The 144,179-nt window shown below is 47.1% G+C and overlaps 1 protein-coding gene across 1 annotated transcript; it reads left to right on the top strand.

The window, feature by feature from the left end:
• The first annotated feature begins 25,669 nt into the window (after positions 1–25,669).
• Positions 25,670–113,582, top strand: LOC139050188 (uncharacterized). The gene is made up of 3 exons (XM_070526395.1): positions 25,670–26,884; positions 61,109–61,417; positions 113,468–113,582. Exons 1-3 carry the CDS (start codon positions 25,670–25,672, stop codon positions 113,489–113,491), a joined length of 1,548 nt encoding a protein of 515 aa, XP_070382496.1. The 3' UTR covers positions 113,492–113,582.
• The last annotated feature ends 30,597 nt before the right edge of the window (positions 113,583–144,179 follow it).

Raw genomic sequence — 144,179 nt, 5'->3', positions numbered from 1 at the left:
AGTAGGCAATCCGTACTTCATCAGAGGAAGAGGAGGCCGATCTTGCCTCACTGTCAGCGAGTTCATTACCAGAGACACCACAATGGCAAGGCATCCCTTGAAAGGTAATCACGTGGCCACTTAACTCGGCACTGTGACAAAGTTCGACGATTTCCAGCACGAGCAGATAGTACGGTCCTTTCTTTAAAAAGTATTTTAGCGCCTGTAGCGCTGATTTGGCATCGCACAATATCGTCCATTTATGGGGTGTCTGCGTTATCATAAAATGGACAGCCTCTCGTATTCCCGCAAGTTCTGCAGCCGTAGATGTCGATTTGTGGTCTAATCGAAATCGTTGAGTAATTCCAAGTTGTGGGATGACAAATGCGGCCGTTGTGGCAGATGGCGTGACCGAACCATCGGTATATACTTGTACAGTCCCACTATATGATGTAAATATATGGGACAGGGTGAGGTGCTTCAAGCCAATGGAGGAAACGTGAGATTTCTTCCTAATTCCGGGTATCTGAAGCCTCACTAGTGGTCTTGGCAATGTCCATGGAGGTGTCACGGGGATGTCGGTGGCCTGGAATCTTGCAGGTACAATGCTTGCGTGACATGCAATAGCTTTAGAAAAAGCACAGTCAAGGTTGGTGCTTGGAAGTGTTGACAGTGGATGGTGTGAGTGTCTGGTTAGCAGGCGAAGATAGGTTCGCACAGGTTCACAAGACCTGTATATGTCGATAGGACAAGCCCGTGCTTCCGCTATTGTGCCCTTAGTTGACGTGCAGCGTGGCAAGCCAAGACATATTCGTAGTGCTTGTGCCTGAAGGCTCTCCAGCGTGCGTATACAAGAGGACCCCATGTTAGATAACACAGGCATGCTGTAGCGCATGTAGCCCACAAAAAGTGCCTGGTACACTTGGAACAAACTCCGCTCAGAGGGGCCCCATCTCAGTCCTGATATTACACGAAGAACGTGTATGAAGTTGGTCAGTTTAGCGCTAAGCGCAGTAACATGTTTGGTCCAAGAAAGGCTGCGGCTGCTGGGCCCAATGCAAGCGTACCCCTAATTGTGCAGACCTACGGGTCAAATTTAAGCAGTTGAGAAGTAAAGTTACGGCCACGATCCGCTCCGCAAACGAATACATTTTCGAGACAAATATAAAGCTGCTAGTCACAGTAGTAAGAAAACATGGTCGTTAATTAACAGCTTTAGAGGTGCTAATACGCGAGCAAATAAAATGAATTATTTTCCTTCCAGTTTATCCAGCGGCAGACAGAATATTTCTGTTCAGTTTAAAAACCACTTCTCTCGTGTAGTTAGAAACACAAGCTTACAGGTAGATTTGTGCACTTTGGGTCACAGCAATAGTGAATTGGCATATGTGCCTTCAATTTCTCAGGAAGAGCTAAGATCACTTATTTTCAGTTTAAAATGTAAAAAAGGTCCTAGAATTTACGGTATTTCCATTATTGACTCGCGCAGAAGATATGAATATATCGAAGAGGTTTTGCTAGCACTGCTCAAGCGCATAATTTCAAGTGGTGAAATTCCTCTAAAACTGAAAACAGCAATAGTTGTACCTCTTTATAAAGCGGTGTGCGTAATAAAATTGAAAACTATTGCCCAATTTCAATTCTGCCTTCTATTGCTCAAATACTAGAAAAACACTTATTGTTAGCGACGACAAGCTTTCTGGACGCCCACAGCATTTTGTCGCCTAGTCAGTATGGCTTCCGGCACAGCAAAAGTACTCAAACCCTTCTGGAAGACATCTCCGATCAGTTGAATAAAGCTTTCGATAATAATAAAGTAGCGTGTGCTCTCCCTCTTGATTGTAGCAAGGCGTTTGACAGTGTTCATCATGTCTGTTGTTAAATAAGCTTTTCTTGTTAGAATTTCGGGGTGCTTTCTGGTCATTGTTAGCAAATTTCCTTCAGGGTAGGCGTCAGGTCGTCTCAGTTGGGGAAGTTCATAGCGCATTCTCCACTATTTATGATGGAGTTCCGCAGTGATCTATACTCAGCCCGTTAATATTTAATGTTTTTATAAACGACCTCTATAGCGTGATACCCGTTTCTATTTATCAATATGCCGATGACACGATGATCGTAACTTCTGCCTACAGATACTACGATGCGATTGCTCCTTTACAGTCTGCTGCCACAAAAGCTATAGACCGGTTTCAAAATAACCTAAATTAATTTAAATGTATCTAAGACGCAATTATTCTGTTTCCCTAATCCTTTGAGGAAAGTAGCCCTTGATTATATTCTTGTTTTACATTGTTCAGATTGTTCATCTTGTTCTTGTAGACCATTACAGTACACATCTGTTGTAAAGTATTTTGTTTTATATCTTGACAGCGACCTTTCTTGGAACTGTCACCTTGCTTACGTTTGCAAAAACTTCGCGCCGTATCATGTCTACTGTACAATATAAGATATTACACGCCCTTATCGGTGATAAAAACAATACCACATGCTTTAGGCTACAATCTGCTGCGGTATGGAATAACAATTTACGGGCACTGTCGTGGTCGCTGGCACAACAGAATAAATGTAATACTGCACTCCCTTTTAAAAACATATGTTATGATCTGAGCCTGAATGCTGACACAGACAGTATCAAAATATTTGCGATGCTGAATTTCACCAATCTTTTAATGCAAACGGTTGTTTTAAAATATTTCTGGTCAAGTGTATTCCTAGTTCAGTACACCTCTTCCCGTTGCTTAAGGCCCAGGGACCCCTTTTGTAGGCCACGTTTTTCCGCAAGGTATGGTACTAGAGCTCGGGCCTATTATGTTCCAGCCTATATCAATATATTACCCCCCAGCATCTTCTATGAAAAAACGAAATACAAGTTAAAGAAACTGCTATGGCTTATCTGTTTGTAAAGCCCGTATTCGTTCCTTTTGTTAACCATTATTACTTGTGTTCGTGCATTTGATTGTGCAATTCCTTTGCACCATGACTGTTAGATTCATGTATGATTATGTTATCTCATGGTCATTCTTTCTAACGCATTGCTGGGTTTCTGTGTTTAATAATTCTCAATGCAAATTCTTTTATCCGGCAATGTATAAATTTTGATAACTTTTTTTGTATGCTATAATCGAGTTCGCTGCTTATAAATAATCATTTAATGCACCGTGTATGGTTTTGCTGCCTGCCAGGCTCTGCCGCTCAAGCCTGCAAAGGCTTTGGCAGGCCTGTATGAATGCACTGATTTCATTATTGGAAATAAGGGTATTATTATTATTATTATTATTATTATTAACATTGCCCTTGCCTGCTTCGGAGGTGATAGTGGCGCCGTTACAGTGCCCCCTACCTAGTGTGAAGCGCTATTCAATTCACTTTTATTCATTAATTCAATTCATTTTATTTAGCCATACACATGGTCGGTGCTCTTGGGCAAAAAGATGGGCGAAACAGCTTGACTGGGCCCAAGAGAGCGCATCTAGGTAGAGCAGCGTGACAAAGTAAACATCAGTAAAAAACAAAATTAAACAAAATTGAGATGTTCAAAGAAAATAAAAAAATAAGGACATGCAGCTAATGCAGAACACAAAGTTAAATACGGTATCAGTAGCCAACATATTATGTGTTCAGCATCCACACTGTTTGAAACTTCAAAAGTACACGTACTCTAATGTAGCTGAGACATGAAACCATTTCATACATAAGTAAAACGAAGAAAAAGAAAAGTAGTTCAATAGCAAGTAAAAACAATAAAAAAATAAAACAATACAATAATAATTAATACAAAGAGGACATCAACAAACATTTTAATACATCGATATTCAGGGCAGTGTTAAGCCTTTTTTTTCATTAGGCGTTAAAAATTGCAGCCTCTGCTGGTTTAGTGACGGCCGAGTATGAAATGTGTCATCTTCATCATTATCAGCCTCTTTTCTGTCCACTGCAGGACGAAGGCCTTTCCCCGAGATCTCCAATTGCCCCTGTCCTACGCCAACCGATTCCGACTAGCGCCTGCGAAATTCTTTAAAAATAACATAAAATGTGTAGCTATATCAAACTGAAGTGAGATTATGCCTTAGTGAGTGATATTTCCAATTAGCTTTAATGCGAGGAAAAGGTAGGCTATCAGTACTTCTTGTGGCAATATCTTCCTGGCGTTCTTGATGCAGTTGCAGTGAGGAGTCATGAAAGAGGCTGTTTGAAGAATAAAGCGCACGTAAAATTCCAAAGTTGTACAAAGTTGTCACGGGAGTGATGCTATAGGTCGCGAAGAAGGTACTGGGGTGAGAGAGGTGTGGGTGATTTCCAATGTACCCAACGATTTTTTTTGAACTGTAAGGATTTTTTTCTTTGTTAGTTTGCGTTGATGGTGCCCCAGACAACGTGGCAGTAGTTCATGTGGGACGCACACAATTCCTGATATAGGTTTAACTTTATTTGCGTTGGAATAAACGTTCGGCAGCGAGACACCGCCCCAGCGACTGTAGAAGTTTTTTTGGATATTGACACGTGTACTTATATTTACCGGGCGACCACGTTTCGCCGCCTAACAAATGTTATCGCACAGCGAAGGACACGTCTGCATGTATCCGAAGTTTCTGGAAAGTTATCGATGCTTCTATCCGCTGTCTGTTGTAGCCGAACTTTGTGTTATCTGAATTCATCGCGTGCCTCGAATGTTGTAGAACTTTGTGGAAGGCATGCGGGTCGCAACAATTAGTCTGGAACATTCGATGACTGCTGTATAAACGCCGACGCACTTGACCCGCTGATCAGATTTTCGACGATCGCCGACCGTGTTCGCCGCTATCTTTGTGCTATAAGTGTAGCCTGTTTTTGTGGGCACAGGTTCGCCCAATAAAAGTTACTTTTGTCTTTCACAGTATTTGCTACTGTGTTCTTCACGTCACCACCACGTGACCATATGTTTGCAACATGCAAGTCCCAGTTGAGGCTACTAATAAATGTAACTGTCACTATCGTATCATAAGAAGCCAACAAACACTGACACCAAGGGCAAGATAGGGGAAATTACTTTGTGCTTAATAAGTGAAATAAGGAACTGACAAATCAATGTAAATTAAAGTGTATGAAAAAACAACTTGCCGCAGGTGGGAACCGAACACACAAGCTTCAATTGGTAGAGCATCGCACGCAAAATGCGAAGGGTTCGGTTCCCCCTTGCGGCAAGTTGCTTTTTAATCCACTTTATATTCCAATATTTTAGCAGTTCTTCATTTCACTTATTAAGCGCAAAGTAACTTCCCCTATGTTGCCCTTGGTGTCAGTGTTTGTTGGCGTCTTATGATATTGTCACGTGGTGGTGACGTTGAATAACACAGTAGCAATACTGAGAACGACAAAACTAACTTTTATTAGGCGAACCTGTGCCCACAAAACAGGCTACACTTGTAGCACAACGATAGCGGCGAACACGCTCGGCGATCGTCGGAAATCTGATCAGCGGGTCAAGCACATCGGCTTTTACACAGTAGTCATCGAATTTTCGAGACTAATTGTCGGGACCCGCATGCCTTCTACAAAGTTCTATACCATTCGCGTCAAGCGATGAAATCAGATAACCCAAGGTTCGGCTACAACAGACAGCGGATAGAAGCATCGATAACTTTACAGAAACTTCGTATACATGCAGGCGCGTCCCGCGCTGTGCGATAACATTTGTTAGGCGGCCAAACGTGTCGCCCGATAAAGACAAGTACACGTTTCAATACCCCCCTCTTAAAAAGCATCGACCCGATGCTGCAAACAAACGAAAGTAATAAATAAGCACTCGTAGGAAAGAAAAAACAAAATAAGGAAAGTTTCTTAGCGTTCGTAAAACGGTTTAAGACGCACCACGTGGACCACTTCAGGTCGTGCGCGACGTCGCTGTGAATGCGAAATGCCGTCTGGCACGACCTCATTGTCCAGTGCGCCAATACGTCGGATGACCTTGTAGGGTCCAAAATAGCGTCACAGTAGTTTCTCACTGAGTCCTCGTCGGCGTATCGGGGTCCATACCCAAGCACGGTCTCCGGGCTGATACTCGACGAAGCGTCGTCGGAGGTTGTAGTGTCGGCTGCCGGTACGCTGCTGGTATTTGATCCGTAGGCGGGCGAGCTGTCGGGCTTCTTCGGCGCGCTGGAGATAGGTAGCGACGTCAAGATTCTCTTCGTCAGTTACGTGCGGCAGCATGGCGTCGAGCGTCGTCGTCGGGTTCCTGCCGTAAACCAACTTGAACGGCGTGATCTGTGTTGTTTCGTGCGCCGCCGTTTTGTAAGCGAATGTTACGTACGGCAGGATGGCATCCCAGGTCTTGTGTTCGACGTCGACGTACATTGCTAGCATGTCGGCGAGGGTCTTACTCAGCCGCTCCGTAAGACCATTCGTCTGTGGGTGGTAGGCAGGTGTCCTGCTGTGCCTTGTCTGACTGTATTGCAGAATGGCCTGGGTGAGCTCCGCTGTAAAGGCCGTTCCTCTGTCGGGGATGAGGACTTCTGGGGCGCCATGTCGCAGCAGGATGTTTTCGACAAAGAATTTCGCTAATTCGGCGGCGGTACCTTTCGGTAGTGCTTTAGTTTCAGCGAAGCGGGTGAGGTAGTCCGTCGCCACGACGATCCACTTATTTCCGGTTGCTGACGTCTGAGAGGGTCCCAACAAGTCCATCCCGATCTGCTGGAATGGTCGGCAAGGAGGCTCGATTGGCTGTAGTAATCCGGCTGGTCTTGTCGGTGGTGTATTGCGTCGCTGACAGTCCGGGCATGTTCTGACATAACAGGCGACGTCGGCGGTCAGGCGCGGCCAATAATACCTTTCCTGTATCCTCGACAGCATCCGGGAGAATACAAGGTGCCCAGCGGTTGGATCGTCGCGTAGGGTGTGCAGTACTTCTGGGCGCAGTCCTGACGGGACAACAAGAAGGTAGTTGGCACGCACTGGTAAAAAGTTCTTCTTTACGAGTAGGTTGTCTTGAAGTGAGAACGAAGATGATCCTCGCTTAAATGCCCTAGGGATAACGTCCGTGTGCCCTTCCAAATACTCGATGAGGTTTTTCAACTCCGGGTCTGCTCGCTACTGTTCAGCGAAGTCTTCTGCGCTTAAAATACCTTCGTCTTCGTCATCTTGCGGCGGCGAATCAATGGGGGCGCGTGATAGGCGACCGGCATGAGAGTGTTTCCGTCCGGACTTATAGGTTACAGTAATATCATATTCTTGCAGTCTTAGGCTGCACCGCGCCAGCCGTCCTGAAGGATCCTTTAAATTTGCTAGCCAACACAAAGCGTGATGGTCGCTGACGACTTTGAATGGCCTGCCATATAGGTACGGGCGAAATTTCGCTGTAGCCCAAACGACAGTGAGGCATTCCTTTTCGGTTGTGGAATAATTGCCTTCCGCTTTTGACAGCGACCGGCTAGCGTTAGCTATCACGTGTTCATGACCCTCTTTTCTCTGGACTAGCACGGCACGGAGGCCTAGGCTACTGGCGTCAGTGTGGATTTCGGTATCGGCGTGCTCTTCGAAGTGCGCAAGTACGGGCGGCGACTGCATGCGCAGTTTGAATTCTTGAAATGCGTTGGCCTGCGGTGTTTCTCACTTGAACTCGACGTCACATTTAGTTAGCTGTGTCAGCGGCTCAGCGATACGTGAAAAGTCTTTGACAAATCGCCTGTAGTAGGCATACATGCCAAGAAATCTACGCACTGCTTTCTTGTCGATGGGCTGCGGGAACTTTGCAATGGCAGCTGCCTTCTGCGGGTCGGGGTGAACTCCAGACTTGCTGATGACGTGGCCTAGGAACAGAAGCTCATCGTAAGCAAAGCGGCACTTTTCTGGCTTCAGAGTGAGCCCTGATGACTTGATGGCCTCTAGTACTGTCGCAAGCCGCCTAAGGTGATCGTCGAAATTTTCGGCGAAGACGACGACGTCATCCAAGTAAACAAGACAGGTCTGCCACTTCAATCCTGCTAACACCGTGTCCATGACGCGCTGGAATGTTGCAGGCGACGAGGAGAGTCCGAATGGCCTGACCTTGAACTCGTAGAGGCGGTCTGGCGTGATGAAGGCGGTCTTTTCGCGATCTCTCTCGTCGACTTCTATTTGCCAGTAGCCAGACTTGAGATCCATCGACGAGAAGTATTTTGCGTTGCAGAGCCGATCTAATGCGTCGTCTATCCGTGGTAGGGGGTATACATCCTTCTTTGTGATTTTGTTCAGTCGACGATAATCGACGCAGAAACGTAAGGTGCCGTCCTTTTTTCTTCACTAAGACAACAGGGGATGGCCACGGGCTTTTCGGCGGCAGGATGATGTCGTCGCGCAGCATTTCGTCGACTTGTTGTCTTATAGCTTCCCGTTCTCGCGGCGAAACTCGGTAAGGGCTCTGGCGGAGTGGCCGAGCGCTCTCCTCGGTTACTATGCGATGCTTGGCGACTGGTGTTTGTCGAATCCTCGACGACATCGAAAAGCAGCCTTTGTATCGTTCGTGCAGACTTTTGAGCTGCTGTTGCTTATTCACGGGGAGACTTGGATTAATGTCGTAGTCTGGTTCGGGAACCATGGTCGTCGGGGTAGATGCGGCGGAATCCGAGAAGACAAACGCATTAGTGGTTCCCAGAATTTCCTCGATGTACGCGATCGTCGTGCCCTTGTTGATGTGCTTGAACTCCTGGCTGAAGTTTGTCAGCAACACTTCAGTTTTCCCTCCATGCAGTCGAGCGATCCCTCTTGCGACGCAAATTTCACGGTCTAGCAGTAGACGTTGGTCACCCTCGATGACGCCTTCTACGTCGGCAGCCGTTTTGGTGCCTACGGATATGACAATGCTGGAGCGAGGCGGGATGCTGACTTGACTTTCGAGCACACTTAGGGAATGGTGACTACTAGAGCTCTCCGGCGGTATCGCTCGATCTTCCGACAGCGTTATGGACTTCGACGTCAGGTCAATGATTGCGCTGTGTTGGTTCAGGAAGTCCATGCCGAGAATGACGTCTCGCGAACACTGTTGGAGGATAACGAAGGTGGCAGGGTAAGTCCGGTCATGAACGGTAATTTTTGCCGTTCAGATTACAGTCGGCGTAATGAGGTGTCCTCCAGCGGTCCGAATTTGGGGACCCTCCCATGCAGTCTTAACCTTCTACAACTGGGCGGTGATGTGTCCACTCATTACGGAGTAATCGGCCCCTGTGTCGACTAAGGCAGTGAATGCGTGGCCGTCGAGAAACACGTCGAGATCGGTGGTTCTTTGTCTGACGTTGCAGTTGGGTCTTGGCGTCGGATCACGGCTGCGTCATGTTGAACTGAGGCTGGAACGTCGCGTCGTCAAGTCCTCTTTCGTCGGTGTAGTCTCGGCTTCCCGACTTCTTCGGGACGGCGGCGTGTCGTCATTAGGTCGTCGAGATGGTTTCTTCGTCGTCTTCGTCGGCGGCGGTGGATCTTCGTCAGTTCGACGACCAGCAACCGCACCTCCATCGCTTGCTGCTTTTAGTTTTCCGGATATGGGCTCGCAGAGCGGCCCCGGGCTGGGCCGGTGTATGGTCGGCGCTGCGGTGACAGGTAGCGGCCTGGTGACGGCGAAAGGGACGGTCGTCGAGTGCTCCATTGAGTAGCGGCGAGGTAGTCGGCGATGTCACGTGGGCGCTCTCCAAGCTGTGGACGCGGCGCGTTGACGGCGAGCCCTCTCAGTCCCAAGTCGCGGTATGGGCATCGGCGATACACATGGCCGGCTTCTGAGCAGTGATAGCAGAGCGGGCGGTGGTCGGGGGCTCGGCAAATGTCTGTCTTCCTCGGGTAGCTGCACTGGGTGACGTACGGCGACGTTGGGCGTGCTGGCGGCGGCGGCGGTGGTCGACGGAATTGCGGCGTTGCAGGGCCCTGGCGCGGTCGTGGAGGGGGACCTTGACGGCGGGCGACGGCGGCGTACGTCATCGCTTCTGGCTGGGGCTGTGATGATTGTGGTTGTAACTCGGGAACTCCGAGCGATCGCTGAACTTCTTTGAATATTTCGGTGACTGTGGCCACTTGAGGTTGCGATGAAGGGAAGATCCTTTGAAGCTCCTCTCGTACGACTGCCCTGATGGTCTCGCGCAGGTCGTCGGTGGCCAGTGACTGCACTCCGGCGTAGTTGGTCGAGCTCGTGCGGCGGTTGAATTGCCGGTTCCGCATTTCGAGTGTCTTCTCAATGCTGGTGGCCTCGCGAAACTCTTCTACGGTCGTCGGTGGGCTTCGTATCATTGCGCCGAAAAGTTCCTCCTTTACACCACGCATCAGCAGGCGGACTTTCTTCTTCGCGGATATTTCCGGGTCGGCGTGGCAGAACAGACGGTTCATTTCCACAGTGAAGATCGCGATCGTCTCATTCGGCAGCTGCGCTCTGGTCTCCAGTAGAGCTTGGGCTCGCTCTTTTCGCACGACGCTTGCAAATGTTTGCAGAAAGCCGCTTCGGAGCAGGTCCCACGTCGTCAAGGTGGCTTCTCGATTGTCGAACCACGTCCTGGCAGCGTCCTCCAATGAGAAATAAACATGTCGCAGCTTGTCGTCGTTTTCCCAGCTGTTCAACGTGGCGACCCTCTCATATGTTTCCAGCCAGCTTTCCGGATCCTCAAATGTGGAAATGCGGAACGTGGGTGGTTCCCTGGGCTGCTGCAGCACGATGGGGGACGCTGGGGCTGCCATTGGAGTTGCCATGGACACAATCCTCTTGGTCTCAGGTAGGAGTCCGTGCTCCGGGGGCAGCTGTTGAAGACGACGGCTTGCTCGTTGTTCCGGGACGGCGCTGGTGTTGTCTTTGCGGTCCGTGCTTGAATTACGGCTTGTCGGGGTGTCCGGTGCATGAACGTTAAGCACCTCCATCAGATGTTACGTGGTGGTGACGTTGAATAACACAGTAGCAATACTGTGAACGACAATACTAACTTTTATTGAGTGAACCTGTGCCCACAAAAGAGGCTACACTTATAGCACAACAATAGCGGCGGACACGCTCGGCGATCGTCGAAAATCTGATCAGCGGGTCAAGTGCGTCGGCTTTTATACCGTAGTCATCGAATTTTCCTGACTAATCGTCGGGACCCGCATGCCTTCTACAAAGTTCTATACCATTCGCGTCAAGCGATGAAATCAGATAACCCAAGGTTCGGCTACAACAGACACCGAATAGAAGCATCGATAACTTTACAGAAACGTCGGATACAGGCAGGCGCGTCCCGCGCTGTGCGATAACATTTGTTAGGTGGCAGAACGTGTCGCCCGATAATTACAAGTACACGTGTCAATACGACTAATAAAAACGGGCCCCTTGGTTAACCCCCTTTTTTCTCGTTTATTACATAATGAGGGTCTTGAATCCGGCAACATTGATGCCTTCAGGTAGCATATGTGGCTTTATTGCCCAGCTGCCTTCACCCTAAAAGATCACGTTCACGTGATGCCTACGGCAGAAAGGATGTTCTACGGATGGACTAGTAAAGCACGCTCGCCGAGTAGCCACCCTCAGTGGTGCCCTGGAATAGGGGCGTCGACCCTGCGCAGATGGGGAAGAAGACCGTGAAGATGGCCGACCACATCTGCCACCGCTAATTTCTACACCATTAGAGCAAATAAAGTTTTTCCTCCTCCTCCTCCACGTCCGTCGCCCAGGTTTGTGAGTGGTGGCGCTGGCTAACACTCACAGGGTTCTACTAGGACACATAAATACCCAAGAAAGTGGATGGGAAAACGGCGCCATAGTAGCTCGATTGGTAGAGCATCGCACGTGAAATGCGAAGGTTGCGGGTTCGGTTCCCTCCAGCGGCAAGTTGTTTTTTCATCCACTTTAATTTCCATTAGTTTATCAGTTCTTTATTTCACTTATTAAGCACAAAGTAATTTCCCCTATGTTGCCCTTGGTGTCAGTGTTTGTTGGCTTCCTGTGTTATGACTAATAAAAATCGGGCCCTTGGGTTAACCCCATTTCTTCTCGTTTCTCAGTATTGTATGCGGTTCTACAATTTCAATATTCTAGTCTTCAAACGTTTTGGCATCATTTAACTGAAATTGTTTATTTTCTTGCTCTGAAAAAAATTATCTTAGTTTCAGATGTACTAAGTGTCAAGCCGTTTTAGTTTGTCCACGAGGGTAACAAAAAAATCTCACAAAACTTCACAAAAAAAATCTCAGTGCCCTTCCACTCTGTGAAGTAGGATGACCGGTGAAGCTGTGTATGTGGGCCCCTTGATGGTGAACTCCGCCGTGGGTCGGCCTGGTATTTCACTGTCTTCGGGATTGGCCCACTTAGGGGAGGGTTTAACGCCTTTCACTTCCACCGCGGGTCGGCCCGGCATTGCACTATCTTCGGGATAGGCCCACGTATCACGAGTGCTTCACGCCTGCTTCACCTCTGCCATGGGTCGGGCGGCATTGCACTATCTTCGGGATTGGCCCACGTATGGGCAGTTTTTTGCTTACGACACGAAAATTTTCTTAGATGGTAGAGGTATACAGCTTTGCGGTAAAAAAATCTCATTGCTTCCGTAATGTATCTGCATCGGGACTTGGCATGAGTATTGAACAATCATCGGCGTAGATGATAAATCCCACTGGTTTATCGATGAGTACAGTATCATTTACAAAAGCAATAACAAAAGAAGGCCTAAGAGGCTTTATTGTGGTATTACACTTTTGACAGGTAGAAAGCTCGATTGGTGACTTCGCAAGCATACCATCTGAGGTCGGTTGGTTAGGTACGACATAATCAAGCTAGGTGTTTTCCACGAACTCCGTACTGCGGCAGTTTACTTTTAAGAATTGTAAATAAGATCCAGTGGTAAAATCCTGGTTAAGTGTGCAGATGGTGTCGTCGTTAGTAGTATCGAGTTCACGCAATTCGAGAGAGATTTACCAGATGCGTATGTTGCGAGCGAGGCGCAGCCACAGCCATGCCTTAGTGGGAATCGCGACCTGCCGCGGCTTGTCGTAGATACCCGTGCTTGTAGAAGTCGGAGCTCCAAAAGCAGGCTGCCTGGCAGCTCGGGAATAGCATGGAGATAGCTGAATTACTGGTAACTCACGTTGTTGGCGTAGAAGTGATTCTCGAGCTGAAGAAACAAGATGGCAGCGCTGCTCCTGCCAAAACTCAGTAGGCCATGCCTCCGCGGAAGGTGTGAGCACAGAACATCGGAAAGCTCGCCTGCTGCTGCTTGCGGTGAAATCTCGAATGCCGATAGCATCAGGGTTGCGGTGGTCGCTGAATGCATAAGAAAGGTTGTGCTTGTGGCATCTCCGTGCCTGCGAGAGGGAAATTTGCGCCTAGTGGAGCCGGTGGGAGACATCCTGTATTGATTGTGAGTGAGGCACTCTGTAACGAAAAGTGGACAGGTTCGCTCGAACGTCCAAGGAAGGAGGGTGGTGGGCCGTAGAATAGCTGAAAGCCTTTACTTTTCACCCAGTGAATTTCTTGGAAAGAGCCTTCGCATAGCTGCCTTTGTGCTGCGCAGGACGTTCACCAACCGACTAGAGGCCTGATGATGGGGTGGGCGCGTGCTTAGCTCGGCATGGCTGGACGCAAGGGATGTGGGACAAGACGCGGAATGACGCGATGGTTCAAATAGCGAGAGCGGCTGTGACTGAGCGTTCGGGGCGGCATAGTGAGAAATGATGGCTGCCGGGAAATCGTCTTAGAAGTCGAGGCCAGGTGGGTGGGGGGGGGGTTGTAACCGCAGCCTGGAATGCAGCCAGAGCCTGGAAGCTTCTTGAGAAGGACGTGCATGTCCAGCTGGATGAACCAGATGTCCGGCATATCGATGTAGAATTCCCGGACACCCTACAACCGTGGGTCATCTGCCGGACCGAGTGAGGCCACGCCACTCGCCTTGACAGAGTTGGTGCGTTGACGTGGGTGTGGCTGGGCTCGGTCGTCTGGGTCACAATTTGTGGGATAGCTCGGTCATCCGGTTCACCAACAAGCACATGTGCCAGTGCCCCCTCTTAAAAAGCATCGTCCCGATGGTGCATGTGGAACACAAATGTGAGAAACACAAGCAGACGTAGTAAAGAAAAATACCAAAGCAATAGAGAAACAAAGAACCAAAGTCAAGTTCGTCAGCATGTGCAGAATTTCTTAAGACGCACCAGACGAACAATTGTAGGGGGTGCGCAGAGTCAATGTGGTTGCGTAATGCCGTCCGGCACATCCTTAGTCCAGCGTGCTAGTACGCTGGAGGATCTTGTATGGTCAGAAATAGCGCCGAAGAAGTTTTTCACTCAGCGCACGTCGCCGTATCGGGATCTCAACCCAAACGTGGTCGTCGGGCTGGTATTCCACATGGAGTCATTGGAGGTTGTAGTGTCGGCTGCCGGTCCTTGGTTGATTCTTGATGCGCAAGGGGGCCATCTGTCAGACTTCTTCGGCACGCAGCAGGTAGGCGGCGACGTCCACCTTCTGTTCGTCGGTTACATGGGGCAGCATGGCGTCCAAATTGGTCACCGTGTTCCTCCGTATGCCTGCTAGAACGGAGTCAACTGGATTGCCTTCTGCACGGTTTTATTTTTAGCGAAGGTCACGTACAGAAGGACGGCATCCAAAGTCTTATACGCCATGTTTGCTAACATGTCTGCGAACGCCATGCTCAGGTGTTCCGTAAGACCTTTAGTCTGCGCGATCTAGGCGGATGTACTCCGGTGACTTGTCTGGCTATATTGCAGGCGAGATTGAGTAAGGTCAGCTGCAAAAGCCGTTCCGCTGTTGGTAATGAGGACCTCTGGGGCGACAGGTTGCCACAGAATTTTCTCGAGGAAGGATTTCGCTACTTCCGACTCGCTAGCGTTGGACATCCATTTCGTTTCAGCGTAACGGGTGAAGTGAACGGTGGCCAGGACGATATACTTGTTTCCGGATGCTGACGAAAAAAGGGCCCCGACAAGTACATCCTCTTCTGTTGAAATGGTTGTCGAGTGGGCTCGATCGTCTGTAGCAGTCCCATTGAATTTGTCCATAGTGTCATTCATCGCTGGCAGTCTCGGTTCCTCTTGACGTAATGGGTAATGTCGGCGTTCAGGCGTGGTCAGCAATACTTCTGAATCCTTGCTGTCATACGAGAGAACCCAAGTTGCCCTGCCATTGGGCAACTCGGGTTATTATGAAGGGCGTGCAGAAGCTCTCGCCGCAGTACTGAAGGCACAACAAGAATGTAGCTGGTGCGGACTGGCGAGTAGATTTCCTTTACGAGGACACCATCTTGCAATGAAAATGAAGGCAATCAATGCTTAAATCACCTTGGGTCAAAATAGGTTTTTCCATGTAAGAACTCGTCAATGCTTTTTAGCTCCGGGTCGGCTCACTGCGCTTATTGGTCCTAAGAATATGCTTCGTCATCTCGGTAGTGTTCCGTTGGCGGGTGGTCGATGGGCCTGCGAGACAGGCAGTCAGAATCATGGTGTTTTAGTCCGGCCTTGTATATCCCTGTAATCTCGAGTTTTTGCAGTCGGAGGCTCCAATGTGAAAGGCGTCCTGAAGGGTCCTTTATATGAATAGCCAAAACAATGTGTCTTGGTCGCTTACGAGTTTCATGGGCCTCCGATGTGGTTAAGGCCTAATTTCGCGAAGCAGAAGCTACGGCTCGAGATTCTTTGTCTCGTCATGGAATATTTGGCTTCCGCTTTCGTCAGCGACCCACTAGCGTAAGACCATCATAATGTTCTTCCTGTGTTATTGGAATAGGAATTATATGGACACTTCAGGTGCATTTCTGCAATTTTCGTCGCCATTACTGTCAACGTCGACGTGGGGTCTTTTGTGGACCCATCAAAAGTCTGTACCAACGCAGAGTTGACTTCTGGATAGACGCTGCTAAATGGGTGGGGTGGCCTCGTGGTAAACGTCTAATTAGTGCCCTTCGCCGCGTTCAGACATAACAAACACCTCCTCCTGTACCTTACAACCTGTACTCATGATGCATTGTTAAACGGGTGGCATCCTTTGGAATGTATATTTGTCCCACCGTGATTCTCGCCATCTGCCTTACTTGTGTTTCCTTTTTTGAAAACTCGGCACTCGCTAATTTCCTATAGAGAATGCTCTGTCATGCTGATGAAGCGCAAACCATTCGTGACTTTAAAATACCGGGCTCACAGCCTTAAAAAAAAGAAAATATGGGCAAAACATCACGATTATGGTTGTTGGACAAGATACGCCGAAAAGAATGTACATTTTTTGAGAGTCTGAAAAGGGCCAACGTCGAAGATCAACGTGGGAACTGCTTCGACCTCGCATTCCCCGATTGCTACGCACTTGCTAAATATTGTCACATGTCTTCAAAGAGGACTGGCGACGTTTAATGACGACAGCTGGCTTTTGAAAAACAACGGCGGTCGGGCCAGACGATCAAGCGGGCGGGGGTAGCACGCGCTACCCTTCTTGTGTTTCCACTACAGCAGGTGGCAATATGCGGGGCATATTTAGCAACATTGAAGGCGGAGTTCAGGGGAACGATGCGATATGGGCGAGAAATTGCTACCGATTCCACGATTGTGATTGGCCGAGATACAGTCATCAGGTACCCTAGTCTAGTCACCTAGGGAAGATGACGGCAATAAAAACGGAGACCTTTCGTGCAGTGCAAGAGGTGCTGATGTGTCGTGATGTGAACTCGGACGTTCAATACGCTAAAGGATAGACAGTTGGGCGAGTTGGTACGGTAACATGATTTTGGCTTCTAGCGCGAAGTGAAACACGGACACAGAAAGGAGCAGACAGGACGAGCGCTAACTCACACCTAAATTTTTATTGAAACGAAGAACATATATATAGGTGATTGCAAAAACCGTAGCATAAGAACATGACAAGGAAATAGCATCAGTTAAACATGTCAGTGGGTATGGAAGTCAAAGAACAAAAACAATTTCAGATTAGTACATTTCAGATTAGTAGACACTCGGTAGAAATTGTGGCCTTTCTAACAGAAAATAATCCAGGTAAATGCTCAGCGATCAGTGTTGATGGTAAAGACCTTTATTATTCGCTTCCGCAATCGGAACTACGGTGTAGTGTTAAAGAAGCACTGACGCTCAACAATGATGAGTTCCGGTTTACTCAGGACTGTGGGATGCCCGTGGAATCTTTTTTAGAACTTTTGATGTTTTACATAGGGAGTACCGTTGTAAAATGGGGTAGTTCTATGTATGTACAAAAATCGGGAGTGTGTATTGGTTCTAAAGTTGCGCCAGTTTTGAGTGACATTTATCTAAGTCGCGTTAATAGAAAACTACAAAACAATCTTAAGGAATTGGTGGTGCATGCGTTTAGATACGTAGACGACTATCTGGTGTTTTGTTCTCGCGATAACTACACCAAGAAAGCTACGGATATTTTAAAAGTTTTTAGGGAATGTGGTGGCGGCCTAGGTTTCACGCTCGAGATTTTCCAGGGCAACAAATTACAATTTCTAGATCTGTGCTTAACGTTCGAGGATGAGCATGTCTGTTGGCATTATTCGCCTAGGGCCAAGAAGCCACTGCTAGAATTTTCTTCTTGCCATTCTAAACTTGTTAAACAGGGGATAGCTTATTCAACTCTTAGGTCTGCCATTACTAAATCATGTCCGCACAATAAGCAAGAAAGTTTTTCACAAGAGATAGAAAGGCTTAGAAAGGCTAGCTATCCCGTGCATTTATTATCACTAACCTGCGAAAAACTTGTAAAATGGGTAAAAAACCCTGGTAAGAAACAAGAAAAATAGAAAAAAAAGAAAGTTTGCTGTAGTACCCTACATACATAGATTATCCCATGGTTCAAGGAATGTGGCCAATAGGTATGACGTCAGTACCGTTTTCTCAGCCCCACGCAAGTTGGCTAACATGTGCCCTTTGATAAATAGGAGAATTGAACAGGAAGGCAAAAAATTGCCGACGATTACGTTACTTCCTAATGCGAAATTTGAGCGCAGCAAGTAAGCTGTTTCACCTTTTCGATAGATTGAGGCAAAGAAATCGAGCAACACATGTATGCGCTATCACAGAATTTTTTTTTATTTTTCACACGTATTCCTTTAACAAAGACTCCACTAACAGTTCTTAACAGTCATGAAGGAAGCTTTGTGGTCGGAGAAATAGACTGATATATGTTCGACTTGGTACACCAATGCTTGATTCTCAAAGACGAGATCTATACAAGTGCCTCGCGAGGTTGTCACAGCCGTGGGACGCGTTACGAGCGAGAGGAACGGGATGTTCTCCCGCATAAGTGTTAGGAAATTGCTGTTTGTCTTTATGTCAACATTAAAGTCCCCCACTACTAACATCGGTGTGGATCGATGGACGGTTAATGCGAGTTGCAGGAAGTGCACGACGTCTTTCGTGAGTGCGGTAGCGGACTCACGAAAGCGGTATCAGTCGGTCGCTGCTAGCGCTGGGGGGATGAAAGGGGGGCGGAGCTGGTTACGAGGCCGACGATAACGCCGACGACGACGCGAAACCCAGGAACGGACGCCAAAGAGCCATTTGTGTAGCCAGCCCTCCTCCACAATCTCCTCCTCCCTTCCATCATCCTCCCTCGCCGGGAGAGCCGACAGCGCGCATGCGCGGCGGCGGAGCAGATTCGTCGGCGAGCTGGTTATGAGGCCGACGACGACGCGAAACCCAGGAACGGACGCCAAAGAGCCATTTGTGTAGCCAGCCCTCCTCCACAGTCTCTCCTCCTCCCTTCCATCATCCTCCCTCGCCCGGAGAGCCGACAGCGCGCATGCGCGGCGGCGGAGCAGCAGATTCGTCGGCGAGCTGGTTACGAGGCCGACGACAACGCCGACAACGCCGACGACGACGACGACGACGACGCGAAACCCAGGAACGGACGCCAAAGAGCTGCGCTCTAAAAAAGAAAAGATGATTGCGGAGTTAAACATGTGTCCCCTTTAGTGCCTTGCAACACGGGTATAGTTTATCAGATTCCACTCGAGTGTGGGAAAGCTTACATTGGACAGAGTGGTAGATGCATTAACATTAGACTAAAAGAACACAAACATTCACTAAACAACCCTAATGCATCACATTTAGCTGCACATTGTTTCGATTGTGGTTGCAAACCTTTCTTTGAAGACACGAAAACTATTTCTAGACACAGATGCCAAACCACGCGGGAAATTATCGAGGCTTTCTACATAAAAAGATTAGGAGACACTTGCGTCAGTCATGCTTCGTTGTCTCTGTTAGATTGCGAATTTCAGTACCTTCGCAATACGTGTACTAATCTGAAATCATTTTTGTTCTTTGACTTCCATACCCACTGACATGTTTAACTGATGCTTTTTACCTTGTCATGTTCTTATGCTACGGTTTTTGCAATCACCTATATATATGTTCTTCGTTTCAATAAAAATTTAGTTGATAGTTAGCGCTCGTCCTGTCTGCTCCTTTCTGTGTCCGTGTTTCACTTCGCGCTAGAAGCCAAAATCATGTTTAATACTGTTTGAACCGCACCGATGGCACCGGCTATTGGAATCTCAGCGCTGCCATCAGCTGTTGGAACCTCAGTGCTGACACCCGTTGTTGCAACCGGACCGTTGGCGCCCGTTGTTGCAAATGGGTCGCAAGCCCCAAGGGTAGCGTTGGCCTGGCGGCCTGGGGCACACTGGAAGCATCCGAAGGTCCCAGCAAAGCATGAGGCGACTGCTAACAGAACAACTTGTTTATTCTAGCATCGCAAAGAGCGGGCGGTCAGGTCGACCGAAGTAGAGAGACGGGAGAGCACGTTACTCAACAGAAGAAATCGGAGCCTCTCTCCTGGCGTCCGGGGGCAGCTGCTCTTATACTCTTGGTGTCGCGGGCAAGAAGGAAGGTCACGGGACGACACCACGTGACAGCGGCGACGGACGGACTGAGAGACATGTAGAGACAAGGAGGTGACGCATCAGCCGGGCCGGCGCCGGTCAGACCTCCTCGCTTCACACTGGGGGAGCTCCTCTCCCCGGCTGCCGCGCTTTGACAAGCGTGGGCACACACACCCACACGCACACACAAAGACACGTGGCACTGAACATGCCGGGACGCGCTCGGCGGGGATGCGTCGCGGCCGCTCCGAACGGGCCAAAATGTCCGCCGCTTTGAACGAAGCTCCGGCGTACGTTGCATCCGCGCCGGCTTTAGCGCGCGTCGTAGGCGAAACGTAACAGACCGCCCCGCCGGGGGAGGGAGATCCCGATGGTCAGGGGACTGCATCCGCTGTCCGGAGGGATGTCGCTCGATGATGCTCATAACCGAAGTCGGTCGTCCCTCGGCGTTTCTTGAGCGCAGCGCACCGAGAAGGCCTCGTTCTCACGTTCAGGTTCACACAGGACACTGCAAAGCGACTTCAGGAGAGTTGCCATTTTTGTTCTCTTTCCCAGCAAGCGTTAGAACTGCGCCGAAACTCAGCCGCTCAGCCAGCAAGCACGGCACAACCCTCACTAAGCCATGCCAGGCTCTTTCCCCTTTTATACTACTGCCTAGTTCCTTACAGTAGTCTATAGCAGCACTCAGAACGCGTCCACAAATCGGAAAATTGCACTACAAAGCACATTATCACTTTGAAACACTACACAAAAGCAATATGTTAAAAATCCTGCCTCAGGAAGAAAAACATCAATAACAAACAATTTTGAGGCTGATTCCCACGTTAGGGGCTTCGACTTAAGCCATCGGCGTTACCGTTGAGACTCCCCTTTTTGTAACGCACCTCAAAGGAATGTTGTTGCAAGGCGAGGCTCCAGTGCAGGAGGCGGCCATTTGTGAAAGAGATAGTCTGCAGCCATTGGAGAGGGCAGTGATCCGTCCCGAAGCATGCGAAGCGGATATCGCAGCGAGCGAACGTACACTACCTCAGCTGGCGAAAACCCCGTAGCCGCATGCGGCGCGGTCCTCAATGCAAACATCACCCCAGGCAGAAACAGCTCCCAGTCAGTTTGTTGTTCAAACCACAATGCTCTCAACACACGCTTCATGACGGAGTGGAGCTTCTCAACGGGATTCGACTGAGGGTGGTACACTGAGCTGTGCAACAGCTTTACCCCACACCTTTCGAGAAAGGCTGTCGTCAAAGCGCTAGCAAACACTGTGCCCTGATCTGATTGGATTTCCGCAGGAAAACCAACTCGCGCAAATATGGACAGTAGTGCATTGACTCTCTCAACTGAGCTGAGTTCTTTAAGCGGCACTGCTTCAGGGAACTTTGTCGCTGGGCAGATCACAGTCAAAATGTGTCTGTACCCCGTGGCTGTTACCGGCAGAGGTCCCACTGTATCAATAACGAGCCGTCTAAAAGGCTCCGTAATGATAGGTACCAACTTCAACGGCGCCCTCGATTTGTCCCCTGGTTTGCCCACCCGCTGACAGGTGTCACATGTCTTCACAAAGTGGTTTGCGTCCTGAAAACACCCTGGCCAATAGTACTCTTGCAAGAGACGGTCCTCAGTTTTCTTAACTCCTAGGTGTCCGGACCACGAACCCCCATGCGACAAGCGCAACAGATCCTGACGATAGCATTGAGGCACGATCAGCTGATCGAACTCCACTCCCCTGCGGTCTAGATACTTCCGGTACAGGACCCCACCTCTTTCCACAAAGCGAGCATTTTTTTTGGCGGTACCTTCCTTGACAATGCAGCGTATGTTTTCTAGGCTGCCATCCTTCTTTTGCTCGGCTATCAAAGCCGACCGGCTGACTTTTAGCAACCTATTAAGTCCGTCTGACGTAGGCGCGACGAGCAAATCTGCAGATAGCTCTTCTAACTTTCCCGCATCGGGAATTTCTTCTCCAGTATCTGGTGCCTTTAACGCTACAGGCTCAATTTTATTCAGTTCGGGCGTGCTCTGAATATCAGCTTGCTGCGCCTCTGACCCTTTCTCATCGTTCGACAACGTCGGCCCCGCAACTACCGCCTTTGCAGCGAGCTCCCGAACCTTCGATCTGGTTAAGGCCTGAACGCTAGCCTCACCAAACAAAAGCCCCTTCTCGCGCAGGAGGTGATCGGATCTGTTCGAAAATAGGTACGGGTACTGGGGGGGCAGCATAGATGACACTGCCGCCTCCGTCTCAAGTGCTCCGAAAGGACCTTTAATAAGCACTTTTGCTACGGGCAGACACACGCTATGAGCTTCCACGGCTTGCTTGATCCATGCGCACTCGCCCGTGAACATATCGGGTTCTACGTAAGAGGGGTGAACTACATCCATCGTAGCTGCGGAATCGCGAAGCACTCGGCACTCTTTCCCTTTCACGAGGAGGTCGCGCATGTAAGGCTCGAGAAGCTTCATGTTCTCGTCAGTGCTGCATAATGACAAAAACACGACTTTTGTTTTTGTTTCCGGACACTGCGCCGAAAAGTGACCCGGCTTCTGACACGTATAACAAACGCGCGCTTGCCTCGTCTCGAACCGCTTTCTGCGTTCAGCTTCGGTTGTCGCCGTCTCCTTACGTTCGGTCGGACTGCTTTCACTCGCATCCGCACTACGTGTGTCCCCCTTTGCTCTCATGGGCGTGAACTTCGGCCTCTCAAACTTGGAGTCAAATTCACCCTTTTGACCGTCCTTAGCTCCACGAGCCCGACGCGTCACAAACTCTTCGGCTAGCTCAGCGGCTCTAGCCACCGTACTAACGTCTGGCCTATCCAAGACCCAGTACCGCACGTTCTCAGGTAACCGACTATAAAACTGTTCTAGCCCGAAACACTGCAGAACTTTCTCGTGGTCACCAAACGCTTTCTCTTCTTTGAGCCACTCCTGCATGTTTGACATAAGCCTGTAGGCAAACTCTGTATATGACTCACTTTTACCTTTCTCATTTTCCCGAAACTTCCGACGGAACGCCTCCGCTGACAGCCTGTACTTTTTTAGCAGACTCGATTTCACTTGATCGAAATCCTCTGCCTCCTCTCTATTCAAGCGAGCGACTACGTCGGCCGCCTCGCCGGGTAATAAAGTGAGCAAGCGCTGTGGCCACGTTTCCCGAGAGAACCCCTGCTTCTCGCACGTTCGCTCAAAGTTAACCAGGAACAAACCAATGTCCTCTCCAAGCTTAAACGGCCGCATCAGGTCAGTCATTTTGAACAATACTCGTTCTCCTGCACCGTGTGCCTGATTTCCATTAAGAGCGCGTTCCATCTCTACCTCGAGACGCTTCATTTCTAAAGCGTGTTGACGGTCACGCTCTTCTTTTTTCTCTTGTTGCTCTCGTTCTATCTGTTCTTTACGTTCACGCTCATCTTTCTCTTGTTGCTTTCGCTGTTGCTGTTCTTTAAGTTCGCGTTCCTGTCTTTTTGCCGTCTCCCTCTCCTCAATGGTCTCAAGGCATTCCGACAGCTCGTCATCCTCAGCTCCTAACTCAAGAATAGCCCTTAGCAGTTCTGGTTTTCTGAGTTTGTCTGAGACATCCAAACCCAACTCTCTTGCAAGCTCCAGCAATTTCGGTTTGCGCAATGACTTCAAATCCATGGCTGCTCTGAATGCTGCTTTCTCTACTTCCTACTATTGTCTTGCCGCAAACTAACCCGGCAGCAACGACAATCGCAATTACCAGCTCTGTTTCTGACACTAACAAAAGCCTGGCAAAACTCAGAAGAAGAAAGTCCCGCACTCACCAAACCTCGCAGCCAAGAATTCAGCGCAGTCGTTCCGCTGCAGGCAACCAGTCATCACACAGGGCTCGTTGCACTCCTCCCGGATGGTCGTTGTGCTGCTCAGCATACAGTCAACCGCATATCTTCGCTGCTGGCCTCCGTTGTCGCGATCTCACCGCTGGCAACCAGATGTTTGAACCGCACCGATGGCACCGGCTATTGGAATCTCAGCGCTGCCATCAGCTGTTGGAACCTCAGTGCTGACACCCGTTGTTGCAACCGGACCGTTGGCGCCCGTTGTTGCAAATGGGTCGCAAGCCCCAAGGGTAGCGTTGGCCTGGCGGCCTGGGGCACACTGGAAGCATCCGAAGGTCCCAGCAAAGCATGAGGCGACTGCTAACAGAACAACTTGTTTATTCTTGCATCGCAAAGAGCGGGCGGTCAGGTTGACTGAAGTAGAGAGACGGGAGAGCACGTTACTCAACAGAAGAAATCGGAGCCTCTCTCCTGGCGTCCGGGGGCAGCTGCTCTTATACTCTTGGCGTCGCGGGCAAGAAGGAAGGTCGCGGGACGACACCACGTGACAGCGGCGACGGACGGACTGAGAGACATGTAGAGACAAGGAGGTGACGCATCAGCCGGGCCGGCGCCGGTCAGACCTCCTCGCTTCACACTGGGGGAGCTCCTCTCCCCGGCTGCCGCGCTTTGACAAGCGTGGGCACACACACCCACACGCACACACAAAGACACGTGGCACTGAACATGCCGGGACGCGCTCGGCGGGGATGCGTCGCGGCCGCTCCGAACGGGCCAAAATGTCCGCCGCTTTGAACGAAGCTCCGGCGTACGTTGCATCCGCGCCGGCTTTAGCGCGCGTCGTAGGCGAAACGTAGCAATACGCTCCTGCGTGCGTTGGGCTTCCGTATCTTGAGGCAACGTAAATTATCTAAAATTTACCCTTTTCCTTAATTCCTACAATTGGACGTTGGGCTTGGTCGACTCCTTGCCCAAACGCCATCTGCAACTGAAACAAACTAGTAGGACGCGGTGAGATGAAAAAGGTAGTCCTCACGATCTGGGATCGGGAGACCTGCGAACCTTCGCAAGCTCGCGGTAAACTGCGGACTGAAGAGCGACTTCTGTAGATCCAAGATCAGCAGGCCCCCTTTTCGTGGCTCAGGGAGAGACAACCATAGCAGTAACAGCGTGGAGTCTTGGACGACACGAGGAACCTTGAAGGAAGAGCAACAGAAGGCAGTTCCACTCTCTGAGATCGGCGTTCCTGGGAACATGGCTCCGGTAAACACAACAATCACAAGCTCGAGATTAGGTGTGTGCTAGAGCCACTACGTTTTGCCGGACGATAAGCACAGGATTCCATAGGGGAATTAACTGTCATTTATCGTAACCGGATGCGCGTTCAATGCATGGGATGTTGTAATTGGCTCTCGGAAAAGCATAGATATCAGAGTGTTAAAGAAACAGGAGCTGCTTCTGTTGGCAACAAAGCTCGGTAAAGATAATAACCATAAGTTGAGGAAGACGGAACTTTGTAATGCGATTGACGATTTGGCGTTAGAGGCAAACATGCTCACGGATGCCCGGAAAAAGATATGTCGCGAGAGGAAAGAAGGGGAGGAAGAGAAGGGCTGACTTGTCCTGATGTGAACTCAGACGTTTAATATGCTCCTGCGCGAAGTGGGATTCTCTACCGGGAGCCGGTGTTAACAATGTAAAATAAACCCCTTTTCCTTCCTTCCTGCTACCAGACGTACTCATTCGATGAACTTCGTGGATTCTTGGTCGAAAAGCCATCGGGAGCCGCAACACAGGTAACTTCTCAAAGGAACATGTCGGTAAGCCCTAAGACAGAGGAAGACGACGAAGTGTGGTGACGGGTCGGATGGGCTCCACATCTGCTCCGCACAGAAGCTACATTTTCGGCGAAATCACCTCCGCATCCAGATTCCACGTAATCATCGTGTGCCTGAAGTCAGCCCGAGCACGTCAACACCAAACTTGAGGGTGTAAGTGCTATATTTTGCATTTTACGGCCACATCAAGTTTCGAAGCGGGGCCGCCCCGCTAAACCTACTTCGCTAGTGGCGAGGCCTAGCAAAGGCTTCGGCCGCCGCACCGCTGCAGATGGCGAACGCACTGCTCAATGCCGACGCCGACAAAGCCCACCAATCGTCTACCGGGGCCCCGGAGGACGAGGACATGGAAATTCGCGAATCCCAAGGACTTCTTCCGGCCGCTGAGGAGAACAAAGAAGACAATGAGCCTTGGATCAATGTTACCAGTCGTGCCCGTCGCCGTCGGCTGCAGACACGCTCGACCACGCCCCAACTTTCCCCAACGCCACCGAAGCCCGTTCTCCGCCACAGCCGACCGGCGATGCGCAAGACCCGACAACCCCCCCTTCCTGCCGATGATTACAAGTTGGCGGTTCGTCCACGGAACGGCCTGCAGCTCAACAAGGTGAGCCCAGGGAAGTTGGTGGACGCCATCACAAATGCCGCAAAGCTGCAAATCGGCTCCACCGGATTCAAAGTACGCATCGACGAAGACCAAAACATCCTTGTTCTGAGCACTGCCTCAGAAGCTACGGCCTCGGCACTAAGCAAGATGCAAAAAATTACAATTGATGCAACAACATATGATATTGCATCATACGGAATTTCCCCCGATAACTCTTGCAAAGGGGTAATACACAACATCGATCACGACACCACGCCCGAAATGTTACTTAAACGCATTGAATCTCCCGGATACGAGGCGCTAACATGTAGAAGACTGGGAAACACAACCACCATGGTGATCACATTCTTGGGAAAAACAGTGCCATATTACATCGAATTTTCCGGCCTTCTTCTGCGGTGCTACCTCTACAAGAGAACCGTGCCACATTGCCGAACCTGCAACGAGACAGGCCACAGAGAGGACGTCTGCCCGCGGCCGCCCGCCACACCCAAGTGCAGAGAGTGCGGCACTTCGCTAGCAACGGAGCAGCACGAGTGCCACCCTCGGTGCTCTCTGTGCGGCGGGGATCACCCGACAGCAGCGAAAGCCTGCCCCAACAGGTTCCTGCCGCCCGTCAACCGCCGGAAACTGCAGCAGACCCCGAGAGCAGGCTCCTCGTCTCCGAGGCCGCGTGGCGAGCACTCAGCATCCCGCAAGTCGCGGTCCCCGAAACGACGCGGAGCTGTCCAGGGGAGGAGCAGTTCCAGGCCGCGTTCCGGTTCCAGGCGTAGGACCTCATCGCGACGACGGACGCCATCCCATGGCAGGACCTCGAGCCGTGGTCGTTCCGCAAACGGCAGGAGGGGAAGCAAGGGAGCAGCGCAGGTCACGCAGCAGGTGAGCTGGGCACAGGTTGTTTCTCCCAAAGCTCGTCCCCCCCCCTGTTGACACAGAGCTGGCACAGGCACATGCCCAGATTAGGCGTCTCACTGAAGAAAACGCAAAACTCAAATCAGAAATCACTAGCGTACACGCAGAATTCGTAGCACTTAAAAATGAATTACTTGGAAGAAATAGCACTACCCATACACAAAACACTTCAACCCCACCCCAGGAGAAGCGGAAACGGGAAGAACAGCCAGCTCAAAAAGTCACTTCAAACCCGACACCGCAACGAGCAACCGCGCAGCCCACTGCACCGCAGGGAGTCATACCCGTCCAATATGCCACTCTCCAGAAGGTAGAAGAGGTAGTAGCAAAAGCTATTCAGAGCCTTCAGACATCCCTACAAGCTACCATGCAGCAACAACTCACAGCTATACAACAGTCAGCGGCACAACAACAACAATACGCAACTCAACAACAACACTCTAACACTCAGTTGGCGGAACGCATCATGAGGCTAGAGGAACGCATACTAGCACTGGAAGCTCGTCAGAGCCGGCGCCCCAAGAAAACAGCTCATCAGACCCTACCAGAATTGCCAGATTCTCTGGGCTCCCCAGAACCCCATCTTGTGCACGCATCACCACCCCTTGATAACCAAGATGGCTCCGCCTCAACATATATGCAGTAAGCGCGGGGGAAACCACGGTGTGGCAGTGGAATTGCCGGGGCTACAAGAACAAGTATGGATCACTGATACAATACATCGCTACATCAACAAGACCACCCGAAATCATCGCACTGCAGGAAACGAACACACACGTCCGCCTACCCGGATACGTCACTTGTGGCACCGATACAGGCAGCAGCCTTCACACCCTGGTCAGTAAGAAGCTAGTGGCCGTTCAACACCATCTCCAGCAATCCGACCCGCTTGCCATTCTGCTCGAAATTATCCCACAGGCAACAAAGAAGAAGAGTCCCATGTTTGTTCTAAACGTCTACTGTCGGCCGAAAAGCGCGCCATCGGTCCTCAGACTGGTTTTGGAGCAAGCCACGCACGCAGCACGCAACCATACGCTTCTAATTGTGGGCGACTTCAATGCAGCCCACCCCCTCTGGGGTTATACGTACACCAACCCCAGGGGAAACATGCTTCACAAAGTTATTGAGGACATGGATCTCACACTCGTCACCGATCCAAAGAATAGCACGAGGCTCGGCACAAGTGTTCAAAGAGACACGAACCCCAACTTAACCCTCACCAGAAATATCCCCCAAGCTTGCTGGACCAATCTGGAGGAGTACCTAGGCAGCGACCACGCGCTGCTAGCCACCACTCTCCATGGGCTCGAATACAAAGCCAGGATAGGCACGGCTCGCCTCACGGATTGGACCAAGCTGCGGGAGATAAGAGAAGAAAGAGCTGCGAACGAACAGAGCCAACAGCTTCAGTCAATTAAGGACTGGATCAGTCAGCTTCAGAAGGATGTGAAGGCGCACACCAAAATGCTTGAAACATCCACCACCACTCCAAGCATCGACGCTCGCTTGCTCCACATGTGGGAAGCCCGGCGTAGCCTGCTGAAGCGTTGGAAAAGGCAAAGATTAAATCGCAAGCTCAAGAGGCGAATAGCACTACTCACACAAGAGGCTGCGGAATAGGCTACCACACTATGCCGAGAGAATATGCTATCCCTCTGCGACAGCTTGAGAGGAAGACTGAGTACTTCCAAGACGTGGAAGTTATTGAGGTATTTAATCAACCCGGCCAGCAGCAAAATGGAATCCCACCACAATATGGCCCGAGTAATTCACCAATTTCCTGGAAATGAGGCGGACCTCCTTTTGGCTCTCAAAGCCCAGTACTTCCCCACACAGCCATCGGAGCCTCTGCCACCCTACACCGGCACCCCTAACGAGCTCCTAGATGAGGACATTCATCTACATGAGGTAACAGCGGCGATAATGGGCTTGAGACGCCACACAGCCCCGGGAATGGACCAAATTACCAATAAGGCACTCGTAAATCTTGACAGCCCCTCGCTACTAGAGCTTACCGCTCATCTTAATGAAGTATGGAGGAAAGGAAACCTTCCCGAGGACTGGAAAATAGCCGAGGTTCGTCTGATACCGAAGCCAGGCAAGCCACCAGCCATTGAGAACCTACGACCGATCTCCCTCACTTCGTGTGTAGGAAAGCTCCTAGAGCACATCGTTCTCAATCGGTTACAACCATTCCTGGAGGACTCGGGGAGACTTCCAACAACGATGATAGGATTCCGTCCACACCTCTCAACTCAAGACATCCTACTTCAGCTGAAAGAGGAGGTGATTGTACCAGCGACACGCAACTCCCCCACGGCTATCCTCGCCTTAGATCTTAAAGGGGCGTTCGATAACGTCAAGCACACAGCAATCTTACAGAGGCTAAACGCGCTGGGCTGTGGGGCCAGGACGTACTCCTATATCAGAGATTTCCTCTCAGATAGAAAAGCCATCCTAAAGGTCGGGGACAAAGCCACAAACCCCTTCCTACTGGGTGGGCGCGGCACACCAAAGGGCGCAGTGTTATCCCCTCTCCTTTTCAATATCGCCCTAATAGGCCTACCGCCGCTCCTCGATAACATCCCAGGGATCCGGCATGGCCTATATGCTGACGACATTACCATCTGGTCGTCCACAGGGTCCGTCGGGGAAATGGAGAACCGCTTGCAGGAAGCTGCAGACGTGGTGAGCGACTATGCTAAGTCATGCGGGCTCAGCTGCGCCCCCCAAAAGTCGGAGCTACTCCTGGTCTCACCGCGAAAGAAGCACAGATGCGACTCGCCCACTATCAACATACAGCTGGAGGGACACACCATCGTTCCGTCTCGGAGCGTAAAGATATTGGGAATGGTTTTCCAGTCGGATCGCACCAATACAATATTAATTCAAAAGCTTAAGACTACAACAGCCCAAGTTACGCACATGATCCGGCGAATAACAACCAAGACAAGAGGCATGGGGGAGGCGGACACGCTTCGGCTTGTCCAAGCCTTCGTCGTGTCTCGAATAACTTACGCTATTCCGTACGCACTACTCAACGAGACGGAACTCAAGAAAATCAACACAATGATCAGAAAGGCATATAAGCAGGCGATGGGTCTGCCAATCAGTACGTCCACAGAACGCCTACTACGACTAGGTGTGCACAACACGGCCGAGGAGCTGATCGAGGCACATTTATCCAGTCAGCGAACAAGGCTGGCGATTACGGAAGCAGGGAGGTCCATTCTCTTACGCCTGGGGCTCTCTGTCCCTATGAGCCATCCGACGCCTCAGACTGTGAGCTTACCCCATGCCATCCGGAGAAAAATCACCGTACGTCCTCTGCCTCGCAACATGCACCCAGTGCACCACGCAGAGCGACCCCGGTCAAAAAATCCGTCAGGGCTATCTTAATGGACTTGTAGAATTCTTGAAGGTCAGTCAGGAATTCTTACAGGTACTCTCCCAATACCAATAGGATTCTTAAAGGTCAGTCAGGAATTCCTACAGGCACTCTCCCAATAGCAATATGATTCTTAAAGGTCAGTCAGGGATTCCTACTGGTACTCTCCCAATACCATTAGGGTTCTTAAAGGTCAGTCAAGAGTGTCTATATGCACCCTCCCAATACAAACAGGGCTCTTAAAAGTCATGTAAAAACTCTTACAGGCAACCCTCCAATGCCACTAAGAGTCTTGTCGTTTATTGGAGATCCTTTACATGTAGCTTTTGTACACCAGTAGGGCGCTTAAAGGTTAGATAGATTTCTACGGGCATCATGACCGTCCGAAACGAAAACGTCCGCGCAGCCGATTAACCGAGTTGAACGTGTAAAACCTCATGAAAAATCTGCAGTAATCGAAACCGCGATCAGTCTTTGTTTAGTGCTTTTACTTTTATTTAGCCTTTGTGGTGCAGAAATCGGCAGATGCATGAGGCAACTAGCAACCGAGTGGCTTTCCGCAGTACATCGGTGAATGATATTTCTTCACCTCATGTTACTTACGGTTACACAATAACATGAGTTGCGCTACCTTAAGAGTGTCGAGGAGAGCAGAAACTAATTGCCGCTATTTTAGCACACCTACCGCGAGAGTATATTATGTATATATAGTATATATAAGCGACATCACAAACTTGGGCCAGTTAGAAGCGGAATGAAGGCTGCGCTACAATATTTTTCGGTGACTTGTCATCAACTCATAAGCTCAGCGGGTGATTAAGATCTCGTACTCTATTTTTGTGGCTGCCGAGCAGTACACCAAGCATCCATGCGGTGCTCTTTTGCACCACTGATTTCATCAATGTAACGACAAAACCGAACTGGTCATGTCGAGTGCAATTAAAGCTTCAATTTCCTTAATTTTGTTTGTCCTGTTAAAAATGGAGTGTGGAATGCGCACACGCCTGCCTACTGACTGGCATACAAGCTGCCCAGGTGGCACGTCAGGTTGGGCCAACGTTGGAAACATATTGTCACTTCTTGGCCCAATGACGGCCTAAGATTAACAGCGTGGTTCCAATATTGGCAGTGCCATTCTGGTTCCTGGCCCAATGTTGGCCTAAGGTTAACAGCGTGGTGTCAATATTGGCTGTGCGATTCTGATAGAGATCCAGCGTTGGCCCACATTACACAGTCAGTAAACAATATTGGCTGTGCCATTCTGATAGAGATCCAATGTCGGCCCACTTTACACAGTCAGTAAACAATATTGGCTGTGCCATTCTGATAGAGATCCAATGTTGGCCCACTTTACACAGTCAGTAAACAATATTGGCACTGCCGTTCAACAAGGCGGGAATTATTGGACCGACTTTCGTATGGATTTGCCAATATGGGTTACTAGTTGGATTTCTTTGGAGGAGATTGGCCCGTAATAAGCTAATTTTCGCCTTGTCGGCTTTAAGTGCTCTACGACTTGCTGAGATTGAACAACGTGTTTTGAAAACTAACGCACTGATCACAGGCACACTGCGCAGGAACCAAAAATATGTTCTCCCATGTCAACTCCATGAATGGTACACCGCCATTATTGCACTTCTCCTTTACCGAAATGTGTCCCCTAAAGAGAAAAGCCAGTGTACCACGTAGCAAGCAGAAGAAGTCGCATAAATTTAGCCGCTGCTTTATTGATCGTGAAAAAGAACTTGAGCTTAACATAAGAAGCAACGGTATTGCGAATTTGCCTGCGCATTGTATTTTTTGCATGTACGCTCCGCGGCTTTAGTGGGTCAAGATTCTGAGGAGAATCGAGAATTACAGTGCCTCAGAGCTGATGGAACCGTTTTATATTGCATCGAGAATGAGCGCATATGCATTAGTGAAACTATTGTTTGTTTGTTTAGCATGCATGGCATGTTGCGGCGACATCATGCTCCTATTCTAATATATTTGTTTGTTCGTGCATGTGTAGTAAGCTCCTTGTATGAATGCCCCTGACAGAAAAAAAAAATTAAGTGCACGTTTTGGCATTTGCGTGTCAACAACCTCTTGCATTGCCTTTAGTAGGCACGGCACATTCCGGATTTTTTTTTCGGCCTAGCTTTCCGTCCTTCAGCCCCCCATTGCCTCTCCCCCACGCACCCAGGTGAGCCCGGTCAATGCTATCAGTCAAGCGTTCAGACAGCCATAAGCTGCTGTGTCGAATTGGGTGCTCTCGGAAGGATGGGGGAAGGCCGCGGGGTCACTATTGTCCTCCTTGTCGCCGTCCATCGCTGCCACCCCAAAACCCGGTCGGGCTAGGTTCAGCGGGGGAAAGTGGCGTTTACGCCGCATTCTTCGTTCACCCTTTCCTTTCGCTCTTTCCTTCTATGCGTCGCTAGCACGCCGACTGGGTGCAACACCGCCTGAGTGCTTGCCGTCCGTTCTTGCCAGCGCACTCCTCTCGTGAAAAATGCTCGCTTGCGCTCGTCATTCCTACTGAGACGCCTACATATTGAAATACGCAGCAATATGGCCACGAATTTTTGTGAGTGTTAGAATTAATATAGGCGAAACAACAATGAGAAAAAAAGTCGGCGCTCGTGGCCACCGTCTTCGATGTGGGATGAACTCGGATACAAAGAAGCATGGATCATACAATGGTGAGTGCATTTGTTTTGCGCATGTTATAAGTTTTATCAGAAGCAATATCACCCAAGCTATATCACCCAAGCAATATCACGCGGTATATATATTACTGAAACAGGCCTGGCTAATGTAGAGTGCCTGTAATTAAATAGCTCTTTTTATTTGCAGTCTTTGAATAGTGCCTGGAGTAGAACCACGTGTAAATCTCTGTGAATTTCACCCAAATTCCAGGACTATGATTTTATCAAACCACGCGTGCGGCCTGATCCTGCTAGTGATACCGAGGAACCGCGCTTCTTCTCACTGGTATAGGTCAAGCATCATTTCCAGCTGACAGTATTTCTTTCTTTTCGTATAATAAATGCTTCTTTTACTAGTGTTTCTTGACGGAACTTCTCGGTTTCCACATTAAAAATTTCGCACGAAGGCCGCATTGTGTCTACACAGTCTGAAACTAGGCTTTTTGTGCTGCAGCAGGTTTTGCTGCAATTTTTAATTTTAAAGTGTTACGCTGACTACGTGTGAGCTGTAAACAAAGCGGACGGATCCTGCGCATTTGATGTCTGATTTAAATATTACGTTAGACCTTTTACAAGGTATGCCATATATGTCGAAATATCAAGAAGTGTTACCTGACAAATCTCTTGCAAGAAAGTTTCTTGATTCACCCCTTCGAACTCTCTGCTCAGACTTATAATATTGTGGCAGTATGGCGATTTTTCAAATGAAAACTCTCCCACATACATTTGTCATACCAACATCTCTGACAATGTTTCTTTTCATTTTACAGTTCAAACATTGCTTCCAAGTAATGGTGAAGTCGCTATGGGATATTGTAGCAATATCAACGAAATCACCGCGTTATCGTGATCCTCGGGGGCCTGATAAGCCCGCTGTCATCCAAGCACTGACAAACCTGCCTACCGACGTCAGCTCCCCGCCCTGAAACCCCTGGCCAGCCCACCGTCCTCGGCACCTTGCCCAATTCCTATCCTGAGGGCAGTGCCTGTAAATAAACTGTTTGAAGATAACCGAGCGTCACCCATCTAGGTCCACGAAAAATGCCTGTTTGTGAAAATTTATTTGCAAATAAACTGTCATAAACGTCAATTTCAGTATTATTTTATTATTATTTGCAATCATATATGACTTCTGCTTCTTGACATCTTTTTGTCGAGCTTTCCTAGCTACTATTGAGTAAGACGGAAAGGGGTGAATTGCTACAAAAAATGCCGCTAGCAAAATATTTGCGGTAAGAATATGTGCGTGCCAATATGTCTTAAAATTGATGCAATCATGCATTTGTGCCTTTAATGGACAAACTAATAGGGACCGATAGATTGGTAGACCAGTAGACTGGTAAAGACCAATAGACTGGTAGCCCATCAGACTGGTAGACCATCAGACTGGTAGACCATCAGACTGGTAGACGATCAGACCGGTAGACCATCAGACTGGTAGACCTTCAAGGTCCGAAATTACGTATAGCCATCAGACATGTAAGCCGGTAGCTTGATGGAATTTTTGACTGGGACGGGAGGCCCGCGCCCTGGCCATACACAAGCGATACGGAACTTTACCCTCTACAGCCTACACTGACGCGGCTTCTTACTCCAGACGCGCAGCCACAACAGCCACCGTAGTCGTCAACACAGAACATCGGAGCAGCATTTCGCTCACACGAAACAATCCCCTCCAAGCCGAGGAAGCGGCCATAGCCCTCGCTCTCTCCCAAACAGTGGTTGAAGTCATAGTGACAGACTCCCAACAGGCGTGCCGCAACTTTGCTAGCGGCAGAATTCATGCCACTACACTCCGGATCATCAATCAAAAGCCGCCAACGAGATCAGTCATGATCATCTGGGCACCAGCTCATCAAGGCATTCCTGGCAACGAGGTCGCCAACCACGTGGCTCGAGATCTGACTTACCGAGCCGACGCCCAGGAATCTGAACCCGAGCGCATGCACCCTTTAGTCTCTTACCAAGACATCACACAACACTACAAGCTAACCCGCAGAACATATGCACCCCCACACAAGTCACTACCTAGAGAGCAGGAGCGATTCCTCCGGGCTCTACAGGTCAATACATTCCCCCACCCAACCAGGAATCACCTCATAGACCCTACAAAATTCTCTCCGCAATGCCGCTTCTGCGCAGAGCCCGGGTCCCTCAGGCACATAGTAGGAGGTTGCAGAGCGGCACCATTAAATCATCCGAACCCTTACCCCACTAACGAGCTTTGGGAGAGAGCCTTGGCCAGCTCCGACCTCGAGGATCTGCAACGGCTGATTGCGAGGGCCCAGGACGCGGCCCGAGCTCAAGGCATTCTGGACTGAGGAGGCCTCTCCCTAGCTGCTTCACCTAATAAAAATGTTTATTCTCTCTCTCTCTCGGTAAGCCCTAAGTAAAGTTTGCACAGATAGAGGTTGAAATCTGGATGTTAAACCTGGTATGCTTGCTTCTTGGTGTGCTTCTTAGGGCTAGATACAGAACAGAATTCGCAACATGAAACAGTTTTAGTATAACTTATAGTGCTTACGTTAGAGTTAGGATGTTTCTCACGGTAAATGTTTGCGCGAAGAAATTCGAGATAGCTTTACGCATAGCGTAGAACACTGGTGCGCCACAAAGCGCAGAACATCGCCGCGCCATCTAGGTGCAAACAGTCAAAGCTCTTAATCTGAGTGCCCCGTCAGCTAATTATGATTAGTAAAAGGAGCATCTTTAGACAGTGTTGGGACTCGGGGTAGCGTTTAGTTCAGTGATCCCCCATGTGATAGCGATAGCACGTCTGAGAGTAGGAGTGAAGTGTAAAGGAATTATTTTGCATTATTTACATACTGAAACAAGTATTCAGCTTTTAGTCAGGGCCCATCCCTGCATACGGCAGGACGCGTACGTTTTCAGACGTGTCACTGTCGGATGGGGGGAGGACTTGACACCCGTAGGTTCCGCGTCTCACAGCTTACATGTAGTCATCAACCCAGCATCATTCAGTACATTGACTTCGGCAACTCCCCTCTACCCATGTTTACTAGGAGGAGGTTTGTTTCTGGCCAGCGGTCCTTCCCAGATGACGGGCGGCTGTGGCAGAGGACAACCTAAGCCACCGCACTCAACACACAAACAGCCATGTCAGTCTTACAGGACTTGAGTTCCACACACCCTCGGATGGCTTAAAAAAAGGTCAAGGCAAACAACTAAGGAGACCACCAAAGCCGTCTGCGGGGCAGCGTGACCACACAAGGGTGAGCCATAACCGGTTATGGTTTTGGGTTCTAGTAACGCGAACAAAAACATGTGGATCGACTGGCTCACACGGCCACGTACCTTGGATGCATGCGTCATAACCTTATGGAGAGCTTTCCACCTGATTCGTCAAAAATTACGGCAGGGCGAGCTCACACTTCGAGAAATTTCTCGCCTAAATGATGCTGCCCCCGGGTGAGATGAAACCATACCTCCTGCTGGGTTTTGGCAAACACTTCATGACAGTTTGGCTGCTGGCTCAAAAACTGCATCACAGCGTGCCAACCAAATCTGGTATGAGCACTCGACAAGAAGCACGAATTGGTGGTGATCACCTGCTTAGGCAAAGGATACAGGAAACAGTCTGATCTGAAACAGCTGGAAAACTAAACGGACTAGGGGCGCTATAACGTAAAACTATTCCAAACTTTTCTATTCCATTTCTGCAATCAGCCCTCCACGATTGGTGAAAAACTTTTTTCGGCCGCCCCCACTTCACCTGTCCGTCACGCGACGTCACGAAAGCCGCAAGAGCTCCCCATCTGATATGATGTGTACACACTGATTATGCATGATTTGACAGAAAAAAGAAAAACAGTTATTTCTGATTCAACCCCTTTTCGCCATTAGCCCTCGGCTATTGGTAAAAAGCTTTCGGGCTGCACCCACTTCACCTGCCTGTCACGCGACGTCACAAAACCACACAAACTCACCGCGTCAAAGTGACGTGTACGCGATAACGATGCATTAATATGCCGAAAAAAACTGAATTTTCTTCGGAATAGCCGCAGGCTGCCTCATTCCGAAAGGAATAAATGATGACTGCCGCCGATCGCTGAGACGCTGGCTACTCGCACCTGCCGGAGAGCATGGGTGTATTTGCGTATAATAAAGCTTCCTGCGTAGCCGTGTAACGTCTTCGAGCTTTTTCGGCATGTTTACCACCTCATTCTGCCAAGTCTTGTTTGCTGAGGGTCTGTTTTAGCGTCATTCTTAAGCTTCCGTTGCATGCCGCCGCGATTTTCGACCAGCCACCACGAGCTAAGTAAGGGAAAGCCGACCAACCGCAGACGCCGGCACCACCCTCTTCATCCGGTTATCGAATTTCAGTGCACTGGCTCTGCCTCAGCGCATCCCTCTCCACTTGAGCGTTCTCCTCGCCTCTTGTCAGCCAATTAGATACGACAAGCCGCTCAGTGTAGGCAATGTTATTCGTTTTTCAAGCAAACAAAAGTGACCTCCTATGAACGAGGAGAGCGTTTGATTGGTCTGTAAAGACAACCCTGTAGGTGACCACCCGGTGCTTGCGTCGGTGGTTAGGCAAATTTCACGTCAGGAGATTGGAACATAAACACATTGGAATAGTTTTACGTTATAAGGCCCTAGTATTGGTCGAAGAAGAGCTGCGGGAAGCAAATACAGCGAGAAGACATGGAGAAAAAGGGCACCCCCCGAGAGACGGGATGGCTGTGAAGCGTCTGTACCTTATTGCCAGGCAGCCCCACGCCAAGCGGTACACGAACGTAGCTCGCCTGGCGTGCAGGAAGCGGGCCATAATGAGCTTCCAGCTTGGCCTACGGTAGGACAGGTTGTACCTTTACCAATGCGGGGGAGACCTGCGGTGAGAATAGGACGCGTAAGCACACCTCTAACTTCACTAAAAGTCTCATTTTTTAAGCTATTCCTCTTCCCAGTTTCCTACACAAGGAAATTCAATGACCAAGTTGCGGCCAATCAGAGGAGTTGTACAGCTCACAGAACTCCCCCTGTGATACCGAACTTCGAAGCAAGGACGGGGCAATCTGAAAACAAATTTGTTCACGATCCTTTCACTCAAGAGTTCACGCTCATTCCATGGAAGTGGCCGACTGGGTTCCTTGCTTTCCGGGACGGTCATCTTGTCAGCGTCAGGATATTGTCCTTCACGCTCGTTGCCACTTCAACGGAAGACGGCGGATGTTGTCGCTTCTAACACCGTATTGAGAAATGCATCTTAAATTGAAGCCCATGCTCGACTTGATTGAAATGACGCCTGTCGTGAACGCACCAAACAAACGAAAAGGGCGTCGTGGCCGCGTTCGCACAAGGCGTCATTTATATCAAGTCAAGCGTGAGCTTAATGTTACGATGCATTTCTGAATACGGCGGTAAGTGAGCTTCATTGCGCGTCACAGTCGATGTCGGCCCGGGTAGGCCGGCGCTGATGAACGGGGCTGCCTCGGGGGAAGCATTACAGGAGTGCACACTGCTGATTTGGGGCTCCACAACGATAGACGGTTTTAGAATAGCGCTCGTCGCCTTACGTGCCTGATACGCGAGCACATTTGCAGGTCGTTATAGTGCGCCTCCCTTCAGGACTTTTAGTTAAACGTACGGCAACGCAAACGTAAGAAAGATATTAAAAGACAAAGAGCCATCGGGTGCCTCATGAAAAACTTGCCCGACATGCCAAGACAGTGCATTAGAAACTATGTTGCTATGCGGACGCGTCTTGTTAGGCATTCGGACGCCGGAATCCCCGAGGATCTCAAAAATTCGATGTGCTATGCGCTCAAACTAGCATTTCAGGCAAGTTTAGAGGAAGCGAAAGCTCATTTCAATAGTTGCTGCCGATCGACGAGAGTGAGATTGTATCCATCACGAGAATCCCCGGTGAAGCGGCAGCCATTGATGCCGCCATGTTCTACAACGCTATCTCTTAGCGTCTGTACTTGCGAGCATTAGCGTCTTCGGCTCAATTACGAAAATAGCGGAGGCACGTTAAGCGCAAAGCTACTATTGTGTTCTGTGCTTTCGCTTAGTGGCCAAGCTATATATTTGCTTTTATCGTGGTGCTACATGCGCTATACTAAAACTGTCAATACTTAGGGACATCAAGACGACAAGGAAGGGCCCACCTCTCTATCATAAACAAAGGTTGCAACTTGTGATTTCGAGATCAAAATACGTAGCCGAATCCAATAACGGGTCGTAAGTGCAATAAATGCAGAGTATCCCGTCGTATACCACACTTTCTCTGGTATTTTCCCATAAACGGGCCAAGTGAAATATCATCCTTTCTCATTGTTTTTGTATAAGGGCGCCAATCTAGGCTAGGGTAGTAAACGACGCCCGGCTACCTTATAGTGTCTACCTCAGAATTAGTTCGTTAGGTCATTGTGATACTCAAGCAATACGGAAACTGATAGGTGCTAGGTAAATTCAAGACGGGCACATTGTCGAAATCATTATATAAATCAAGTTAGAGCCTGTTAACATGCCTGGCAGTACTTGTAAAATAAAATAGAATATCGAGCCAGACCACAAATAATCCTAATTACACTTGCAACTTTTGGGAGAGTTTGTGGATACCTTTAACGGCAGCCAATAATGCAGTATTATCTGCATACACAAAACGTGTGGCATCTGGTACAATTGGAATATCTCGTAGCAGCAATTTGAACAATAGTGGAGAAAGCACCGACCAATTACGTACGCCTCTGACCAGCGTCAACCATTCAAAATGATACGTTCCACCTGTGCACAAAACTGTTCTTCCGTGCCAGAATTCTCCACTAGAAACAGCAATCAGAAATGTAGGATTGATTCGAGCTAATTTATTCAGTAGAAATCTATAGTATGTTATCTACTTTTGCAACGTCTAGAGTAACCAGAGTTGAACCTTCTTAGTTTTTCTTAGCTAACTGTATTTTCCTTTCTAAATCCAGATGCGTGGACAATATCTAACTGCCAGGCCGAAAGGTAATCTCAGCAGTGCCTATTGCATGCATTTGATGTTCGGCAAGCACAGCTCTCGTATTCATTGCAAATGTGATACGCTTGGAGCCCTTATCCGGGTGCGTGATATTTATGTCTAAAGACTATCTTCATCTTCGAGAAAATTTGTTAACAATCGTAAAATCGGCAGTGCAAGGCTAAAATGGTGGAATCTGTATTTCTTTTTGCAGGAGCACTACACTCAGATTTAACTGAAAACGCAACGAACGAGGAAGTACATACACACAACAGGTGCACTCACTGTCCCATAAAATGTTTATTGCGGAAACTTGTTAATATACACTTTAGCGGCACATGCGCATGAAAATCTACGAAAGAACATGACATGCATCACGGTTGGATCAGTTCACACCAACGAAATATGTAACAAAGGAAAAGCAATATGAAAATCATTACAGAGCAATGAAAGGGTTGTTGCACTCTACTGTAATGAATTCACGTATTATAACATTTTTTTCTGTAGGGCTACTGAAGGCTGGCTAACACAATTTGGTCCGTCTTTCTGCACGTTAGTTGCCTCAATAATTTCCCGCGTCAATTTACCGCTGTGGCGAAAAAGAGTTTTTGTCCGAACCATTTCTGGTGTACACCTACAGTAGCGGCAACACATTGACGAGTGGGATAAACACACTGAGCACTTGGCAAACCTTGGTGCTCTCTGAGGCGCACGCTTAAACATAGCCCTCATTGTCCCGCGTACACTCGGCGGCACGTGAGTGGCATGCTGTTCATTACGGCTGCTTCAAATGTCACGAACGTGATCGCGCACCTTACCAGCCAGGCATCTTCTACCGTGGGGCCTTGGTTTCCATGCTTGCGCAGTGACGAACTGATTCCACCTACAGTCATCATGGCTGAAAAAAACAAAACGAAGCAGAGGCGTCATGCCGAAAGCATACCTAATTTAAGCTGTGTGAAAGCTGTTGGACGCATAGGGTATAATGGCCACATTCTTTCTTTCTCTTTGCCTCTTTGGGGCTGTATCTTTTGCTTCCATCGCAAGCTTGAATTCCCACATCATCGTTTACAAGCTAACAATCGCACATTTTCTGGGTACCTAGATTATCTAAGGGCGCCACTCTGTGGCTTTCAGACTTTCGGTTATGCTGTGCTCACTCGACGTGATCATCGACTGCCTCAGGTTTAAAAGTGCAATACCACTCTCTATGGCTTTGCAAGAGTGAGAGTAGACGCAAAACAGTGCTATTGAAGAACTTGGCGAAGTAAGTGTCTTGAAGAATTTGAAGGGATGACTATGCTCTTTTAATTGTACGGTATACATCGTCGTGTATGTTCCACATACATTTTACTTTGGCAGAAAAAGACATTGATGCCGTCTCGCTTGACGACGTGCTTCAGCGCGTACGCCAGCTTCTACTTCTACGGAATAGCTAAATAACTAGGCTTTTAGTGCTGCTGCTGGCATGTTGTTCCACGCGTTGCATGCATAAATTGCCGCACTAACGATTCAGGCACTAGTGCTATAACAAAACAAGGAATCCTGCTTCCAACAATTGTCGAACTTGTAAAAAGCTCTCTTCGATTGTGTGGTCACACGTCTTTCTTACTACCGATCTTAATGTCGACATCTGAGTACAGCAATACTTTGATTTGTGTGAGTTGGTTCGTGTTGCCAGTGTTCATAAAACGCGCTGAAGACGAAGACGAAAGTAACACACGCGACAGCACCCATCCTGTCGTATGAGTTCCTTTCGTCTTCGTCTTTAGCGCGTTTTATGACACTGAATACCATGTTTCACGATCTTTGAATTCGTTGACCTGAAATTTCCAAGCGGCATTGCCGAATTTGGACTGCAGCACCAGCACACGTGAGACCGTTAAAACGTTTCCTTTAAACCTTAAAACAAAATCTCGTGCTTTGAAGGGGACTCATCAGTAAAACATAGTACCCTTCGTTCGTGCAGAAGTGCGCTTGTGACGTAATTCATACATTTAGGGTGTACTAAAATGAGGTCGAGTGGCCGGACGGCGCTGTGCCGCTGAGGCGCCACGTGTGGAAACATTGTGCGGGGGCGCTGCGAGCGAACTGGATTGGGGCGCAGACGCGCTCTGCGGAATATTGAACGTACTTTAGCTGCTGGCGCCCAGGCTGATTGGGCATTGTACACTCTGAAAACTACTCCTTTAAGTAAACTGCAAATTTACGCTCATAAAATTTGCAAAACATATGTTTTTGAGGTATGGATTATACAATACGACATTTAAAATTTTGCGGTCAGTATGAAGTGCATCTCCTGCTGACAAGCGCGCGTTCGTTGAGCGGACGCCCTGTTCTTTTCTTTTTTTTTATTGCGAAAACAATACAGCTCGCACTTTCGGCCCATCGGTGGGCGTGGCGCCTCCTTATACAGCTGCGCGTCACGTGACTGTGTGACGTCACGCCAGACCGAGAGACGGGGCCCCAGCTGGCGGCATCGATGGTGGAGGTGAACGAGAGAGGGCGCTCGCTAGTGTGACGCCACGCTAGGAGGATTAATCGTGCTACAGCTTGGCTCCGCGCAGTGGTCGGCGCGCTGGCTTGCGCTATGTCGGATGATGTATAGCCATAAGTTTAACAAAGGGCAACCATGTCCACACCATCAGCCGAACCAAAGCGCAGCCAAGGGTATTGCTATCGCAATCTTCCAGGTTGAGCCAAGCTAAGCCTTCCGCCAATTTTATGCGAAGCATATTACGAGAGCTCAACCCAGCTCCTCAGGCGCGGCGGTGTCGCCTTGAAACCACGTGACACCGTGACGTCACGACAGAGGAGAAGTGGCTTTGGCTCAACTCTTGCAAGACGGGCTGGGTGGGAATCGAACCAGGGTCTCCGGAGTGTGGGACGGAGACGCTACCAGTGAGCCACGAGTACGATGCTTCAAAGCGGTACAAAAGCGCCTCTAGTGAATGCGGTGTTGCCTTAAGCCCAGACCACACGTACGCTCGCGAACGCGCGCAAGCTCGCGTCCGCGCGCCTAGCGCCTTGAGCGCCTCGCGAGTAATGGCGGTTTGCATCCACAAAGACGCGCGACAGCGCGCGCTCACTGGGCTCACTCCAAGACGCCTTGGTAGGCACCGCTTCGTACTTTGTTATCGATAGTGTTTCAAAATGCTTCGATATCTATAAACTTAATTGTTATATTTTTATAGCTGCTAGATCAGAGCATAAAGGAAAGAAGAACCACTTTCTTGCATGATATAAATCTGCTTCACGGAGAGTTGAACGTTCCGCGCCGTAGGTGCGTAGCCAGGCGCGCAGACGCGAGGCAACCCAAGCGCGCGATATCAGGGAGGAGCTTTAGAAACGAGCTGTTTCTAAGGCGTGCGTCTCTTGCTCAGGCGCACATTTCGTTGCCGCGCCGAACGCTGCTTTGCTCGACGCTCACCGCGTCCAATGCGGGGCGCGTAGTCGCTGCCCTGTAGCCCATTGTCTTACACCCCTTGGCGGGTCGACGGGAACGCTGTCGCGTTCCACTCTTGAAGGCGAAGCAGTAATGCAGGAGTTGTTTCTTCGTCTAGCCGAACCGAATATAGCCAAGCAACAGCAGTTCACCAGGCTAAACAGTGGTTCAACAACTAAAATAAAGGCTAGTATGCTTCGCATCCTGGGCTTAACCTTACCTAAGCCACAGCCATTTTTTCGTACAGAGAGCTCGTACAGTACATTGTATCAATTTCTTTATTTCATTTGGTATGCCCCTGGCTCTGTCGGCTGTAACTAAATGTAATTTTAGCACAGTGAACTGCTGTCTTCAACGCAGCTTTCTAAAAGTAGCACGTAATATTCTCACAGCAGCCACTGATCAGCAACATGAAGTTACGTAAGCAAATTTAATCGTGTCATTTCACGCCTGACTCTTGTTGGTGGAATATTAAAGAGCGCGGGCAATAATCGAAGAAAGCACTATTATAGTGCAATACGCCAGTATTATTGAGTGCGTAGCGCGAAGAAGAGAAGCGGCTGACTTAACTTCTCGGTAAATCAAATGGTGCGTAGAGATGTGTATGATATATATATATATATATATATATATATATATATATATATATATATATATATATATATATATATATATATATATATATATATATATATATATATATATATATATATATATATATATATATGTATATATATTTATATACTAGAATAGTTATCATATAGTTTAAATGCACTAATTGAATAAGTGATAACTGTCGACTGGATTATAAGCGTGTATGCAGTAACACACGTGGCACCACCAAACCTTTTTTCATGGTGGTATGTACCGTGTTCACGTGAGTGCGCACGGCAGCTTCGACCGACGGCCTGTGAGTGGGGCCTAATCTGGATGGAACTAAAGTGTGCAATTCTGTGCACTCTAGATGAAATCGATCCAAATTTTGCAAAAGTGCTTTGCGAGAGAAGCAATCATGCTAATGATTGGACGCTAATATGAACGATAGTGTTAGAAAGGCATATCATAAGAAGCCAACAAAGTACAACGAGGACAACACAAGAAAGGTTACTTCAGGTTGATAATTTATTATAAGAAGTGAAAAATTATTTCATTTACTTTCATTTCCGTTAATTTATAATTTCTATAATTAAATTAGCATGCACAAGTAATTTCTCTTATGTTTTATTTGTTGTCTTTTTTTAGCGATTATTATTATTACTAATCGCACCCGTCGGTTAACTTTCTTTCTTCTCGCTTACTACATAACGAGGATTGCGAACTTGACAACTTTGATGCCTTCAGGTAGCACGTGTGGGTTTATTGTGTGGGATTCTCACCCGTTCTCTTGGGACAAAGGAACGATAACACAGTAGTGAAAAACATTCACAAGGGCATTTATTGCACCTTTCATAGATCAATGCCTGCTAGCCGAGTTGCTATATACACAAAGCATGCCGATGGGCGCACGACAAATCATGGAAGTCCGCCTCACGGCGACCGGATAACGAGCGAATACGTTCGCCCCATGCTGGAAACCAATGCCTCGTCGTTCGCGCGTACGGTCACGCGAATGGTGGCGCGTTCGAAGGAGCCCTCGCGAGGCGGTCTCGCAGAAGCATGGATCGGCGCATGCACGGAACATCCGCGCAGCTTTCCGAACCCGAACCAAAGAGGAAGAGCCTTCTCCTTTCCGCGCCCAAGTAACCCCGCCGTGAGGCGGCGTGAGCAGCGCAACACCCACGCCATCTCTCGTACTGCGCTTGAACCAGACCGACTGCCTCGAGCCTGAAGCCATGCGGCTAAGCCCGATTACAGGAAACGGGAGCTATGCGGGAAAACAACATATCAGGGGATGCGTGAGAGTCACGCGTCCCGACAGTTGCCAGCTCGTCTTCACCCAAAATATCACGTGCTAGTGACGCCTGCGGTAGGAGGGATGTTCTACATCCGCAGCCAAGGTTTGTGTGTGGTGGCGATGACTTACACTCCCAGAGTTAGTTCTAGTGGTAAAATATAAATGCACATGAGAGTGCACGGGAAAACGCCGCCGTGGTAGCCCAATCGGTAAAGAGCGCGCGCGTAATGCGAAGACGTGGGATCGTTCACCACCTGCGGCAGGCTGTTTTCTTCAGCTACATTAAATTGCCGTTAATTTATAGTTTCTTTATTTAAATACTAAGTAGAAGTAACTTTCCCTATGTTGTCCTTGCTGTCATTGTTTGTTGGCTGCTTATGAAATATGAATAATAAAAATTGGGCACCTCGCTTAAACGCCTTTCTTCCTAGTGTTAGAGAAAGGATACTACGTATGTATACCCAAACTGAATGGGGGCGACTGGGGCGTAAAGACCATTGTAATCTCCATGGTTGGTTTGGCAATCTTCTTCAATGTGAGAGTACGTGAAATGAAGTAGAAAGATACAAGTCTCATCGAATGCTATTTGCTATTCAGATCGCATGCGATTCCTGAATTCACTATCAGATATGCTCGAATAGTCGTTTCTGTTCGAATGTAAGCCATAACAGCACTTCAAATTCTGGAGAGCGTGTCCGATGCAAATAAGTATTGTTCCAAATGATAGTGCTGCTGGCGAGTCACAGCTGCTGCGCAGAGACGCACAAGTTCCTGAGCGAATTACCGTACGGGGTTTGATAACTTCTGTTGAATACGTCCCTAGCGGTCAACCAATAAAAAAAACCCGTTTCCGGGTGGCCTCTAAATCAGCTGACTTGATGCATGTAAGGTATGTTTTTTTTACAGTCTCATCACGTGTTCATGCTATGAAAACTGAGTGGTGCATTTTGTAACACAGTTATCTCCTCCAACGAACAAAGCCAATCTGCATATAGAGTGTCTTCAAGGTAAGGCTTTCCGGGTTTAAAAAAAATGCGAAGAGGAATACACAGAAGCCATTTGTCTACCTAGGTTATGCGGCCAGGCGGTCGTAAACTGAGAGGATAATTGTCGTCGTAGCGTGAGTATCTAGTAAATTCGATAATTAACTTTTTATTTACTGCAGTTAGCATGTATGTTTATATTGAAACCTAAGAGGCGGTGTGATTTGGTGGCTATTTCATTTTGTACAATTTTAGTAACGGGCCTGTGTCCTTAGATATGCACGCCTGAAATTTCAGCCCAAGTCATCTAATTACGCAGGCGAGGCCCCTCCCTAGTGTGACGCAGCTGTTGCGTATGACACTCCGTCCAAGGAGAATGTGGGGTGATAGGCGAAGGTGATTACTTTTCGTTGTCGGCCAGCATTTCCGTTCTTGGCCAGCGAACCCGAAGAATGAGTGTGCAGGTGGCGTGAGACGAGCCTTGTTTCTTGGAGAAATTGCTAGTGGAGTGGGTGACAAGACGCTGTGCCGCTTAAGACTTCTTACGCACTGAAGTGCAGCGATACTCCACTGCTTTTTTTATAATAATGACAGATTCGTTTTCAGAATGAAATAAATGCCCTCTCACAAAATATAGCAATAGCGTCAGCTGCCATACAGCAAATTATTAACCACTAATGTTTCTAGGGTGCCTTGCAGATACCTAAATACAATTTACGACCCTTCATTATCAGCGCTTTGGAAGCGCAGGTTAATGGCCCGTATTCTCTATGTCACCTTTTTAAAGTTAGAAAGCATCTACCAGTCCTCATGACAGAGCATGAAATTGTATCAATGTAGTAAAAGTTCATATTTATTTAGTTACACACAGCTCCGATTCCGGCATTACTTCGGAAGAAGTGGGAATAAAAGAAAAAAAATCAAGTGCAATGTAAATCCATGGCCTACATACAAACAAAACATACAAACATTTGATAATCTATTTCAATTATTCCATTGCTTACACAATATTAGATTCGAGTCATATGAAATCTTACTCAACTTAGAATTAGGACAATCGTCAAGAAACCAAAGGTTTGTAAATTTTCGAAATGCTTGCCTTCCACCGCAAAACACCACATGAACCGCTCGCGCGTCGAGTCGACAACTATGCGCAGCATTTCCTGGTGGAGGCTTCTGCAGGCGGTAACTATTCTTATTTTCATGTCGTTGAAATCAGTGGGCTCAAATGCGTAAACGCGATCTTTCACGTAGCTCCACAAAAAGAAGTCCAGTGGAGAGAGATCAGTGTATGTCGGCGGCGGAAACATGTCTCCTTCGCGTCCAATCCACTGTCGGGGAAAGTTACAGTATAACTAGTTCTTCGCAGTGAAGGAGAATTGTGGTTGGGCCCCGTCATGCGGGACCAAAACTTGCCGCAGTTCGTTGAGAGGGAGACTCGAGGCAGATTTATCAACAAAACCAGCAAGAATTTTGTGCGAACAATTCTTTCCATCGAGGTTCTCGTCGCAGAAGTGAGGGTCAATTATCCTGTCCCCAGGTATGCCACAGCATAAATTGAGACCCCAGCGAATTTGATGGTTGTGTTGCCGCATCCACTGAGAAGAAGTATTTTAATGACTGGAGAATGTAGAGAGGTCGGCCGGATAATGGAGCATCTAGCCTGCTACTCTACGTAAGGGAAGGGGAAGAGGGAAGAAAAAGGGTCACAATGGGGGATGATAATGGGAGGAACGAGGTGAAGGACACATTACACAACTGGTATCACAGGCGTGAGTCCAGGCCCGTGTCACCTAGGACACGTGAAAGAGCACGCATTGTCTCTGTTGTCTGCCAACTCTGTGGCCATGCGCCTAGCAAGAGGTTGCTAGCAAGGATGCTCCTAGCATCCACTGAAGATTCCCTTGTGACCAGTAGTGAGTATTGTGAATGTTCACTCTGCCGTTCCAGCAAAATTGTGCCTCATCAGCCCAAATCACTCTTTGTACGGACTTCTTATCTTGGTCAATTTTTATTAGGGCTCAATTACAAAAGTCTGGCCGTTCCTGAAAATCTGTCTCACTTAGGTCCTGATGAAGACTCACATGGTATGGATGAAATTCGTCCTTTTTTAGAATGTTTTGCACTGTTACGCGCGCTTTTCCCGCATTGTTAGCGAATATCTGTGATGCTTGCAATTGGCATCGCATGCACGCAGGCAAGGCCGTAACTTTCAAAGTCCTCATGAATGATGGTCTTCTTGGGCTGTCTTTTTTTGGTGAACTGAGCCTGTTATGTGAAAACGTCTGACAGTTGTAACAAATGTTGCTTTCGTTGGAACTCGTCGATCCGGATGGGGAGACACGTACCAACTCATTGTTAATGAAGCATTGCCCTTTATCTGCCGTCGGATATTACCTCGACCAAGATGAAGCAGTCATTCTTCAACGCAAAAGGTCCGAATGCAGGGCTTGCTTCTTCCAAAGGCCCAGCTTAGTAGAGGCAATCAGGGACAAAAGCAAAGGCACAAATATAAACTCAAGGGGTCACTCGATGCGCTCGCAAGGTGTTGCCTGATCTGCTCGGAACTCGCAAAATCGCGAAGAATAAAAAGAGTCGTCAGGCATACACCACTGCAGTGCACTACTAACGCCAGTTCACCGTCGTCCTTCTATTTCACAGCAGTCTTTCAGGTGTAGGCAATGCAGGGCCCTCAAATCGCACACTTCAGACAGGTACACCGTCCCTGCAACACCACGGGCAACTAAGATGCTGCCCGGCAGTGTCACCTTTGTTTCATGCTTAGCGCTTGCATGAATTTGAGCCTCCGAAATGCAAAAAAATAAATAAATCCAAAGCCAGTACCGTAATCCTAGGCCCGTATTCGGAAACAGAACTTAAGTAGAGCGTCAATGAGTGCGGGAAAAGTACAAGTGTAGGAAAGTTTTAGGAGAGTACTTCAAAAATGACACTTGAGTATCACTTTCGAAAGTAACACTTTTTGAGTCAAGTATGTCGTCTGGTGTCCAGGATACGTAAATATGTTACGTGTATGATAGGTTAAATCACAATTTTTTTTTTGCAGCAGAGTGATGTGGATATAACTGTTGCAGTGCTTGCGCGCGAATTCTTCTCAGTAAAATACAAAGAATGGTTTGGTTTTAGCGCTTTACTCAAACTCGTCTGGCCACAAGTTAACGTTCGTTCTCGCAGCCACTGCGGTTTTGTGTGTCACCGTCCCGACTTTTTTCGGTTTCGCTGCTTAAAACTTGCTGTGTTCTTGCGCAGAGAGTGTGCGTTCGTTGCGTGTTTTCAACCCGCGCGGACGATGGAAAAAAAGGAAAACAAAGTTTTTCAAAGAAGAACGCGTCGTGCTCCTTGAGTTCATTTCGCGCCGTCGCAGCCTTTCGACAGCTAAAAACTTCCGCGTCATCTCCTCCCGGACTTCTGATGGGTACATGAGCGCAGCCAATGCACCCGATCACACCAGGAAACAATGCGATGGTGTAGAACTCCTCCATTATACGTATGCCAAATCATTAGCATTTGGCGACTTGACGAGCTGCGGGAACGAAGTCTCGGCAATAATTCTTGTCATTCGTGCAATGATTCGAGACACAGTTGCTTACGAAACATTAACGAGGTTCCCGATGACAACCTGAAATGTTGCGGCGCCATAGAATCGCAGCGCAATTAGAAGCGGCAACAGCGGCTGCACGGCGGGACCGCGTTCGTTGCCTTTGGGGTCCAGGGGCAGCATTTCCAACAGCCGTAGCACCACTTGCTTGGAAAAGTGTTATCGCCACAAGGATTCCGCGTCATTGTATATTTCCATGGGATTCTGTCGATCCTTAAGCCGTGGTGGTAATGGTGACACGTATCGGTATGACTCATCCCTCGTAATATTGCGCACACGTCCGGCGAGATTGTCAAGGTCGTCGAGGCTGCCGTCACAGGCGGCCATCTTGCTTGCTAGGCGAGAGTAGCTAATGTTCCACTTAAGGTTTCCAATGACCGTACTTTACTTTCCGGCACTCAAGTGTCAATAAAAGTTTACTTTAAGTACAAGATTTGTCCATGGAACGCGTTAGGCATCGACCGACTACTTAAGTCATAAGTTAAGTTCCGTTTGTGAATACGGGTCCTACATTTCATTACTTCGACAGTCCGTGTACGGTGGCTCCGCGCTTGTCGCCAACTCTGCAAGTCATTGGTTCAATAAATAGCTCAGCCAAGCCGCCACGCAAAGTCATCCTTCGCTTTCGCAGGCCACGGACAAAAACAGTGGCCAAGAACGAAAAGTATTCACCATCGCCTGTCACCTAGCATTCTTGCCAGATAGAACGTCATATGCAACAGCTGCGTCACACTAAACAGGGGCTCCATGGCGGGTGCCGCTGTCTCACATGCCTAATTATATGGCTGAGACTGAAATTTCAGACTTGCTTATGTCAGGACACAGGGATGTTAATAAAATTGTACAAATTAGAATAGCCACCAAATGGCACCGCCTCTGAGTTTTCAATATAGACATACATGCTTATTGCAGTAAATAAAAAGGTAATCATCGAATTTATTTAAATACTTTCATTACGACGACAATTATCCTCACAGTTTGCGACCGCCTGGCCGCATAACCTAGCTAGAGAAATGGCTTCTGTGTACTCGTCCTCGCATTATTTTTTAAACCCAGAAAGTCTAACTTTGAACACTCGGTATATCGTATGCGAGGCATGCCGTTCCTTTAACTGCTTCAACATTCTCGTTAAAGCACCTGTTTCTACAGGGTAATTAAGTTTAGGTTTTGTTGAATATTTAAAAAAGAACCTGTTGCATACAACACAATTCTCATCCTTCAGCTGCATTATTCAGAGAGGCAGACATTGCTTGCAGGAGAAATCTAAATGCATATGCAGCTGGTTAACCATGATGCAATTATGACCTTTTGAAATATTTACAATACGGCACACATTGAAATTCATGACTTGTAGCACGTGTTTGCAAGGCGTATCCATTTGGATCGAATCAATTTCCAGTATGCGCCAGTTTACTGATAGTGACCATAAAGCTTACGCTAAAAATGCACTTTGTTCGAGTTACTTAAAGAGAAAAAAACGCTCTTTTAAGCAATGAAGCACAATAGTAATTGGAACGCCCATGTATTTCGCTCAACATTTTTTAAAAAATATCTCGAAACTGGTGTCATCCTGGAAGTTCATTTCAAGTGGAAACGTCTTGCAATCTCACCGGCTACCATTCTTACATTCAAACTTTTGGCGTAAAGTAAGTAACTAAAAAGTTCATTAGTGAATTTTTGTTACTTAGTTGAAAATGTATTTCTCGTTCTCGTACTATGTCCGCCTTTTCAACTAATCCAGCTCAAGGACAAGAATTATGCTCTATGCCACAGATGATTTGTAAAAATCCCTTAAAACATAGAAATGATCACCCTTGACATACAAACTTCTCAGTTGAGCGGACGTAGAGTTCCGAATGGCATTACTTGTACGTTTTAAATATGAGATGCGCGTAACGTGTTATTCTGGGAAATCCAAATCGAAAATAATTCCATTTTGTTTAAATCCCTAGAAAAGAGCTGAATGACACAGCTACATTCTTTTGTTTTTAAATAAACTCTGGCGTTTTACGTGGCAAAAGAATGATATATGATTATGAGGCACCCGCGGCGTTGGAGTCTTCACCACCTTTGGTTCGCCTAACATTCGCCTAAATATATGTACACAAGTGTTGTTCCATTTCGTTCCCATCGAATTCCGTGACTTGGATTGAACCCGTACAATGCCACAGCTACTATAGCATCTAAATAAACTACCACGCCCGCTGTTTTTTTTTCGAGCTTTCTTTAAAGCGTGGGCAAGCAAAAAAATTTACACGTGGTTTGCGGGTCGAACATTAGTATATAGAATATTTAAATAAAACGGTTTTCAGCGCTCATGGGCCGGCCCAATAAAAGACTCCGTACCAATTACTACGCATTTTGTTACGTGAGGAAGACGTAAACATTAACGGAATGTTGTGCAGCATTCTTTTTTTCCCTCAGTGTACTACACGTAAACCTGTGAACAGGCCAACGGGGAACTGAATGAGGCATATATGTTTTATTTGCTAAAGCGGCAAGCAACCAGCATAGTTACCTTTTTTTTAGTCTGCGTTTTGCAACTACTTATCTAGAACTGTATGCACAAGAACTCACACGAGAGACAAATATTGCGTGTAGAACAAGCGAAATAATTGTTCTCTAATGCAACTACAATACCATAGCAGAATGAAACCCGACACTGCAGCCGCAGTGCGCGCGCAGTGACCTCGCGGCATAGAACCACAAAAAGGAATGTATTGCTAAAACGTAAATACAAGTAATATGTAACTAGGAACCCAATTTGAGCCGTGTGATCGCAAACCGCATCACGCGAAGCATTACGAACGACCCCACCGAGCAGAATCGCCAGCAGTTTCCAAGGGGGCGACCTCGATGTGGCCATATCCACATCGATCGCAGCGCCACCACAGTATTTTTCGTCGTCGGGTGCCTCACTGCGAAGAATGCTCTGATTCGGCCACTCATACTACTCAACCGTATTCTAGTGCACTCTAAATTAGATACAATAGATATCGGCAGAAAAATTAAGTATTTGTCGACAAATCTGAACATACCCTTGACTTTGCCTGAAGGTCTCGGCTTAAGGCTCCTGTTAGGCTTTCCAAGAAAAAAAGCCGCTTAGAAAAACAGTCTTAGCGAGCATTTGTTCATTTTGCATGACAAAGATATTATGTTTCTGAAGAAGACATTTTTTAACATGAACTTAGTGACCCGGCTGCGGAAACTCATGTGACATGTACAGAGAGAGAGAGAGAATAAACATTTTTATTCGGTGAATGAAGCTTTGGAGAGGCGTCTTCATTCCAGAATGCCTTGAGCTGGGGCCGCGTCCTGGGCCCTCGCAATCAGCCGTTGCTGATCCTCGAGGTCGGAGCTGGCCAAGGCTCTCTCCCAAAGCTCGTTAGTGGTGTAAGGGTTCGGAGGATCTAATGTTGCCGCTCTGCAACCCCCTACTATGTGCCTGAGGGACCCGGGCTCTGCGCAGAAGCGGCATTGCGGAGAGAATTTTGTAGGGTCTATGAGGTGATTTCTGGTTGGGTGCGGGAATGTATTAACCTGTAGAGCTCGGAGGAATCGCTCCTGCTCTCTAGGTAGTGACTTGTGTGGGGGTGCATATGTTCTGCGGGTTAGCTTGTAGTGTTGTGTGATGTCTTGGTAAGAGAATAGAGGTTGCATGCGCTCGGGTTCAGATTCCTCTGCGTCGGGTTGGTGGGTCAGATCTCGAGCCACGTCGCTGGCGACCTCGTTGCCAGGAATGCCTTGATGAGCTGGCACCCAGATGAGCGGTGGCGTAGAGGTAGAACACCCGTCTCGCGTGCAAGAGATCCGAGGTTCGAATCCCTGAGCCGGCAATTTTCCACCGGATTCAAAAAAAAAAGATCCGCGTGGTGATAAAAATTGCATAAAACAGGCCTGGAGTGTGGCCTGATCCCGGTGACCAGAACCGCAAACGGACTCTCTCACCAGAGCAGGATTGGCCACCCTGGTGCAGTACTTGGCCAAAACCTCCTATATGAACAACACAATCAAACCCCGGCCCTCAGTCCCCAGCAGCTGTGAAGCAACTGACCGCGGCGGCGGTCAGACCTGCGACGCAGCCGAGGGTGCTAAGAATCACTGGCTCCGGACAGGCCGTCATTGGAGTATGAACCTGGCAACGTTGAACGCTAGAACGTTATCTAGTGAGGCGAGTCTAGCAGTGCTATTGGAGGAATTAGAGGGCAGTAAATGGGATATGATAGGGCTCAGTGAAGTTAGGAGGCCCAAAGAAGCATATATAGTGCTGAAAAGCGCGCACGTCCTGTGCTACCGGGGTTTAGCGGAGAGAAGAGGACTAGGCGTCGGATTCCTGATTAATAAGAATATAGCTGGTAACATACAGGAATTCTATAGCATTAACGAGAGAGTGGCAGGCATTGTTGTGAAACTTAATAAGAGGTACAAAATGAAGATTGTACAGGTCTACGCCCCTACATCCAGTCATGATGACCAGGAAGTCGAAAGCTTCTATGAAGACGTGGAATCGGCGATGGGTAGAGTGAAAACTAAATACACTAGACTAATGGGCGACTTTAATGCCAAGGTAGGTAAGAAGCAGGCTGGAGACAAGGCAGTGGGGGAATATGGCATAGGCACTAGGAATCGCAGGGGAGAGTTATTAGTAGAGTTTGTGGAACAGAATAATGTGAGGATAATGAATACGTTCTTCCGCAAGCTTGATAGCCGAAAGTGGACGTGGAGGAGCCCGAATGGCGAGTCTAGAAATGGAATAGACTTCATACTCTGCGCTAACCCTGGCATCATACAAGATGTGGACGTGCTCGGCAAGGTGCGCTGCAGTGACCACACGATGGTAAGAACTCGAATTAGCCTCGACCTGAGGAGGGAACGGAAGAAACTGGTACATGAGAAGCCGAATAATGAGTTAGCGGTAAGAGGGAAAATAGAGGAATTCCGAATCAAGCTACAGAACAGGTATTCGGCTTGAACTCAGGAAGAGGACCTTAGTGTTGAAGCAATGAACGACAATCTTGTGGGCATCATTAAGGAGTGTGCAATGGAAGTCGGTGGTAACTCCGTTAGGCAGGATACCAGCAAACTGTCGCAGGAGACGAAAGATCTGATCAAGAAACGCCAATGTATGAAAGTATCTAACCCTACAGCTAGAATAGAACTGGCAGACCTTTCGAAGGTAATCAACAAGCGTAAGACAGCTGACATAAGGAAGTATAATATGGATAGAATCGAACATGCTCTCAGGAATGGAAGAAGCCTAAAAGCAGTGAAGAAAAAACTAGGAATTGGCAAGAATCAGATGTATGCGTTAAGAGACAAAGCCGGCAATATCATTACTAATATGGATGAGATAGTTCAAAGGGCTGAGGAGTTCTATAGAGATTTATACAGTTCCAGTGGCAACCACGACGATAACGGAAGAAAGAATAGTCTAGAGGAATTCGAAATCACACAGGTAACGCCAGAAGAAGTAAAGAAAGCCTTGGGAGATATGCAAAGGGGGATGGCAGCTGGGGAGGATCAGGTAACAGCAGATTTGTTGAAGGATGGTGGGCCAATTGTTCTAGAGAAACTGGCCACCCTGTATACGCAATGCCTCATGAACTCGAGCGTACCGGAATCTTGGAAGATCGCTAACATAATCCTGATCCATAAGAAAGGGGACGCCAAAGACTTGAAAAATTTTAGACCGATCAGCTTACTGTCAGTTGCCTACAACCTATTTACTAAGGTAATCGCAAATAGAATCAGGAACACCTTAGACTTCTGCCAAGCAAAGGGCCAGGCAGGATTCCGTAAAGGCTACTCAAGCATAGACCATATTAACACTATCAATCAGGTGATAGAGAAATGTGCGGAATATAACCAACGCTTATATATAGCTTTCATTGATTACGAGAAAGCGTTTGTTTTTGTCGAAACCTCAGCAGTCATGGAGGCATTGCGGAATCAGGGTGTAGACGAGCCATATGTAAAAATACTGAAAGATACCTATAGCGGCTCCACAGCCACCGTAGTCCTCCATAAAGAAAACAACAAAATCCCAATAAAGAAAGGCGTCAGGCAGGGAGATGCGATCTCTCCAATGCTATTCACAGCCTGTTTACAGGAGGTATTCAGATACCTGGATTGGGAAGAATTGGGGATAAAAGTTAATGTAACTTAGTAACTTGAGATTCGCTGATGATATTGCCTTGCTTAGTAACTCAGGGAACCAACTGCAATGCATGCCCAGTGACCTGGAAAGGCAAAGGAGCAGAGTGGGTCTAAAAATTAAACTGCAGAAAACTAAAGTAATGCTTAACAGTCTCGGAAGAGAACAGCAATTTACAATAGGCAGCGAGGCACTGGAAGTCGTAAGGGAATACATCTACTTAGAGCATGTAGTGACGGCGGATGCGGATCATGAGACGGAAATAATCAGAAGAATAAGAATGGGCTGGGGTGCGTTTGGCAGGCATTCTCAGATCATGAACAGCAGGTTGCCGTTATTCCATGAAGAGAAAAGTATATGATAGCTGTGTCTTACCAATGCTCACCTACGGGGCGGAAACCTGGAGGCTTACGAAAAGGGTTCTACTCAAATTGAGGACGACGCAACGAGCTATGGAAAGAAGAATGACAGGTGTAACGTTAAGGGATAAGAAAAGAGCAGATTGGGTGAGGGAACAAACGCGAGTTAATGACATCTTAGTTGACATCAAGAAGAAGAAATGGGCATGGGCAGGACATGTAATGAGGAGGGAAGATAACCGATGGTCATTAAGGGTTGCGGACTGGATTCCAAGGGAAGGGAAGCGCAGCAGGGGGCGGCAGAAAGTTAGGTTGGCGGATGAGATTAAGAAGTTTGCAGGAACGGCTTGGCCACAATTAGTACATGACCGGGGTTGTTGGAGAAATATGGGAGAAGCCTTTGCCCTGCAGTGGGCGTAACCAGGCTGATGATGATGATGAGAAGGGCACACCACATGGGGGCAAGCGAGACCAAGCGTCACTACACAGCATTCAGAAAGAACCACACAGCGCACTTACAGTTTGGCTGGCATTGCGTCGCTCGAGGAACTGTGCGAGCGTGGAGGGCAAGCGAGCTCTCAGACTCTGGTTCGTCGGCTGGTTGACGGGTTTAGAAACCGTGTCGTCTCTCATGCGTTGGCGCTCCACCGAGTCCCTCCAGCAGCTGTGGGCCCCGCTAACGTTGACGTCCGACCCAAGCCAGCGCATCTTCCTATTTCCCACGTTTTTTTGCTTTCTTTTAAGCTGTTTTCTACTGGCAAGTTGCTTCGCTGCATGTGCCGAATAACAGGCGTTCTGTTTACATGTTCCCACGCAAAGTTTAATAATCTGTACGTGACCGCACTCGATCTTAAACGCGGGGAACTTTCGGTCAGCACGTCGGCTATGATTGCTTGCCAGGCAACAATTAGGAGTGCCCAACATCTTTTGAAATTGTAAGCCTTTCTGCTGCTCATAGCAAGCCCTTGCGTGAACTTCAAAAGCTTTCAAGTCCTCTCGCTCTTCCCCAAAGTCAGCTCTGTTTGTGACACTCTGAAATTTAGCTGCCTCTCTGCTGGTATCAGACTCACCAAACAAAATATTTTGCAGCTGTTTACCTATTTCTTTAACGGAGGTAGTACCCTCGTGGGACTTCATGCCTTTCCCTGTAAAACCAACGAATCTGCTGTCGACGTAATCAATAATATGGATATTAGTGTGTTCCTTAGCCTCGTGGAAGCTACGGCATGAAACCACTTGTTGAGTGTTTTGGACTATTAATCACAGATCAGTGTGCTACTCAATATACAAAATTTCATGAGGAGGCAGCCCACCTGAAGAGTGTTTCTTATCTGCATCTGCCCGGCTTTCTTGCAAATCTGCAACAAGATTGCTACCGAGCTCATTTTTGAGCTCTGCGGGACTGACACAGTCATTCAACAGCAGCATAGCCAAATCGTGACAGTGATTAAAGGCTTGGAAGCCTTATAGCTGCGGTTCGTTGAGGCGAAGCTCTCAAGTCAAAACTTCTACCTCTAGCTCGGTTTGTAAGGTCTAAGCCTCGATACCTGCATTAGTCAAAGTTCACTGCTCACGAAGCTCTTCATGCGCAACTTTAAGTCCGAAGCCTTGCATTCTCACTCAAGCCTAAGGCTCTCGGCGTCACGTGCTTGTGCTCTATCGTCCCGCATTCCTTGCTTTTTCTTCCGTGCATGCTTTGAGCTCTGCATCTTTCAAGTCAAGTTTCTCACCACCCTCAGTGAGCTTAACCATTTACATATCCCTCGTAGCCCTCATCCACGATCCCTCACTGCGCTTCTCCGACCTTCCTAATAAATCAGATATAAAGTGTCCGCCGGCGACGCCATCGTCACGATGTGGTTCGGGAGCAGGCTTAATTGTGCGAGTCAGAGGCACCTCCGAAGGCAGCAAAGAAGCAATGGCAGCAATCACAGGAGACCAACATATATTCAGGCATACAAAATGCAAGTACAAGGAAGAGACCACGTTGGCAAGACAGACGGTGCTGAGAAGCGTAGCAAGTAAAGGTTGGGTCGGACGTCAACGTTCAGGGGGCCAACCGCTGTTGGAGGCAACCGGTCAAGCGCCAGCTCATGAGGGGACCTCTAATTGACACCTCTTCATCTCCTATCAAGTTGCCGACGAGTAAGAAAATTCGGGAGTTCGCCTGCCGTCTTTGCTCGTGCAGTTCGTCAAGCGATGCACCAGGGCAGCTTCACCAGCCAAAATGTGAGTGCGCTGTAATAGTTGCTCCCTTATGCCCTGTATCCGTGTATTTGCACATTTTATGTTTAAATATATGTTTGTGTGCTGCGATTGTTGCCATTCCTTCCTTGGTGCCCTCAGAGGAATCTATGACTCACAATTAGGCGTGCTCTTCGAACCACACCGTAAAAAGAAGTTTATATGCACGGATGCATCAATAACCCTTCTTTCGCACAGTGCTGGTGCTGTGCGTCCTTCTTTGTTATCGTTCTTCTGTTGCGCGTTCTTATAAAATGATTCAACAAGTTTTTTTTTTCTACGAGTGCTACACTGTAAACAGGTTTGACCCTTTTAGGGAGTTTTGGCCTCGTTGCATAACTTCAGCCCTTAAGGGAGGACAATATCCTCCATTCGAACGGAGTTTTTTTCACACCCTTGTGTTTGGTGGTGTTATGGGGAATTATGGGAGTTTTTTTAATTCTCCTTTGAACACCAACCGCTGAGTGGTTGCAGGAGTCTATATGGAGAATTATGGGAGTGTTTTAATTCTCCTTTGAACACCAACCCCTGAGTGGCTGCAGGAGTCCATATGGGGAACGTTGGGAGTTTTTCATTCCCCTTTTGAACACCAGCACTATGGAAGTTCTTATGAGGAGCTTTGGGAGCTTTTGCAAGTTGACATGGGTATTTTAGTTTGCTTCCTATGGGAATTTATAGGAGAAGCGACGGGAGTTCTTACGCACATATTTTCGGAAAAGTCTGGCTGCTTAAGGGAGTTTTGAAGGATACCTTTGGGAAATTATTTTACTTCCTTGTACGAGTGCTTAGGTGTAAACCTGGGAGCAACCGTTCCCATATTTTGGGAGCTCTGCTTAAGGGAGCACTAATGGATAGTTTTGAGAGTTCAATATTTGCTTTTTGTGGGAACATATAGGAGAATGTTCGGGAGTGAATTTTTACAGCTTTAGGGAGTTGGTAGTGCTACGGGAATTTTAAACAGATGTTTTGGGAGTGCATTTTAGCTCTTTATTAGAGCTTTTACAGGTAGGTCTGGGAACTACGATAAGCAAAACAGGTGCCGTCACCGGTGCCGACGACAGTGGCGCTTTGCGAGCTTTTCCTTCAGTTTCACTTTTCATTGATGGGAAAACGAACAGAAGCGAGGACATTCTGCAGCCGAAGCCGTCGAAGTTTTGCATGGTCTCGCTTCCGAAGACAGCTCGTCAGATGCCGACCGGGTGTTCTGGCAGCGCGACAGGACATTGTGGTCGAGAACAAATCGTCTATTATATCGCCCTAAATAAGTTGGCTTGCACTGCGGAAATGTATGAATTTGCAGAAAGAAAAAAAAAGAGAAAAGGAACCACTTGGACAATATATCTCTTCTTTCTCGTTTCCTTCTAACAGGTGTGTAAAAGAAAAGAAAATGACGCATAAAATAAGAAACAGAACTCCATTTACGCTAAAGGGAGGCCTCTATCTTCTAAACCCCTTATTAAAAAGGATGTAGACTTGAGTTTCTTTCTCCTTCTTTCATCCCCATTTTGTGAGGGAGAGAAATGGAGGACGCTGAACATTTCTGCACCACTGTAAGGGAGCACGGTTTTCAGGCACGTAGTTTCAAGGGAGGTCACATCCCTTAAAATGCCTTTTTCGGCCCATTTCCGTTTACAGTGTAGTTTTCCTATCTCGGTTAATACTAGCTGCACTACACACAATCAAATATTGTTAGTAGCCCCAGTACGGATACTTTACACAGTTTTGTGTTCAGGAAGAGTCGGTAATACGGACGACGGGTCTTGTTTTGCGTGTAATAAATTACTTGGAGACTCTCAAAGATGGCCGCTCAATATGAAGAACGCCGTAAACAGTGCGACATAAACACGTTATTTCCTCCTGACGACATTCTGCACTCACGCAGCGGTGGGTAGATTGGGGCAAACACTGCGACCATGATTACTATTGATTGGCGAGCCCACGTAAAGGCTGGCCCTCGGCAAACATGGCACGCGCCCAAAGTGATCACGTTGAGTACGAGATGCCGTCATTTGGCGTGTATATTGACGCAAGTCCTATAAACAAAAAAAGAAAAAAAAAGGCTATATGATCCCGACACCGTTGCCTTCAAACGATTGCCGACAAAAACTTAAAATATCTGCTGCGTATCGGTCGATCAATAGCGAACGTCCAGATTTCAGAACAGCATGAAGTAATGCTTTATTTGTCAGGGGCCACTGAAGTTGTTTAAACTTAGTTCCTGAGGTATTACATGACAAGCCGGCGACATATTTATGAGGCAAAAGGTCTCAGCAGATAACTTTGGTGTATTGTGTTTTTTTAACGTGCATCTAGTGCATGGCGCAGGAGTTTTTTATTTCACCAGTCGAAAATGGGTCCCGAAGCAGAGATTGAATCCGCGACCACTAGCTCAGCACTGGGCATGGTAGCTCTGCTGGCACGATGAGCTCAAACTCGTTTGTTTTTGCCATACAGATCGCCATCCTACTGCTCACACCAGCAGGGTACGGCGGAAAAGGCCAGCATGTGGAAACCAACTTGACCTATTTTCCAAGGTATCTTGGATCCCAAGTGCCTACCACGCCATTCTATTTGGATGAGCACGATCTACAGCACCATTGCAGTGCAACGACCACGCTGGATAACGCTACGGACTTCAGCGCCACCACAGGGAGGCTATGGGCAACACCGACCGTAAAAGGAGGAGACAGACTTCGATGGGCCACTGGGCATGGTAGCTCTGCTGGCACGATGAGCTCAAACCCGTTTCCCTTTGCCATACAGGTGAGCAAACGTTTTGGAAATGCCTACGATCCAATGAATTCTGCCTAATTGTGCTGCCATGCCAAAGGCTACTTTGAAATTTGTTGTGTGACTTTTGCTGTGCACGTTTATAAATTGTTGCTTATAGCAGGGGATGTCGAAAGTCACCCTGGGCCTGAGTATGACCAGTTTTTCAAACAGCTGAAAGAAATTGCAGCCGACCTTCATAATATTAAGGAAGAACGTCTAACATCCATCGACTTAAAGCTTGACAGCCTAAGCCATCTCGATAGCAAGGTTTCTACATGCATGGAACAAATTAATAGCCTCCAGAAAGCACTAAGATCACTTGAACTAAAAGTGGACGATCTTCAAAATCGTTCCAGAAGATCAAACTTAATTGTTTACGGTCTTCCCGAGGAAGCTAGGAAAACGAGGGCTCAATTGAACACAAAGTGCACGAACACATTCTCAAAAGTGTCCACAAAGTCGAAGATGTAACGATTGAAAGGATTCACAGATTGGTCAGGCCAGCTGCTAAAAAAAAACGAGACCAGTTATTTTGAAGCTCCTGGACTACCGCGACAAATCCCAAATCTTAAGCAACTGTTATAAGCCGAAGGGGAGCACTTTTTCAATCGGCGAAGATTTTTCATGGCGTGTAAGAAACGTCAGGAAAAAACTATGGAACTACGCGAAAACTAGAAAAGAATCTGGGGACAAGGTATCCCTGCTCCACGACAAACTGCGTATCAATGATGACCTCTACCGATGGGATGACGAAACAAATGATGTGGCCTAAATCCAACCGCATTAAGCTACATCGAACAAAAAAAAAAAAACACAGGAAACAGAAAGGCAAACAACACGCACTCGGCGCAATGCACTGCGTCAGAAATAACTTTCTGCAATATTAATGCGCGTAACATACTAAAGAAGACTGACTTCCTTGAAGCATTACTCCTTTGTATCGAACCAGACTTTGTTGCTTCAACTGAGACTTGGCTAACAATCGATATCATGGATGCTGAAATCACACCACCAAACTACGTAATCGTACGAAAGGACTGGTTTACACGTGGTGGTGGCGTCGCCTTATTGATTAAAAAGGAAATCCCCTATATCGTGTTACCTGATGTCACAGGAGTGGAAGGAATTTTTTGTAAACTAACATTTTCTGCATACAATGTTGTCGTCGGGTGCATTTATCGTAGTGCCTCATGTGAGGTTGAAGTGATGGAAAGACTGTGCTTGTGTGCGCGAAATAACGTTTTGGGGGCCCGACTAATACTTCTAGGGGATTTTAACCTGACTGATGTGAACTGGCATACATTTGAACACCAGTCACCAAGTGCTGATATGCTTCTCGAACTCTTGCTTTCATTGAATCTCAGTCAAATAGTAACAGAGCCCCCACGTGTTCAATGAACTACTTCTAACACAGTTGATTTAGTTTTTTTGAGCCATCATTTCCCGTTTGAGCAAACGCATCTTGCATTCATTTATGGCATGTCTGATCATACGATTACTTTATGTATTGTACCTGCTCAGAATACTACATTTTCTTCCCAACCACGCATCCCTTACCAGGACTTCAATAAAGCAGACAATACGAGTACTAGTGACTACGTATCTAACGAATTTACTGCCTTTGAAGTATTTTCAATACGTCCCACTACAAACATCGAAACACTGTGGCATAGTTAAAAAAAAAATGTTTCATTGTGTTTCCAAGTAAGTACCTTCTAAAGTTAAAAAAGAAACGAGGAAGCACAATCCCTGGATCTCACATGACATCATTCATGCCAAGCGTAAAGTCGAGCGTCTGAAAAATAATGAAAATAGCACCTAATCCTTCATCTCGAAGTAATTTTACGCTAGCTATCCAAGACATGAAATCTAAAATCAAGACGCCGAAGTGAAACTTTTACTCAAACAGACTCCAAAGATTCCTAAGAAACTAACCGAGCAAATTCTGGAACTATCTTAAACCTAAGGGACCAAGTGATCCCCAAGTGTCGCCCAAAACTAACAAACAAATAGCTAATTCACTAAATAACTATTTTTCTTCTATTTTCACAACTGACGATGGGAAACTACCTCTAATTGACATCACCGTTAATAGCTGACTAAGCCCCGTTACCGTCATGGAGACCGGAGTCCTGAACCGTCTCCTATACCTGCACACGAAAAAAGGGCCAGGCCAGGATAAAATACCCAACGCCTTCTTGAAACCATACGCAGAATGAATGACGTAGTACCTTTGTATAATATTTAACAAATCATTATCATCATCTGTTCTTCCACAGGATTGGAAATCTGCAATAGTTGTATGAGCTGCCGAGACATGCATAGGCTTGTATTGACCAGGTTTCGTTACGCCATTTTGAGTTACTACATCTAGTTAGACCATAGAAAAGGCCCTTTGTAGGGCATCCCGTGCTAGGAACTTAAGGCGTCTTTAACCTTTTCGCCAGGGCACTATTTTCAACGATATAACCAAATGATTTATGTTGCGTATTTTGGGCATATTGTGTGTCTGTAACGTGAACTGTGATAAGCTTTTCCTACCATCCCCCTTCCGAATAGCACGCCAGGCATTTCATGCTCTAAGAAAGACTTCAGTTTTCATTAAGCAGTCTCAATCTCCTTCGCTAAGATAATTAGGTGCTATTTTCGTCCGTCAGTTATGTTTCAGACGCCTGGACAGTATTTCAAAGTGAAACAAAACGACACGTAGATCTAGGGGTTTCATTTGTAAACTTAATAATAATAATAATATTTGGGGTTTTACGTGCCAAAACCACTTTCTGATTATGAGGCACACCGTAGTGGAGGACTCCGGAAATTTTGACCACCTGGGGTTCTTTAACGTGCGCCTAAATCTAAGCACACGGGTGTTTTCGCATTTCGCCCCCATCGAAATGCGGCCGCCGTGGCCGGGATTCGATCCCGCGACCTCGTGCTCAGCAGCCCAACACCATAGCCACTGAGCAACCACGGCGGGTTCATTTGTAAACTTGTCGTGCACGTTTATTTTAGAACTCGGTAGCGCCATTTCCATTATATCCCTATGAACAGAAAAAAGAACAGACCATTTTGAAAAATGCCGAAACTTCACTAAGACACCTGAAACATCGCAGTACACGTACATTTCAATTTATTGCGACTTAGCGCAACCACCGAAGCGTGGCATTAAGCAACAGATCGGGGCGCGCAGTTACGTCGTTTGATTAATCTGCAATCGTCTGTGCCAGGAAGGAAGCCATTGGTCTGTCTGCTCGAACCAAATGATAGAGATCCAAAGCGCACTCGCTTCGCTCTTTGCTTTTTGCTGCGTCTAGGGGAAAAAATCGATACGAGTGACTGTACATTTTGAAGTGTGCTATGGCCATCACAAAATTGTTTTTTTATGTTTTCCTCAATGTCTTGCTTTATGTACAGTCGTAATCTGAGCAGTAATGTTTTGAGCGCAACTACGCCGAATGCCGGGATATTTGAGAATTGTTCGCTCTCATAGGCGACAATAAATGAAGGTTTAGTTTCTGCGTTCTTCATAAAGACAGATGTGAGGCACAAAGCTACTCTTCTCTGGAAACCACGGAACCAAGTTTACACAGCCTTATTGCATAGAAAGAAGGTAGATTTTATTGAATGTTTGAAATAAAATACTCCATTTTAAACATAAATATTGTGTTTAGAACAAAAATAGAAACAACGTAAAAATATTCGAATACTTCTATTCTAGAGTATAACAGATAATTTTATAAACAAGAAGCGGAATTCACCTAGCCAACTTACGAACAGATTTTGACGTCAAAAAATTTAACGAAAAAAAAATACGTATTCACAAATCTAAGACTGTTTACAAGATCAGGAAGATGGCTTTGCCCGCAGCCGCAAAGACGACCGCTGTTGCCTAGGAAATGCGTATATGTAAGGGTAGCACAGGTGCGAATTTCAGTACTTCCATCAATAGTAAGCGTGAGTTGATTCACAAAACCTAAACCGCTGCCACAGATGACGAATCTAAGGGACACTAAAGGCAAATACAAAAACAACGTGGACTGCTTTAATGCCATCTCAGAAAGCTCGCAACATTTGTTTCGTGCCACGCAAAGACCTAGATTGCGAGAAAGTTGCCTCTGAAGGATCCGAATACCTTTTTTCAAATTTAAATCTTGCGCCCCACATCCGGGGGAGTGGTGACGTTGCATACGCCACCACCAATCTTTGCTGATGTCGCTGAGTAAAACGGCTCCCGACAGGTGGCGGTACCGAGCGAAGACAGAGCGCTCCATTCGCTGCTGCAACTGCTTTTTGGTGAAGTGCCATAGACCGTTCGGGCATCCCGCGACATCACACGGACGTTGAGCTCTCTGCTAATTGCAGTTTATGTGATTTTCGCGAGCCAGCACTACGCGACAATGAAACTACAGAAACGCGAGCGAAAGCGTGGGCGGTGCAGATTCGAGCGAAAACGAAACTTTTGGACCACCCGCGTTGTTGTCAAGGGTAATTTCAATTAATTCCTCTTTCTAAAAGTGCCAAAGAACTCGACAAGCAGCAGTTTATTTCCTGTGATAATACAATGCAAAGATGTTTTTTGCAACGATTGGTTGAGTACTAGTGAGAGGATTTAACTGAGGAGTGCTTTCGTCATCGAGCAAGTACTTGAATGTCCCGGGGCAGTCTGTAATCGTGTGCAGCATTTACTTCAATTACTCGATTATTAAGACTCTCTTGGCGATAACATTGACGTCTTAGAGATTCTCCAGCACTAATCTTTCACTTTGGCTTGGCTTTAGTGTCGCTTTAAGAAGAAATTTCTGCGATAGAGGGGCAACAGTCTTACGAACATAATTATGTCTACCTGCGCGGCTCGAGCTGACGCGGGTTGGCGTTGGAATGCGCAATAGCGGCCGATTGGCCAGAGGCACCAACTGACAGCCGAAGACGGCGTATGCTTATAACTCTGTGGCGCACTATGATTTGTCATTTACAAGTGCCTTGAGCTGTTCAGTGCATAACTGTATTGAGCGTGCGCTGCTGTGGAAGGCAGTAGCATTAACGATGTGCGGCGAACTGTGTCTCCCTAAGTCTTCTAGGCTGTATTTGCGTATTCACGCAATAGCCTCAATTTTCATACGCGTCATGACACTGTACTGGGTGTTAGCAAATAGAAGTGTAGTGTCGATTCCTGACAACTGTCAAGTTTGCCATTCATATGTTTTGAACACTTCGATCGTTTCTTTTTTTCGTTCTTTTTTTTAGCTGCGGGTGATTTTTCTTTTCCCGCGATTTGATAGAACAACGTGCGTAGTGTACTATATTTTACTTTAGTTTTTAGATTTGTCTTGTTGCTCTTCCTTTCCTCTTTTCACCCCTCCTTCCTATCTTCCGTTTCTGTGTTGCTGTCACCTCCCTTCAGAAGAGTATAGGCAGACGTTATGCCCCTTCCAGTGGCAATCTTTCCTTTTAACTGTGTATCTGTGTATATGCGTTCACAACAAATAATAATATTAATAATTTAAGGCTATAATACTCCATGTGAGATGAAGCAATGAAAAAAAAAGCCTAAATGTTTCGGATTGTTAGAACTTGCACCTGTTGCCCGATTCGTAAGCTGTCGTCTTTCATGCTGTTAGCCTCAAGCTTGTATTATATGACTTATAGTTTATATTCAGCACTAAGTCGAAGCGTCGTAGTGTGCCATTGATCTCTAATTACCTCTGACCTGCGCAAGCTGAGTCCAAGTTATGTCTGCAAATTTCTATATTTCATTCCACAGCCTAGTTTTCCGTCGTCTTTGACAGCACTACATTTCCCCTAGCACCAACTCTGTATTTCTAATGGACTACCGATTATATGCCTTATGAATTACGCGGCCTGTCCAGCTACAAGTATTCCTCTTAAGTTCAACTACCACTACCCAACTCTTCTCTCTGATCCACATCACGTTCTTCCTCTCTTTAGCGCTAGGCCTAACATCTTTAATTGCACCGCTTGTTTGAGCACTCCTTAACTAAATATCAAGTTTCTGCATAATATGATAGTACTTGAAGAATTGAATGATTGTACACTTTTCTTTTCAATGACAATGGTGAGCTCCCGGTCACGATTACATAAAGCCAGCCGTATGCACTGTGACTCCTTTCCATTTTCCGAAAATTTCCGTCTCACGATCAGGGTTCCGTGTGAGTAATTGACCAACAAAATCTTACTCCTATACACACTCTGTACGTTGACTGACAATCATGAAACCTTTTTCGCTTGACAGGTTATTCAACATTGGCTTAGTCTTGTGCTTAATAGTCTACTACATGTTATTTTTCTACCTACTCTTACACTTTCTCCGTTACGGACCTCGGTGAATTGTTGCAATGGGTCCCCAGCGTTGCTGAACAGATCATTGTCATTGGCAAGCTGAAGGTTGCGGAGATATTCGCCATTGATCATTGCCCGTAATCCTTCCCAGTCTAACAGTTTGGATACTTCTTCCAAGCATGCGGTAAATATAATGTGAGGTATGACTTCTTGCACGATCGCTTTCTCGATAAGTGTTTTTCCGTTTTTTTAGGGGCAATTAAAACACGTGAAGCCGGAAATATCACTGAGGCCGAGTCGAAGCCTGAGAAGTTGCGGATACGTGCGCTGTGGATAAACATGAGCGAAATAATTATTACACAAACGCCTATGAAAAATTTCTTAACTAAGACGAGGAAACTATCGAAAGAACATCGCATGAAGCGACTGAAAGACGATGAGTGGCATCATTTCCCCCAGGATTGACGTTAGCATGACGTTTAGGATAGGCACCTTGAGCCAACCGTAAGTCGTCATAGTTTCCTCATGTTAAGAAAACCTTCACAGACGTTTGGGAATTCAGCGCGCGAATTATCTTCCAGCCGGCGACGGTCTTAGGGTATGTGTGTGTGTAGTGACTTTTGAAGGAGAGGAAGAAAGAAGTGCAGTGCCGTAACTGTCTCTCAGAGGAGGACACCTCAACAGCACCGCACAGGGAAAGGGGAGTGGGGAAAAAATGATCAGGGAGCGAAGCAAAAGAAGGCGGAAAAAATAACAAGGGTGAAGAAGCAATGCGGGCTAACAGCCGCGCTCTCAGCTGCGTGTCACAGCAAAAGTCAAGTAGGGCAGGAAGCACTTTCTTGACAATGGAAGGGTGGGCTGCCGGAAAGAGAAGTGCTCCCTCCGAGTCACAGGGCAGTCCCACATGACGCTATGATGCAAATAGCGCAGTGCTTTCAACATCGAAGGTCGGGCAGCGGAGCAGAAGGTGCCCAAGCGTCTCCTCCTCGCCGCATTCCAAGCACGCAGGGCTGCCTCTTCCGTTTAGTCTGTGCATTCTGGCGGCCGTGTTGTAGCAGCCGACGCGCTGCCGAAGAAGAAACGAGCGGTCCCAGCGGGAGAGACCCGCGGGGGGGAGGAGGCGATGCGGCGTATCTGCAGCAACGCGCGGATCCGGGTGCTGCGCGCGGAGGATGAGCAGTATCGCCGTCTTGGCCACGTCGAAACGGGTAACGGAGCTGGCGAGGGGGAAGCGAGTCCAGAGAGCTTGCTTCGCGAGGGCGTCGGCTGCTTCGTTCCCGGGCAGTCCGATGTGCGCGGGGACCCACTGCAATGCCAAATCACAGCCCTGATTTACGAGATGGCGCAGTTTTGATCCCACGCGCTGCACAAGCGGAAGACTGGCATAGTCCTTCCTCAGCATGCACAGAGCCGCACGCGAGTCCGACAGTATCGCGGCAGACGAGACACCGCACTGCTGAAGAAGTAGGTCAGCCGCGAGGGCAATCGCCGCGAGTTCGGCGACTGTCGACGAGGCAGGAAAACGAAGGTGGCAGTGTCGAGACGCAGAAATGTCCGGTGCCATGCACGCGGAAGCGGCGGAACCATCACTGGACACGGATCCGTCAGTTTACGCTAGGAGTCGGTCGCGTAGATGTTCGAATATCAATGCAGCCGTCTCCTGTCGCATGGCACAGAGTGCTGTTTGTCGCTTGCTCTTGACGCCCGGGACGGTGATGTTTACGTCGAGGAGCGCGGAGGCGTGGGGCGAAGGCGGCAGGGGGAGGAAATGAGGCAAAGAGGCGATTCGTGTGCTGAACTCGGTGGCACGCTGGCCCATGCCCGAGCCCTCGAGGGTGTGGAGGCGGCCCACGAGACGCTGACCCTGTGGCGACCGTTGCAGACGCTCGATGTGGTGAAGCGCTTGTTTCCGCGCGCGGAGTGAGGGCGCCCAATTTCCCGCTTCGGCGAGAGTTGCCCCCACTTGCGAGAAGCGGGGAAGCGCGTACACTTCGTGAACTGCGGTCTAGGCGTCTAGGGCATAGGCAATCCATTCAAGGCGGTGCAAAGCCATGGACTCCAATATTATGCCATGTACCGAGGTTAGCGATAATGGACGATAGGAGTTGATGTTCGAGGCTAGTTTGTCGCGCTTGAGAATGGGAACGACGATCGCCTCTTTCCAGTCGGCAGGAATGATGCCGCTGCGCCAGACTGAGTTGAAGACCCCGAAAAGTGACGGAAGCTGAGCTGCGTCAAGGTTCCTCAGGACTTGATGAGTAACGCCGTCGGAACGGGGAGCGGAGCGGCGTTTGCGTCTGTTCAAAAGGATGCGCAACTCGCTGAGCGTGAGCTCAGCAGAACACAGCACCTCTACATGCTCCAGAACTGCGCTCTTTGGGAAATAGCGCATAGGAGCGAGGCGTTCAACCATGTTGTGTGGGTGAAGTTCGACGGCGGCTGTGACAGGGCACACAGACGGCGGAGCGAACGTATCCGTGAAGACTTCGGCTAATTGCTCGGCACTCAAGCCCAGGGCCACTGCGATGGAGAGTGCAGGGCGGCAGGGGATCTTCGGACTAAGTAGGGCGGCGAGAATGCGCCAGGGGCGTGCTTTGTCGCGAGTGTCCTCCAAGTAGAGGCAGAGACTCTGCCAGCTCTGGTTGCGTCGCTGCCTGGCATGACGACAGCACGCGGCATCAAGGCGGTTGTAAAGTGTCCAACTACTAAATTCTCAAACGCACTCCCAAACGTGAATAACATCCTAAGTAAATATTACCCGATTCTCACCAGCAACCAGAAACTTAAGAAGATTTTCCCCGACCCTCCCAGAGTAGCCTACAGACGCAACACTAATTTTAAAGATGTTCTTGTGCACGCCAAACTACAGAAAAAGAAGAAGTTGGGAACCAATCCCTGTGGTCGTCCCAGGTGCTCTACATGCAAACACATTCAATCCACTACTACAGTAAAAAGTACAGCGTCGAATTACACACACAAGGTAACTTCGGCTTTCACCTGCACATCAAGCAATGTAGTCTACTGTCTAGAATGCGCCGCTTGTAGCAAACAATACATAGGTGAGACCGGACAACAAATCAATACGAGACTCAATGGTCACCGCGCGGACACAAAACACAATTTACCCAAAGCAGTAGCCAGCCACTTTAATGAACATGGACATATGTTTGACAAAGCAAGGCTCTATATACTACAAACAAATTTCCGTTCCCCTCGTAAAAGGAAGTACACGGAATCATACCTCATACACAAGTTTAATTGCCTACACCCGACAGGAATTAATTTGGCACGCGGCAACTTAGAATCTTTAAAAGCTGTAACTTAAATCTGAAACTCTCATATCATCAACCAATACACAAAACACATTAGGCCACCAGCCAACTTTAATTCTTAACCTCAACTACTCTTTCATTTCGGAGGAATGCCTACTACTCAATTTAAATGTACTCTTTCAGGATTTTACGTCTACACCAAGTGAACGATCCCCTTCTTCCATGTACACTTGCCCGCGCCCGCTTCTGCACGCGCCACCCTCCTGTTTCCTATACCGATTTCGCCCCCCCCCTTCCCCCTGCCCCTTTTTTTTTAGTCTTTTTTTTTTGAAACCCCCTCGACAACACATTCCGAAGTCAATATGCCTTTTTCGGCGCCTCAACCCGGAGTATCGCCTTCTGGATGCCGCCGTAACGACACCTACGTTAAGCGCGTGGGGCAGTGCCCCTTGAAAGACCATGCCGCTGCCTTTCAGTCACCCCGCACATTGCACCGCAGACTCCGCGTCGCCACCTTAACTATTTCAAAATTACTCGACCTATTGCTTGACCGGCCGTTCTAATGCCTCAAAAAACATGCCGCCAACGACTCCCCAGAATACCTCCTAACCCTTCGCATCCCCAACACGCTCCCAAGCCCCCGTATTTCTTAAAGATTTCATTTTTCTCTTTCTTTTTCTTTCACCCCCCCCCCTTTGTTGTGTCTTGGCACGGCCCTGGCTCCCCCTGCTTTTTTTTTCTCCTTTTTTCCCCCCTTTTGTCCGCTTCTATTTCCTTTCTTTCCTCCCCGCGTGCCCACTCTCACACTCTTGTCCCTTCGTCTTGAGAATGAGGCTCACAGACGTCGGACGAGAACGCCTGTTCCCTCTTGTAATCTCTCTCTTTAAAACCAGCCGCCAGCGACAACACCCGCACGTGACGTCACTACACTAACCCTTTAAAACTAACACGCCGAGGATGACGAGGCCGCCTTTGACGAAGATAGGTCCACCTATCGAAACGTTGGCCAGCCTGTCTGAGGCACTTCAACCCTGTTTTAAAAAAGTTTATACCACAGTGCTCCACCTTGTCGCTTTTGATGGCGCGGCGTTCAGCGCGTCGGCGTGCCGCGCGTAAGTTCAGAAGTTTGATGTCTGGCGCCGGCGTTCCAGCGGGCACCGTACACGACTTGGTCGCGGCGACAACGCACCTCGAAATGTGCGTCAGGAAGTCGGTGCTCGCCGGAGGAGGCGTGGCACAGAGCGCCGTGAACAGAGACCAGTCGGTGATGCGACAGGTACGATTCCGGTCGTGGCTCAGAGCGAGCGGGTCAAGCGAGATCGGATAATGATCCTACCCCTGAGTGTCTTAGGGTCCTCCCCGCCTGCTGCGCAGTAGCCACGTCAGCATTATGGGATCACAAAAGCCGGTCACATTGGCCTAGTATCGCGAAATGAACGATGTGAAGCGTGCGTTACGCTAAGCGCGTTCACGAAAACGCACCTTATCAGCAAGATTAACATTTAAGTCACTCGAATTAGGATTTATACTGCGCTCTCCCAGCGGCGCGCTGTTCAATCGCTTGAGTGCTTTTCAACGAAGCTACGACATATGTGTGTAATTAGAAGTGTAACAGCAAGTCGTATAAATTATAATGAAGGACTGAATAAAATTCACATCAAGTCTATTGTGTTCGCACAATACGGCTGCCAACTTAATAATTATTTAGCTTATGTGCAACTTCCTTATTTATGTTCAGCCAAAGCGCACGTATCCGCAACTTCTCAAGCTTTGATTCTGCCTCAGTGACAGTTATGGCTTCACGTGTTTTTATTGCCTGTGAGAGAAGTGGGAAAACACTTAACGAGAAAGCGATCATCCAAGGAGACATAATACCTCCATTTACATCTACTGCATGCTTAGAAGAAGTATACAAGCTATTAGACTGGGAAGGATTACGGGAAACAATCAACGAGGAATATCTCCACAACCTTCAGCTTGCCAATGACATTTTCCTGTTCAGCAGCGCTGGGGACACATTGCAGCAATTGAGGACCTTAACTGAGAAAGTGTAACTGTAGGTTGAAGAATATTATGCAGAAGACCTTGGCAATGATGAATAACCTGTCACGCGAACAAGAATTCATGATCGACAGTCAGCGTCTAGAATGTGTACAGGAGTAAGATAGTATAGGTCAACTACTGACAGGGAACCCTGATCATGAGAAGGAAATTTGCAGATGAAAGAAAGGGAGTCGCAGTGCATACGGATGTTTTTACCGAATTGTGACCGGGAGCTCACTTCTGTCATTGAAACATGTACAATCATTTGATACGTCTAGCACAATAATATAGGGCAGAAACTTGGAAGGTCAAAATGAAGCCTGATAATAAGTTCAAGGCTGCTCAAACAAGCAATGAAACGAAAACTGTTAGGCCTAGCGCGAAGAGTTAGGAAGAGAGCAGTGTGAATGAGAGGGGAGACAGAGGTAGCGGTAGTTGACATTAGGAGGAAAAGTCGGAGCTGCGCAGGCCACGTAATTCATAGGGCATACAATTGGTCTTTGATTAGAAGTACAGAGTGAGTGCTGGCGGAAAGGAAGCGCTGTCAAAGACGACGGGAAATAAGGTGCGGCAATGAAATCAGACGGTTTGCAGATGTAACTTCGAATCAGCTAGCGCAGGTCAGGTATTCACGAAGCAGCGCTTCCCGTACGCAATTTCTTAGCCAGAAAGTTATTACGCTGAGATAAAGGTGCAGCCGAAGTTACACATCGTCGTATGAGAGCGAGCAGGACTCAAGGCTCGGGTTAAACGACAAGAAATGATAGAAGCGCATCCAGCTGATAGCATGATTGCACATGACGCAGACGTATTGAGGCTACGTATGCTTAGTATAGTTTCATCGGAAAAAGGCATGATAACGCACCATCGAACAAATTACTTTGTGCGAACCCTGAACTACAACGTAGCCGCGCAGTTAAATCAACTGTATAAAGGTGTAAATGGAGATACGATTCTATCGCGCACGTTATTGCGCAGTATATTTGTCTTTTCTAAATTTCACCTGACTGACTTTTGTAGATTAGTTTGTGTCCATACCTGTTCAGAAAGTACTCATCACATGTATATTCATTTCATTTCTTGTAAGTTGCGCGTGCACATTCTTTACTGTTCTCTAACCCTGGTTCCGGACAGGCCGCCATTGGAATCTGAACCTGGCAACGTTTAAAGCTAGAACGTTATCTAGTGAGACGAGTCTAGCAATCCTATTGGAGGAATTAAAGGGCCGCAAATGGGATACAGTAGGGCTTAGTGAAGGTAGGAGGACGAAAGAAGCTTATACAGTACTAAAAAGCGGGCACGTCCTGTGCTACCGGGGCTTAGAGGAGAGACGAGAACTAGGAGTCAGATTCCTGATTAATAAGAATATAGCTGGTAACCACAGGAATTCCATAGCATTAGCGAGAGGTTGGCACGTCCGGTTGTGAAACTTAATAACAGGTACAAATTGAAGGTCGTACAAGTCTACACCGCTACATCCAGTCATGATGACCAGGAAGTCGAAAGCTTCAATGAAGACGTGGAATCGGCGATGGGTAAAGTCAAAACAAAATACACTATACTGATGGGCAACTTCAATGCCAGGATAGGCAAGAAGCAGGCTGGAGACAAGTCAGTGGGGGAATATGGCATACGTTCTAGGAATAGCAGGGGGAAGTTATTACTAGAGTTTGCAGAGCAGAATAATATGCTGATAATGAATACCATCTTCCGCAAGCGGGATAGCCGAAAGTGGACGTTGAGGACCCCGAGTGGCGAGACTAGAAATGAAATAGACTTTGTACTCTGCGCTGACCTTGGCATCATAAAAGATGTGGACGTGCTCGGCAAGGTGCGCTGCAGTGGCCATAGAATGGTAAGAACTCGGATTAGCCTAGACCTGAGGAGGGAACGGAAGAAACTAGTACATAAGAAGCCGAATAATGAGTTAGCGGTAAGAGGGAAAATAGAGCAATTCCAGATCAAGCTACAGAACAGGTATTCGGCTTTAACTCAGGAAGAGGACCTTAGTGTTGAAGATATGGACGATAATCTTATGGACATCATTAAGGAGTGTGCAATAGAAGTAGACGGTAGCTCCGTTAGACAGGATGCCAGTAAGCTATCGCAGTAGATGAATGATCTGATCAAGAAACACCAGTGTATGAAAGCCTCTAACACTACAGCTAGAATAAAACTGGCAGAACTTTCCAAGTTAATCAACAAACGTAGGACAGATGACATAAGGAAGTATAATATGGATAGAATTGAACATGCTGTCAGGAACGAAGGCTACCTAAAAGCAGTGGAGAAAAAAGTATGAATAGGCAAGAATCAGATGTATGCGTTAAGAGACAAAGCCGGCAATATCATTACTAATATGGATGAGATAGTTCAAGTGGCCGAGGAGTTCTATGGAGATTTATACAGTACCAGTGGCACCCACGACGATAATGGACGAGAGAATAGTCTGCAGGAATGAGAAATCCCACAGGGAACGCCGGAATACGTAAGAAAAAGCCTTGGGAGCTATGCAAAGGGGGAAGGCAGCTGGGCAGGATCAGGTAACAGCAGATTTATTTATTTATTCATTTTCTATTTACTCAATTCCTCAAAGGTCTCTCTTGAGACATTACATGAGGCAGTGGGGAGTTAGTGACAAAGATAGATACTACAAATTACAAAGGGATATTTCCGATGAGTCGCTTGAAGGCAAGTGGGTCGATGATAGTGGCAACCTCGGCGGGCAGGCCATTCCAATCTCGTGTTGTGGGCAGGAAAAATTATTGCTGAAAAGTAACGGTATGGGCTTGTGGGGGATATACTGTATTAGAGTGACTGGTGTGGGCAATGCGATGTGCTCTTTTTCTGTACGGGTTGTCAAAAGGCAAGGAATGAAAGAATTTATGAAAAAGGTTAAGACGGGATATTCTACGCCTTGAGGCTAGAGAGGGTAGGTTTATTTGGGCTTTTAGTGCCGAGATGCTTGAATTGTATGAATAAGTTGACAGGATAAATTGTGTCGCGCGGTTCTGAACCGACTCGAGGGCACTAATAAGGTTATTGAGGTAGGGGTCAAAAATAGCTTTGGCATACTCAAGCTTGAGCCACACAAAGGTTAGAAAAGCAAGTTGTTTAACAGAGGGAGGAGCGAGGAAAAGGTTACGGCGTAGATAACCTAGAGTACGATTAGCAGAGTTTATTATGTGGTTAACATGACAGGTCTAAGTAAAGTTACGCGAGAGGTACACACCAAGATATTTGAATGAATCCGTTGTTGCAATCCGCGTGTTATTGATGCTATAATTAGGGATATCGTAACTACGACGACGATGAATAGACGTTAACGCGGTTTTAGCTACATTTAATGACATGAGCCGAGTGGTACACCAGTTTTGTGTGCGCGATAGGTTATTCTGTAACGCCAAATGGTCGCTGGGGTTAGTAACTGCTCGGTAAACCACACAATGATTAGCGAAGAGTCGGATATGAGAAGAAATATTACAAGGTACGTCATTGATGTATATTAAGAAAAGGAGGGGACCAAGTACGGTACCTTGAGGTACGCCTGAAAGCACGTGTGTTAAGGATGAATAGTGTGAGTTAGCGTATACGAATTGCTCACGGTTAGTTAAAAACCCTCGAATCCAGCATAGAACACAAGGATGAATGTTAAGACGCGATAACTATTAAGAGACGACCATGAAGGACCTTATCGAATGCTTTTTCGAAATCTAAAAATATTGTGTCAGTCGGGATGTTACGATCTAGGTTTAAATGTAAGTCGTGTAAGAAAAGAGCAAGTTGAGTGTCACAGGAATAACTTTGCTGAAACCATATTGACTTGGGTGAAAAATATTGACGGATGTTAGGAAGTTAGCAATATTCGAGTATAAAATATGTTGCATTATTTTGCAAGACACGCTTGTTATGGAAAGAGTGCGGGAATTACTCGGTGACGATCGACTTTCTTTCTTGAAGACTAGGATGACCTTGCCCACCTGCCAGTCATGTGGAATTGAAGCGCTGTTAAGCGATTCCTGGAATATGAGTGATAAAAACAGGCTACACACATGTTTAGTATTTTTTTAGAACTTTGGCATTGATACCGTCTACTGCCGTAGATGACGAGTTCTTCAATGATTCAATTACTTTGACAATGCCGATGGGATCGAATGTGGTATTTTGCATGAGCGGATATGCGAAGTATGGTGGATGGGGCAAGCCATCAATTAATTCATTAGTAAAAACTGAACTAAATGTTCTGTTAAGAAGATCCGCAGCCTCAGTCTCAGGGATCGGAAGTCCGGAGCTATTGATAAGTGATATCTCATTCCGCTGATTAGGATTAATAGTTTTCCAACATCGCTTCGGGTTAGTTTGTAGCATAGCTGGTAAAGTGGTAGAAAGAAACTTGTGTTTAGTTTGAGAGGTTAACTTGTCATATTCTTTTTCGACTGCGTAGTACTTCTGCCATGTGCAAGAAGAACTAGATCGTTTGGCTGATCGAAACAACCGTTTTTTCTTATTATTTAGTCGTTTGAGGGATACATTAAACCGTGGTGATGTTGTTCTTTCTGTTATTGTAATGGTGGGGATGTAAAGACCTATAAGGCGACGCATCTCTGCTTTGAAAAGCAGTCAGTTCGACTCGAGAGAATTTAGTTGAAAGTTAGCGACGAATGTATCGAAGTACTCAGATAATTCTCAGTTCATGCTGACATAGTCCCCTTTATCATAGAGTGTAAGTGTTTTCCGATTTTTTGGTTTCTTTAGTACGTTGCAACGAAACGAAATATGTACTGTCAGGTGGGCGCTCACACCGCGCATTAAGGTGACAGGGGTAAAGTTATCAGGGTGAGTTGTTAATACAAGATCTAAAACGTTGGACGAGTGAGAAGTGACGCGTGTTGAGTCAGTGACGAGCTGCGTTAAGCCGAATATTATACACGTGTTTAAGAAGTCACTAGCGGGGCTGCTTTTAGATAATGTAGAGGCAGGATCGGACCAATCAATAGGTGGAAAATTAAAAGCGCCAAACAGAAGGACAGGACTGTTAGGATATGTTTTTGTTAACGTATTTAAGGCTTCATGAAGCGCAGGCATGAACGAACTGTCGGTACTAGGAGACCGATAGCAAATACCAATCAGAATGTGCGGGTGTCTAGCAATGCATCGAATCCAAATCATATACAGTTGTGAAGAGAGGCTTACAAGTGAACAATGTAGGTTACGCTTAGTGGCGAATAATACACCCCCACCGCGTGAGTTATCGAGTCTATCTATCCGAAAAATGTCAAAATGCGAGAGGTAATCGAGAATTTCGGTATCATCAATTGATGTTTAAGCCATGTTTCTGTTAGCAGTAAGACATCGCGAGAAGATGAGCCTATTAGACTGCATAGTGCATCACGCTTGGGAACAACACTTCGAATGTTAGCGAGCAGGAATGATAAAGGCTGACAGTTCTGTGGTTGCGGTGTACATTTTGGTCTCAATGATGGCTAAAGGCGTTCCTCAATGACATGGTTAGTAGTGTGGTCGAAGTAGTAGGTTTTTTTACCTACTTTAAGCTTTTCATGTCGCAACTTGAACCGCAGTTTACGGGCCCTTCCAAACTCTATGAGGCGTTTCTGGGCAAGGCGCGTGCTTGGGGCGAGATCTTGTGCAACGGCATAGCACGTACCTTTGAACTTACGAGCCGAAGAAAGGACAAGATCATTGCTTTTAAAGTGAGGGAACATCAAAATTATAGGCCTGGACTTTCTAGTTTGGAAAGACTCAATGCGATGTGCATGTTCAATATCACGCGGTTCTATTTGTACATCTAAATATTGTGTACAATGTGCAATAATAATTTTTTCAGAATCAGACCATGATTCTTTAGGTTTGTTGGCGACGCTATAAAAAACAAGGTTATTTCTTCTAGATCTATTTTCAGCATCATTTATCCGGGCTGACAGTACACCTATCTGTGCCGTATTTTCAGTGCGTATCTCATGTAGTCTGCCTAATTCAATTTGCATGTCATCGATACCAGCACAGGCTGTCTCAATTTTGTCTAGCCATGTTTTAATTTCACTGAACGTTTTATCATGATCAACTAGTTTTTTTTTTCAATAGACTTTAGCTGTTCAAGCATTACCGTCTGTCCAGGTTCCAGTTCTTTCAATACGTTAAGAATCTCTTTGTCGGGGCGGGGGTTAGATTCGATATCACTAGCTAGCATGATAAGTTTTAACAGCATATGCGCACAATCACACACAATGGAACAAAAGCGCCGTGGGCCCGGCAGCACAAAAAGTTCATGGTGGCTACTAGGTTTTCCGTAAAGGCAATAAGAGTTCGTTACCTGCACCAGGAAGAAGCGTGGAACGTTAGCACGGGCCATCGCTAGCTTGCTGCCGGGCCCACTGAAGGGCGCGTTGCTCGGGCGCAACTTTTTCACAAAATTCCACGCATGCGCAGAATGTACAGGAGTGGTTCCGATGTTGTGATGACTGAGTGAATGCCACGATGCTTGCAGATATAGTCGGCGGCCGTGTACAAAGTGCGCGGACCGCGATGTGCTGTTGGTGAGCCAGTGATTTGAAGCCCAGCACCGCTCCACTGGCTCCACCGCAATACGCCCGTAGACCGGAAGTCATGCGCCTGGACCTAACCGGGCGACAGATTCTGGGCACGGGACACGAAAGCTGGAAGGCTCCAGAAGCTGCAAGCTCTAAAGTTCGAGGAACTGCACCAGGAAGAAGCGTGGAACGTTAGCACGGGCCATCGCTAGCTTGCTGCCGGGCCCACTGAATAGTGGTAGGCAGATTGTTCTAGAAAAATTGGCCACCCTGTATACACAATGCCTCATGACTTCGAACGTACCGGAATCTTGGAAGAACGCTAACATAATTCTAATCCATAAGAAAGGGGATGCCAAAGGCTTGAAAAATTATAGACCGATCAGCTTACTGTCCGTTACCTACAAAGTATTTATTTACTAAGGTAATCGCAAATAGAATCACGAACACCTTAGATTTCTGTCAACCAAAGGAGCAGGCAGGATTCCGTAAAGGCTGCTCAACAATTGAACCTATTCACACTATAAAAAAGGTGATCGAGAAATGTGCGTAATATAACCAACCCCTATATATAGCTTTCATCGATGACAAGAAAGCGTTTCGCGTTACGTGACGCCTTTCGAGAAAGCGAAAGGCGTCAGGCAGGGGGATACAATCTCTCAAATGCTATTCACAGCGCGTTTATAGGATGTATTCAGAGACCTGGATTGGGAAGAATTGGGGATAAGAATTAATTGAGAATACCTTAGGAAGTTGCGATTCACTGATAATATTGGCTTGCTTAGTAACTCAGGGGACCAACTGCAATGCATGCTCAGTGACTTGGAGAGGCAAAGCAGAAGGGTGGCTCTAAAAACTAATCTGCAAGAAATTAAAGTAATATTGAACAGTCTCGGAAGAGGTCAGCAGTTTACGATAGGTAGTGAGGCACTGGAAGTGGTAAGGGAATACATCTACTTAGGACAGGTAGTGACCGCCGATCCGGATCATGAGACTGAAATAATCAGAAGAATAAAAATGGGCTGGGGTGCGTTTGGCAGGCATTCTGAGATCATGAGCAGCAGGTTGCCATTATCCCTCAAGAGAAAAGTGTATAACAGCTGTGTCTTACCAGTACTCACGTACGGGGCAGAAACCTGGAGGTTTACGAAAAAGGTTCTACTTAAATTGAGGACGACGCAACGAGCTATTGAAATAATAATGATAGGTGTAACGTTAAGGGATAAGAAAAGAGGAGATTGGATGAGGGAAGAAACGCGAGTTAATGACATCTTAGTTGAAATCAAGAAAAAGAAATGGGCATTAGCAAGACGTGCAATGAGGAGGGAAGATAACCGATGGTTATGAAGGGTTACGAACTAGATTCCAAGGGAAGGGAAGCGTAGCGGGAGGCGGCAGAAAGTTAGGTGGGCGGACGGGGTTAAGAAGTTTACAGGCACAACATGGCCACAATTAGTACATCACCGGGGTAGTTGGAGAAGTATGGGAGAGGCCTTTGCCCTGCAGTGGGCGTAACCAGGCTGATGATGATGATGATGAACGTCATTTTAAGCACTGATTTTAATTATGTTCATTTTAAAAGTGTAACACTACATATTGACCTGGCGGTAATGTTATTTACCCGAATTTCAATGCGCTCGTAATGAGTATACATGTAGGTAGATGTATTCATGCTTAGGGAAGTGGATATATACAACGTGTTGCTTTAATGAAGCTACTTACGAAAGCTTATTGTTTGCATTGCGGATGTGTGCGATGATAATGTTGCTTGCTAGTGGCCCCCTGGCCTCGTCAAGCTGTATGTTTAGAGTTTTCTTGGCCAGGGTGGCCTTTAACACTGTACTTTGTGCATGTTGTAAATAAACTTGACTTGAAGACTTGAAGGCTATTTTTTTTTACAGCAAGTCATTGCGCGACTTCATTCAACAGCTTCCTTCTCCGGGCGTCTGCTACAGCACCGACAAACGCAACCGCCTTCGCCCGTTCACCGCACCACCGTCAAAACGATTCCAGTGTAAGTGTTACGCATTCTTGTCACATTTCTGGAAGAGATAGGACTGATGCGCACATATTTGGTGCAGCAGTATACGCTCTGACGGAGCAATTGCCGGCCGGGTCTGCCAGGCTAACACCACCTGTATACATCACCACCGCCACCACCACTACCATATTACAAAATGACTAAATGGCTCTAGTTCAATACTAATTACGCAAATTTGAAAAAAAATACTCCATAATATTGTTACGTAGGAAGACACCGACGAAAAGCTATTTACAAGTATATTTACAAGGCTATACGCCGCAGTTGACCAAGAGGCAACAGCCCGCGCTAGCTTCCAATCGTCGTCTTCTTCTTCTTCCTGCTCGGCTCTTGGTCATTGGGAATACTACCCCGTAGCACTACCCCCGGCGGCAAAAGCGCCGTCCCGGAGCGACTAAAGGCTGGACTCTGAAGCAGTGTAGTAGCTCTTGAGCCTAATGACGTGCACGACATCACTAGACGCCAGAGTAGATGACGAGGTTGAGCTCACAGGAGCAATTTCATAAGTCACAGGCGTCACCTGGCGCAGCACGCGGTAGGGCCCTGTGTATCGCGAAAGGAGCTTTTCGGAAAGTCCAACGTGACGACAGGGCGACCACAGGAGCACGAGTGCACCAGGCGAAAACTGTACGTCACGGTGGCGGGCGTTGTACTGGCGCTGCTGCGTGGTTTGCGAGTCCGTCAGTCGAGCACGGGCAAGCTGGCGTGCATGATCGGCGAGGGCGATGGCGTCGCGCGCATACTCGGTTGTTGAGGTCGCAGCAGGAGGAAGTACCGTGTCAAGGGGCAAGGTCGGTTCGCGACCGTAGAGTAGATAAAATGGAGAAAATCCGGCGGTGTCGTGCCGGGAAGAATTGTAAGCAAAGGTGACGTAAGGAAGGGCAACGTCCCAGTCGTGGTGGTCCTTCGAAACGTACTTGGACAGCATGTCGGTAAGAGTACGGTTTAAGCGCTCTGTCAGGCCATTGGTTTGAGGATGGTATGAGGTAGTCAGCTTGTGTTGAATAGAGCTGGAACGCACAATGTCGGCGATAACTTTCGAGAGGAAGTTACGACCACGGTCAGTAAGCAGCTGTCGCGGGGCGCCATGCACTAAGATAATGTCACGCAAGAGAAAGTCCGCGACGTCAGTGGCGCAACTGGTAGGAAGAGCCCGCGTGATAGCGTATCCGGGTGGCGTAATCAGTTGCGACGGCTACCCATTTGTTCTCAGAGGATGACGTGGGAAAGGGACCGAGGAGGTCTAATCCAACACGAAAAAACGGTTCCACAGGGATGGGGATCGGCTGGAGATGACCGGAAGGTAGCACCTGAGGCGTTTTCCGACGCTGGCAGGGATCACAGGCAGCAACATAGCGTCGGACGGAGCGAGCAAGACCAGGCCAATAGAAGCGGCGGCGGACGCGGTCGTACGTGCGGGTTACGCCAAGATGTCCTGCAGTGGGTGCGTCATGCATCTGAAAGAGCACAGTCTGTCGTAGATGTTTTGGCACGACAAGAAGAAGATCAGGGCCATCAGGGAGGAAGCTCCTTCGGTACAGAGTGCCGCCCTGGAGGACATTTTGGCGAACGGATGCGTCGGTAGGTGTAGAGCGCAGACGCTCGATGAGTACTCGCAGCGATGGGTCTCGGCACTGCTCATCGGCGATGTTAGCGAAGGCAGACACAGAGAAAATGCCGTCGGCGGTACTACTGTCGGCGTCGTCAGGCTCGTCTACCGGGTAGCGAGACAGGCAGTCAGCGTCCTTGTGTAGTCGGCCAGATTTGTAGGTGACAGAGAACGAATATTCTTGGAGGCGTAAGGCCCAGCGACCAAGTCTTCCTGAGGGGTCTTTCAATGAGCATAACCAACAAAGCGCGTGATGGTCTGTGATGACGGAAAAGGGTCGGCCATATAAGTATGGGCGGGACTTCGCAACCGCCCAAACTAGGGCCAGACACTCACGCTCAGTGATGGAATAGTTGCGCTCCGCGGGTGAGAGGAGCCTGCTGGCGTAAGCGATAACACGGTCGTGGCCACGCTGGCGTTGTGCCAGTACTGCGCCAATACTGTGACCGCTGGCATCAGTACGGACTTCGGTAGGCGCAGAAGGATCGAAATGGGCCAGAACGGGAGGCGTTGTGAGAAGATCGATGAGAAGCGAGAATGCAGAGGCCTCGTTATCGCCCCACTGGAAAGGGGCGTCTTTTTTCAAAAGCTCGGTTAGTGGTTGTGCTATGGCCGCGAAATTTTTGACGAAACGGCGGAAGTACGAGCAAAGGCCGATGAAGCTGCGCACATCCTTGACACACTTCGGAACAGGGAAGTGCGTAACAGCATGGATCTTGCCTGGGTCCGGTTGCACTCCGTTCGCGTCAACGAGATGTCTAAGGATAGTAATCTGGCGACGGCCGAATTGGCACTTCGATGCGTTGAGTTGCAGACCGGCTCGCCGAAAAACGTCCAGGACTGCTGAGAGGCGCTCGAGGTGCGTAGCGAATGTTGGGGAGAATACTATAACGTCGTCCAAGTAGCACAGGCATGTGGACCATTTGAAACCGTGAAGAAGGGAGTCCATCATGCGTTCAAAAGTGGCAGGAGCATTACATAGGCCGAACGGCATCACCTTGAATTGATAAAGACCGTCGGGTGTCACAAAGGCAGTCTTCTCGCGGTCGAGATCGTCCACGGCAATCTGCCAATAGCCGGAGCGAAGGTCAATAGAGGAGAAATAGCGAGCACCGTGGAGGCAGTCAAGGGCGTCATCAATCCGTGGTAGGGGATACACGTCCTTTTTGGTAACCCTGTTAAGGTGCCGATAATCCACGCAAAAGCGCCATGAGCCATCCTTCTTTTTTACCAGCACAACCGGTGACGCCCATGGACTACATGACGGTTCAATAATGTTCTTGGCAAGCATTTTGCGAACTTCGGTGTGAATCACTTGACGCTCAGCCGGTGATACTCGATACGGGCGGCGATGAATAGGTGGGGCATCTCCGGTATTAATGCGATGTTTAACAGCTGTTGTTTGGGCCAAAGGACGATCGTTAAAGTCAAAAATATCTTGGTAGGACATCAGAACGCGGTAGAGCGCACGAGCATGCTCGGACGGCATGTCGGGTGCAATCATTTTCTGTAAGTTGGCGATGGTACAAGTTGCCGACTGCGATGGTAGAGGAGGATCGGTTGAATTGTCGTCTACTGAAATCGATGCTACAGAGTGATCCTCGAATGAGCAAAGTTGGGCCAGAGACATCCCGCGTGGCAGCACTTGTGTCGTCAAGGCAAAATTGACCACTGGCAGGCAGACGCAATTCGCCGTAATAGATAAAATAGTATGAGGTAGTGTGATCCCGTGTGTAAGGAGGACGTCTTGCATAGGAGCCGCGATGTAGTGACCGTCGGGCACTGGTGGGGATGACACGAAGTCAACGTAAGTCAGTGCCGAAGGTGGCAAACGAACGAAGTCGACGGAACTGAGGCGAGGAAGGTGTTGTTCAGCGGGATCCAGAACAGGCAGGTCGAGGCGGAGAGTACTCGCGGAGCAATCGATGAGAGCAGAATGTGCGGAGAGGAAGTCGAGGCCGAGGATGATGTCGTGGGGACAGTGAGCGATGACTGTGAATAGCACGGTACACTGTAAACGAAAATAAACCCAGCTGAGAGTTTTTAAGAGGTGATGTGCCCTAAAACCTCCCCTCCTCAAATATTTACTCCGATGTATGGGAGCAAAACAGCGCCATTCCCTCGTTTCACTCCGCTGGCTAGCTGCCGGAGTATTAAGGCGACATGACGCGATTTTACTCCGCTTAAAAATTTTGTTCTCCCGTGAAACTCCGACAGGGAGTTTTGAAAAACTCCCCTCCGCCGGTACAGGTTAGTCACGTGGCGCTTCCCATGAGGCTGTGCGCCTCGCCAGCGACCGGGCGCGTTCGGCGGAGCGGGCAGTGCTCATGGCTGACGGTTTGTTTACGTCTGTGAAGTGTCGTTCCGTGACAGCGTTTCGTCAATTTGTTTCCCGTATCTCCTTCCAGAAAGTGTTATAGGCATGCCTGAAGCTCACTGTATCTCAGCTTCAAGTACATTAGCTGTGATCACTTTGCTGACAACGATGATTGCAAGAACCACGTTTTCAAGTGCGGAAAAAGGCTTAGGTATACCTCGAAGCTGCTCACTGGCTCGTGATGTCGGCTCACGTTCTGGCTGTGTTTCCGTGCTGCGTCACCCTGTCTTGTGTTCTTCAGTACGTGAAATGCCACTTCTATGTCCTTTTGAGTACATGCTGACAACGTCCGGTGTAATGTTTGTAAGGACCGCGTAGCAATGGCAACAGCAGCCACTGTTCGAGCGACGACATCCGTGCTAGTCGCGCATGAATGGCGTAACCCAAGTTCGTTGCGGTGCTGTGTTGCCAGTGAGAAAGACCGGAGTGCAAGCAACTGTTTTTATTTATCTGTGAACGGATATCCTCGCCCGAAGAAAAACGGTAGGACATAAGTATATATGTGTGCTTAAAATAAAGCTTCTTATTGAGCGATGTGAATCGAATTGTTATCGCGCATATAGGTTTTGGTCACGTCGTTGCTTCCGATATTGCATTAACATTACGCTCTATCCGAGACACTGATTTAGACGCATGCCTGCTGGCTACGAGTTTAGGGGTTCACTCGACAGATCAGCGATGTAGCTCCTTTTCGCAACCGAGACAGATTGTTTGTACTCAGAGCAAGTAGTGCGGTGTATAAAATGTATGTCTGCGCATTTTTCGGTGTTACGTCGGCTGCTGCGGGGCATGCTCACACGTAATAATTTCTTGCTACGCTACCACTATATCGAAAAAATGTAATTTTGCTATGCAGCACATGCACTTACATTTTTCTAGCTTACTGTAACTAACGCACTACTTTTTGGCCGCGAACGCCGGCAGTGTGCGAAGTCGCTTCAGCACTCACAGAGTGGCATAGTTTTGAAAAATAACGCCATTAACTTTTTTTATCTCACTATTTTGAATTAACAGTTTTGTGTTGATTAAGGTATTCTGTTAGTTTCAAAGAGGCAGATCTTGTATGAACGAGCATGTGAGTCGTAATTCTGAAAACAGCACAGCTGCTCCCTTGGCGGTTTCGAGGCACACAGTATCGTGGCTATATATACTGGCACCGTTGCATCTTGAGTATCGCGTGTACGTGGGATGTCTTTCAAATTTCTGCATTGGGCGTTTCTGGAATGTTTATGTATGTCATGATATATGTGCTTTCATTGACTTGTTTCATCGAATTTGACGCGGTCTCGTGTGCATATTTCGAAATTTGACCAGCAGCCTCTGCATGTAAACATGTTCGCGCAAACTGACGCGATGCCTCTTTTTGTACTCCCGTTGCACCTCGAAAAAACTCCGTGAATTGCAAAGCAAAAAAAATAAAAAAAGACAGAAAAAAACCTCCCATAATTCCACGCAAAAATTCCGCTCGTGCGGAGTAAAAATTCTACTCCGATCATACGGAGCATAATAAACTCCGAACCGGGGGGTCGCTAGAGGACAAGCAGTATACTCCCACCTCGGAGTTATTTCCGTTTACAGTGTAGTGGAGCGATCGGCGAAGGAGACGCGGGCGGCACACAAACCAATGACGGGGGCTGTTCCCCCATCGGCGACACGGACAACAGGCGTCGTGGCGGGCGTGATTATTTTCCTCAGCCGGGTACGAAGATCCGCGCTCATTACCGACAAATGCGCCCCAGTGTCTATGAGAGCTGATACAGGAACACCCTCGACTTGCACGTAAAGAAGGTTCAGATGAGTGGGCAACGTCAGGAGAGGATTTGGCGGCGTAGGGAGCAATGCAGCGTCACCTCGAGGCGCTGCATCGTCTAGTTTTCCGGCTGGGAGCGGCGTCCGAAGGGAGTCGGCGAATAGGAACGACGGGGCTGGGGAGAGCGAGATTGTCGTCGTTGGGGCGAAGGTGAACGAGAATAGGGGCGGTACGGCGCAGGAGAATCGGTGGCGGCATTATCTGAGCGGGCAGCATAGCGACGAGAAAGGCCATCTGGGGGGCGAGAGTAGGCAGTAGATGTAGACTGGTTCAGGGAACTCCAGCGACTGCGGCAGTGCCGAGAAATGTGCCCAATTCGATGGCAGTGAAAACAAATTGGCTTGTCGTCTGCAGTGCGCCATTCAGAGGGGTTGCGGAAACGTGGTGGGTAAGAAGGTGCGGGACGGGGTGGAATCGAAGATGCCGGGTGGGGATCAGGGCGATGGGCCGAGCAGATGGTGTGAATACCCATGTTGGCGAACTCCTGGCGGACAACTGCCTGGATCAGGGAAACAGTGACTGCAGGTGCATTGGAGGGGCCGGAGTCGAACGCAGCCGGATAGGCGGCCTCGAGCTCACGCCGGACAATCCTGGTAACATCGCCAGTGTTGTTGGGACGAGGAGCGTCGGCACAGGAAGATGTCGCTGGGGTGTTGGGCAGACGGGCAAACTGTTGGTCGATACGTCGGCTTTTAGCAAATTCCAGGCGGCGGCACTCTTTTATAACTGCATCCACCGTCGCGACGTTGGTAAATACGAGCAAGTTGAAGGCGTCATCGGCAATGCCTTTGAGGATGTGGGAGACCTTGTCGGACTCAGTCATGTGTGCGTCAACTTTGCGGCATAGAGCCAAGACGTCCTGAATGTACGTGACGTAGGGCTCCGTTGACGTCTGCACACGACCGGAAAGCGCCTTCTGCGCGGCAAGTTGGTGACCGTAGGGGTTGCCGAACAAGTCTCGAAGCTTTTGCTTAAGCGAATTCCAACTGGTCAGCTCATCTTCGTGCGTCCGATACCAAACTCGAGGTGTGCCACCGAGGTAAAAGACGACGTTGGCGAGCATGATAGTTGGGTCCCACCGGTTATTGCGGCTGACGTGTTCGTAAAGGCTGATCCAGTCCTCGACGTCTTCCCCATCTTTTGCCGAGAATACGCCAGGATCACGGGGAGCGGAGAGGGTTATGTAGGTCGTCGAAGTGGCAGCAGGTGTCGGAGCCGGTGGTGTCGGGTTGGCGTCGCCGGGAGCCATGAAGGTAGGCTCGACGTACCGTCCACTGCGAAGCTCCGTGACGAGGTACAGGGAACGTCCACCTCCACCAAATATGTTACGTAGGAAGACACCGACGAAAAGCTATTTACAAGTATATTTACAAGGCTATACGCCGCAGTTGACCAAGAGGCAACAGCCCGCGCTAGCTTCCAATCGTCGTCTTCTTCTTCTTCCTGCTCGGCTCTTGGTCATTGGGAATACTACCCCGTAGCAATATATAGTTCGCATGGCTCAAGGCAAGGGACCCAGCACCAATACGCTCACCGGTATTGTATGTGATCGCGCTGCACACGTTTTGCATTTGCCGTTCTAGCGGCGCGCACAGGGTCAATATCAGCTCCCTCAGTAGCCCATACCGCCTATAAGGCGCTGGTCTACGATGTCGCCGACCACGAACCCACGACGAGGCTCGCGCTCGCTTCGTATAGTCTCACCGTCGAGGGCACGGAGAAATAGGAAAGCAGCCCGAAGAAATGTCAAAAAGAAGTCGTGGCTACCGACACTCACAAATTGTGCCAGAAAACTGTACTACGTAACATCCACAATTGGAAGCTTTCCTGCCTATCACACATTGACATCGCATCAGCGTTTATGGCTCCTTCTTGACTTCTTCTCAACTGATAAAACACGATTATGCACTTAACCAGGTGAAGTGTTTGTTTTGCAGGTTCAAGCGCCCACTTCTGCTGCACACTTATATCTGTGTGATAAAGTTTTAGTTAAGAAATTGTGTACGAACAACGCAGTTTAGTGAATTCCGCCCCTAGTTCTTAGAACTTGTAGGAAAGCTAACAAATACCCCCCTGCCATGTTATGCCACAACACCTGCTGTTCGCCGTTAAGAATTTGATGTGTCCCATAACTCCATTGTCCAATTATCCAATATGAAACATAGCATTCCATATTACAACCCGTTTCCTCCATGTATCATATGATGCTATTCCATATAGGATTTACGGGGTACACGAGGTCTTATTCAGTAGGGTTGTGGACCTTCCATAGCTAGCGTCATGCTTTTCACTGTGGTGGTGTCGTACTCAATGAATTTGCCTACCGTGGCTAAGCGAAATGTCTTTTTCTTCTTCTAGCGTTTTCTGCGTTTGCGTGGGCTTTATTAGTTCATGTTTGATCCTTTACATTGCGACTATAGACATTAGCACGCAAAAGTGGTTCGATTATGATCGTCAACTAAATACGCGGCAGGATTAAGAGCTTCCGCAGCGGTGAGTGCTCCATTGTTCTGCGTCGACACACTACCACTTTATGCCCACAAAATTCCTAATTTCAGCAGAGAATTTCATTCTGCGCCTCCTTCAGTTGCGTGTACGTTTCTTGGCACAAATTTTGTGAGTCTTTTCGACATACAGTTATCGACCCTACGCGCATAAATCGTCTGCTAAACTGAATTTTTTTCGTAAAAGTAAGCAAACCTGGAGTCACAAAGCTTTGACAGGTCCTGTTTGTTGCAGCGGTGCTGTCGTTTGTTCACCCTCATTTCTCGTTTTCTAATTTAAAAAAAAAATACGGTGTGACACGTCTTTCTAGATTGCATTATTAGAAGTCAATAGACTTCTTGGAAATTTCTTTTTGGAAACTTCTTTTCGGAAGAGAGTCAACCGTTGGTTACTTATCAGGCAATCATATGGCACTACAGGCCAGGTCGTAAAACGCACGCTTCAGGGCACAGCTTCCTCACCAAAGAGCAGGAGACGATCGATCACGATACAGCTTCAGACTTTTCCACACCCAACGTGCCTACATGTAATGTTCTTTACCCTCTACATTACTGTAGGGAGCCCGTCACACTGCACCATATGGTATGGACCTGTCAGAGTAATCCCACCCTGGGCGTACTGCTTAATCTCTCTTACGACCAGTGACCTAGAGAGCTGACTTGTTCTCGCCCTGAGGAGTTACAGCTGGTCGACCGCGAAGACGGCAGGAACATCCACCGGGTTTCTGGACTGAGGAGGGCGCCCACAACGCAAATTTCCTGGGATGAATAAAAGTAAATTCCTTGTCCTTTTCGACCAGGAACACTGTCACATCTGCGCAGCGAATTCTGAGCAAATCATACCGATAATGGGCCTAATCCAGGGATCACAGTTTTCAACACCAGATCCAATAAACTGGCAAATCTCTGTCTTTCTTGAGAACAGTTCACCCGTTAGGCTTCATTTTTTCCTTATTTATTGTCTAGTTTATTCATACATTATGGGTTCCAATTGACAAAAACCTAACCACATAGGCAAGCTTTCCTTTTAGAGTGCAGATGTACATTTTTAGAACACATGTGCATTTGGGACGATTTGAATGGTTTCCTACAATTCGGGAATCTGCTACCAAGAGAAGCTTAATTCTTCGCTACATATTGTGAAATCGTTTCGCTAGTTCGATCATAACGAAAAAAAAGGATGTTTCATATATCTGCACAAATTCAAATTCATTTTTACCCGCAAAGCCCAGAAATACGGGCTTAATAACTGCAACTGCAGATCTTTCACTTATAGTGGGCTTGCTCTGTTAAGTTCTTTGGTCAAAGCGCTTTTTACTGATATCGCTGATTTTCTTTGTATTACATACAACGTTCATCGAAGCATCGTCAAAAATAAAAACGACAAGTAACGAGAACATTAAAATACTCGCGCTTTTCGCATTCTCGCGCGAGCGAGTCCAGAACAAATGACGCCATTTCCATTGTTTCGAAACTGGGGCACGCGTTGGGGCGCTTCTACGCGATCTTTCACGTCGAAAGCCGCTTCACGTACAAGGAACGCCTCAGAGACATCGCGAAATGAGCATTTTCAATGCACGCGGCACGCGGAATGATTTGCTGCTCTTGCTTTGCGCTGAGTTGTGCCGGAAATTGCAAGTATGATAGATATGTATCTTCCCGGTCTACGCGGCAGCGGCAGAATCGACCGTTGCACTGAGCCGGGCGGCTTGCTATGGTAGCGAGGATGGAGTCAGACACAAAATACTTTAGGACTGCGGCGGAGGGGTGAGATTAACGACCACGACACTCTTTGTCTTTGAGTAGCGGCGCCAATATTTTGGCGCCAGTCGTGTGGGTGTTGGCGGTGCGTTGACAAACGGATGCTTTTTTCGATTAACCTCTCCAGCCTGGGCCCGTTTTGTTATCTCCCTCTCCTTCCTATCGATCGGCGCGACACTGCTTGTTGCAGTTTCATTTCTTCGTCCTCGTTGTCCTTTATGAGCGCAAACGTATTGTTGGAGCGACTTGCACCATCGTCGTCGCTGTGCAGAGTTCGCTTGCAGGCGCCAATAGCGAAACAATAAACGAGCATATAATTAAATGTAACAATTTATGCTTCTTGTTTTCAAATCACATGAGCATCACGCTTTCCCACTTTCGGCTGCAGCGAACTTGAGGCACAATGTTTTTGTTCTTCAAGTGCGCACTTTGTACGCAAGTGAAGTAATCGTAGAAAAGTGTCCCATATTCACAAGTCCCCAGTTTCCTTTTTGTTGTTGAACACACAGTCAAACAAACACAGTGATTTAAAATTCCTTGGCCCCTAAAAAATATAATTTCCTTATTGACAACACTCCTATGGAGACTCGTAACTCTCTATTTTTCCAGATGCTATAGCAGCTGTTGAACGGAGTGCCATCAGGAGCGTTCCAGGCCGTGAATCAACAGCCACCTGTGAGGTTGCTGCACTTACGCCCCCTAGAATTTGTACTATGTTCCGTCTGCACGCATGGCCAAAATACACGCGAAACGCATTGTAGGTGTGCTACAAAGGAACATAAATAAAGAAAACCGAGTACACGAGCAGTCAAGCACAAAACAGAGCGAGATAAATTGTTCCAGACGCCATCCAAGATGAACTACAGATGATGCAAATAACTTAGGCGTTCCGTGAAAAGTAAATGTATGCGGTAGCAATGCTACCGATCTACACATCTGACGTCGATAAACGTGTTCAATTAGGCACTCTAAAAAATAAAGGAGTCATGGTAGCGTAGATGCAGCATCGACTCTACGAAAATGCAATAACTGTTTTACAAACCTTTTCAAGCGGTTGAGCGGAGTGTCGAGTATTTGGAGAAAATCCTCTAAGGTGGCGAGAGCTACGCGATAGCTTCTGGGAGTAGATTTGTTTCACGGTCGCAAAGTCATAGACCGATCCTGGGACATAAAACGACTTCTAAAATGGCACTCTTTGCACACCACTTCGCTCTATCTGATTTACTAGTTACGTGCATTCGACAGATGCACTGCAGAATGCGTTGTGAGTTTTAATTCACAGACCCTATGTAAACATGTCCACCACGCATCGACTTCACCTGCATATCTTCTACTATACTCGGGGACAAATAACTATTTGTGGCTATGAAGGGAAAGCTACGGAGACAAGGCGCCCACAAGTGAGAGCGATTCTTAAGAGAGCCCGGCGTTTTCACCCTGGTTAGTTTAGATTGGGGAAAACAAAACATAAACACCTTATTAGAAACAGGCAAATAAGGCAAGTCACACCATTGAATGTAGAAGTTTACTTATTTCGTGGCTTTTCCTTTCCGCGTTTGGACAAACACGGAACCCGGGCACTTGGAAGCTGCGTCGATTCAGCGTGTGTTCCGAGCAACCAAATGCACTGTCAAACGCTGATGGACTACTTAGTGCGGTAACACATGTGCAGAAGCTCCGCCCCTGTAGCTTTCGCTTCATAATCACAGAAAGTTGTCCGCAAGTATACTACTAAAACCTCCAATTACAGAGCCGTTTATTCTCTCTGCCAAAATACAACTGCCTTCTTTTAGAGCGCAGCACTTTGGCGCCCATTCCTGTCTTTCGCGTCGCCGTCGTGCCACGCCGTTGTCCCTCGCCGTATCCAGCTCCGTAGCCCAGGCCAGCGCGCTGCCCTAGCAGCGCTAGAGTTACTGTATATGCTCCCGCAGGGAGCAGAGTTGCGCATAGGTCCGCCATCGTGATCCAGCTCTGCAGCGAAGCACCTCTTCGCGCGCGCAGGAGCCAAATGCCGCGCGGTGTTCCGCCTTTTTCTCTAGTGGTCGCGAGCTACAAGTGCCAATTGTTCGCAGGCGCTTAGCAAAGGGCACTTCTTAACACAGGCTACGCTCGAATGAGTCATTCGTGCATTCGGAGGGGGTGGGCTTCCAACCAACCGAAACTTTGTATGTACCTATGTAAACACGCATATACAACACACACATGAACGTACAAATAGGGGGTAGGACCGCCTTCGATTCCCCAAAATAATATACTCCCATGGCTCGAACAGCCCTAAAGTTCGCTCGCAAACGCGCAGTACGTTGCCACAAAAGGCAGTGCAATGATTTTCAGCATGCATATGAAGTTGTCTTATCATTGTCAGAAAGCAAGACATGTTTTAAAGAGTGTTTAAAACTTCACACACGTAAGTGGACACTTAGCGCATTTTGTCTGCCGAAACCAGCCGATTAATGACCGTCGCCAAGAGAGCTATCGTGCCTGCAGTTATGTCAGTGACCGTTAACAGAGCGTCATTTATCACTAATCATCGTTCGCAACAGCTGCACGTTTTCGATACATGCGGTGCAGACACAGATTTAAGCGCATTTCAAGTGTTCACATGCGCACATTTTAAGCAAAGCTTACTTTTAGGATTCATTCATACCGCAGACTAATCAGCTATATAGTAGCAGCAAATCTACAAGTAGAAAAATATTCAAGATGCAAGAGCTTCTAGATCAAATTTATTTCATACAAGGGAATGCATGAACGGCTGCTGGGAGCAGGCCAAGTGTGCTGGTTGTTGGAACCTTGGGGGCAGAATTCAAAGAAAATGGAAAGGCAACAAGCTATTAAGAGTAACAACAGGTTATTTTTATTGCACTAATCACATCAAGATGGCAAACTTGCAGAGTAATTATTCACACAATGCAGAGTGTAATCTGACAACACATTTTTGGCATCGTACTGGCACAATACAAGTGCCAGTACGACGTGTTTCGTATCACTTCACCAAGGTCCTTGCCTTCGCATCGTCGAATACCGTACCTGAAACCCGCAGCTGCTCCCCTCAACGCACGATCGACGGTCCGCTGATTGCAATGGCGATGGCACTGACGGAAACGACGAGTTCGCATGAGTCGGCGATGCGCCCGTAAAGTTGGCTTCGCAGCGGCGCGGATCATTTGACGTCAGTTTTCGCGCTCGGCCAATAGCTGTGCGAGCGGCACCGGAAAAGGTATGCGCAACTCTGCTCCCTGTGGGAGCATATACAGGAACACTAAGCAGCGCATGCTACTGGCGCCATCCATCGCACACGGCGTGAAACCTTGCTCTCTTCGCTCCTCCTCCAATGCCACTCTTGTGCGGCGACATTCGGATAGCTGGCTGATTTCGTTGCTGTGCTGCTGCCCAAGCCGAAATCCATAGCCACCACCATTCACCACTGCGTGTACCCCTTCCACCCCCCTCCTCCGCAGCGGTGACCACGCGAGAGTGCGCGAGTTCTCCGGTTGCCGAAGCGCCGGCTCGGTATGAGTGGATCCCAGTGCGCGCTTCCCAAGCCGAAACGCCGAGCCACCTCCAGTTGACACGGTAGCAGCGTCAGCAGCGTCAGCAGCGTCAGTCAGTCGCTTCCATTTCTTCACCGCGCAACGTTCCTATGCGCCTACATGCTGCTTCCCGCGACCCTGAGATAAGCGAAGCAGTTGCGCCAAGCGACGCTCCGTTTGCGGTGGCTGGTGCGAAATGTTCCACACGGGACGGGCTGTCCGGGGCTCACAGACGGTTTATGTTATAATATAATCCGTCTGCCTATATAAATAGTTTATTCACAGCCAGTTCTTTTTTAGTCATGAGCGAGGCAACCGGTGGAAGTCCTTCGTCTGCTGCTGCTGCTAAAGGAGCTGCCCGAGGAAAAGCCAAGCGCCGTCGCCGCCAGAATCCAGAGGTGCGCAACGCCGAACCTGGCAATGGTGCACTAAGTCGAGCATATATCCATTTATTTCTCGGACCACAAAGCTTCCTTCATGACAATCAAGAACTAGGAGTGGAGAATGTCTTGAACACGGTATATGTGTTGTCCGTAACTCTACATACATGTCTTGCTCGAATTCTTCGCCTCGATCAATATATCGAAAAGCCGAAACAGTTGAAGAGCTGCGCTCAAATTTCGCATTAGGAAGTAACGCAATCGTCGGTAATTTTTTCTTTGCTTTATTGCTATAACAATTATATGGACACTCCAGGCGCATTTTTGCCGTCGGCGTCGCCGTGAAGTTCTGTATGAGGGTAAGCGTGCGAAGGTGAGCCGGCGAATGGCATTCAATCTCACGTGCGCAAGCGCGGAACGAGGCCCAGACGCGTGCCCTCTCCTGTCGCGTGCAAGGTGGTAAGTCGTAAGTTGAGGCCGCGAGTCCGGAAAGACGCGTTTCCGGCCCTCGTGGGTATTGAAAGCGATCTGCCAAGTGGCCAAAGTGCGCGCCCACGCGGGCCTCATCTTCATTGCGATCTGGGATGTTTGCAGAGTGTGCGTAGTGCCGGTAGCTTCGTATGCGCTGTCCTTTCGAGGTTTCGTTCGCTCTGAAGCGAGGGATGAATTAAGGTCGAAGAGACGCGGCGTTCCTCCGGCGTTACGGGACGTGCTCTGCATGAGCTCTCGCTTTCCAACTGATTTTCGGAGGTCGAAACAATTCGGCATCCTGACTGCTGCCTTCAAACGACGAAGCAAGTCAGCGGGATCATTTTGACACCACCCCGGCCCCAGTCAGTCACATTGTCACCGTTTGTCGTCGCCCCCGGTGGAAGTCGATCGGCTTGTTTTTCACCTATGCCCGGAACATAACCTTGCTATCATAAGCACGCCACATGAACACATCGCCTTGAACCTGTACAGCGCCTAAAACCTTCGCCTGGGCCGGCACACCTGTCCCATTTCGGTCTACACAGCGGGGCCCGACAACTCGTGTAAAGGGATCATCTCCGGCGTGGACCCCGTCGGAACTTATGGATCATTTGGTTACGCCGGGCTTCACCGTCCTGCAAGCACGTATGATGGGCAAATCGAACACGGAGCTCGTCACTTTCGAAGGACTCCGGGTTCCCCACTTCGTTCGCTACTACGCTGCTGAATAGCGCTGCTACGTACATCGCCCCGCGAACAAGTCTGCACAGTTTGCCTCCATTTGGGGGATTGTTCGGACAACTGCCCCGCATCCGACCGCATCGTATGCGAGATATGCGGCGTTGATAACCCGATACAGGGACACTCTTGTTCATCCAAGTGTCGTTCGTACGCAGTGATCACCGCACCACAGACGGGGGCTGCCCCGCCCGTGTTCGGCCCACCTTCAACAAGGGGAGGGTTCAGAAGGTGCTTCAGCAGGAGCAGGCGCAGCAGCAGCAATAATAACACCAAGTGAATTATCAGCCTACACCCTCATGCTTAACCCTGGTCGAGCAAACACTGGCAGGCCCAAACCCAGGTAGGAAGACCCGATCAAGGTCCCAGTCCCGAGTGAAGTCACGAAACAAGGCCCGCTCTGGCACCCGCTCGAAGACTGAGTCACGCCCACCACCAGCAAAACGGATGACCACTTGACAGAACGCTACCCCATAAAAGACACCTCGGGCGGACCAGCTGCAAAGAGAACAAAGCCTGCAACCAAATGCTCCCAAGGCCAAGCACAACTCGGCGCAACCTCTGGAGATAAGCTGACGGAAGGGTCCTTCCCTGCTCTCACTCTCCTCTCCTTGTCCGTTCCCCAACTCCACTTTACCCTCACAGACCACACAGAGCTCCCACATGAATGCGCTTCAGCAGCTTCGTTCTGAACTGAAGGCTAAGGTGCAGGCTTTGGATACCCGCCTTAAAGGCGAGATGCAGACCGCATGTGCCAACATTCGACAGGAGTTCCGCGAAATTCTTATGGTGAATTCAATTGAGAAAAGAGGAGCAGAGCGCGGCGCATTGCGGAGCCGGTTGGCAGCGCAGTGAGAGCCAGAACACTGGACCCGCAACTGCAATGCGGCATACATCCGGAGAGCAGTTGGGAGGAAGACGTATGAGGAGAAATGTATCATGTGGCACAAGCCATCGACGTCCCAGCATTCTCTGTGGGAGAGCGGCAAAACACGTGTAACCATGTTGGGATGGTCGGGCGTTCACCGGTTCACCGCAGCGTACAACGCCCAGTTGTGCAAGTTGAGTTCAGTTGAGTTGAGTTGTTGTAGGCTACTGGTGGGATTAGCCTTGCAGTTGCTGCCGGCAATTGCACCACCGTAGCGACACATAAAATAAATAAATCACATAACCAGACACAGTTTGGGCGTGTTGGTGGGATGCATTCAGACTGGGATACATAGCGCAAAAATTACACAGGGACAAGCAGAACACAGGACGAGCGCAGGACGAGACACAGACCTCACAATTACAAATGGTCACTCGTCAGTTCACCATGTGGAGGCTAAATCCGTGTCCTGTAGGTAACTTAAAAAAAAGGCGAGAGGCCTCCTTCCTGCACAACTGGTTCCCGCGCGGGAAAACAACGTCCTGAAGAGAACTGTGACGAACTCCTGTCGTCTTGAGGGACCCGAATAACACCCTCCTGTCCGCGTTATACACAGTACAGCACATCATGTAATGTTCTATGTCACCGCACGAACCACACGTTGAACATATTGGTGATAACGCCAGGCCAGTCATATAAATCCACGCAAGGGTACGAGCAGGGGTGCCATTTGTGCAACGCCGACGCATCCCGCAACCTTTCTACCTGCGAAGATGATCTGAAATCATGGATTCTGAAGCTCAGCGCATCGTGCATTCACGGCAATTCAGCTGCCAAGAGGTCCGCCACTGGCCGCATGATGGAGAAATATCTTTTCAACTAGAAAGAAAGAAACGGGCACTTTAGCGATCTCACCACCCTTAGAAGCCGAACAACGCACCTCCTCGTCGAAGTAGGTAGAGTCTGTCTTCGCAATGTGTGAGTCCACTCTCGGTCTTTTCTCTTTTGTACGACAACGAAAATGGCTGTTGAGACACCGCTGCATACATTTCGTAGTCGAGTACTGTCGTCCGTCGAACTGCAACTCGAATCCGAAGTTCGGCTCCAGCCGCTTTCGCTGCTCTCACCATCGAGCGTCTCAAAGACTTCAGCAAGGCGAAGGCGCTTTGCCGCCGCTGTCCCCCGCGCATCCGACGAGAAGCAAGGTGGACTAGAAATGGCAGTATCTCTCCCAGAATCGTTGCAAAGCTCGTTAGTATAAACGGCATGAAAGTAACTGGGGCCAAAACACCAACCTTGCTTGGCTGCCGCCATTGCCATTGCCACCGCGCTCTCTGGCTGAAGGAAAATAAATACAAATGAGGAGAACTTGACGGCTTGAATCACGTGACTTTATCCGCATTCCGCTTTTCATGCGAGAGCAGTGCGAACTCCTCCCGGCTGCTCTCGGCGCCGCGAAACTGCTCTTGTTCGACCCCTGAAACACGCCGCGCCTACAACGAGCACATTCAGCGTGCTTTTGAGTGCTTCTGTTCTCTCACGGAATTCACCGATAATGAGGTGGTGTCTGCGCTAAAAGACACAATCAACAAAACGGTGACTACACTACACGACCTGATAACGAGCAACATCACCACTCAATTCACCGAAATACAGAAGAAAACCCAGCGGAACATATAGAAAATTAATCAAAAGCTCGCCCCAGTCACAGATAACTACCCCGAGCACACAAAAAGCTTTCATCCACATACGCACCCATCGGTGCTTAAAACCGATGATGGGGACGCGTAACACAGACCAACTTGTCGTATGGCAATGGAACTGCAGGGGGTTCCACCGCAAGCGGGGCCCCCTGCAGCAATACATTGCCACGACCGCGGTGGCCACATCCACCATGGCGGCTCCTGATATCATTCTGCTTCAGGAACACAACTCCCCCTCTCTGGCGGAATACGAAGCGCACAGCAGCGACTCGCAGCTCGTGGGGGCCCTCGTGTCCAACTACTTAACGGTCCTTACTCATTTCGTGGGATAACGATATCCCTAATCAATGTTTAGAAGTCATCACACACCATAAACACAGCGAAAGTCTCTTTATTCGAAATATCTACAGTTCTTTCCGTGCCCGCACCGGTAACGTCCACTACCTGTTTACTGAGTTTAGCAAGCGCTGTGGCAAATCGTTCATCTGCGGAGTCTACAATGCACCGCGCCCGATCTAGCGGTGCCCCAAAGCAACAGTCAAAAGGACAAAATTGTGGGATAGGATATGCAACTTGCACTTCACATTGCTTTCTGATCCCGCGCAACCCACCCGCATCGGGAACAGTTTCAAGAGAGATACGTGTCCCGACCCCACAATGATCCACGGCACTTGAGCGGTCGTGTTCAGTGGAGGCTTAGACGAGAATTTAGGTAGCGAACACTACATCGTCGCAACCATAGAGTTTCCTACAAAAATTACTATAGGGAACTCTGGCGCTGCAGTCGTTGTCCTACCGTGGGAATGATGGGAAGTACATGGATTTGTCTGATCTTCGTGCTTGTGGATTCAGACGTTTTTGTGGCTTTGTATATTACGCTATAAAATCTTGTTGTCGTATATTTCAGCGCAATCTATATTCCTCGAAGTGCGGAAGACGCCGGGAACGCGTACAATTGCTATTAATTGCAAGGATTAAGCTTGTCCAGGTGGCCAAATCAAAATGCGCCAAGCGTCTCAAGGCACTGGCATGCCCGCGATAAATCCATAAGGGCGTTTCAATGGGTTGTCGATACATGCGTCCGGGGCCTAATGGTTTCAATATCAGGCGTCTGAGCTAGAGTCCCTGTGGTCGAATCCTGCCATCGGGCCATTTTAATGATAATTATTTACTTATTTATTACGCAATACACTGCTGAAAATGACGAGTTTACAAAGTCACAAAGCCGTTTGAAGTCAAAAGAACGAAGTTTAGGCAAATCCATGTACTTCCCATTTTTCCCATGCTGGGACAACCACTCCCATTGCAGCTCCCGTAGACACTAGCGCCAGAGTTCCCTCTGGTAATTTTTGTAGAAAACTCTATGGTCGCACCCACCCTTTCTCTCAGCAACTCTCGCTGATCCGAGCGCCGGTTCCTGTAACGGATCGAGCTCAATATTAGGAGCATCGGACCGCCTCTCAAAATGTGGGTGGGCACCAGGACGGGCTCGCAGCCTTCACAGCAGACCTCGAGACAACCACATACGCCATCACTACGACGTCTGCCAAATCCCGACGTTGATCCATTCCTGCTCCTCCTGTGAGACGCCAGGAGGGTGCTGATGAAGCGATGGAGGCAGCGTCTGAGTCGCAAGCTGCAACTACGAGTTGCCTGTTTTACGCGAGAAGCGCGCGAGTACGTTCAGACTCCTACCAGTGACAATTGGAGAGGATTCTGTAACCGTCTGTCCGGCACACTGTGCATGGCTTAGACGTGGGCCATTCTCCGAGCGCTGAAAGATCCACCGGGTACCAAGACGCAGATACATAAGTGCTTACACGTTCTTACTCGCTCGCTCCGGTACACTCCCGACCACCTCCATGAGGTGCTCGAGACGCGCTTTATCCCGTCAGGCTCGAGCATTCACCCAGTTGAAAATGACAGCAGAGGTTGCCTTCAGAACTACAGAAATTTTTCTTGTACAACAGGATTTTTCTGTAGTACCGGCAGATTCCTGATGGAGCTACATACTTTTCTGATGTACAACAGACATTTCTTGTTGTGACTACAGAAGTACACTCTGTCGTTTGTCTGTTGTTACAACAGAAAGCTGAAGCTCTACAACAAATTTTTGCAATGCTAAAGCAAAATTTGTCGTCAGAATAGGCACCCTCTTTTCCCAGCAGAAATGTTCCTGATGTAACCCATCAAACTTCTGTAGTGTTACAGAGAGCTGATGAAGTACTACAGAAACGTATTGTGGCAACAGGCTCCCAATTGTCACAACAGAAGTTCTCCTGCAGTGATGCGACCAACTTCTGTTTTACTACAGAATAATGTTGTTGTACGACAGAAACCTATCATTGTAACAGGCCCCTAATTTTCATAACAGAAGTGTTCCTGAAGTAATGCGACGAACATCTGTTGTACTACAGAGAACTGTTGTATGACGGAAACCTATCGTCGCAAATTATGCGATGCGACAAGCTTCTGTAGCAGTACTGTCCATACCCGTATTTCACAGAGCCGCCCACCGCGGTAGATGCAGAAATCACTATTCAGGAGGTCGGTGCCGTGTTTCAGGACATCCGCAAGAACTGGGCACCGGGAGCGGGCCACATCCGGTATGCGAATCTCTGCAATCTCGATAACGTGGGCCTTGAGCGATTGGTGGACATGCTTAACGAGCATTAACTGAATGACACGCTGCCCTGGACAGGGCGCCGTTCCTCGAGCGCCAATACTTTTTCCCGCATACGCAGTTCGGTTTTTGTTCTCACCTGTCGACACAGGACGTGCTACTACAAATTAGGCAGGAGGTCCTCGTTCCTCCGCAGGGAGCCCAAACCCGCGTTTTGCTCGCGCTCGACCTTAAGTCTGCTTTCAATAATGTCGAGCATGACCTCCTCCTCTACAACCTCGCTTAATCGCGTTGCGGGATCCGGGATACAACTACACCCGAGCCTTCCTCCGCGACCGCACAGCAACCATCGGAATTGGTCTTCACCGCTCGGGTATCATCCAACTAACGGGACGTGGCCCCCCGAAAAATCGGTGATCTCACCAGCCCTCTTTAATATCGCTACGGCAGGTCTCCCCAAACAACTGCACCAAATCGAGCGGCTGCACCATGCGCTCTGTGCCGACCATTTAACGCTGTTCGGAGCTCCGACAGAGCCATCAAGACCGGTTCCAAAAGGTGGTCAAAATCGTGTCAGACTGCGTCCTAAAGGGTGGCCTATGTTGCGCACCCCACAAGTCCGAACTCATCCTCTTTCGTCTACGTGGCAAGTCTCCCCCGGAACCCATCACAATCCTCGTCGATGAGATTGTGGTACCACGGGTGTCGCGAGCGCACGTCCTCGGACTTTGCCTTCAGGACGATGGCAGGTGTGGACAGACCGTCTCCCTACTTTCGCGCCAGACGGAGCAGATCATCGCTATGCTGCACCGCGTTAGCAATCGTCGCTTGGGACTTAAGGAAAAGGACGTGCTCTGATTAGAAGACGCATGCATTCTTATACGCTTCAAGTATCATCTCCTGTTTCACCGCCTAAAAGCTGTTTCAAATGGGGCGATGTTCAGTCAGCGACACAGCGAATTCTGTCGCTCAGCGACCGCCGCGACGTCGTGCGCTCCCCACGACTGCATTCTAACAATGGTCGTGCCGTCGCTGAGTGGCAGTGATCGGCGCGATGGGGGAGGGGCAATGTGTGACTAAACAAGGCGCCCTAAAAATAGGCGCTTTCCTGTTTTGCGGTGCGTTGGTAGCTCATTGGAGCAATGTCGGGCGCCAGTCTTAGTTCTCTTTTAATAGGACGTACCCACCCGCGCCTGCTGCTCATAAGGAAGCTTCACAGACATTTTCTTTCTTCCGCTTACACAATTCGTTTAAAAGGAGAAGCTGTACGCTATCCAGGTCGGGAGAAAGACCTCTTCATCCTTCATCTCTTCAACCTCTTCATCGCTACAAATTGTGCCTGCTGCGTATGCGTGCACACTCAACAGTAGCTTGTTCTTGTGCAAAAGCGAATACTCATCCAGGAAAAACGTTGTGGCCTCCTGGTAACAACGAAACTAGAGTGCGCTAAAGAAACCACCCCACCGACGCCGCGCAAGCCGCACGCTCATAGTTGCTGTGTTGTACAGCGTCTCACTCACCGCATCTGCAAGCTATCGTAAAGTCTCTTTTACGGCTTTTAGCCCAGCGGACATTCCAGCACATTGTCTGGTAAATAAACTTGAATTTGAATGCTCGAGATGACCGCCATATGTCTTCGGTTTCACTTATTGAACATCAACGGAAGCCCACTAAAGCGGCGGACATTATCAAAGTGTACCCAGAGCTAATATGCGTGGGGGGCAATACGAAGGCCACATCAAACTTTGAAGTACCATTTGAACTTCGCGATAAGACTGTAGTAAAACGGAAGGGTTACAAAGTGTCGCGAGAGAAGAAGCATTCGTTGGAGGAAAAAATACAGAAGATGCTCGACGACGGTGTAATCCACCCATAAAACTCTGCCTTCGCTTCTCCAATCACTATTGCTCCCAAAGGAGATGGCACATTTTGTCTCTGTACTAATTACAGACAGGTCAACAAACATATTGACTTATGGAAACATATGGACCTGTGCAAAGGCTTCTGGCAAATGCCACTGTCAGAGGAGACTAAAAAGTTTTTCTTCTTCGTGACACCTTTCCACATATACGAATATAACAGGCTACGTTTTGGCTGGAAGAACTCACCCGCATGGTTCCAGAATATGATGAACAATGTTTTAAAGCCATATATAGAAATGTTTTGCACTGCTTACATTGATGACATGATTGTGTATTCTCGGTCTGAACAGGAGCACACCGAACACATGGCGAAGGTCTTACAAGCACTCAGCAATGCCGATCTGTAGATAAAAGAAAAAGAGAGTGATTTAGTTCAGCCCAAGGTCCAGTTCTCGGTAGAGTGTTCGACGGTGCTACCAAAAGTACCAAGCAAGAGTCTGTACATCTGATTTCCACACTTAAGAAGCCAGAAGACCTTCATTCGCTGCGAGTTTTCCTTAGACTAGACTAGTGGGCCACTTCAGGGCTTTCATCAAGGATTTTGCAAAGTTGGCAGTGTGCCTGACCGAGTTAGCAAAAAAGGATGTTCCTTTTGTTTGGTCCGATGATTTTGAAGTATCCTATTAAGAACTAGTGCGCCGCATTTCGTCGGACCCAGTACTAACTCTACCTGATTTCAGCCTGCCATTCGAAATGAACAGAGACGCATCACATTATGGTACAGGGGTAGTGCTGTATCAGAAGGACTCCAGTTCTCCACTAAATCGACAACTTCATGTCGTAGTGTCCTGTTCGTACACCTTTAACACTTCTCAGCTCAACTAGTCTACGAGGGAGAAGAAGGCCCTTGCCGTCCTCATGGCAGTGCGATACTTTAGGTCGTACATAGACGGCAGAAAATTAAAACTGTATACGGACTATCAGGCTTTGACCTATCCCCTCAGTCAGTCAGAGCCAAGAGGAAAGCTGGCACGCTAGATAAACGAACTGTAGCAGTATAATTTTGAGGCAGGCAGACAACCGGGCAGGCAGCGGTTTGACGGATGCAGATGACTGGCGGTCGAAGTCACTCATGAAGTGTTAAACATGACGAAACTATGGGAAGGATCCGAAAATCTACAGTTTGCCAATCAGGCTCGTGGTGCCGAAGACTCTCCTTACAAAAGTTCTCCACATGTACCAGGACACTCCCGACTCTGGCGGTGATGATGGTTTCTGGCGCACCTATAATAAACTTCTACGAAGGTTCACATGGAAGATTATGAAGATATCCATAGACCAACATGTTCGGTCATGTCACTTGTACCAAGTCCATAAGGCAAAGTACCGGCCACGGCCGGACGAGCTTGTATTACCATGTCACTTAGACGCACGCTTCCAAGTACTGCATTTGTACTTTGCCGAGGTGAAAAATAAGAGCGAAGGTGTGCGCCAAACACAGTCATTTCTAGTGGCAATCAACCAATGCCCAAGAATGGTAGATGCACGCCCTGGAAAAGAAGATACAGATAGTGTTGTTGCGCTTCATGACCGAGTCATCATCATCATTAGCCTGGTTACGCCCACTGCAGGGCAAAGGCCTCTCCTATATTTCTCCAACAACCCCGGTCATGTACTAATTGTGACCATGCCATCCCTGCAAACTTCTTAATCTCATCGGCGCACCTAACTTTCTGCCGCCCCCTGCTACGCTTCCCTTCCCTTGGAATCCAGTCCGTAACCCTTAATGACCATCGGTTATCTTCCCTCCTCATTACATGTCCTGCCCATGCCCATTTCTTTTTCTTGATTTCAACTAAGATGTCATTAACTCGTGTTTGTTCCCTCACCCAATCTGCTCTTTTCTTATCCCTTAACGTTACACCTATCATTCTTCTTTCCATAGCTCGTTGTGTCGTCCTGAATTTGAGTAGAACCCTTTTTGTAAGCCTCCAGGTTTCTGCCCCGTAGGTGAGTACTGGTAAGACACAGCGATTACCGAGTGATGTTTTCTAATTTGAAACTGGTAGTCTCTGACCGCGGACGCGCATTCACGAGCGAGAACTTTCACTAGTGGGCAGATAGTCGCGGGGTTCTGGTGCGGTGCTTCTCTCCGTATTACCCTGACGCCAATTGATTGGCGGAGAGAGTTCCCCGTGACATAAAGCAGTTTATGTTCATGTACCCAAATTTCCGAGGAGTAGGGAAGTGCTGCCTAGAAACAGCCGTTGCACACCATGACCAGACACATACCACAACCGTTGGATGTAGCCCCCATTTTGCGGCGTATGGGGCAGTGCCGAATCTGTCCGCTGACCAGGAGCTTGGAATTTCCGACAAACTTCAGCTAACTGAACGAATCGAAATCACCAAGCAGCGCAGGAGGTATCGCGAAGCTTTGAAACGCCACTTCGACAAGAGGCATCGGGGACATATACCTGATATCAGTTAAACGACTTCATTCTTGTCCGAAAGAGACTACCAGGAACCGACGTAACAATTCTTGGTCCATTAAAAGAGGGGTAGTGTAAGGGAGAAAAAGAAGAGGAAAGGTGGGGGGACGAGAGGAAGAAGTGAGAATAAACAAGCGTCGCTGCCTTCTCATATTCACGTCTGTCAGTTTTATTATGCGTATATATATATATATATATATATATATAGGCCTAAGCATAACCGTCGGAATAAAATGATCGCATTCGCACTTAGCGTGTAACACAATGAAAGTTGTGCGAAGGCTAACAGAGCTGCGCTACGGAATCCACCGACCTTTCACGAACCGTAAACACGCTAGCTTTTTGACAAAAGACGATTTTACGACTAGCTTAGGCCACACGGAAAACTTTGTCGGCCGCTTATGCCAGACTAGATCCGAGGACTGGGGAATATTCATTGGTGACAGCAGGGAAGTAAGCGAGTCGTAGAAAGTTTCTTGCGCGAGTGAAACCCAAGCGAAACTATAATTTGTTCATTTTGTCGACAAATGTTTAACATCTCCCATCTACAATATGGCAGCGAGAAGCATTGAGCTTTGCTACGCAGTTAATCGAAGAATCCTCGGACTGATCGCAGGTCGTATATCGAACGCCGAATCGTAAGAAGGAGATATTTCCCCATCCCCTTCACCTGCGGTATTCCCTCACGCAGCGAGCACAGTCTCCGAAAGTCAATCTTTTATTGCTCGACCGGCATCGGGTATGGCGGAGGTGAGGAGGCACTTTGCCCAAGCCGGATTAGCTAACGGCAAGAGACTGCCATATTGTAATTATTCTTGGTTCGTGGGTAATCGTGGTTAATAGTGCGCATAAAATGACAGCAAAGAGCTCGATCATTACACACGCTCATGCATGCCGGCCTGGCCACCGTGGCCGCGGATGCGACATATAGCATTACAGAAAAGCATGCACAACCCATTAACCACCCTGCTCATGTATTTATCAAAAAAATTCAACTCGCCGTAGCTTTGCACTGTTGCAAAAAGTACGATGAATCCTAACCAAATCACCCACCATGCTATCTTGCTGGACCATTTCGTGTAATGAATATACACTATATGACTAGTGAAAGTTCCAATGCATGCAGATATCGTATTCACGTGTGCATCCATTGGTTACTTCAGCATGAAGAGAAAATACTGCATCTGAATAATTTCACAAAATAAAATTTTCCTTTGTTTTTCTTTTTTTACTGTCTTGAGGCTGCGAATAAGTCAAGTGGATTGCGTACGATCTGTACAAATAATATACATGTCCTTCTTGCATACTCCATCGCTTAAATATAGCAAATTGTATATTTGTTTGTTTTACTAATGCTTTAAAGCGTGTATTCAGTATGAGGCAGCTCACACTTAGTTCGCGTAGTTTTTAACAAACTCGTAGTCAACGGCAACACATATGTTTGGGACTCGGAGGCAAACTGTGCAGTGCGTGTCTCTCAACGTGTTTCGGAATGACAACCCAAACTTTCATCTTCTGCAAGTAAGGAAACTAATAGCGGGTTCAACTACGCACGCGTAACACCTATACAAACCTATCATTCTTATACACAAGAATTCGAAGTGTGATGTGAAAGTATGTGTCACTTTCATCACTCATTAATTTGTGCTCAGCATTTCTTCTTGTGATAACCAAGACTTGGTTAAAAGACCCATTTGCAATAACAAAATCTTTCTTTCCACATCTGCATACTACACCTTTAGTGGTGATTGACGCAACTGCTGAGAAGGTGGCGTTCTCATAGCTTTAAAAAAATTATTTCTAGTTGTTTCAAAAGGCATTTGTTGATTCATAGAGCACACTTTCTTTCATTTCAATGCTCAAGCAGAAATGTTATCATAGCTGCAGTTTACTGCCATCCAGATGTAAAGGATGTATTCTCAAGCGAGTTTCAAAGCATTTTAAATGGAGTGCGCGTGCTATTTCGGCATTCTGCTATCACAATTTACGGCAACATTAATTTTTCTAATATTAACTGGGCAATGGCATCTGTTGCACCTCCTCACGCTGAAGAGCATAATTTCTTTCAGGCCTCTCTAGACTTCACGTTATCTCAACGCATTCACCTCCGTACCTGCCCATCATGTGCGTCGGCCAATATTCTAGATCTCATCTTGACGAGCGATCCTCTAATCTACTCCGGCATCACACACTTCGATGGGCTGTCTGATGTTGCAGTTATAGTAGGCCTGCCTTACCTCTCATTAACAGAAAAAGAGCGCTGGTTAACACGTTAGGTGCTACAATAGGGCCAACTTTACTCCAAATTATATTCAATTAGCCACCATTGCATAGACTTTCATGGATATATACTACACTTGAGCTATTGAAGAAAACTAGGTTACATTTAGAGGCCCCTTTGTAAGTCTTATCAAAGTGTTCATCCATGTTGTCAGCATTAGATGCAACGAAACATTCAATAAACTTAGCCCCTCAATGATAAAATAAAGTTTCGTTATAGAATGGCGAATAAAATAAACAAGAAGTCCATGACATGACAAAGATACATCTGTGACGGAAAATACCAGTCGCTACTAAAATCGCGTCGGCACTTTTACGGCTATAATTTGTCATGAATATAGTAAACGCGGTGAATAATGAACACCTGTTTTCAGCTTGACATATCAATAATTTTGTTGGTGACGTTGTTCCCAATTGATAGTGTGTACAGTTACTAAGAGACATGTTTTGTTGAGTGTCTACCTGCGAAGGCATCAGTGAATGCCCTGACTTGCCCACGCGATACGAAGTGTCTGAAGTTGGTAGCAATGAGTCGGGCTTGTTTACTTTGCTAAACAGATAACAAGCTTCATCCACGCCGTATCACAACGAATTCAATGAGAAGCTGCTCAAGAATGCGTTGCAGTGTCTCTCTCGAGGACTGTCCACAATCTTCGCGCAACCACTTTCTACTAACGGGGACGGGGGGGGGGGGTCTTCTGTAAGTGTGCAGCTAGTGGGCATGTCCATTTCGTCTGTTGCTCAAGCTCTGATTGGTTAGGCTGAGGTTTGTCTCAGTAGGAGAGAAGCGCTCCCATCAATCAGCACATTAGCCGCAGACGAAATGAACATGTCCACTAAGTGGATGCTGCTCCCATTCATCAAGAGTGGCGCGTGGCTAAAGTAATACGATTCCATAAATACGAAGAATGCCTTTCACCTCCTAGCTACCCATGAATATCATTAACCAGTACAATTTGTGAACTTATGGGACACATTATGAATTCACAAGTTGTCGACAAGTTATCACAAGTTCGAAAAGCACTAGCACAGCTTTAGAAAGTACTACTCTTGAGACACACAGCTCACTGGAAATTTTCAGGGCTTGTATGGATCTATTCATGCTGGCTTGCAGGTTGACGCCGTATTCCTGGACTTCTCCAAAGTGCTTGATCGTGTGACTGACTACAGACTCTTGGCTAAACTTTCAAGACCTAATATTTGTGCCCATTTTATAGAGTGCCTGACTGATTTTTAGCATCTAGACTACATTACACCTTTGCTGACAAATCTTACTCTGACATAGTCTTGTCACGTCTGGAGTGCCTCAGGGGAGTGTGCTTGAGCCATTAGTGGTCCTTAATTGTGTATATTAAAAACTTGCCTAACTGTCTTTCATGCCGCATTAGAGTTTTTGCCGGTAATTGTGTAATTTATCGTAACATATCTTGTGCCATCATGCAACTATTCAAACTGGTTTAGATGTTTAGAATTAACGCATAATGCAAGTTATGGTTATTTTCCCTGAATTTTCCTAATACATAATTGATGTCGTGTGCTAACTGAGCTCTTTGGGTCTCCACATCATATAATTTAGAGCAGAGTATTATGAAACTCGTCCCTCCAATATTTATCTGGGTGCTCATTTACATTACGACTTAACGTGAAACGACCACATTTACTCCACCTCTGGTGCTGCTAATCGATCTCTTGGCATAATCAAACAAAATCTAAAGCATGCTCCTGTTAACATAGATAAACATGCTCATAGTATACTAATCCATCCGAAGCTCGAATACGCATCGCTAAAATAGGACTCCGGCAGGCATACATTGAAGACGAGATTGAATCTGTGAAAAACCGGGCTGCTTGCGTCATCTTTTCCGACTATTCATCTTACACTCACGTGTCATAATTAAAAGCACATACCGATATACGAGCACTTGCAATTGGCCACAAATTAGCGCGTCTTTTCCTGCTTGCCAAACATTATCATCATGCTTTTCTTCACAACGATTTCTTTTTGTGACAGCCTGTCTCCTTTTCGTGCCAAGATCACCATCGGAAATTCATGTGCATGCATATGTCACATGTTGCAACATGCATGCTCTCCTATGCCCGGCTCTATCACTGAATTTAACCGCTTGCCCTCTAATATTGTCCCAGAATCTGACCCTGTAAAATGTCCCAGCATGCTACGCACACACAATTATTTGCCTTCTTATTAGAATTCTGCTTAGTTGTTTTTGTGAGTTACTAATAAATAATATTAATATTACCGTAGCCTATCTGAGCATGCATATTTTCACCACTTTGTTGTGGTGTGTGCGTAACTTTCTTTTTGCAAGTTTTATTATTTCTTACACTCTGCTTAATAATAGCCAAACTCTGCTAGCATACTTTTGTTCTATACTTTGTCCTATTAGTTATTCCGACTATTACTTCGTAAGCAATTTTATGTTTGTACTGCCCCCTTCCAGTGTAATCCCCTCAACAGAATGCCTTTAAGGGTACCGTGCATCAAAGACTAAACAAAAACCTCCGTTGGTTTTGGGTGGCAAAGAGACATACAAAGGGAATTATAGGCCATGATGAAGGGGCGAAGTACATAATGACACGACATACGGAAGGACATGTACCATATTGCACCCTGAAACAGTGCTAAATTAAACCTGCCAATTTGCCCAAGAAGTTCTTTCAAAGAAAACACAAATTTTTGTTTTGATTAGAAATGTAGGATAGCGCAATCAAATGGGGTCCAAAATGGAAATATGAGTTATGTGAACACAACTATGTGCACAAAGAAAAATGGCATACCTGCTTTTTGCCTGTGTGGTAGTGCAAGGAAGGCCAAACCATTATTAATGCACGAGTGTGAATGTATACAGCAACCACCATGGTGCCATGGTGGAGAGGCATGTCCCTGGGCATACACATCAGCAATATGAGAGCAATGAACGTGATGATAACAAAAATGCGTGGAAACTGGACGTAAAGCACTAATATAGCATGTAATAAAAAAGCTACCACGTATATATTGTGAGCGTCTGTTCAGCTCCTGTTCTGGTTGTGTATAGCTTTGCCATAGAAAGCTAAACAGATCAACATGATGGAAATCTTTTTTTTCCCGAGCTTCAAGGTGCCCTGAAAGCAGCAGACCAAAAAGCTTTCAATTTGATTGAATGAACTGGAATTTTCCTTTAAGAAATGCTTGCGTCCCTATTCAACTGCTGTTTGAGTGGGACAGCTCTAAGGACCATCTTGAGTCAACGTGGAACTTTCTTTTACAACAGATTAAGCTTGTGTTGCGTGCCTTAAGCTCAAGAGCATATCATGTGTTATTTGTGACTTTTCAAATCATAAAAACCTTCAGAATTAACTTTAGTAACTCTGAGGCCTAATTTACTGCATTTATTTACATAGGGTGACCTTCACTAAGTCTTGCTTTCGGAATCGGATGGGCCGACGACTCCTCGTGTGGTGACTGTGGTAGCGAGGAGACTCTTCAACACCTTCTCTCTGACTCTCCTCGCTACTGTTTACAGAAACGATCGCTCGCAATCGCGATAGCGCGGTTTGACCAAAGACCTCTAACAAAGAAACTTATTTTAGAATGCCAAAATCACAAGTCATCGCAGCGGTGGGCGACGAGGGCACTGTGGCAGTTTTTTAAGGGCAACAGAATTGGACAAGCGGCTGTAGCCTGAACAGATGTTTATAGTGCTGCAAGTGCTACTGTGATGTGCGGTGACGGTGACAGTGACCGACTGTGATTGTATGTCTAGGCTCCTTTCCTTCTTTAGCTCTCCTTTGCTATCGCTTTACCTCCCCCTCTCCTCTCTGCCCAGCATAAGACAGCAAACCGGATCTTCCCATCTTGTTAACCTCCCTGCCTTTCCCCTTTCTCCTGTCTCTCTCTCTCTGCATAAAGAAGCGCTCAGTCAATATTAGAAAATACTCAAGATAGACATTTTACCATGCATTTGTGATAGCGCGAAATAGAAACCTCGTACATGTTATTTTTCCATGCAGCTTTTTAAAAGAAAGCTTGGCAGAAAAATTTACCAATGACAGAAAAACTGACTTCTTTTTTGATGAGTAACGGTTCCTGCTTGAGAAGCAGGAATGATACATGGATTTTGCACTAACGTCTTTAGCTTGTGAATCAAAGAGCACTTGACGTAAGGCCCTAATAAGTAATAGTACGAGCAAGGAACTTACGTAAGTGAGCTATGCTAAAAACATGCTGCAGGTAAATCGTATGTTTTTCCAAGCACAAGCTATACGTCTTACTGATGTTTAAGGTAACCAATTGGCCATGTTTCATGCAGCAAGATTGGATGTTTACTAGATGGCATATATTTTATTATAACTTCACACTATCTCACTAGCTACTATGCCAATACCATTATAGTATGAAAGAAAGGGTGACAATGCATCGAAATTACGAATAAGGTGTCTTTTACGTCTCTTGCTCTCTCTTTTTAGTATAGCAATTTCCATGCATTAAGGTTTCACGAGGAAGTGGTAAAGTTCACATGGATGATAGTAATGATCGAAATCTTCAATTTATTAAATATGTAGCTTTTTCGCAGCATACTCAGGCACCTTGCACATCTGCTGCACTTAGAGAAAAAGACACATGCCTTATTAATGTCCTTCTTTTTTTCTTTTTGTGCAGGGGGTGTCCACTAATGCAAGCACTTAATGCATTTCAGTACAGACATATATTTTTTAATGATTATGATGATGTCTGTATGTCTGTATAGGAATTGTGCATTATGAAAATCAAATAAATATGTCTTAACGGAATAGTAGATTTCGGTACCAAATGTTGCCATTTATTACAGAAGCAAGCAGCAGCTTTCGAATGATCTGCATTGACGGGAGGCAAAGGACTGGAAGAGAGGTGACTTTTCTGTTGCTGACCTGCCTGGTCAGATATAACGCAAAGAAAGTGCTGCTGAAATCTGTTGGAGAGCAAGCCGTGCAGTAGCCCCGCCCATCCCCTAATTCCCCTATGATGCCTTTGTAAACATACAATTTAAAAAGTTTCTGCCGGACAGAAAGACGTTGACTTTGATACAGCAGTGTTGTGAGGCATCTTGCCACCCCAGGTAAAGTCAAACTACGGCACTCCTCTTCACTTCGGCACCATATTTCGGCGTATCGGATCAAGAATTTCAAGATACACTGTAAGGCATTACAAATTAAAATGGGAAGAAAGTTAGTGCATATGTTTCCACGCTTCATTTCATTGTTCCTTCAAAAATCAGTCATCCAAAGTGCAATTGTTTTATTGTTTGTTTTGTTTGTTTTATTGATTTCTTTCTTCCTGTACATCAACAGAAATCGAAGCAAAAGCAAAAGGCTATACAGCCTGAGAGAGGCTTTTGCTCCGATATACAGTTCGGCACGCAGTCATATTACAAGTAGAGAAACAGCAACAATATACAGTAATTCACGTAAGACAATCATTTAAGAATCGAAATTGTCTCTATAGATATATATAAAAAAACAGAAATATCACAGAGTAAAGAAAACAAGCAAATCGACATACATATATAATGACAAGCAGCAACAAAAGAATATGCTCTCAGAAATAAAATACACAGTGATCATTGAGCAACATGAAAAGTCAATACACATGGAAGTTGTAATGAACACTTAGACAGCACTTAAACATATCCAATGCAGTTTTCTAGAAAAATTTGTTTAAACCTATTAATGGAAAGTTGTTTATTTAGGTTTAAAATGTTGTCAAGTTTATTAAACAAACTGGGTATTTGGTGCAGTATATGTTGCCATAGGTAGTTGTAATTTTTGGTGTTCTTATAATTTGTGTACGGAGGCAGTATTGAGCACATCTAAAACAGTACGTGGGGTATAGCTTATTATTTTGGATATGCAAAAGAAGCTTGAGATAATAGATTTGGTTAGCTTGCAATATACGATGTTTTGAATATAGCGGACGCGTGTTGAGACCTTGCGGGTGACCTTGATATCCCTAAAGATATTCGTAGCACCTTTTTTTGTAATGTGAGTAATGTGGTATAGTTCTCTGCTGTCGTTGTGCCCCAGTTCAACACGCAGTAACTGAGCCTGGAATAGAATAGTGTATAGTATAGCGCTTTCTTGAGCCAAAGTGGTAATAATCGACTTAATCTGTACATACCTCCAACACTTTTACTTAATTCTAATGCTAATTGATTTACATGTTCATTCCAAGACAGGTCTTCTTAGAACCATACGCCCAGAAATTTTTGAACCTTACCTTGCTGAAGCGTCTGGCCCTCAAAGGGACATTTAAGCTTATATTCCGTAGCTTATTGATAGGCGCAAACAATATGTACTCGCGTTTAGCCGTAACTTCTTGATTTTAACCCAACAAGGCAGCTTACTTAGATATGTATTTACACTTCCTTCAAGGTTAGAAATGGAAGCACGAGGAAAAAAAATCTTAGTGCCATCTGCATACATAATTACTTTAGGGGAATGTGGAATGGGACACAGGTCATTTAAGTAAACTATAAATATCAGTGGACCGAGTATAGATCCTTGTAGGACACCTTTGTTAACCTTAGCATGCGAGGATGTCTCCTGATTAATAACTACATATTGGTAACGGTCTGTCAAGTAATTTTATAGTAACCTATTGACAATACCACGGCTGCCGTAATTATGAAGTTTTTGCAGAAGAATGGTGTGACACACGCCATCGAATGCTTTACGGAAATCTACAAACAGTCCCGGCGTGTAAAGCTTTCCCTCGAAATTATTTAATACCTCACTTTTAATATCGAGTAATGGAAGCTCGGTGGATTTGCCTTTTAGAAAGCCAAACTGGGCCTTACTTATGATATTATACTTATTTAAAAAATTTGTAATGTGATATTAATAGCACTTTCATACACTTTCGAGACTATTGGAAGTACCGGTATTGGTCGACAATTTGCAATTTCTTTGTCATTATCACCTTTGAAGACCGGACACACACGAGCTATTTTCAGTTGGTCAGGACAAACGCCAGTAGAGAAAGTTAAGCTGATAATGGGGAGAAGGGGGGGGGGGGGTACGAGAGCTCGGGCGATGTCATATCAGCAACCGATTTTATTGGCATAGGTTTGATGTCATCATGTCCGGCCGCACAGTTGTTTTTATTCTTGGTTAATAGTTCTTCAGTCTCACGACATGACATACAATGCAAAACTACGGAGTTATGTAAACCACGGTCATTTATCGATAATCTTGGATATCTTCCCTCACATTGGATATCCAATGTAATCCAACATAGTCCTTTGCCAACTGGTTAAATGTAAACGTTAAGCGGGGTCAGGAATGACAAGGTACGCTGACCCGTCAAGAAGTGCCACGCCTAAGCAGCCACCTGAGTCGCCCACAACACAAGATACCTCTGCTTGGATGTGTTGGTGGTCAGAAGTACTCATGCAATATAGCAGTAGGAGCTGCTGTGCCAAAGTATTCATATAAGTCTTACATGACTTTACAGGTGCATTCCATTAACATTAAAACATGGCCTGCACAAGAAGCACAGTATCTCTAGCAGAAGTGGTAGTGTTATAGCTCGCATGCAGAAATGCAGATAACTGTAAACAAGGCACTCTCTCAAAATCTGTCCTGTGAATTTCTACAGTGCAAATTGTACAGATCTGGGACATATATTCTGATGTGGGAGCTAGCCTAGTGCACATGCACACAAAGAAAAATGATTCAGCTGTGAAATATCTCGAAGTCCTGGTAGGCACAATAATTTTTCAGCTCTCTATGCTTCAGTGTCATGCTTCAGTGTGTTGATGATTCGCAATTATACACCAACTGTGCATACAAAAGAATAATTTGCAATCATTTAGGCTACATGTTAAAATACCACATATACAAGCAGTTGCACATATTAAGAGACAGTTTGGTCGATGCCCGGCCCGATGGGCACGTTGAAAGTGCCTTTCAGGCCTCTGTCGGACCCCTAGCGCCATCTGAGAAATAGTTGCTCAAATGCAGTTGGATTACCCACGGCGTCAGCAGCTCGCGCTACGTGTTTGGCGCCCTGTCAAACTGTACTGGTGGCGCGAAAAAGCATGGCGATATTTATTTTAGCCGGGCTTCGGGAATTACAAGATCTTGGCAGCTTTTCTCGTGGATATATTTTGGAGAAAGGATGTCGTCCATTTGAAGCGGGGCACGTGAGGGAACTGCTGAACTCGCACGGATCGGAAGTGACTGCTAGGTGTGTTCCGCAAAGGGAAATCAACACGCCAGCCGGATGCGTGAAGCTCAGCGTATGTTACTTCGTTATATACGATGTGGACGCATGAAATTATAGGTGACATGGTTTCTTGCAGATCAGCGACAGCAGACAAATCCTAGCGGGGAGCTGCGGTTGCCATGCTGGCATCGCAGAGAAGTGCAAGCACGCCGCGGTAGGTGCACTGTACACACAGTACGGCAAATGCGACTCCAAAACATCTCATCCGGGAACGTGGGGCGTGCCAACGTCTTGTAAGACCTACCCGAGGCATTCTAGCGCTGCTCTCTCCAAACACAAAAAAGGTGAGGAACTTACCAGTTCTGTTAGACTTCGCGCTGGGAAAGTATTTTTGGCCAAGTTACTGGAAGTCCGACACTGTTTATGTTGTTGCGATTTTTCACTGCGTACAAAGGAGGTTCCGATAACCCACGTCGTAAAATATTTTCGTGATCTCAACTGTCCCTTAGTCCATATGCTGGGCGCAGAAGGGTGCATGCCAGCTGAGCCAGCTGCAACCCCTCCTCGTAGCTCTTAGCAAGCCCTGGTGCTGTTTGAATGGGAGAGGATTGGGAGAGGGTTCCGCAGCTTTACTGTGGCACATCTTGGCAACAAACTACTTTGTTTGCTGCATATCCTGGTTCGCACTGCAGGTGTCCAGTTGCTGCCATCATTGCTGTAAAAGCAACAAATTCCGCGTTAACGCACTTGGCAAGACGCCGTAACATAAAACAGCTTACTACTGCCGTCGGACGAGCGCGATGCAGCGCTCATAGCGTGATACTTCATATGCTCGACTTGGAAATGCGTGAAGCGTCGTCCCTGGTGAGTTGCTGTACGTGCTGTTGCAGTCAATTATGCAACAATTCATGTTGCACGTCGGCATTGCTCAGAAAATGCAACAGCTAGGCGCGAAACAGTGTACAGACAGGTTTTGCGAACGCAAGCGCGCCGGTCGCATCCTGCCGGGTGCGCGCTCACCGCCGCGAGGGGCGCCCTAGTCGTCACTGCAGCTACGTGTTCACAACGTGCCTATACTGCTTGATTACCGAGACACGCACGCATACTTGTTTATCCTTTCTCGATGGGCTTCATTTCACCTACCAAGACATTAAACTTATCGGTGAGCGCAAGATGTTAATACTGGTGTTCACTGCGGAAGGTATATATATATATATATATATATATATATATATATATAAAGAACTTGAGTGGTGCTACAAGGTAAACAGAACAAGTATTTAATTTCGACAGTTGCGATCGGTGGACCGATCTTCGTCAGGGTTTACAAAAAAATGGCAGTTCGGCCGTGGTAGGGAAGACACCAGACCGGGTACCCGGTCGTTCCTACATACATCAAAGGTAGCCTGAAGAAACCCTCTTTGCCTACTATATATATATACGCACCAGAGATTATGCTCCGACCGTTGACCAGTCCTGTGACGCGCTTCACACGCAAATCAGATCCCAACGATCACCGACAGTGCTCACCGATTTATCGTCGCGCTTTGAGCGCCGCATGCTTTTCTGGGCACAGGTTCGACCAATAAATATATCCTGTTTTGAAGTCACGTTGACATTTTCTTATTCTACGCTGTCACGACAACGTGACAATGATTTGACGTGTATTTATTGGTTCCACCGCAACAATTACATAGACGTTTCCTCTGAAATGAATGAAGGAGATGCATATGTGTTAGCTGATCTGAGTTATTATCAATTTATATATACACAGTTTTTTATATTTATAAGTTATATAGATCGTGGTACTGCGTGTTGGTACAATATATAGTACACCGATCGACATAGTCAGCGCTCAAAGTTAGCGCGGCCTCGGAGGAGCCCGGCTGCCCCACTATTTTCTTACTAGTGGCCCGGCCCACCCATTGCAGGTCAACTGTGGCACTGCGGCACCCATTCGACAACCGTTGTAGGTGATTTTATTGCCAGTAGTACCTTGTGAGGAGCAATTCTGATGCTCCAATTTTTGGAATGATGACTCAATCGTCACTATATACTATACTACACTATACACTATACTGTTGGGCGACTTCAATGCCAGGGTAGGCAGGAAGCAGGCTGGAGACAAGTCAGTGGGGCAATATGACATATGCTCGAGGAATAGCAGGGAAGAGTTATTAGTAAAATTTGCACAATACAATAATACGCAGATATTGAATACCTTCCTCCGCAAGCGGGGTAGCCGAAAGTGGACGTGGAGGAGCCTGAATGGCGAGACTAGAAATGGTATAGACATTATACTCTACGGTAACCCTCGCATCATACAAGATGTGGGCGTGCTCGGCAAGGTGCGCTGCAGTGACCATAGGAAGGTAATAGCTCGAATTAGCGTAGACTTGAGGAGGGGATGGGAGAAACTGGCACATAAGAAGCCGATCAATGAGTTAGAGGTAAGAGGGAAAATAGAGGAATTCCAGGATCAAGCTACAGAACAGGTATTCAGCTTTCACTCAGGAAGAGGACCTTAGTGTTGAAGCAATCACCGACAATCTTATGGGCATCATTAGGAGTGTGCAATAGAAGTCGGTGGTAACTCCGTTAGACAGGATACCAGTAAGCTATCGCAGGAGACGAAAGATAGGAACTCCTCGTGTGAAACGCAACTAGCTTGCTATACTAACGACCGCTTTTCTAACACCGACTTAGGATTTGACACCGATTGCATCTTTATCGATTTTGCTAAAGCCTTCGATACCGTATCCCATAACCTATTAATCCATAAACTTAATCTTCTTAACATTGACCCGCTAGTACTGGACTGGATTAAAAACTTTCTTGCTAATAGAACACAATCCGTAATCGCGAACAATTCGTCGTCTGCGCCCGTCGCGATAACGTCAGGCGTGCCGCAAGGGTCGGTTCTCGGTCCTCTACTTTTTCTAATTTATATTAATAATCTTGCTTCCTGTGTGGAATTTTCAACTATTAGGCATTTTTCTGATGACTGCGTTATATATAATAAAATTACTGACCTCAATGATTCTCGTAAACTTCATGACGACATTAATAACGTTCTGTTATGGTGTAACAAGTGGTCTATGAAGCTTAACTTACGCAATTGTAAAAACATGCGCGTATCACAGCGTACCAATACTACTAATCTGCATACATATTTCCTCAATAATAGTCCTTTCTCAGTTTTCTCATCGTACAATTACCTTGGACTAAACATCACCAGCAACCTTTCCTGGCACGTGCATGTCGACATTATATGTAGCAATGCCAATCGCATGTTGGGCTATTTGCGCCGAAACTTCTCATCCGCACCATCGTCACTGAGACTAACTCTCTACAAAATATTATTTCGCTCCAAACTAGAATACGCTTGTGCTATTTGGGACCCAGCTAACATTACACTCATAAACAGCATAGAAGCCATTTGAAATCGTTCAGCGCGTTTCATCTTATCAAACTACTCCCGACATGCTAGCGTTACCTCAATGAAAAGAACACTAACTTGCCAGAACTTTCTTTCCGTCGTAGATGCTTCCGCCTTTCGCTATTCCATAAAATCTACCCCCACAACCCTTTGTTGAAAGAACAGCTTATCACCCAACCGTATACATATCATCTCGCACTGACCACAGTTTCAAAGTTGGTGTGCCATCTTCAGGTACTAAACTTTGTGGTAATGCATTCATCCCTAGCACAAGCAAAGATTGGAACCACCTTCCTGCCACCGTTGCAGCCATTCTGGATTCCAATACCTTCAAAACCAGCATTCAAGAAACGCCACGTTGAATATGTCTTTGTATCTTGCGCATTTTTTTTAATGTTCACCCACTCCTTTCTGTAATGCCTTCGGCCCTTCAAAGTATCTTAAATGAAGGAATGAATAAATAAATATGTAAATAAATAAATAAATAAATAAATAAATAAATAAATAAATAAGTAAGTAAATCTGATCAAGAAACGCCGATGAATAGAATAGAACTGGCAGCAGTTTCCTAGTTAATCAACAAGCGTAAGAGAGCTGACATAAGGAAGCATAATGTTATGGATAGAATTGAACATGTGCTCAGGAACGGAGGAAGCCTAAAAGCAGTGAAGAAGAAACTAGGAATAGGCAAGAAGCAGATGTATGCGTTGAGAGACAAAGCCGGCAATATCATCAATAATATGGATGAGATAGTTCAAGTGACTAAGGAGTTCTACAGACATTCATACAATACTAGTGAAATCCGCGACAATAATGGAAGAGAGAATAGTCTAGAGGAATTTGAAATCCCACAAGCAACGCCAGAACAAGTAAAGAAAACCTTGGAAGCTATGCCAAGGGGGAAGGCAGCTGGGGAGGATCAGGTAACAGCAGATTTGTTGAAGGATGGTGGGCAGATTGTTCTAGAAAAACTGGCCACCCTGTATACTCAATGGCTCATGACCTCGAGCGTACCGGAATCTTGGAAGAACGCTAACACAATCCTAATCTATAAAAAAGCGGAGGCCAAAGACTTGAAAAATTATCGACCGATCAGCTTACTGTCCGTTGCCTACAAAGTATTTACTAAGGTAATCGCAAATAGAATCAGGAACACCTTAGCTTTCTGTCAACCAGAAGGCTAGGCAGGGTTCCGCAAAGGCTACTGAACAATATACCATGTTCACACTATCAATCAGGTGATAGAAAAATGTGCGGAATATAACCAACCTTTGTATATAGCTTTAATTGATTACGAGAAAGCGTTTGATTCAGTCGAAACCTCAGCAGTCATGGAGGCATTACGGAATCAGGGTGTAGACGAGCCGTGTGTTTCAATACTGAAAGATATCTGTAGTGGCTGCACATTCACCGTAGTCCGCCATAAAGAAAGTAACAAAATCCCAATAAAGAAAGGCGTTAGACAGGGAGATACGATCTCTGCAATGCTATTCACAGAGTGTTTACAAGAGGTATTAAGACACCTGGATGGGGAAAAATTGGGGATGAAAGTTAATGGAGAATACCTTAGTAACTTGCCATTCGCTGATGATATTGCGTTGCTCAGTAACCCAGGGGACCATTTGCAATGCATCCTCACTAACCTGGAAAGGCAAAGCAGAATGGTGGGTCTAGAAATTAATCTGCAGAAAACTAAAGTAATCTTTAACAATCTCGAAAGAGAACAGCAATTTACGATAGGTAGCGAGGCACTGGAAGTGCTAAGGAAATACATCTACTTAGGGCAGGTAGTTACCGCGGGTGCGGATCATGAGACAGTAATAATGAGAAGGATAAGAATGGGCTAGGGTGCGTTTGGCAGGCATTCTCAGATAATGAACAGCAGGTTGCCCTTATCCCTCAAGAGAAAAGTGGATCACAGCTCTGTCTTAAAAGTTCTCACCTACGGGGCAGAAACCATGAGGCTTACGAAAAGCGTTCTACTTAAATTGAGGATGACGCAACGAGCTATGCAAAGAAGAATGATGGGTGTAACATTAAGGGAAATGAAAAGAGCAGATTGGGTGAAAGAACAAACGCGAGTTAATGACATCTTAGTTGAAATCAAGGAAAGGAAATGAGCATGAGCAGGGCATATAATGAGGAGGGAAGATAACCGATAGCCATTAATGGTTACGGACTGGATTCCAAGGGAAGGAAAGCGTAGCAGAGGGCGGCAGAAAGTTAGGTGGGCGGATGAGATCAAGAAGTTAGAAGGGATTGCATACCCACAATTAGTACATCACCGTGGTAGTTGGAGAAGTATGGAAGAGGCCTTTGCCCTGCTGTGGGCGTAACCAGGCTGGTGATGACGATGACGTAATCGTGATTAATCGGTTGATAGGGCAGGAACAAAAACAGAACAACAGGTATTGTCCCATTTTCCCGAGGTATTTCAGGTGGCGGTCACCACAATTAATTGCTCCACTAAAGAAGATTCTTGGCCCAACTAGCATACTGTTTCACGAGCCACTTCATTGGGAACCTACGTGCTCGGGAAATATTACCTTGGTTTCTTAGGTGACCAGTTAATTTTAATTTTACTTACATGTGCAGTACGAGTACGGTGCCCTACCAAAGATGCCCGCACTTTGTACACTTATGCAGGCAAGGAGGAGTGAAACCATAAATATATTCTTGTTGCGGCCCGAGCTTCTACATATATATATATATATATATATATATATATACATCGTGCTTCAGTTATACATACTGCTGCACTGTGTCGGTTATTACTTGCAAATGTACACGTGCGTGCATTGCTCATTATGCCCACGTGCGCATACCCATAAAAACGGGTGCGCACTTGTACCTGTGTTTATTCGATGAAGGCCATGAAAGTTGCAATTTTCGCAAGTGTGCTCCGTTTCTTCAACTATATATATATATATATATATATATATATTTAAATGCAGTGTTTGAATAGTTCAGTTGGTAGCGTCTGATCGTAATCGAGAAGGAAGGCCACGCAGAGCAGGAACAGCTGGTTGCCCGAACGGCTCACGCTCGTGCTAAGCACTGGCGATCCGGCTGGCCCACTGGTTCCACTGGCCCACTGTCCTTGTGCACTTCTGCTTCTTTACAATTACCCCCGGTGCAAAAGTGGAGCCATTCTTGCGACTTACGACGTGGAGATGAGCAGGTCATAGATTTGTTTCAGGCGGTGAACGTGAACAACATCCCGTCCACGGCGGCGCTTGTCGGATGTCGGTGTAAGCGGCTCTATGACATAGTTGACCGGAGAGGTGCGTTCGACATTGCGGTATGGTCCATCGTACTGCGAGAGAAGTTTTGTCGAAAGTACAGGTGTGGTAGCAGGCACATGCAGCGATACAAGTGTGCCGGGAGCGAAGTTCAGATTCGTAGCGTCGCCATCACGATTGGCTGTTTGTCGTTGTTGGTGGGTGGAGGTGAACTTTCGGGCTAAATGACGGCATTCCTCGGTGTATCGGGTGACGGCTGAAACGGGAGCACACTCTGACGCGTCTGGTGTATAAGGCAAAACTGTATCGATGGTATGGGAAGGATCGCGACCGTAAAGAAGAAAGTATGGAGAAAATCCTGTAGAACATTGTGTAGCCGTATTATATGCGTACGTGACAAATGGAAGGATGATGTCCCAGTTGTACGCTCCGATGAAACGTACATGGCAGGTGTATAACCTAGGGTGCGATTGAAACGCTCCGTAAGCCCGTTAGTTTGAGAATGGTACGCCGTGGTGGTCCGGTGAACTATGCGGCATTGAGCAAGCGCTTCAACCACTTGCGACAAAAACACACGGCCTCTATCACTCAGCAGTTCCCGAGGTGGGTCATGACGAAGAATTAAACGATGAAGCAGAAAGGATGCAACGTCACTGGCGGTCACTGCAGGTATAGCAGTGGTTTCAGCATAGCGTGTAAGGTGATCAACTGCGACAATAATCCATCGTTTTCCAGCGGGTGTTAGCGGTAGCGGCCCGTACAGGTCGATTCCCACATGGTCGAAGGCACGAGCAGGGCGCGCAAGCGGCTGTAATAAACCGTGGGCTGGATGAGGCGGAGATTTGCGGCGTTGGCATTGCGGGCACGAGCGGACAAACTTTTGGGCAAAAGTAAACATTCCTCGCCAGTAGTAACGTTGCCGCAGGCGGTCATACGTCTTAAAAATGCCTGCGTGTGCACATTGTGGGTCAGTATGGAAAGACGCGCACATGTCGGAACGCAAAGTCTTAGGGATAACCAGGAGCCACTTGCTACCATCGGGCTGCTAGTTGCGTCGATAGAAGAGGTTATCCCGGACAGCAAAGTGGGCAGTTTGGCGAAGCAGGGAGCGGGAGATGGGAGATGCAGGCGAGCCAGAAAAGAGATCCAGAAGAGAGGCTACCCAAGGATCTTTGCGCTGTTCTGATGCGGAGATGGCGATGTCGACCGAGGATACCGCCTCAATGGTGGAGAGGGAGGCCGTGTCGGCTGGCAGTGGAGAGCGGGAGAGAGCGTCGGCGTCAGTGTGCTTGCGACCTGAGCGGTAGATGACCTGTATATTGTATTCTTGAATGCGCAGAGCCCAGCGGGCAAGGCGTCCAGACGGGTCTTTTAAAGAGGATAACCAACAAATGGCGTGATGGTCGGTAACGACATGGAAAGGCCTGCCATATAAATAAGGGGGAAACTTCCCGAGTGCCCAAACGATGGCAAAGCATTCTTGTTCTGTGACGCTGTAGTTGCGTTCCGCTTTGGTCAGCGCACGACTGGCGTAAGTAACGACGTACTCGGAGTAGCCAGGCTTGCGCTGCGCAAGGACAGCGCCAAGGCCAATACCGCTGGCATCGGTATGCACTTCAGTTGGGGCGGTGGGGTCGTAGTGTCGCAGTATAGGCGGAGACGCCAGGAGACGGCGTAAGGTCACGAACGAAGTGTCGCAAGCCAGGAGGCCAGGTCATTGGCGCCACTAAGAGTTGTGTCAAAGGTGCTAAATTGAGGCAAAATTGCAAACAAAGCGTCTGAAGTAAGGGGAGAGGCCGATCAAGGCGCGGAGTTCTTTGAGTGTCTTAGGTTCGGAAATTCTATCACAGCGCGAAGTTTTGGTGGGTCGGGGCAAATGCCGTCTTGTGATACGACGTGACCTAAAATCATCAGCTTGCGCCCGGCAAACTGGCACTTTTTCAGGTTCAGTTGCAGGCCTGCGTTGGTCAAGCACGTCAACACTTGCCGAAGGCGAAGAAGATGCGTGCTGAAATCAGGGGCGAACACAATGATGCCATCGAGTAGCACAAACACGTGCTCCATTTGAGACCGTGCAAGATATTGTCCATCATTCGTTCAAACGTAGCAGGCGCATTGCATAGGCCAAATGGCATCACATTAAATTCGTATAAACCATAAGGAGTAATGAATGCAGCTTTAGGGCGATCAACTACTGTCATCGGGACCTGCCAGTAGCCCGAGCGTAAATCCAACGAAGAAAAAAATTCAGCGCCTTGCAAGCTGTACAGAGCGTCGTCAATGCGTCGTAGAGGGTAGACGTCTTTTCGCGTTATCTTATTAAGACGGCGATAATCGAAGCAGAACCGAATAGAACCATCTTTTTTTGTGACGAGAACCACCGGTGATGCCCACGGGCTATTGGAAGGTCGAATGACGCCGCGCTGAAGCATGTCGTCCACGTGCTCACTGATCACCTGACGTTCCTTGGCGGATACGCGGTACGTGCGCTGCCGCAATGGCGCGTTGGAGCCAGTGTCGATGTGGTGGCTGACGGTTGACGTGCGACCCAGAGTAGGCTGAGCGACATCAAAAGAAGAACGGAACTGGGCAAGCACGTGAAGAAGCTGGGAGCGCTGCTCGAAAGTAAGGTCACCGGCAATGAAAGGTGCGAATAAGCCAGGTGATGGTGGAGCAGAAGTGGAAAGCGCGCAGAAATCAGTGAGCTCTGTATACGAAGCATCCGGCATGTCGGTTATAAACATGTCATCAAGAGGCTGAACATGGCCAAGTGCTTCACCGCAAAGAGCAGTCAGGGCTGTAGGAAGCGGATTGCTGACAACGATGGCGCTGAGACCGGCTGAAATGTCAAGCGTGGCGAAAGGGAGGGGAACATCTTTGCGGGTTATGAAGAGTTCCGAAGGAGTGAAGAGGACAGTGCCTCCAGAGACAGCGCCACAGGAGACGGGAACAATGGCAGACGAGTACGGCGGTATGGCGATGTCTTCCCGAAGGACTAGCTTAGCGGGAAGAGATGTGGCGTCGACGAGGGGTACGTCACACAGAGGCGATAATTCCACTTCAGCACACGCACAATTGATGACGGCGTTATTTCGCGAAAGAAAGTCCCACCGAAGTATCACGTCGTGAGAGCAGGTATGAAGAACCACAAACTCCACAATATAGAGAACGCCCTGAATAACAACTCTAGCTGTGCATGCTGCTGAAGGCCGCACTGGCTGGGCGCTTGCTGTGTGAAAAGGAAACCCAGAAAGTGGCGTCATACCTTTTCGTTAGGCGCGAGAGAGGCGTTCGTTTAGGACAGACACTGCTGCTCCAGTATCAATTAGCACAACGGTAGGGAGGCCGTCCACAGTAAGGTCGCCAACGTTCGAAGGCGACAATGGAGGACTTGTACAGATCCATGGCGACGCAGTTCTTACCTCCTGAACTGCGGCGCTTAGTTTTCCTCTTGCATGGGTGAAGGGCGCCGACGCAAGGGGCATAACGAGCGGCGACGCGGGGAAGGCGAACGACGTGGAAGGACCGGGCACTCGGCTGGTGGCCTAATCGACTGCCGACCAAGATAAGTGTCTTGAAAAGGTTGCACGTCGGCGAAGGGAGGTGACTGCTCCAACCCATGAGAGTGCACCATGCGGTGGCGGCAGAGTCATGAAACATGGCCGGGAATACCGCAGGCATAACATATGGGCCTGTTGTCTTGTGTGCGCGAAGGATTAGCAAACGCAGGAGCAGGTCGATGAACGGCAAGACGAACGGGTGGTAGTGGCCGTGGATGTAGCGCAACGACTGGCTGACGAAGAGGCTGCGCGGCGACGGATGCGTAAGTAGGCGGCGCGGCACCAGGGTATAGCTGATGCTGCATTGGTCGAGCCTCAGCAACTTGAGGCTGCGCGGCGACGGATGCGTAAGTAAGTGGCGCGGCGACAGGGTACTGCTGATGCTGCACAGGTAGGGCCTCAGTAACTTGCTCTTCAATAACCGGCCGGAGCGTACGGGCGAGCTGTGTAGGAGGCTGTGATGGCAGCGGCTGCTGTTGGGGTGGCTCAGCCAAGGACATTAGAGAGAGCTGACGTGCAATTTCCTCCCGCATGAAAGCTTGGATTTGTGTGAGCAGGGGGGAGCGATCAGGGAGGACGGTCATGGAAGAGAGGGCCTCGTAAGCCACTGAGGGGCGCCTGGTCAAATCGCGCTGCCTTCTCAACACGTCGTAGCTTTGGCACAAGTTTATGAGCTCTGCTACGGTGCGCGGACCCTTGGCGATCAACATTTGAAAACTGTCATCGGCGATGCCCTTCAAAATGTGCTTTAATTTCTCATTTTCGGGCATAGAAACATACACACGTTTGCACAGGTCGAGAACCTCTTCGATGTAACAGCTGAATGTTTCACCGGGTTGTTGCGCTCGCTCTCGTAACCACTGCTCGGCACGCAACTTGTGGATGGCGGGGCGACCAGAAACTTCAGCGAAACTGGCCTTGAACGCGGACCAGGACTGAAAGTCGGCTTCGTGGTTTTTAAACCACAGGTGAGCCAATCCCGCAAGGCAGAAGATGACGGCATTTAATTTGGCGGTATCGTCCCATCGATTGTGCAAGCTCACCCATACATATGTAGACAACCAGTCATTGACGTCCTGCTCATCCGCACCGCTGAAAACCGCTGGATGGCATTGCGGGACAGCGCCAGAGCAGGCAACGGAGGGTGGTGGCGACGTCACCTGGGGAGAGGCAGGCATGACGGGAGGCAGAGTCCGAGACCGTAGTTCCAGGGTGTCGATGTTCTTGAATACCCCGCACCTTCTGCCAATTGTAATGCAGAGTTAGAACAGTTCACTTGGTAGCGTCTGTTCGTAATCGAGAAGGAAGGTCACGCAGAGCAGGAACAGCTGGTTGCCCGAACAGCTCACGCTTGTGCTAAGCACTGGCAGGCATGGAACTGACGATCTGGCAGGCCTTGTCCTTGTGCACTTCTTCTTCATCAGAATATATATATATATATATATATATATATATATATATATATTTATATATATATACATACATATTGTTACGGGAAGTTCGAAGTATAAGACTGTGTTTACATTGTGTATACATGCAGAGTGAATGGGGTTAAAATGGCTGACTAGTAACAACACGCAGCAGCCAACGTCTCGCGATCTTTTCTTCCTCTCTCTCTTCTTTCTTCCTTCCGTAACAGGACCCCCGGGTGGTGAAGTGCCGCCATGGCTCACGGTAGGTGAAGAACTGCGACCGAAGTATGGCTTCAGCCGCGAAACGTGCACGACGTCAACAGGCAACGGACTTCAGGATGGATGAAACTGTAACGGCGCGATCTCGTAATTGACATCGTTAACTTGACGTAGGATTGCATGAGACCCTGTGTAGTGAGAGCGAAGCTTCTGGGTGACGCTGACCCGACGACATGGGGACCAGAGCAGCACCCAAGTGCCTGGGGTGAACTGAACATCGCGATTGCGCTGGTCGTAAGGCTCTTTTTGCAGATGCTGCGAGGCTAATAAGCCAGATCGGGCGACTTGACGCGCCATGTGAGCGCAATCGATGCATTCGCGAGCGTACTCAGGGGCAACGCGGGGTACAGAAGGTAGGATGGTGTCACAGGGCAAAATGGGGTCGCGACCCTACAAAAGAAAAAAAAAAGGGGAATATCCTGTGGTGTCCTGTCGGGACGACTTATACGCGAGTGCCGCGTAGGCCAGCGTGGCGTTCCAGTTGCTCGCTGGATGATCGTTGGAAACGTACATCATCAGCATCTCTTCGAGCGTTCGGTTAAGACGCTCCTTAAGACCCTTAGTTTGTGCTCAGTGGCGCAAGAGCAGAGGAGGTCGTCTACAACTCGAGACAAGAACGAGCGGCCGCGGTCTGTAAGTAACTGTCGAGGTGCCCCGTGCTAGAGAATGACGTCGTGAAGGAGAAAATCGGCGACGTCATTTGCGCACCTAGACGGCAACGCCTTATCGCGCAGCATGTCGCCTAATGAGTAGCGACAGCGATCCACTTATTCCCTTTGGTCGTCGTCGGAAAAGGGCCATGCAGGTCAAGGCCAACGCGAAAGAACGGGCGATAAGGTAGAAAGCATTGGTTAGCGTAAACGAACTGTTGACGGTTAGTCAGGAAGTTGCGTGTCCATTGGAGAACACAAGGGTTAAGATTAAGACATGATAGTTTTAGGAAGAGCCGTTCATGAGGAACCTCGTCGAAAACTATTTGAAAATCTAGGAAGAGGGAGTCTATGGGTATGTTTTGATCAAGATGCGAGCTCATGTCATTAGCGAATAGAGCTAGTTGAGTCTCGCAGGACATGCCTTTCTGAAAACCATGTTGATTAGGATAAGAGAAATTAGCGGATGTTAGGTAGTTTACAATATGAGAATATATTATATGCTCCATTAGTTTAGAACAAACACTTATGAGGGAAATTGGACGGTAATTGTCGCACGATGACGGTGACCCTTTTTTTAGTACTGGAATTCTCTTATCTATTTTCCAGTCTTGCGGCACTACTCCAGATGATAATGATTGCTGAAAGATGTGGCATAAAAATACACTAGAGATGTGCGCAGTGTTCTTAAGCATTTTGGAATTGATTCCATCGATGCCGGCTGAGGATGTTAATTTGAAGGATTCAATTAGCTTGCTGATACCATGTGCTTCGATTGTTATGTCTGGAATCGTTGGGTTGTTGAGGTAAGGACAGTCTGGGAGGTCAGTGAGAAGTTCAGAAGGGAACACGGAAGAGAAGAAAGAGTTTAGTACTTCAGAGACTTTATGGTCCGGGACACGGTTATTGTCATTTTCATTTAATAGTAATGGTTTACGGTTATTTGGGTTACCGTATTTCAAGAATTGTTAGGGATTGTTTTGCAGCATGTTAGGGATTGTAGTTGATTGGAAGGTTTGCTTAGCTGTTGCGACCAAAGAATCAAACTCCTTTTCAGTGACGTAATATTTTTCCCAGGCCCCAGTGGTGTTGGAACGCTTGGATTTACGCAACAATCTTTTCTTTTTATTGTTTAGTCATTTTAATGTGTTGTTGAACCATGGGGACGAAGGTCGCTTTGTTAAAATGATAATTTGTATGTAAGTCTTAGTGAGTTCGATCATTATATCTTTAATAAGCGTCCAGTTGATGTCTACTGTGCGGTTCGCGAAATCTATAATGTACCATTTGTAAAACTTGGTTAGTGCATTGTTGATGCTGATGCAATCGCCTTCATCGTAAAGTGTTATTTTCTTTTTTGATTTTTTGCACTGATGTAGTTGCCAGGATAATTGTGCATGCAGTACCGAGTGATCACTTAGTTCTGATAGATGTGTTACAGAAGAAACAATGTCGGGATGGTATGTTAAGATAAGGTCGAGTATGTTAGAACACTGTTCATTTTTTCGCGTTGGGGTAAATACTAGCCGCGTCAAACCAAAGGTGAGGCATGTGTTAAGAAAATTATATTCAAGGTTATTTTTAGACAGTGGCTTGTTCTGACCATGTTATATCAGGAAAGTTAAAGTCACCTAAGAGGAGTAGTTGCGCATGAATAAATGACTTCGTAACAGTTTGTAGTGCCCCGCGGAAGCGAATAGTGAAGGAAGCATCTGCGTCGAGGGGTCGATAGCATACACCGATAATAGTTTGTATGTATGAAGAACTGCACAATACGAATAAAATTTCTAGAGGTGAAGCGATATTGACAATGGAGCAACGAAGGCTGCGGTGGGTAGCTATCAGAACACCTCTTCCGCGTTCGCCTACAATATCCCGCCTAAAAATGTCAAAATCAGGAAGGAAAGGATTTAGCTCTGTTTTATCGATGGTGGAATTCAGCCAAGTTTCAGTTAGTACAAGAAACTTACAATCAGAAGAATCGAGAAGGCTACAGAGTGCTTCGCGTTTGGGCAACACGCTTCTAATGTTAGTATAAACGAATGATACAGGGACGCTATCTGGTTTTGCAGTAGTGCGTGATGGTAGCTATGAAGTTGATATAACTCTATTTGTAGTGTTATCATACTTGTATGTTCTGCTATCCATGATTAGTTATCGTACTGGAGTTTGAAAGGTTCCTGTTGTGACTTGCCGAACTCGATTAGTTGTTTACGTGCATGCCGAGTGTTAGCTGAGTAGTCTTCCGGTATGCTGTAGTTGGACCCTCTAAGTTGTTTAGCATTTGAAAGAATAGGTTGTCTTACTTTGAAATGTGCTAATTTGATAATTATAGGTATGTTTCTATTATAGCTGTATTTTCCAATTCTATGAGCGCGCTCGATATCTAGGGGGTCCAACTTGATATTAAGGTTAGAAACACAAAGTTCCACAATCTTCTCCGATTCTTGCCAGGTTTCACGCTAAGTATCTGATGCCCCAAAAACAGAAGGTTGGAGCGACGAGCCCTATCTTCTGAATCGTTTAGTCTTGATGAAATGATGGAAATGCCTTTAGTGTTTGTCCTGATGCAACCAACTTCGGTTTTACGGCAGTTATGGAGGAAACATCATCCTCCATTTTTGTTAATCACCTCTTAAGGTCGCCAAAACTTTTATCGTTCTGGGATAGTTTATTTCGAATTGATTTCATTTCACTTAGAAGAGATGCCTGAGCTGAGTTTATTTCCTCCAATGCTGCAATTATGTCACAGGATGCCTGCGTAGAACTGGAATGGGTGTTAGGGCCGGGATTGGATTTTATGTCGCCAGAGAGAGCAAGAAGTTGTAAGATGACAGACGTGCAGTCGCGAACAATGCTAATGCAGCAGCCTGGGCTTGGCAGCACTAGCAAAGTGGCATAGCGGGAGCGACACGCATAAATAGTGTAACTGGTTGTTACTTGTAATGCGAGAAGACGTCGGGCATCAGTGAACCACATTGTCGGAGTGCTGCCAAGCCCACTGATGAGCCCTCTCTGCCATGACGTGGCGTATCGACCTTAAAGATTTGAAACTCGCGCATGACGTAAGCTATAACGCACAACTAAAGAAAACCACGAAAAGAAGCGCTTGGAAACGAGCACCTTATGTCGAAGACGACAAGCTACTTGCTGGACTGGTAGCGAATCGGTGATCTTGCTAGACATCTTGCCAGGCAGTTCGTCGGTGTTCTGTGTGAAATGTCTGGTGGAGATAACGGCTCCCGCAAAGCTTCCGTTGGGTTTCGTTCTTAGCTGTTATTTTTCTTACTATTTTGCACCACTGCGGCCGTGGTTTTGCGTATTCTCAAGCTTAAGTTTCGTTGGTTTCCTGTAAAACCAATGTGATGCATTAAAAGGAAGCTATGGCTCGGGCCTATCTTCGATTTCTGTGCTCAAATGAATTGAAAACGCAAATATAATTTTATGAGAAAACCGCTCAACCGATCTGAATGAGAATTTATGCATTTATGAAAGAACCGGACCAGGACGAATTTTTCTTCAACTATGAGGCTTTTCTTTCGAGGAACCCGTATGGGTTTCCTATGTAGCAATTGCTACGAATGGGTGGATGTCTGATTTTGCCTTTATTCATCACTTCCCTCCACCTTGCGGGTTTCCGCAGAACTACTACGTCAAGAACACAAAACCACAGTGATTTCTGCAACAATAATTCTTATTTAGGCCATGGCATTTTTGCAAGAATTGTCGGAAATCGGTAAATCTGGAAAAAGAACTGAAGTGCGAGCTTTAGAAATCCGTTTGTGAGCACAGATAAATAATAGAACATCTTTATGAACCGCATCCCTTGGAGCCTCTCAATCGGACAAATTTGACGTATGAATTCACGACTTACGTGAATTTGTTTCGATGCTTACAAAAATTTCGCGAATTCCATATTTAGGAGTTAGTGGCGTATTTCATGGTCACATATGATATATCATTTTTGTCCGTATTAAATGAAATATTAGGTGCAGATTACTGAATTGCGATATCGTTTTTAGTTGATCAAGCACTGAGTTGTATACTTCACGCATTCTTTGAAATTTTTCAGTTTTTCATAATTTCTATAAAAAAAGTGAATGCTAAATAGAAAGCTCCCTTCCTGAAATTGAATTTTTAATGTTTATTTTAAGTTCAACACAGCTGAATAATTTTGGTGCAGTGGTTGCCAGAAGAAAGGATTACTCATTTCGAGCTAAAACTTCCCGTTTGGTTCGGTCTAGAATAATATTCATGCAGAGCGAAGAAGCAAGATTGGTAACGTATTTACAGTATGGTGGCCGCATTACGATGGGGGGAAAATGCAAAAACACCCTTGGTACTTATACTTATGTGTACGTTAAAATACCCCAGGTGGTCAAAATTTTCCGAGTCCCCCACTACGGAGTGCCTGAAAATCATTTCGTGGTTTTGGCATGTAAAGACCTATAGTTTTTATTTTTATTCTAATTAAACTCTTAAATTTTCATAATGGACAGTAATTCACAGTAATTGACAAAGACAAGTCTACAGCAGGCTAGCCACTGAAACGTTGTCTTCTTTAGTCTGAAGCTCATGCGCATTTTCCTCAGCGTTGTGCTGAGCTGTGCAACTTATTTTCGCTCGGCGTGGAAGCGCCGTCCCGGTGTTTCTGAGGCATAAAAGGACTGGTAGCGTTTTAGGCAACTAATATGTACGACGTCATGAGGAGTCGGGATGGAGGGAGTAGTAGGTGCAACAGGAGCGATTTCATAGGTTAGGTCGGTCACCTGTCGGTGGACCCGGTAAGTGCCGAAGTCAGGGGACATTAGTTTTTACGGGAAACCGAAGTGGCGGGTAGCAGAGCAAGGGACAAGATCTTTGGGATCATATTCGGCGCCCCCATGAAGACTGTCACAAATGCTTTTTTGGTTGTTCTGGGAGACAATCGGTCGGCGGTGAGCAAAATGGCGTGTTTCTTCGGCTCGAGCAATGACATCCCGGATATACTGAGACGCAGACTTTTGAGCGGTAGGCAGTATTGTATTAAAAGGCAATACCGGATGTAGGCCGTACAAGAAATAAAATGTCGAGTAACCTGCAGTGTCGTGGCGTGATAAATTGTACGCAAGTGGGACAAAAGACAGGGCAGTATCCTAGGCACAATGGTTATTAGAAACATACATGCAGAGCATGTTCGTTATTGTTTCACCAAGCCGCCACGTAAGGCCATGCGTCTGCGGATAGTATGCATTACTAAATCTGTCTTTGGTAGGACAGGAGCTGAGCAAGTCGTCCACAACTGTAGAGAAAAAGGAGCGACCCCGGTCGGTAAGAAGTTGACGAAAACGCCGTTGAAGGTGATGTTGTGCAACTGAAAGTAAGGTACGTCTGTTGGAAGTGCTCGGGTGATCGCGAGCCGAGTGGCAGAATCAATTGCGATGGCAATCCACTTTGACACTCCAAGTTTGTGAAAACACAAACGAAAGAAATAGATAAATGTTACGGTCCCTTGCCATCTGGAGATGTTGCAAGGAAGCGGGCGCGCCGCTCTATGGCCTTAGAGATTTGCGCGCGCAAATCTGGGAGGCCATGGCCGTTCTATCAATGGTAGAAAAGCTGGAAAAGGGGTTTGCGGCTTTTTTTTTTCACAGGATTATATTTTCTCGTATACTCAAGTTACAGTCCGACGTAATCATGCCAGTAGACTGTGTGTAGGTCGTGCTTTACGCTATTTCTACGTATTTTATCTTGAGAAATTCAATTAGTTCAGGAATTTCCTTGCGCCACTTAGAGAGCCTGCGTGGTTGCGTGTGTGGGTTCGAAATTACTTTCGCCGACGGCGCATTTTCCGTAATACGGGGCCCTTAATGCTGTCGCAATAATATCCAATGATGGGGGCCCTTGCAGCCTTTAGCTAGTGTAATTACTGCCAGGTTAGTTTTTATTGAGGTTTCACTCGCGGTACAATTAGAAAAAAAAATGAATCGAGTAGAGCTATATTGTACTACATCGAGGAATGTAACAAGATTAACGCAACTGGATCCCATGTTGCTAATGTATATTCAAGTTTCGAGCCTATTAAAGCCTTGTAAAGCTGCACTTTTAAAGTAGACGGTACTTTGGAAAAGTGGCGCCGTAAGTGCCCACGAATGTGATAACCATTGTTCATAACGTACTCTTCAACAATGGTCCATCTTAACTTCTTTGTAGTGTGTGGGCCAGGTATTTATAGGACATGACAGAATCTAAGTGAACGTTGTTATGATGGCAAGTCTAGGATTATAATTAGATATGTATACGCACAATATTTTACACTGATAACCATAAAAGACTCATGTACAGTTTGCATGGAATCAGTAACTAGGCTATCCCTGCACTGTAAGACATAGCTAGAAAAGGCAAGTTCACACAACAGGCATACTCAACACTTCTCAAACGTGACAAATCATCAAAAAATCTTTTTCTTTTTCTTCAAATGGTAGATTACATACCTGAGCACAGTGTGTTCTTGAAAGGCTTTTGAAATATACCTGAAGAACGCTTGGCTTAACAGTCAGCCGATCAACAGTGGATGAACAAGGAAAGCCTCAGAGTGGGAACTTGTCTTCGTCAGGTTCCTCACAAATATGTTTGCTTGTTGTAACGTTCCAAACATCCGTGAGCATTAATTGGGCATATTTATATCTTTCTTCAGTGTTCTTGTTTATTGACACAATACTTGCAGAGGTCCTTGTAAGCACTGTTGTCTCCTTAACGGTCCTCGCTTTCCTATGAGTACTCCTCTTGTGTCAAAGCCTTTACTACCAATTGTGCAGCAGAAATATCAAGACAACATGTGCTGTAAAATCAGCACAACCTTCCTTTTCCCCGACACTACGTGCCTCTCACCAATATATTATGAAAACCATGGGGCATTGCAGTTACAGAATTATCTTGCTGATAGTACATCTTTACCCAGGACATTTTATGTTTTTTTCAATCTAGCTTAAGACGTCGAACGCAGACAATATACGTATAGTATGAAACACGTCAAGCAGCACTGTACGCAACTAGAATACCAGGGTAGCCGAGCATAGATATCGTTCACTCAAGCTTCGTTTTCCCTGCTTTAGCGGCACACCGACCACGACGAGAAGAGCTCGCTGGATTTAAGCTATCTTTGAATTCCATTAAATAGATGACTATGTTTCTGTATGGTGTAAACTCAGGGACTAAAAGCCTTAACTCCGTCAAATGTAGACGAAAACTCTGGGCACGTAGAGGTGCATCAACCATTGACAATAAGCGATGTAAGTTCATTTTTTTGAAGTGTCTTTTACAGCGAAGCTGTTTATGCGGACATTGTGCCGTCGTTGTCGGAGCTTGCTTAAACTATCATCATCATCAACGACAAGAACTACTTCCCCTTCCACGGCTCGCTCTTGGGCCCCCCTCGGCGCCAGTGCTCGAAGGCGCTCGTGCCAGTGCTCCCACGTCCCTCGTCGTCATCGCCGTCGTCTTGCACAGCTGGCTCCCTTGCTGCTCATCATTACAGCGTAGAATTTCACTTCTCCGCTGTCGTCGCAAAGGGGGGGCCGCCTTAACAGGGGCATGAGCCATTGATTCACAGGGGTGTGAGCCAACAATTGCCTTACGTGACGGAAATTTTTAATTTTGAAGCACAACGCTGTGGCTGTAAAATGTAAACGCCACCATCTGCCGTCAATTCAGGAGCAAGCAATGCGTGATTCGACGTCTCCAGACAAAGCACTGCAAGCCGAGGAGGCACACCGAGCAGTGCAGGCACAAGAGGCGAGTCAAGATCAAGCACTTGAAGAGATAACACAAGACTAAGTCATTACAACATGAGACATAAAATGAATAAAAAACAATCATATGGTTTTTATTTCACGCCAAACCTTGCTCTCTTTACTGGTGCGCAAAAAAAAGGTCCAGATCAACTTGAACGTGAATAAAAGCGCGCCAAACACAGAGAGACGTGCCCACTACGTAATGATGGTGATATTAGTTTCGTTTTAAGAATTCCGAATGGCAACCGCGCAGGCCTTTCGCGTGGCGCTGAGGCGTTACTACGTCATGTACTTTGGTTCACAGCGCCACCGCTACTCTTATTTCCATTGCACTGTGGAATGCACAGTTTCGCTTCTCTATGTTTATATGGTTGTTCTGTGGCAATGTACTGTAACATTTAGCCTGGTATGCTGGGCCCGCCAGCTTGCATGAATTCAGTAAAAATCACTGCAGCTGAGCAATTAGAACTGACCGAAAAAGGAGCACAGATTGCCAAGTCAGGAATACCACCTGTCTATAGGCAGAAGAAAGAAGCAGAAATGCACAGAAATTAAGAGCACAGCCACCCCCTTAAGGATGTCCAGGCCATTTAGTGGGTTGCAGGGATTCCACTGGTAGTCTTGATACTTCGAATAATCACTGCATAGCGAATGAATGCTATATCCAATTAAAGCATTGCAAAATGAGTTTCTTTTGTTGTATTAAAGTCAGTTGAGGTAATTATAGCTCATGTGCTGCCTTTGAATCCAGTTCATTTCCAGTTTGTGTTTTTTATGCAGATGACACATATGACGGCATAAGGACAACGCGCTGTGACCTTTGCTTTCTTATTACCCTCCATCAGTGCACACCAGTACAGGCGAAAGACTGTGAGATGGCCAAATAAGTGATGGAAAGCAACGCTATAGTCCACAATCTTGCCAAGTAAAAAATACGGATAATTATTCAAGGAAGCTAAAAAAGTAACAACACCATGATGGTTGGTCTGAAAGGTTCAATTATGAATAAATGCTGCAGGGAAAGCGAGATGCGTTACAATCGGTAGTCACTCTTTCTGACTTCACCTGAAGCCACAGCCCCCAGCAGAACTACTTACCTTGAATGTGCGGTGTAACTTATAACCATTGCGGATGATGAAGACCTAGCTTCCAGAAGATGGCTTTATACTGACAGCACCGTTACTCTGACTAAATCTGGAATGTTGACATCCGGGGTGAGGTCAGTGTGTGCGCCGAAGTGGGGTTCGAGACTTTGATGTACGCAATTATGGCCGATTCAACAGTTTCATTCATACAGCTCTGTCTTACACTCAGCTACTCATCTCTGACCAACATTCGCATTAGAGTTATGCGGACTTATACAACCAAAGGGTAGTTAGTCCCAAATACATTGAAGGTACTAGCTAGTGAATTCCAACCGCAGATTTGTGTTCTGTCCTACAGAGCAGAAAGTGTTTACAATATGCAATTTATCAACAATTAATTATTCTTGCATGTTGGATATAAAATACATTTTCACTTAGCATAAAACGTTGTTTCCATGCTTCAAACCATGATAACATGCTCAGAGACTCTCAACATACTCAAGCTATACTACCCAAGCTATAATAGTGTTAGAACAAATTTGTTCTGACTAAAATGTTCGAAATCCAATTCGAGTAACGCTAACACAAGAGTAAACTTGGGTGGTGCTTGAACTTAATACGTGAGGACCCTGAAGGAAATGCCCTTAGATATTGTCTAAAAGTTTTGAAGGACATTGAATCAAGCGTACTTGAGGTCACGGGCACCTTTTAAATGATAGAACAAGTTTAGAATATTTAAAATTTATGCAGGAACATTGTGCCAGCACCCTGTTGACTGGCACAGAAAAACTGCCTTTATCGAGGTTTGGTGGTCACATTAAAGCAAACGAAACATATTTTTTTTCTTGCGGCATTGCGTCGTATTGCCGCTTTGTGCTGAAACTGTCACTGTAGTGTTGTTGCACCGAGTGATGAGTCCAATTATTCAATGCAGAGCTTGTTTCATCGTAGATAAGATTAAGATATAAAATATAGGACATAAGACAAAAGATAATACATAACATAATATAATACAGACATAAGATAAAATTCGATAAAAGGAGCACTCTTGCAGCGTGCAACGTGTAGTCGGCTGTGGATCTAGTTTTGGCTGGACATGCCACAACACGCAAAATATTTGGCAGAGTGCGAGAAACAGGCACTGCATGAATGAAAATGGATGGACACGAGACCCTTTCTAACGTAATAGCGTTAGGGGCCACGTGTGTTTAGAAAAAAGTTTATTCCAAGAAAATACAATACGGACGCTCAGCCACAATACAGGCCCAGTGTCGCAATAAATCTGGTGCCGGCGTCTTGCGTGGAGCATCGTTTCGAGAAAAAATTCCGAATGACAACCGCGCAGGCCTTCCGCGTGGCGCGGATGCATTAGTAGACTAATCGAATTCCTCAAAGTAAAATGCGTCGGAAAAATAGTGAAGTGCGACCTATACAGAACCTACCTTTAAACTATAGCATCGGATCGTAATTTGAATATACCACAAAACAAAATGCTGTTACGCGGAAACTCCAACACGCACCCCTTTTGCAGCGTTTCTACCATACATAGAGCAACGCGGCCCGCTTGGTTCCTTAAACAATGCCATCCAGATGGCACTCACGTCCTGGCATCCAGCAGACAGCTGCCGTAGCTGGGAAGCGTGACAAACAGTCAGGGAGTTTTCAGTCCTATCGCATTCCAGTCTTAAAGGCGAAGCTTAAGCGTCCTCCAAATTTTTCTTTTTCTTTCGTGCAGTGCGTTTTTGCACTATATCAAGCATTCACAAAGTAGGCTCTGAGAAAGTTCTTTTAAGGAAGCTGGCAGTGTTGCAAACACGTTTCCTTGAAAGTACCCAAGTGGTTGCCATCAGATGTATTCCTACAAGGATAAGGTTAATAACTGCATTTTTTAGAGATCCGATTATCACTGTTGCCTAACTGTCAATTGCTCTCTTTTCTTCCTTGCTTCCATTCAAACCCATGAAACGAAAGATGATAACATAGGTCGGCGTAGGCCTGTTCCTAGAAAATCGCGATTTATGTCACTAATATGTTCCTCGCGAAACTTGAAATGTGCTTTTTATTTTCTGGTTCGGCACAAAGCGCCTTGTTCCCGCCACATGGAATAACCCTTATGAAAATTGGAAAGGGAAAGCGCGGCCCATGGTCTGTGTTGGTGAAGTGTTGCGATCGAGAAGCTTGTTGCCTATTCATCAGGAATGTCAAATTTGGAGCATACGGCGAGTTCTGATTGGCAGACCACAGTTGGCGGGATAAACTGACGATTTGCGAAAAATTGACTGCGCCTTAGCTCAGCTAACCCATGATATTCAAAGCGACAGCTTCGTTCAGCCTGGTTAAGTCTTGCTTTCACTTGGTTAAACTTCTATTTACCTGTTTTGTTATACTTACGTGTACAATCATCGCTAAGCCAGAAGAGATGGTTGTGCCTAGGTTGGTGGAAATTCAAGACGATGTGCAAAACGAGAACAAGGTGAAAGCAGGAGCGAACGTTTTGGCAAGTGGAGTTCTCTTTTTCAAGGTGACATATGCTTTCCTCGCCACAGTATAGGTGTGGTTCTTCTAAAGGGGAGAGGGCGTGAGGCTGGTGGGTGCGCAACGAGCGAAAATGCGTTAGCGTCGAAGGTGTTAACACACCTTCGCTCGTTGCCGCACCCACCCGCAATACGCCCTCTCCCCTTTAGAAGAGCCCCATCTATATATACTGTGGCGAGGAAAGCATATGTCGCCTTGAAGAAGAGAAGTCTACTTGTCGAAACGATGGCTCCTGCTTTCCCCTTGTTCTCGTTGTGCTCATCGTCTTGAATTTCCATCTCCCGCCTTTCCCGCGCTTTCCCTGCAGTACTACCGATTGTTGTACGGAAAGAGCTAACGACTGAATTTTTATACGTGCAAGCATAAGAACTTGGTGCAGGACCTTCAGAACTATATTATGCTGCTGTTTACAGCAAAACACATCACGTTAATTAATAAAGCACGCGCCACGCCAGTTACAGCACCTATTTTCTGACCTCACACCGGCAATACCGGGGAGATGACGCTTGAACTCATCGCTCGCGTGGAACACGACTTGTGGGCGACAAGCAAACGCGATAGCTAATGTCCATCGCATCTCCTGTCGCTATCGCGCGAAAGATCGCTTACATGGGGTTTATACTTCAAGGTGAAATGGCTGGTGACGGCGAAACACGGCTCGACACAGCAATGTTTCCGCTTTAAAACCTGTAATTATAGGCTTTCCTGCAAGGTATATTTTTTGTTTGTTCTTTTTCAAACCAGAAACTCTTTCACAAACTGCTTTTTTCGATAGAGGTGCGGTTTTGCGATCAAGGTGGGGAGGTGTGCACGCGCTCTTACTCACCAAATATTTGCGTTCGCAGTCCGCGGACAAAGCAGTCTTCTCGGAAGTGCTTGCTGCAAACACGTGCGCGGGACATCGGCTCGACATTGCGGTTTGTAAGCTTTATGAGGCACAGGTCGACAAGTTTAAAAGAGCGGACGGGTGGACCAGTTGGTACAGCTTAACTTTCGGTAGAGTGCTACAGAGCACGTAGGAAAACGGAAGGGAACAAAGACACAGCGCTACTAAAAATTGAACTTTTCATTCACATGGATTTACGTGCTCTGCTGCGTTTACCTCAAGTCGTGAAGCTTGTTATCCTTGAGGTAAAAGTGACATTACACTCTGCTCTTTCGCGTGCGCGGTGAATTGCGGCACATAGCACCAGAGTACCATGACACCAATAATAGTGGTCATGCTTTCCGAGATTTTGTAGCTTTTAGATATCAGTGCGCATAAACTGGGCGTGAAACGAGCCTGATTGAAGTGGCAAGCACAAAGAAAAAAATTGTTGCACTGACGTTTCACTTTGTTAACGCGGGTGATGTGCAAGCGGATAGGTGCTGTAGTGCACACGACGCTATCGGCCGTCGGTGGTTCTAGACACCTAAACTCCTCGAACAGCTTAGCAGGGGTGTAGGCGAAAAGTTCCATTTCCTTGAAATGGGCTTTCTTAAAGAGTAGGCATGTACTTTAAAAAGTCTACAGGCCCTGCGAACATCGCACCGGCAGGCTGAATACTGGCCTCCTGAAAGTCCCAATGAAATGAATGTTTGTTACCATTTGGAGAACGTGTGAAATTTCTTAGATATATTGTACGTAAATTAAACTATATTCCTGGGATTTTCCGAACAGGGCCGGGCACCAGAATTAACGGCACATTCAATAAATCGCGCCTTGTGTTTTATTGAAAGTCTTGTTTCATAACAAGCAGTTAGACATAGTAAAAACACACACGCACAGAGAAATGCACTCACACAGACACACACACATGTGTGTGTGTGTGTGTGTGTGTGTGTGTGTGTGTGTGAGTGTGTGTGTGTGCTATATATATGTGTGTGTGCGTGTGTGTGTACGAGAGAGAGAGAGGGGGGAACTACACGATGCCACATGAGGCCCCAGCTCCACACTTAAGATATACTTCCGGTGCCTCGGGGGGCAAGGCCATCCTGAATCGCCCCCATGTATGAAACTTCTATCACCTGTGGCAGGGCATACATCGGCCAAACCAGCCGCTGTGTCAATGATCGTAATAGGGAACACGTCCTGCCTACTAACAATGGGACTCGTTCGGATTTTCCTTTCCACTGTGGCTCGTGTGGCTGTCTACATCAGTTTGAGCGCATACGCATTCGGAAGAGGCCGTAAAAGGATGGCACGAGAGTTAATGGGAGTGTATTATATTAAGAAGGATGGCTAATGTAGCCGCATGCCTTCCATTTCTCTTTACAATATCATATATCAATTACTGGGTTTGGCTGCACGATAGCGTCATGGGTCGCGCACATGAATTTTAATTTATTCTTACATCATTTGGATCTGTGTATTCAAGCAATGCATACGAATATGCGTTCTTTCCAAAGAAATAGAAATGGTAAGGTTGGCGCTCTTTTTCTCTCTTTCTTTTTCTTCATTTCGTAAACATTTGTAACCTCTTGTTGTGACAACGAGCGCTTACAGCGATGCCGTTTCATTGACAGGACTTGCAACAGTGAAAGCCTTTACGAAGCAATAAAATTAGGCGTTGTTGCGACTCGTGTTTGTCGGCTGGCATTCCTCGTGACGAAAGGCAACGGCCAAGAAACACCGACGCAGTGCATTCCCTAGAGATATCCTTGTTGCCACACAGCTGCGGTGATGACGTGCTCATTGCGAAAGCAGTGCGCTTCATTGAACTCTGATGTTGGGTTTGTTCTCAAAATAGAAGCGCTTGTACCTGCATTTCAAAATAAAAAGGACTGCACCTGCGCTGGTAAGAGTGCGCAATCGAGGCAACCTATACGTCGTTGTATCTGACATGCGGTGAATTGTGAAAAGCACGTTAACTCCAGCTACGTCGCCATGGAGATGTCTGCCGAACAGTTTTCTTGAGTGTAGGGCACACAAGGTTGACTTGAAGATAAATAAAATACCGGTCTTAAGATGTGGTTATGGGAGCACGTTAAACTCAGTGAGTAAAGAGACACCTCGGAGGGCAGCAAGGGGCAAATAGCAACAATTACCACACAGAAACATACACTCAAACGTCCAAAATACAAGCACACGGGTACAAGGCACGGATGCAAGCAAGACCCAGCGTCGCTACGCAGCATTCAGAGTGGCTACCTCAGCGCGCTCACAGTTTAGTTCATGTTGCATCGCTCGATACAATATAAGAGCTGAAGCGGCAGGCAGGCTATCAAAGACTCAGGTTGGTCGGCTTATTGACGGGAGCGCAAGACGCGCCGATTAGAGGTCCCCTTGCGCGTTCGCGCTCAACCGAGTCCCTTCGACCATAGAGTTTCCTACAAAATTACTAGAGGGAACTGTGGCGCTGCAGTCGTTGTCCTACCATGGGAA

The sequence above is a fragment of the Dermacentor albipictus genome, chromosome 9, assembly GCF_038994185.2.
Source record: "Dermacentor albipictus isolate Rhodes 1998 colony chromosome 9, USDA_Dalb.pri_finalv2, whole genome shotgun sequence".
NCBI classification, from domain to species: Eukaryota; Metazoa; Arthropoda; class Arachnida; order Ixodida; family Ixodidae; genus Dermacentor; species Dermacentor albipictus.
Note: the sequence above shows the minus strand (reverse complement) of the source record. Positions and strands in the feature narration are given on the sequence as shown.

Excerpts from the sequence above, each read along its gene's own strand:
- LOC139050188 (XM_070526395.1), top strand. The coding sequence starts at position 25,670 with ATGGCGAACGCACTGCTCAATGCCGACGCCGACAAAGCCCACCAATCG. Across the intron at positions 26,885-61,108 it reads CAGCGCAGGTCACGCAGCAG|ATCGCCATCCTACTGCTCAC; the intron begins GTGAGCTGGGCA and ends TTTGCCATACAG. Across the intron at positions 61,418-113,467 it reads CGTTTCCCTTTGCCATACAG|AAGCAAGCAGCAGCTTTCGA; the intron begins GTGAGCAAACGT and ends CATTTATTACAG.